This window comes from Phoenix dactylifera, chromosome 5 (assembly GCF_009389715.1).
Source record: "Phoenix dactylifera cultivar Barhee BC4 chromosome 5, palm_55x_up_171113_PBpolish2nd_filt_p, whole genome shotgun sequence".
NCBI classification, from domain to species: domain Eukaryota; kingdom Viridiplantae; phylum Streptophyta; class Magnoliopsida; order Arecales; family Arecaceae; genus Phoenix; species Phoenix dactylifera.
The window spans coordinates 2,884,467-3,025,248 of NC_052396.1; the positions used below are offsets into that span (position 1 = coordinate 2,884,467).

General features: G+C 39.4%; 12 protein-coding genes, 4 long non-coding RNA genes, 1 other non-coding gene and 1 pseudogene across 33 annotated transcripts in view; 7 read left to right on the forward strand and 11 right to left on the reverse strand.

Annotated features, from left to right (window-relative positions):
* Positions 1–1,487: 1,487 nt before the first annotated feature.
* On the reverse strand, positions 1,488–10,008 carry LOC103704617 (B3 domain-containing protein Os12g0592300-like). Its single transcript, XM_008787979.4, has 8 exons — positions 9,779–10,008; positions 8,880–9,204; positions 8,634–8,788; positions 8,231–8,469; positions 6,282–6,408; positions 4,948–5,494; positions 4,404–4,591; positions 1,488–1,993 (listed from the first exon to the last, which is right to left on the reverse strand). The coding sequence occupies exons 1-8, from the start codon at positions 9,872–9,874 to the stop codon at positions 1,721–1,723; spliced, it is 1,950 nt and encodes a 649-aa protein (XP_008786201.2). The 5' UTR covers positions 9,875–10,008; the 3' UTR covers positions 1,488–1,720.
* Positions 10,009–11,389: 1,381 nt separating this feature from the next.
* LOC103704616 (glutamate dehydrogenase 2, mitochondrial) lies at positions 11,390–16,940 on the reverse strand. Of its 2 annotated transcripts, XM_008787978.4 has the most exons (10): positions 16,714–16,940; positions 16,522–16,634; positions 16,295–16,408; positions 13,737–13,958; positions 13,551–13,625; positions 13,339–13,455; positions 12,814–13,064; positions 12,305–12,380; positions 12,132–12,218; positions 11,390–12,028 (listed from the first exon to the last, which is right to left on the reverse strand). In XM_008787978.4, the coding sequence occupies exons 2-10, from the start codon at positions 16,627–16,629 to the stop codon at positions 11,843–11,845; spliced, it is 1,236 nt and encodes a 411-aa protein (XP_008786200.1). In that variant the 5' UTR covers positions 16,630–16,634; positions 16,714–16,940; the 3' UTR covers positions 11,390–11,842. The 2 variants fall into 2 exon arrangements, with proteins under 2 accessions (XP_008786200.1, XP_008786199.1); XM_008787977.4 differs by having other exon boundaries at positions 16,522–16,940.
* Positions 16,941–21,215: 4,275 nt separating this feature from the next.
* Positions 21,216–27,851, reverse strand: LOC113462559. 5 transcript variants are annotated; one of them, XR_003385137.2, is made up of 5 exons: positions 27,096–27,849; positions 26,619–26,716; positions 23,781–23,887; positions 21,802–22,290; positions 21,216–21,698 (listed from the first exon to the last, which is right to left on the reverse strand). It is a non-coding gene; the product is annotated as an uncharacterized LOC113462559 (long non-coding RNA). The 5 variants fall into 5 exon arrangements; XR_003385135.2 differs by having other exon boundaries at positions 26,842–27,849; XR_003385136.2 differs by having other exon boundaries at positions 21,802–21,930; positions 22,151–22,290; positions 26,619–27,840.
* Positions 27,852–28,596: 745 nt separating this feature from the next.
* LOC103704618 (trihelix transcription factor ASIL2-like) lies at positions 28,597–35,316 on the forward strand. Of its 3 annotated transcripts, XR_005511917.1 has the most exons (3): positions 28,600–30,205; positions 31,179–31,875; positions 34,656–35,316. XR_005511917.1 is itself a non-coding variant. In XM_039126512.1 (2 exons), the coding sequence occupies exon 1, from the start codon at positions 28,954–28,956 to the stop codon at positions 30,199–30,201; it is 1,248 nt and encodes a 415-aa protein (XP_038982440.1). In that variant the 5' UTR covers positions 28,597–28,953; the 3' UTR covers positions 30,202–30,205; positions 30,405–30,607. The 3 variants fall into 3 exon arrangements, 2 of the variants coding, with proteins under 2 accessions (XP_038982440.1, XP_038982439.1); XM_039126512.1 differs by lacking the exons at positions 31,179–31,875; positions 34,656–35,316 and adding an exon at positions 30,405–30,607 and having other exon boundaries at positions 28,597–30,205; XM_039126511.1 differs by having other exon boundaries at positions 31,179–35,316.
* A 1,217-nt stretch (positions 35,317–36,533) lies between these two features.
* Positions 36,534–47,420, reverse strand: LOC103704619 (polyadenylate-binding protein 2-like). 4 transcript variants are annotated; one of them, XR_003385139.2, is made up of 7 exons: positions 47,236–47,420; positions 47,037–47,139; positions 45,324–45,394; positions 42,710–42,901; positions 42,475–42,602; positions 38,135–38,243; positions 36,607–36,906 (listed from the first exon to the last, which is right to left on the reverse strand). XR_003385139.2 is itself a non-coding variant. In XM_008787980.2 (6 exons), the coding sequence occupies exons 1-6, from the start codon at positions 47,359–47,361 to the stop codon at positions 36,858–36,860; spliced, it is 669 nt and encodes a 222-aa protein (XP_008786202.1). In that variant the 5' UTR covers positions 47,362–47,418; the 3' UTR covers positions 36,534–36,857. The 4 variants fall into 4 exon arrangements, 3 of the variants coding, with proteins under 3 accessions (XP_008786202.1, XP_026659461.1, XP_026659460.1); XM_008787980.2 differs by lacking the exon at positions 38,135–38,243 and having other exon boundaries at positions 36,534–36,906; positions 47,236–47,418; XM_026803660.2 differs by lacking the exons at positions 38,135–38,243; positions 47,236–47,420 and having other exon boundaries at positions 36,534–36,906; positions 45,329–45,394.
* Positions 47,421–49,429: 2,009 nt separating this feature from the next.
* On the reverse strand, positions 49,430–54,303 carry LOC103704620 (annotated as a pseudogene).
* Positions 54,304–57,247: 2,944 nt separating this feature from the next.
* LOC120110810 lies at positions 57,248–59,399 on the forward strand. The gene is made up of 4 exons (XR_005511918.1): positions 57,248–58,255; positions 58,426–58,561; positions 58,700–58,878; positions 58,965–59,399. It is a non-coding gene; the product is annotated as an uncharacterized LOC120110810 (long non-coding RNA).
* Positions 59,400–66,424: 7,025 nt separating this feature from the next.
* LOC103704621 lies at positions 66,425–74,281 on the forward strand. The gene is made up of 3 exons (XM_039126514.1): positions 66,425–67,774; positions 73,286–73,544; positions 73,644–74,281. The coding sequence occupies exons 1-3, from the start codon at positions 66,717–66,719 to the stop codon at positions 73,815–73,817; spliced, it is 1,491 nt and encodes a 496-aa protein (XP_038982442.1). The 5' UTR covers positions 66,425–66,716; the 3' UTR covers positions 73,818–74,281.
* Positions 74,282–75,022: 741 nt separating this feature from the next.
* LOC103704622 (60S ribosomal protein L37a) lies at positions 75,023–83,502 on the reverse strand. Its single transcript, XM_008787981.3, has 5 exons — positions 83,385–83,502; positions 75,747–75,786; positions 75,533–75,621; positions 75,366–75,448; positions 75,023–75,272 (listed from the first exon to the last, which is right to left on the reverse strand). Exons 1-5 carry the CDS (start codon positions 83,385–83,387, stop codon positions 75,209–75,211), a joined length of 279 nt encoding a protein of 92 aa, XP_008786203.1. The 5' UTR covers positions 83,388–83,502; the 3' UTR covers positions 75,023–75,208.
* Positions 83,503–86,979: 3,477 nt separating this feature from the next.
* On the forward strand, positions 86,980–92,584 carry LOC103704623 (metacaspase-1-like). Its single transcript, XM_008787982.4, has 5 exons — positions 86,980–87,482; positions 87,807–88,137; positions 90,600–90,720; positions 91,702–91,905; positions 92,288–92,584. Exons 1-5 carry the CDS (start codon positions 87,113–87,115, stop codon positions 92,345–92,347), a joined length of 1,086 nt encoding a protein of 361 aa, XP_008786204.1. The 5' UTR covers positions 86,980–87,112; the 3' UTR covers positions 92,348–92,584.
* Positions 92,585–94,586: 2,002 nt separating this feature from the next.
* Positions 94,587–95,511, reverse strand: LOC103704624 (pentatricopeptide repeat-containing protein At3g53700, chloroplastic-like). Its single transcript, XM_026803639.2, has 2 exons — positions 95,246–95,511; positions 94,587–95,184 (listed from the first exon to the last, which is right to left on the reverse strand). Exons 1-2 carry the CDS (start codon positions 95,509–95,511, stop codon positions 94,587–94,589), a joined length of 864 nt encoding a protein of 287 aa, XP_026659440.1.
* Positions 95,512–95,968: 457 nt separating this feature from the next.
* Positions 95,969–97,146, reverse strand: LOC120110811 (vegetative cell wall protein gp1-like; the record flags this gene model as incomplete). Its single annotated transcript, XM_039126515.1, has 1 exon — positions 95,969–97,146. A coding segment is annotated over one exon (993 nt), but the record flags the coding sequence as incomplete, so codon positions are not given.
* A 1,722-nt stretch (positions 97,147–98,868) lies between these two features.
* Positions 98,869–103,797, forward strand: LOC103704625. Of its 4 annotated transcripts, none has more exons than XR_003385140.2 (4): positions 98,869–99,184; positions 102,249–102,362; positions 102,469–103,086; positions 103,191–103,797. It is a non-coding gene; the product is annotated as an uncharacterized LOC103704625 (long non-coding RNA). The 4 variants fall into 4 exon arrangements; XR_005511919.1 differs by having other exon boundaries at positions 102,472–103,086; XR_005511920.1 differs by having other exon boundaries at positions 102,988–103,086.
* Positions 98,895–98,997, forward strand: LOC113462565. The gene has a single exon (XR_003385179.2). It is a non-coding gene; the product is annotated as a U6 spliceosomal RNA (small nuclear RNA).
* A 3,152-nt stretch (positions 103,798–106,949) lies between the features above and the next one.
* Positions 106,950–108,399, reverse strand: LOC103704626 (FCS-Like Zinc finger 3-like). Its single transcript, XM_008787983.4, has 2 exons — positions 107,790–108,399; positions 106,950–107,557 (listed from the first exon to the last, which is right to left on the reverse strand). The coding sequence occupies exons 1-2, from the start codon at positions 108,089–108,091 to the stop codon at positions 107,359–107,361; spliced, it is 501 nt and encodes a 166-aa protein (XP_008786205.2). The 5' UTR covers positions 108,092–108,399; the 3' UTR covers positions 106,950–107,358.
* An 8,756-nt stretch (positions 108,400–117,155) lies between these two features.
* LOC103704627 (mitochondrial pyruvate carrier 4-like) lies at positions 117,156–124,511 on the reverse strand. 4 transcript variants are annotated; one of them, XM_008787986.4, is made up of 8 exons: positions 124,369–124,503; positions 122,043–122,114; positions 121,860–121,935; positions 121,645–121,754; positions 120,280–120,378; positions 120,099–120,151; positions 118,389–118,462; positions 117,156–117,503 (listed from the first exon to the last, which is right to left on the reverse strand). In XM_008787986.4, the coding sequence occupies exons 4-8, from the start codon at positions 121,697–121,699 to the stop codon at positions 117,458–117,460; spliced, it is 327 nt and encodes a 108-aa protein (XP_008786208.1). In that variant the 5' UTR covers positions 121,700–121,754; positions 121,860–121,935; positions 122,043–122,114; positions 124,369–124,503; the 3' UTR covers positions 117,156–117,457. The 4 variants fall into 4 exon arrangements, with proteins under 4 accessions (XP_008786208.1, XP_008786206.1, XP_017697678.1 ...); XM_008787984.4 differs by having other exon boundaries at positions 121,860–122,114; XM_017842189.3 differs by having other exon boundaries at positions 121,860–122,066; positions 124,369–124,460.
* An 8,138-nt stretch (positions 124,512–132,649) lies between these two features.
* On the reverse strand, positions 132,650–135,371 carry LOC103704628 (BOI-related E3 ubiquitin-protein ligase 1-like). The gene is made up of 4 exons (XM_008787989.4): positions 134,848–135,371; positions 134,660–134,745; positions 134,185–134,543; positions 132,650–134,093 (listed from the first exon to the last, which is right to left on the reverse strand). The coding sequence occupies exons 1-4, from the start codon at positions 134,895–134,897 to the stop codon at positions 133,575–133,577; spliced, it is 1,014 nt and encodes a 337-aa protein (XP_008786211.2). The 5' UTR covers positions 134,898–135,371; the 3' UTR covers positions 132,650–133,574.
* A 4,536-nt stretch (positions 135,372–139,907) lies between these two features.
* The window catches only part of LOC120110735, an 877-nt gene continuing 2 nt past the window's right edge, over positions 139,908–140,782 (forward strand). The window contains exons 1-2 of the long non-coding RNA XR_005511868.1: positions 139,908–140,403; positions 140,506–140,782. The exon at positions 140,506–140,782 is cut by the window's right edge and continues 2 nt beyond it. This is a non-coding gene — a long non-coding RNA (uncharacterized LOC120110735). The remainder of the gene's footprint in view (positions 140,404–140,505) is intronic.

The following is a 140,782-nucleotide window of genomic DNA, read 5'->3' on the forward strand; positions in this document are numbered from 1 at the left end:
TCTTTGAAATCAAACTCCTGTTTTACCCAAATCAATAGATGTCTGAAGTTTTAGCAAAGTGGGATCAACCAGAAGATACGGTGAGCAGGTCATGACTGAACTTGAGATAATAAACAATGTACATAATTCACTCTAGTCATGTACCTTTGGAGTTCTTATGACTTCTTCAACTTTATTTCAAATCTCAAGGCATGAATACAAACTTGAACAAAGGGCTAGTTGTTGTTTCAAGCAAGCTACACATGAGCACAAAACATAAAACACGTAGATGGAAGCCACAGTCGATTAAAAACTCATTCTTTGTAAGAGCTTGCAGGGTAAAGTCGACAACAAGTTAACAGATTTTCTCGAGCCTGTCTTGTGTTGGAGACAAATTTCCATCGATAACCTTAAAAAAATGGAACCTTGCGGTCTCAAAGTGAACCCAATAATATTGCTCCTTCCAACTCACACAGCAGCTGCACCTATGCGCTATCCCAGTCCAATCTTCTAAAGGAGAGAAGCAAATTTACCCCCTCCAGGATAATAGAAAGCAACCATGCATAGATGTTACACTCTTTAGTTCCTCAGAGAGAGAGAGAGAGAGAGAGAGAGAGAGAGAGTCGTATGAGGCTTTATGCTTGCTTGTGGTGATTGATGGGATATTCCAATTCAGAGAAGCTGCAACTTTTCAAGCAACTTACCGTTGGTGGGGAGGGATAGGGGCGGGAAATTTGGAGTGGCTTTTTGAATCAACTAACTAAAGCTTGTGACGATTGACAGGCTTGGTCACTTAACCGGTCCTAGTATGACAGCAGAACTGGTCACAAAGTTGGCTTCAGGAAGAGAAAAGCACCGTTGAGCGATCCGTAGGCATTTCTCCATTAAAGCGATCTCTCACTGTCTTCAGTTTAGAATTATTAGAGGGGCAACAACAGTTAATGATCTCCTAATTGTTAGTTTACCAGGAAAACTTCCAACCACCACTATTTTGTGTTTTGGTGTTATCTTAGCAGTCGACTGAGGCAATGGATGGCAATGGTGGTCATTATTTGCTTAAACTGTATTTATACATGGTCCGACATCAAGAGGCAAACTCTGTGATGGTATTTTTGGGTATGAGATATGACAAAGAGATACATCAAGCACTGAGATCCTCTTTTGAAGTATGGCATCATGTACAAATTTGCAGTGACAGAGAACAGCATACAAGGTGAGAGATTTTTTCATGCAATTTGAAAGGAATGCTCCTACGAAAGCATGAAAGGTAACCTATGTGCCATTTTGTAGGCATGGGATGATTGAAAAATAAAAGCAAAAGAATCAACAGTCCACCGGTCCTGCAAAGAACTCACTGTCAAATTAAAGTTGGTCACAATTCTTTGCACTTAGCATTACCTCAAACACTTCAAACTTCCTCTTGGTATCAAAATTCTCACAAATCCTAACAGAAGCCAGTGAACTACCATTAGTTTTTACAAAGCTTTAAAAGTATTCTCCCGCATATCTCCACATCAAGAAAGAGTCAATATATATAAAAGAAGCATGTCTATAATACAACCCATGGTTTGACATACATCTCACACCATGAGTCTTTAGTACAAGCATAGGTTCTACATATTGTCTCAAAAAGCACCAAATATAATCCATAGGCATCATCCAGACTGACCATATCACCATAGAGACAAATGAAAAAGACAAGTTTCTATCAACTAGTCTTCGAATCCCTTCTATTTCCTTGTTAGTTAGATACCCTGCTGGGCAGGGTGGTGTCATTGACAGCCCGGAAGATGTGAACATCCATGACCAGCTCTCCAGTTAGCTCAAAAACGCAGACATCTCCTTCTTCCAAGTTGTTGTCCAATGCAAACTGTTTCCATTGTTTGCCAAGCCCCGAGTAACCAACATAATGTAAATAACTCATACTCCATATTTTCTTCCCGTGTGGGAGGCGAAGAGCAATTTTTTGATTTTCACGAGGAAGATGCTCAGCTGCAAAGCAATTTGGAATGGTCTGCACAATATAATGGAAGACAATGGCAACATATGAATCAAAATGCATGACACAAGGAGTCTATATTTGATGCAAGTAAGCTGAAAAATTTAATGCACATGAGGCTTAAAGCATTACATTAATTCGTTCATGCAGGATGAAACCAATTTTTTGTTTCAGTGCTTCAGAACTGGCGAACTTCTACGAAATCAATGTAATGCGATATCTAAGAAAAGAAATTCTCACTATAGACAATGACACTTGGTATCAACCTACAAATAACCTGTCAAAATGATTTTCATTTTCCCCTTTCTGATGTAAAAGATGTCCAGGCCTATCACCTGCTTTCATTGAGGAAAAAAGAATAAATGCCAAAGATGCTTAGCATCAAGGCCCCAACTAGAACAAATGCAGAAACAAGAATATATAATCAAGTGTTGTTGTGGAGAATGCCGATAGAATTCCTCATATTAGAGAAATTTTATTTACTCCAAATGTGTATGGCACATGATACATTCACAAGTAAAAAATAGATAAAGACTACACCGGTGGTGTTTTATCTTTATAACATGCAACAGATTCATACATATCATTCCATCATCAAACTTGCTCATAAAAGTAAAGTTATTAGATCTTTTGAGTCAAATGTATTGAAATTTGAAAATTTCTGGAAGTGATGTGCATAGGTTATGCTACAATCATAAGTCTGGAACCATTATACTCAAAATGTTCATGCGAGATGAAACCAATTTCTCATTACAATGTTTCATAAGTTAACTTACTAATTTTTACTGATACAGAGTTTGCAATGTAATATTTAGGGCAAGAAAAGGCACATTACTTAGTACTCAGAGTTCCCTATACAAGATCTTTGCAATATGCAACAAATCTGTACACATAATCCCATCATCAAACTGCCCATAGAAGTAAAGCTATTAATTCTTTCAAATTAAATATATTGAAATTTGAAAGGCTTTTATGCTGTTACATATTTTATCCAAGTTCCAACTAAATAGCATTATTGCTTGAAACTTTTTGGGACCGAAGTGCAGATAATGCTACCTATATGAGCTTGTAGCATACAATGAATTGCCCGATGAAATTCATGTTTCTTTACATTAGGAAAATTTACAAAACTTTGGGTCACCAAGAACACTAGCAAACAAGTCCGCAATCTCGGTACCAGGTACCGTATCGGTACCTTATCGGTTTGATATAGTACGGTATGGTACATCTATGTATCGAAACTGCTCTTCAATCATTTTTCTTAATTTTTATCTCAGTATGCCTTAGTACGGACTGGTACGCACCTCGGTACATCTTGGTACAGGTTGGTATACCTCGGTACGGATGGTACGGAGCTTGTATCGACTTGAAGGTATGTTTTGTACCGATTTTCTGCCGGTACCATGCGCCCCATACCAGGCGGTATGGCAGACCATGCTAGCAAGTAATCTTGACATTGTGATCAAGTAATTTATAAAACTTTGGATCATCAAGTAATTTATAGAATTTTGGGTCACCAAGAACACTATGGATGACTCCAAGACACTGAAAGAAAATGCAGCAGGTCTAAGGTACATTATGAAAGTGGTTAAAGGAAGAACAGTGGTAGGTGTGTAAAAGATCTACTCTCCAACTAGAATATGTAGTAATTAATGGGCCAATCATGTGCATGAGATCAAAGATATGACAGTGGATCACACTTTTATGGAAGTAAACCAAGCATAACCCACAAGAAGGCTAAGGGATTCCACAACGTTTTCTAGCACCGATGAACTAACACTTGTCCCAATGGTCATACCCCTCTTCCTAGCAACCAGAGGTCTTGGGTTTGAATCTTTGGTGGTGCATCCTGAGTACTGGGACCTAGGTGCTTATAGCGCAGGTCGGTCTCCCTCCCTTTCAATCAAAAGAATGATTTTCTAGCTCTGACATATGGGTTTGAGATAACTCTTTCATCTAGCTATTCTTTCCTGCCTGGGCACATTGATGCTCATCACTTTAGGAGGATAGGTCCATAAATTTGTCACAAAGGCCCTGAATATTGACTCATATTTAGAATTCACAACCAAATGAATTCATGACATAAGTGGTGTGTTTCCATGACTAATATATATGCACTTATAATTCATTTTTTATGCACTTATAATTCGTAGAAAGAAAGAAGGGATTGAGAGAGAGAGAGTGCGACATCATAAAGAATATATCATAAAATATGTACAAAGAAAGGTCACTAGGCTACCTACATAATAGATGCATCTCAACTACCCCAAAAATGATTTCTCATTTACCAAGAAAAGAAAAATTCTAAAACTAAAAAACTATAATATATAAATCAAGAAGAAATTCTTTATGCATGGTAGGAGAAAAGAGTACAAGAATAAATCAAAAAAGATTAGTTCGAAGATGTGAAAATAATTGTGCTTACCAGAAAAAATTTTTTGCGTACATGGGTTGGCTTCATAAGTTTTCGGAAGAAAGGGTGGGTTGGTTGAAATGATCTAGCTTTCAGCTGTGCTTGAGCTTTTCCTTCCTCCGTCACCAATCTCCTCAAAATAAGTTGGAATTCTTTCTTAGTACGTTGCTTTTTGACTTTAGTGGACTTCACAATTTGTTCTGAAAGTTTAAATTAAAGGATGTTTAATTACAATAAAAATGAGATGAACAAAATCTTACAGACAAGACAACTGGAACTCCTTATCATAACATTTTTAAGACAGATGGCAAATTCTGCACAAAATAGAATGTTACACATATAATAATAATAATAATAATAATAATAATAATAATAATAATAATAATAGAAATAATAATAATAGCAGCAACAGCAGCAGAAGCAATAGTAATAATAATAATAGTAATAGTAAATTAGTAATAGTAATGGTAAGATGGCAAAAGTTCTCCAAAAGACAATACAATGTATATGTATATATGTGTGTGTATATAAAAGAGGGAAACATGAGAAACTTCACCATTTTCATTCACTGAATCACTGGAAAAGTTGTCATCTCTGATTTTTCTCTTGGGATTAGTTGATTTGACACTCAGAATGTTGTCAGAGATATCATCATTGACCTGAGGAAGCTTGCGAGGAGCCGATAGACGTCGCATTTGTTTTCTGTCATTACAGAATATTTTTGAAGAGCAAGGACTATGAGCTTTGGGAGGTAAGAATTCATGGATAATTTCCAAGGAATCATCCATAATCTCTTTCCCTGATTGGCATGATTCATTAGCTTTATCCTTGGGATCCTTTACAAAGTAACATGCTTCTTTCTCACAACCATTCTGATCAAAAATCAGTACACTGAAGCATAAGTTGCCATTGTATTTGAAAACCAAATGATCATCTTCTTTAATATAGTGATCTTCAACAAACTGCTTCCATCCATCGTCAAAAATCATATCTTCTGCATCATTTGACAGTCTGACATGCCATAGATTGCCACTAGGACCTTTCAGTTGAATATTTTGAGACAATTCTTCTTTGAAATTCTTCACAAACTTCTTTGGGATAGTCTACAGATCAGATAGCATCAAAAGTTAATATGAAGATTTGGCAGAATTATATGCATTAACATTGTTTCAAAGAACTCCAAAGAGAAGATGTACCTCCAAGGATATAGATCAAGAATTTAAACAGAAACATTGATTCAAAGGAAGATACATATGAAGTAGTGGCAAATTCAAATGGTAACAAAAACTCTGTGCATGTTGAGAACTGTGCCCAAAAAGAAATATGTGCATCCTGTCCAAATAAAATGTACTACACCAGTAGTTCAGTCCCAGTTCTCTGGCTGTTGCATTCAGTAAAAGGAATTTGTCACTGACCACCATGTTTCATTTCATGAAAGGCCAGGAGAACAAAATAAGGAAGTCAGAAGTTTATCATTGAAAAATTAGCATTTTATTCTTATTATTATTTTTGTTGAGAGCTCAATCATTGTACCTTTTTAAATTAAAAATTATATTTTTATTTACTATGATAATGAAAATTCCAAGGCCTATTTTTACACCTAAATCAATTTTTTAGAAAAAAGGGGAGTCAAGCTGGAGAAATAGTACCCAACTAGAGATAATAAACGACATACACAACTTCGGTTTTATACAGTTGGTGTTCTTATGAGTTCTTTAACTTCGTTTAAAGATTCATCCTGCTGCGCAAATTCTCTTGTTCAAAATCAGCCAAAGGGCTCATTATTGTTTCAAACAATCTCTAGGAAAGCATAAGATTACATCCTATATCTTCTCTAAAAGCTTAAAGAGGAGAGATGCTGAATGAAGAGAGAGATTTTATCTAACCTACCATGCGATGAGAGAAATCACCATCCATAACCTTGAGAAAATGGATCCTTGTTTTCTCAAAATGATCCCAGTAACAATGCTCTTCCCAATTCATGCAGCGGCTGCACCTCTGTTCCATTCCAGAGGACCTACAACAAAATGTCATTTGAAATAATAATAAAGTGAGAACATGGTAAAAATTAGTGGTACGGCTTACAATGACAAAGAGCTCACATACATCAGCCAAATATACGACGAATGATAAATTTCAGTGCACCAAAGAAAGGAAATGCTGACAATATCAGGACATGGTTTGTATAAGTTAAAGCAGAGAACAGTAATGTCAACTATCATGCCAAAAGCAAAGTTGAATGATAACATATAAAATGATCACAAGAATGCTACTCAAAGAAAACCAAGAATGCTAAAACAATATAAAATGATCACCATTGGCCTTTCATTTCTTAAGAGAAGATGGAAACAGCCCCCTGTTCGAAAAAGAACAAGGTGCTTAAGAGGGCAGCAGACCTCTAGCCAAAGAGGGCTAAACTAATGTTCACCGTTTCAGTACTGGCTTCGGTACCAGTTTCCGTATCGGTACTACATTAGCACAGTATCAATATAGTATGGTATAAAATTTTTTTTGGCATACCGAATGTTGGAATGCCACCGGTACTAGATATTGATGCTAAACCAATAAAATATAGTACACTCTGTACTGTTCAATTCGGATCGGTACAATATATTTTAGCTGTTAAACAATAATAGTGAATACGAGACAGGCAAATATAAAACAGGTGAAGTCAAAACCCAGAAGCAGACACCCCCGACAAGTTAAAACCTTAGATGGTCAGAGTAAAGAGCACAGAGCACTATAAATACTCACCGTCGCAGGTGAAGCTTGATAATAATAGTTTGATGATATAATACAGAATACTTCTAAAAGTAAGCATTCTCTAGCAAACAGTTATAGAAATTGGTACTATGATAATTCCAGTCCAACCCATTAAAGGAAGAAGAAAACAAAGAAGCAACTTGATTGCTAGTATGATAGAAAAGTGTGAGTACATGGATGACAGAATACATATGTACTTATATACATACATATATATATACACACACACACATATACATATGTCTCTATATGTATATATAGAGAGAGAGAAGGGGGGGGGGTTGCAGGCCTATTACCATTGGTGGGGAAAGCAGCGGGAAATTTGAAATGAGCGTTTTGAATGAACCAAGTCAACCAACTAGAGCTTGTGATTTTGACTTAGGCTTGTTGTTTAACCGGTTCTGCTAGGACACCACAACTGGACTGGAGGTTGCTCTGGCTACAGAAGCATCTCTCCTGTTTGAGACGGATGAAAACAGCAGCATTTACTTTCCTAGTTCAGTTTTTGAATGCAAATAGATTATTGGCTATTAAAGCCACTACAAAATTAAATAATAGACCGCGACAGTGAAATTATAGTATTAGCTCACCTGTTTTCTAGATTATTTTAACTATATTTATAAATATTATTTCAATTGGATGAACAGTGGAAAGTATGGTTAGATTTTCATGACACAATCCATTAGAATGATTTAACAACTCTACAATGGCTATTATTTCAATATCCATTATATAAATGAATAAGATTACAGCTTACAGGGGCCTCTGAAAACCATTATTATATTGGCTGCTTCGCTGGTAGCAGCCATTACTTGAAAGTGTTCTCTGAGGTGCTTTGATTTCTTGCAAGAAAGGCCAAGGCCAAGGTCTAGCTTATGGAACTCATTCCAATTTAGCCTGCAGTCATTATGGTAATGGCAATTGGTTATTCAATCTAACCATGACAGTTGAACCCTTAGGAGTACCTTTTTATAGACTGCTACAGTAATAATTCTGAAGAGAGAGAATTAATAAAATACATGTATCAGAAATTCAGCAGGTCTTAGCTCCTTTTCTTTTTTCCAAATCTTCCTTACCGTTTGAATATCCTAACGAGCATTTTGTTGTCCTTCATGGATGCAAGCTCAAAGATACACTTATCGCCTTCTTCCAATCCAGTATCGGCACAAAATTCTTGCCATCCTTGTGCCAAGTGTACACCCTTTGTGCCCCTGTTGCATATTCTGACACGCCATGACCTGCCTTCCACATCCTCAAGAATCACTTCTTGATTTGTTGCTATGTGATTGGATTCTCTGAATGAGGCAGGAATATTCTGCACTCGCAACATAATTGCAGAAAATGTTACTGCAGAAGAAATAACCTTCCTATGTGCAGGTTTCGGTTAATTTAAAGAGGATAGAGCAGTCCAAATAATAGAATGACTCCATTTGCAGCCTATTCATTAGAAAGGAAGAATAAGGCACATCAAACACTCACCATGTAATTCTTACTAAGGTTCTGATCTTTTATGATGGCCTCAAAAGATTTCCTCCTACTGCAATAGCTACACTTTCTTTCAGTTGACATTTCTCCTCCATCCTTCATTCTCATCTGTCTTATGCTAACTTGCATTTCTGGCCTTTGAATCATATCTGCTTCGCATTCATTGTAATTGCATACATTATAGAAATATTTAATCAGTTCATGAGTTCAAGTAAAGATTCCATGAAAGTATGAACTTACCTTCTGAATCATTCTTGGAGTTCAAATCTTGGTTGATGTCCTCATGTCCGACAGTCTGCACACCAATGGGACCATAGTTTTTCAGGCTTGCATTCGTATCAAAAACCCGGAAGCTGAAAGTCCCACCACCTTCATAGCTGAACACCATGAAGAAACCCATCTTTAAGTCATGGGCTCGGGCAAATTCTGGCCAACCCTCTCTGAAGCACATGTTTCGGTTGTGGCCATGAATGCGGACACTCCATGACTTGCCGAGGGGACTAATTAGTGTAGCTCTTTTGCCTCTAAGATCGATAATGTACTTAATAAATGCAGGTGGAATGCGCTGCAAAAAATATGAAACAGATTACGAAGTAGAATTAGCAACAGCTTCTAAAGAAAATTTATTTAGATTTATGCTGGATCTCTACTGTTCTAGCTTGTGGTGACCACCCCTGGTTCATCTCATATTTAGATCTCTACTGTTCTAGTATGACATGGCCATTTTTGGTGAACTTCTGGACTCAATGGCATGTTACAAGTGCTTTTTTTTTTTTTTTTGCTAAAGAGTTACAAGTGCTTTCGCCATCCAATTTTTGTTACTATGATAAAAAGTCCCAAGGGTGAATTCGAAATAAAAAATATGCCCCGTACCTTTCAAAATATACATACAATCATCACTCTTGTGTCTTTTGATCACCAACCTCAAGACAAAAGAACTAATCTAAAAATAAAAAAAGCTGATAGATTGCTCATTGCAATCCAGAAGCATTTGAGTCAAATATATTTAAAGGCAAGCTTCCATCTGACAGGAAAATAAAGTATAAAACCACTGGAGAACCAAAACCCAACAAATCCAGGCGAGGAGTTCTCCCTTAAATGGGGACAGTTTTTTTCTCACGGGGAGGAGAGACATGTACCAGCTCCTCCTCAAAACCATGCATCAAGACTTTGAAGAACTCAGGCTTTTGCGCACCACCATCTCTATCTTGGACCATTTCTGGGCACGGATCCATCTCTGAATCCAACTAATGTTGCGTGAAGTGGGAGCTCAGGAGAATGGTGACGGTTGTACTTCAAGGTATGAAGTCCATACCGAGAGGATACCTCTAAAATCTGAAAAGGGAAACGAGCATCACTTTTTAGCATTCCTCGAAACAAACGGCTAGTTTTGAACCGCTTCAATATATATATATATATATATATATATATATATATTGCAGGGAGCCGTTTAGGAGCGTCCTCCCATCTCCTCCGCCATTAGTTTGAATGTTCTTTATGAACTCTGTACTTATTCCAATCCACCAGATATGGACAATAATATTTTGAAATCCGAACAGCATCTCTCTCTCTCTTCTCTTTTGCGTATATACTCTCTCTGCTATCGTCTTTAATTTATTTTGTTTTATTCTTTATTAATTTTCTCTGCTATTACCACACCGCCATTGTCTTGTCTCCAGCTGTTTAAATTAATGTGGCTGCTGTAACTGAGTACATCCGAAGTCATCGGTGTGGTATGATCAAAAAGCCGTCGTCGGCGGGGGTGGTAGCGCTCGCGGAAGGTGGCGAGGCAAGCTGCTTGCAACCACGCGAATTCCCACGAGTCCAGTTGACATCCACCCCACTCCATGTTTAATATTTTTGTTTCTCAGAATACCAAAACAAAGTCTAATTGCTTCCAAATATTGCATCGCATTCTTTTTTTTTTTCCTCTTCTTTTATTTTTCTAAGTGCCTGCTACGAAGCTGGGTCATATCATCTCTTGCCAACCATCTCATGCATGTCTTCTGTGCAAGAGCGTGTGCATTGCATGGCAGAATATTAGTTACTATGTAGTGGGAGCTCGCGCCTGAGTTTTTTTTTTTGGTCTCCATCTTCTGCGGGGGTGGAGAATTCCTCCATTTCCATGAGAGGTGCATGCCTACTCCTAAAGTTCCATTATTTACTCGACTAGTCTGTAGCTTTCCCTTTGCTTGATTATGTGACACCATTCACATACCAATATAATTCAAAAGGAGCAACGAGAGTGTTTCATTCAATAGGTTTGTAGTTCACATTTCACTATGCCAATTCAAAAGAAGCAACAAGAATGCGTCGCTCAACTGGTTCGCCCACTTTACTGTGCCAATTCAAAAGGAGTAATGAGTGTACCAATCAACTGGTTTGCAGCTTTTCTTGCTTCAAACGGAGCAACTTGATTATATGGCAAACTCAAAAGGAGCAATAATAAAAGTGTGTAAATCAACTTGATTATAGATTTTCCTTTGTTTCATTAAATGGCACACTTCACTATGTCAATTCAAAAGGAGCAATAAAAGTGGTGGGTCACTCAACTAGTTTGCAGAGTTTCTTTACTTCATCATGCTTCATACTCTCACTATGCTAATTCAGTCCGCCCCAGTACGTCTCCTTCTGGTCCAGCACTGTGAAACACAAGAGAAACCAAAATGGCCCATCCTCTAACATGTACGTAATCACATCACAGATTACTCTCTTATGCCTTTTACTATCTTTAACGTAGAGAATAAAAGTGCATCAAATGTGGAATTTTATTTATCAAATTAAATAGTTGATAGAAAAAAAATGTAACTGTCCACGGGATCATGGTCATCCATCTTTTTCAAAAATATAATTGTCCAGAGAATCATGGCTACAAATATAGAGGATTTGTTGGAGCATGGCCATGCACCTAACAATATGAATCTATGGCTTCTAAGATTTTCTAGCACATCTTCAAACCAAAAGTAAAAATGAAACTACTGCAACAACTACCTTTTGCTTCCATAAGCTTGAACTTCACCTTACGACAAAAGAACAAATGCAATACTTCTGCTTTGATGTTTCCAGACTACTTCATTGGTTTAGCAAAGTAATTCTCCTCTGTATGGAATTTGTTTCAGACTGGAAAATAGTAAGGTTGAGATCCTTTATTTCCCCGGTCTTTGATAGCTAGGAATTTTTCTAAAGACATCAGAATTCATCCGCTAAGCTTCCCAACCCCTCAGGAGAGTGGCACGAGCAACTCGGTTCACCCCCAGGGTGAACGCCCCCATTCTGAGGTTGCAATCATGAGTTTTACACATTGACTTGATGTTCTTGAAAGCACCTGTCATGTACCTTTGAAGTTCCATGTTCACCTTTTCCTCATCCCACATGAACCCTTGGATGTTCTGGAAAAAAATATGGAAGAAACAGAATATATGATGTTACAAGCAACTGGGCAATCAAAAGTGACCAAAGAAATTAGAAATGAAAGCGTCTTTCATTGAGTACCTGAACCCACTCAAAATAACTCACAATCACCCCACCAGCATTTGCATAAATGTCGGGCAGTATGATGACCCCTTTTTTAGATAGTATCTGCACTCCAAACAAATTGAAAAAATTAGAAGTCGCAACATTCGCAGCAGCTTCAATTTTTCTTAATAATCTTAATGGCTGGCTACCTCATCTGCTTCGGGATCAGTGGGATGATTAGCAGCTTCTATGATGTACTTGGCCTTTACATCAGCAGCATTTTCCCTTCAAAAAGATGGAACCATCAGCAAAGTCGAATTTCTGCAGTAACATGCGCCGATTATGCTTAAGCATTATAAGGAACTATCATTCAGAGTCTTTCATCATTTGAATGAAAACAAGAGAACCATCCATAAAATTTGGTTCAAACAAAGTTTCACATCTTGAAATCGAGAAGCAGAACCAGTATTGTTGCTGCTCAACGATAAAACTTGTAACTCGACATTCTAAGCAAAATCACATGCATTTTAGAAAGAAAATTCAACTGAAAAATTGCAAACCCGGTTACAGGGATGCCATGATAACATGGTACTCTTATTATTTAGTATTCAGATATATTTTAAATTCCATGCATGGGGCTAGATGAGAGTTGAGGACAGTTAGGACAGGAATCAGTATGATAACAAACAGCTACAAGCAGATTATATATGTTTGGAACCTGTGGAGCACTCCGCCTAAGGCACAAGGAATAAGAACATCACATTCATGCACAAGCAACTCCTTCATATCCACAGCATTCGCGCCTTTGAAATCTTTCAGAACACCACCTTCATTTTTGTGTCTCATGAGAGCAGGAATGTCAATACCATCTGGATTTTCTATTGCACCAGTTGCATCTCCAATTGCAATAATCTTGCCACCTTTTTCGTGAAGAATTTGTGCAGCCCAAGAGCCCACATTTCCAAAACCCTGGAAAATTTAATAAAGGAGTCAATAGGTTAAAGTATCCTGGCATGTGTTCCAGATAACACATGATCATGAGGAATTGCAAGGGTTGCAGATTAAGTTGAAGTTATCCTGTAGAGCCAGTGAGCAGTATGGTCAAGATGAGTGAAGCATAAAGTCATGATTCTATCATGGCCGGTCTTTGTATCCATTATTTTATGAGTTGCAGTTATTATAAGAGCCTAAAATTGATCCACTAGAAGAAAATGCAAGATATACATCCATAAAACCAGATCACCTGGATAACAAAACTCAATCCTGAAATAGACTTCCCATGTTCAGCTAATAAAGCCTCGGTGGCAAACACAACACCTCGCCCGGTAGCAGCATCCCTGCCTAATGACCCACCAAGATCCTGCAATTATCCAAAAAGAAAGAACATCAGTTTAACCTGAGAAATCAGAATTTAATCAAATGAAAACCTGTTATTAATCAGTTCTAAATGCTTACTATTGGCTTTCCAGTAACGATAGCTGGTGAGTGGCCATGGAACTTAGAATACTCATCTAAAATCCATGCCATAGTCTGTTTACCAAGACTGGTGGTTAGTCAAAAACATTCAGATTCATCATAATGAGCATACAAGGAAGAGTTACTTATTTTTTGTTAAATGATCAGATAAAGAACAAAGAATACCTGTGAATTGGTTCCCATATCAGGGGCCGGAACATCAGTGTGAGTTCCAATGAGATCATGAATCTTCTGAGTAAAGACACGTGTTAGGCGTTCCAACTCACTGTTACTTAACTCACCAGGAGAGCACCCAATGCCCCCCTTTGCTCCACCATATGGTATGTCTGCCACGGCTGTTTTCCATGTCATCAGTTGAGCCAGAGCATTCACCTCATCAGGGTCAACCTTTCAAAAGTAAATATATAGATGACGATTCAAAGTCAGCTCAAGCAGTGTGAGCAATAAAGGTAAAATAATTAGTGTATCTCAACTGTAGATATAAATGAAGGGGAATCCAATAGTGTGGATCATAACAGATTTACAATCAATACATCCTTGCAACTATGTGGAACGGCAAAGTCATGATCCAGCTGCGAGGTGTCGCTCAAAAAATTATTTAATGCTTTCACCCATGCCAAAAAAAAGGTTGTTCAGTCAAGCTAGAAGTTCCTGCTTCAATCGGCATATATGATCTCCAAAATACCAATCCACTCACTCCACTATGAAGTCTAGGTAGCCTTAACATTCTGGAACCCGGTTCGGTTCTGGAACAGGCCAAACTGCTTGAAACCATGCGAATCCAGATGGTTCAGCCTGGTTAAAGCCAGTTTCAACATGAGACTGAATCAGATGGCTGAGCCGTCCTGGTTCTTGAACAGACCGGTTCGATGCGCCCTAAGCCTCCAGGTTTGGAATGGCTGAACAATCCTAGGTTTAGAGTATGAACGGGTGTCTTCAAGCATTCAACTGTTCCACACATCAAGAAACCAGAAAATTTGGAGTGTCCAAATAACACCGAGTATGAATGTTACTAAGATTTGGTATCCACATAAAACTGCTCAGTAAATAACAACTGCCCTATGTCATCCATCATATTGCTCAAAATGCTAGGTTTGGAGGAATTCGTTGCATGGGATATATAAGCAATAAAATTACAAGTTTGTTTTTGTTCTAACTCCTAAGCATCACAAATTCATTTCTTTAGTGATTACCTCTAAAACAAAAATAGTTGTTGTTCATATAGACCAAAATACATAGATTGTCAATTTTGGCATGATAAAACTTTGAACAGAAGATAAATAATTAGGAATCATACCTGGCAAGCTCAGGTCTATCCTATTCATTATAATGGAAGTAGAGCAGATGTGAAACTCAAGACTCCTGGTCTCCTTACTTGGAGAGTCTACCGTGTACCCTGATTACACCCAAGACCTTCCATATTTGTCGAAAATATTAAACTGCTAATAAATGAAAGAGGAATGTCTTAGACACCTCCACCATTCCATGTAATACCCACTCACATCTAGGGCAAGTGACATCATTCCCCCTGATGAATTCCTTATTTTCTTATGATCTTTCTGGGCTTTTTTATGGATGTCTGAAGCATATCTCTAAATGAAAGGCAAGGCATTTTATTTGTTTAACTTCTCTTTAAAACATTTTTAATTCTAGACATGCTCAAAGTGGTGACAGTATCAACTCATTCTGATACATAAGATTGAGTAACAAGTGGACACTTGTTCTTCAAGTTGCAGAAACATATTTTCTCATTGCTAACCTTCCAAATCCACAAAAAATTAAACATATTTTCTTGTTCCCTAAAAGACAACTGATTAACACAATAACAAGGTGGGAGCGCATGCATGTGGCTTGAGCAGTTATAAGCTGACAATACACAGACTTATTCCAGAATTGAACAAAGATTTGCTGAGAATTGAAAGGCTCAGACAGCTCAATAATGGTCTATGACTAATCATATCCATGGACATCACTATAATGGACCACAGAACATCAATCATCTACCTGTATATAAGATTCTAGTGTAAAATCAATGGAGATATTGTCAAGCGATAACCAGTCCATGTAACAAGGAAGAATCATAAATTTTCATGGACAACAGATAATGAGATGATCTGCTAGACTTATGTGGATAGGTTCTCAATACGGCTCTGACAATTCTTTGCACAAAAAGCAGCCAAAAAAGTTAGCTTTCATTAGTAGTAATTTTGTAACAATACATGGTGCTAACAAAAATGACAGTAATCCAATTCGTGAGAGATTAGCTTGCCATGATCATTATAGATATAGACATGAGAGATTATTGGAAACAACGATAAGTTGATGCATATAAATGTAAACCCCGAATATTATAAAGAACAACTAAGGAACAAAGATACAGCAGAGAATCCAAAGAACTAAAAAATGCCACTTCGAATCAACAATAAGATCTTTAAATCTGTGCAAAATGATGTGCATCAGTATACAACAATCACGTTACGATAGACTAAATCCTATCATGCATTCATCTTGAATATACATATAATTTTCCCTTCCATTTGCTCCATCAGTATCCGACAATCGCGATACAGATTAGAGCATAAGTACGAAAAACATGACAGAATCCCACAATATATAATGCCAAACCCCAATAACAATATCTTGAATCTACTGAATCACGAACATCTAATAAACTTGCAGGTATCCATTGCAGATATATAAAAAGAAAAAAGAAAGCAACTCACTTCGGGGTGATATCGGATCCCCCCTTTCATCGGCCCCCGGGCATTGTCATGCTGAACCCTGAACCCAACATAGGAAGCCAGCGTCCCATCATCTCTAGGGATGGTACATTCCACCTACAGGCCCACAAGAAACAAGAACTCAACTCACAAATCATCAAGAACCCAAAGAAGAGAAGGGGGCAAAAAACCACAACAGAAGAAGAAGAAGAAGAAGAAGAAATCGACACCTTAATTTCACGGAAGGGGATCAAGAGGCTCTTCTCGAGCTTGGAATCGAGCCCCAGGAGGCGTGAGGCCTGGCGAAAGTTGCGGCTGGTGGCGGCCAGAGCGTTCATGGCTCCTGCTCGAAAATAACAAGAAAAGGAGCAAACGGAAGGATCGCAGAACTCCAAAAGAGAAGGAGATCGAAGAATTCTTACAAAGAAATCGATCGAAGTACGGGTGAAGTGAAATAGACGGGAGAATGGAAGCGGGGATTTATAGAAGGAAATGTCGAAATCGGATTTGGTTTGCTTATAATTTATTCGACGATAATGCGGGATTTGAGGCAGGGAAGGGGGAGCGAATCAACGAGCTCGGAGACGGAAATGGAAACAGATAATGGGGGAAGAAGAGCGCAGAGGGAGGCGAAGTTATAAAAGAGAGTTTTGAGCTCTTGCTTGCACGGCTTGTTGAGCGTTCCTATTGGGAAAAGTCTTCGCCTGACGGTTAACAGGTTGGGCGAAAACCCTGCACTTGTTGACGTGGAGGGGTTGAGCACATGTTGGTTGTGTTGACCGGTCTTGCCTCTTTGCCCTTTAGGTGTGCAATAATGAATTATGAAGTAGTATCTTGAGATTTGTATGCATCAATCTCAATGGTGCCATTTATCTTAGCTGTGCATCTCAAAGAACTTGGTAATGATCCAATGGGTAAATTCCGTAGTTATGCAAGACGAATTCGTATGGAGCTCGCACTTGTGAGTTCTGCCTAGCTTCGAATGTTGGTCGAGAAAGTTGTAGTACTAGAAATAGACCTATCAATTATGATGCATGCCGACAAATCATCATTATTTTTTGATTGAAATCTACATTAGATGCTTCATTTATATCCCTTTTCGGAATCTTATTTCAACGTAGCACAAAAGATTTGTGCAATTTGCGTGCAGCATTGTAGCATTTTTCGTTTACTGGTTAATCAAGCTAAATTTTAATTGCTGATTGTATTTTGATTCAAGTTTTGAGATCCAGAAAAAATTTGTGCAATTTGCGTGCAGCATTGTAGCATTTTTCGTTTACTGGTTAATCAAGTTAAATTTCAATTGCTGATTGTATTTTGATTCAAGTTTTGAGTTCCATGATCCCGAACTAGTGGATTGCCAATTTAACGGATTGGGTACACAAAAAGTTCACTTGTAAGCCATCATAAAGTATTTAGTAAAACAAAAGCTCTATAATTCGGAAAATAGAAGGGTACTACTAGACCTATCGAAATCTAATGATTGCCTAACTAGCAATTTAGGGTATCTGGTTCTGAGTAAAATGGTTCTTGGTTAGATTGATTAATATTGTAGTTAAAGGTAACATGTTTTGTAGCTTCAGATGGTGCCAAGAGAGGACTCAAAAAGAGAATTAGCTAATGTGACAAGCCCCTAACTTCATTGTACATATACAATTGAAATCCAACTTATTGCAAAACAAGAATATAGTAATTGGATTTCAACTTTTTGTATAACTAAAAACTAAGATGTCCCTGGAGGAAATCCTAAATGAGTACAAAATTATTACAACAAAAAATTTGTAGCTTTGCTATTGATCATCTCTCAGCGATATACACTTGAATTTGTATGGTCTATCAAAAAATTAACCAACTTTAAAGTATTCGACTAAGAGGAGGGATTAGGAAGCACTATAGACACTTGGAGACATGCAATAATGTCACATGGCTTCATGAGAGCCTTTTGTGCTCCAACCAATATGTTTAGCGGTTAAGAGTCTTAAGACTAAAAATCTAGACTACTGTTATTCTAATCGATATAAATCAATATACATAGATAAGTCATATACTCTATTCGATGGAGTTGGAGAAAAATAGTAGGGCATTTGAGCTATTTTGCAATCATAAAGAATGATCATGGGATCACAGAAAGTGCCCGGCTCGAGAACCTCCGATGCTTAAATAAGGCAGAATTTTGAGAGAAAACGGGAGAGATAAAAGAGAGTAGAAGTTTTACAATATAATGATGGGAGTTTTCTTTGTCATACTTAAAGGGTCTTCATACCTGATATTTAGAGAGGAGAAGATGTAAATCTGCTTGATTAGAGTAGTCACAGACAAGCAGTTAAGCTCTTTCCATATTCACCGATAAGAATAATGTGAATATTTTTTTTTTGGTGTATTGTGATTGAACGCTTTTCTTATCTGCTGGTCGGTTACGATATTTTCTTTTGGATGGATTGAGATCACGTCGAGCTGTAATGAATCATTGATTATTCAAAGATTTGATATAATCGAAAATTTGATTGGCTATTGATTTTGATTGGCATGAGTCATTGTTTGATTGGGTGGACTGAGGTGAACTGAGTTGTCAGATAAAATTTTAGAGATTACAAATTCAAACCATATCACCGACCAATAATTTCAATTTTTAACTTTTTTAAATAGTTTTTTATTAATAGATCTTAAAATCAATGCATAAAAATAATTTCTAATTAAATTTTATCATATCGGTCAAGATTTGGATATCTTAGTTTTAAGATATCATCCCAGATTTTTTTTAAAAAAAATCAATCATATTCTGAATTTTTACCCACTTTTTATTGGGCAATATTGATTCTAGTGGCATTTTTTTTTTTAATTGGCGAACAGCGAAGTTGTTCGAGGATAGCAGCCTGTCATTATCACGTGTCACGGTGGTGTCCGGGCTTCGACCCCATCCTCACCGGGCATAGCCGGGAACCTTCAAGGACCCAAGCTGCTGCTCTTCCACGACATGCTAATAAAAGGGACCACTTTTCCAGACCCGTTTAGAAGCTAACTCGCAACTCGCATACCAAACCGGACGTACGGGGCCACAAGTGGCGAAGCTGGCGGCGGCGGCGTGTCTTATCCGAAAGGGAACAGAGGAAGAGTTGGTGGGAACGCTTCCGACACGTAAGCTCGCACGTGGCAGAAGAAGAAATAAATGCGTCAGACGTGGTTCGCGCGCCGCCGCGTGGGCTTTTAACGGGTCTCCGAGGACGTGGCGGGAGGCAGGTGGAGAGGTAGATGACAAATCACGCGCCGTCCGTATGCCGCGCAACGGCAAGTGGTTGACCAGGCCGGCGCCAAGGTAGGATAAGCGCTCTCGACCCTCCGCGTCCGCCCTGACGTTGGACGCCTCCTCGATAAGGAAGGAAAGACGAACAAACTAATTTTTATTGCCATTGACTGCTCCGTTTTTTCTTTTTATCATTAGCACATGATAAACGCTCATGGACCATCACATCTCGCGGGAAAGCTGGCTTATTTTATTCAGCAATAAACAATGCTGGCTTGTCGTTCAACAACCCTTTGACAACACCGCACATCATATGATAATCCCACGTCGGTGCACATGACCTTAAGCCTAAGGTTATTGCCGGATAAGACCAACGTCCTCTGTGGCAACCTCAACTGAGGAAAAATCTAGCCAGCCCAGGAGGACTGAGAACTCTAATAACCAATAATTACGGCAGCACTGTCGTCGTTGCAGTCCTTGTATGATCATCACCATATACTATCCACACGGAATGATTCCAACACTGTAAACGTATTACTGGCTGATCATTAATGCACGTTGCCTCAAATCAAGTAACAACAAAATAACTATCCTATATGAAAGGATAGTCTGGAGATCCTCGGGTATGTTATGTTTTTTCAAAAAACTTTACTTTACTGAAATTTTCTTTTCCCCACTATTGTTTTTTCCGACTTAACTATCTGAGAATTTCTATCGAAAATTTTCCAGCAAATGAACTTCTTATAAGCCATCTCAGGAGTTAGCTCCATCACACCGCAACCGTCTCGTTCACCTCAGTTCTTGCCGACCTCAGGGTCAACTGAATAACACTCTGACCTCAGTTCAAAATTCTGCGGCACCAGCCCTATTTTATGAGATCATCGTTGAGAGTTGAATTATTATATCAACGTGTTACATGTTTTATTTCAGAGGCATGCTTTATCCTTTCATATCCTTTCGCGTGTGAATCGCAAGCTCACAGCCTTCCTGAAGCAAGGCTGCACGAGGTTGGAGGAGTGCAGGTCAAACCATGGCCAGGTTAGACTTTTCTCTTTTTTCCCCTTATTTTTCTATACTATTCCTTTCTTTCCCTCTAGTTAATATAAAGGAATCTGTCCATCTATTTTAACCATGCATCTCTCTACACTGTTAAATAAGGAGGAGGAGAAGAAAGACAAGCAGCAGCACTGTAACATAGCCCCTTGGCTTTTAACATAGGGCTGTTAGGCAAAAAGTTTTTATCATGCTAGAGCTCAGGCTGCTCGGTTCATGTATGCTGTAAGCTAGCTAAGTCGAGATCAAGCTTCACTCTTTCAAGAACAAGCTAGCTTAAGCTCGACTCGATAAGGACTTTTGTTTGGTTGCTGGGGAGGCTTTGGTGAGAGAGCCGCCAGCGGAAGAGGGGGTGCTAAAATGTGATTTTGGCAGGAAGGCATTGTTGAGAATTGAAAGAGGAAGAAGAGCAGGTAACTCAAGAAGAACAAGGTAGGATTTTGGGGGGGGGGAGAGGCCTATTGATCTCAACTCCTAGGTGAGAGAGGCTGACGATTGGTGAACTGAGATATACCTCTCATCAAGTGGTAATTACATTTCAACCAGTAGATCTCCATTTGACTACTGAAAGATAGCTTACCTCTGGTAGCAAGTGGGAATAACACTTGCAGCTCATCACCTACTATAAAATATGATTAAAAAGACTTTATATATACGTATATGTACATAGTATTTAAACATATTTATATGCATTAAGTTAAACAACCTGACTTTGAGCTTGGCTCATTTACTCGACCGTGGAGCATGCTTATATCAAGTAACAGAGGTTCATCAGTAGCGGCTTGCTTGCTTGACCGCCCTACACTGAAGAACCTGATATCTCTCACTGTCCGGAAAGGAAGCAAAAAATAAAAAAAAACAAAAACAAAAACAAAAAAAATAAAGAAAAGAGTGAGTGAAAGACACTAAGTTGGGAACACTTGGTTCTCTACATTCTGGTTGAGGAAAAATTATTTCCTACACCACCAATCACAATTGCTCCTTTCTATTGACCTCATTCATCAAGCATGCATCTCGATGCACTGCTACAGAAACACAATTTGTACCTGCTCACCAAATACCTACCTCTCGTACACTGTTACAGGTCCTCGTGAGAATTTGGGAAGTAGATGCCTGGTAATAATCCAACACATCAGAATCTTTTTATTTATAGCACATCATAGAATTTTTTTCTTATTTTCCTAATGCAGATCGGTTTCATGCTTAAACAGCTTACTTTCTAAATTCCTGCAACAGGGGTCGTACCGTGTTGATGAATTGAAGGCCCTTCCTTGAAGCTCCCCTTGGTTCTTTCAGTTTCAGACTAGCAGGCAAAAGCTCAGTCCCTGCTTTTATCAAGATTCAACTACCAAAAATGGGAAAACATAAGGTATTGTTTAGAAAATGCATATCCTATTTGGAGTCCAAATAATCACAAATATGCCATGCCAATTGCCAAAGAGATGGAAAGAATAAACAAAAATTTGGGAGCAATAGTGAGTATTCCAAAAAGGATGGAGCATCTAGTCTCGAAACTCAAGTTCTCTTACGTTATTCTTTTTTTTTTTGCTACAGCGGTTACTTACGCTAGCTGTGTGAGCGCACCCAATAAAATCAGAAAAAAGTACATAGCGAAGAGGAGTAGAAGTCGATTCCTGATCCGCCCAAAAAACTCTTCCACATGATGTGCCGCATGATGCTGCGCTGTCCTGCATAAGCTCTGAATCTGCATAAACCATTACCTAAAAACTTAGAAGATAGAATTTGGCAGCATAAACCTAATAGGCAGACAACGAGATACCAATTTATAATAATATGGAGTTAGAAACATGATGTTCAAGTGCACATCAGTTTTCACCAATAATGCATTTTGGACTTGTGGTATGGAAAAAAAAAAATCTAAGTAACAATCAATCAGTGGCCAATGCAATCAAAATGCAGTTCAGCTATTACTACATGAGAATATTTTGGTTTTGGTTTCAAGTGCAGATATATCAGTAACATCATCTCATAACTGACAGAGGCAAGATGCTAGGGTGCACCAAAGAAAATAACTTTTTTGACTCATGAAAATCAACCACAGGTAATGCAAGAAATGAACTCTAAAGTAAAGGAGTGCCGAAATGCTCCAACAAATAAAGCAACAAAACCTCATTGTGCGATCAACTTCAATGTTGATCCTCCACAAAACAGCCAAAGGTTTCATCTATAGACAACTTGACAGGGAAAATCCCAAATAGCATGGTTGTGCTGCAAATTGTTGCATCATCCATCATTGCAAAACAGAATGATCTCCAGGCATCAAATATCCACAAGCATATGCTCCTACCGAAGCATAATCAGAGGTGACCTTGTCAGACAGCTTCAATTTTCCTAGTTTAACTGAAAACCTTGTTATGATGATCTCCATTCTTAAAGATCATTGGAGCCACCTAACTTTTTTAGCTCTAACAGGTAGCATCACCAGGAGTAACTAGAGTGGTTGGATTTCATGGCCTTAGATATGATAATGCAAACCAACATGACAAGCAATTTGTAGCTCCTTATCCTCAAGGATAACTCAAAGGGCACATGTGTAAAAACTTACAGTATTCCTTAGATTTGTTCCCATGTTTCAAACCAAATGTATTTATCACACTCCAAAGGCAAAAGCCATACGTGAAAGTTCTTATTATGGTCAATCGGCAATCGCTCTTCTAAGAGTCTTTATTCAAGCACAAATTTCAATTGGGGGCTTGCTGCACCTGACTCTCCCTTGCAATTATTGTTAACAACATTTGCAATCCCCCTCCCCCCAACCCAAACCGAAAAAAGAAAAAAAAAAACAACACAAAAAAACAAACTTCACTTTCTTATCCTTGGAGACTTCTTCCTACTCAAATGAATGACATTACCTCACTGATTTAAGATCACTTCAAAATCAGATTGACCAAAAGGATATGTCAACATCTACCACCATCCCAAATTCAAGCGGGCACCCAAATGCACTCGGTAACCTATGGACGGAACCATGCTGTCTAATCTTAATTGAATAATGATAATAAAAAACCATTGCCCAAATCAAACTAATTTCTAATTCAACAGCCGAGTTGCATGGTCGAAGATCCTAGGTGGAGGAGGAGCTATGATGGATCTAACTCCCACGGCATGAATCATTTGACCTGACTGATTACTCATCTCAGTAACACCAAGTGAATTTAGATGCATTTTAGGTACCTTGTCCTCAAGAACCCTTGCGCTCTGCTCATTCGCATTCCAAAAATAGAATTCCAACTTTTCCGGACAGGGATGATATAAGGAGCCAGACTGCACTCCAAAGGTACCTGAATTAAGACATTACAAGCACAAATAGAGTAGATTTTAGCATATAACCGAAATCTAGAACCTACAATAGATATTGTGGAAAAATCAGCAAAACTAGATTCTACGAGATCAAAAAGCTTAATGTGCCACAGTACAATTAAGGTCAGACCTGAGATATGAATCCACATTGAGAACAGCAACAAAAAATAGTAGCTACAATAAAGGTAGTGGAATTAAATGGTTGTCTCTAACTATATATTGTCTGGTACAGATGCAAGAGCCGGCATTAAATTTTAGAACTATGGTTCATTGATATGCATAAATTGATTGATACCCTGGAGAAAACAAATGTTGATAACTTTTTTTATTAACAAAATATACTAGTAGAGACCAGTGACATTATAAACATGATCTTCAATCATGTAACATGATAACAACAGAGGTAGTAAAGAAAAATGTCATTTGGGAAGAACCCTAACAGCTGCTCATGACAAACTTCAAAGAAGAACTCTAGTTTTCTACCATGTGGTATCTCTTAATACTGGTCATATTTATGGGTTTTTGGTTGCATCTAAGTGGACCAAAGGTCAGAGTCATGTACGTGGTCCACTTCTAGGTATTTAGTATATACGTAAGTAATTAGTATCCTTACAGATTCTTGGTTGCATCTAACTGGATCCAAAATTCGTAAGTCATGTATGAGTTTCACTTCTAGGATTTGAAACGTACCCAAGTAATTAGTGCAAGTCACTTAATTTATACCACTAACTCTGACAAAGGGACTCAACAACAAAGGTTCCAAAGTCACTTCTTCAAGATTGAGAGCGACCATGCTTAGTCTATTGTCAATATTTTCAACCAAAACTATAGTTGATCATGTTTGACCATGTTTGATCAAAGTTAACCATGCCACTTTTATCACTTGAAAAAGTTTGCCTCTATTTTACCAAACATCTGGATCAGAAATTCATATTTCAAAACTAACTTCCCCTTGAAGAAATTCTAGCACTTCCCACACTTAAGTGCAACCAAATTAACCCCCTTTTTTTCTTCATAGTTATTCAAACAGCTTTTCATAGGTTCAGGGTATTGCAAATGGAGTTTACAAGAACCCATTTTGCCATCTGCATGTTTTTCATTGTAATTTTTTGTTGTGATGTGCTTTTATTTCCTTTTTCTTTTTTTTTTTGTGGTGGTGGGGGGGGGGGGGGAGCGGTAGCATACAATACACTTTTATGTTAATGAAAATGTTTATTTTTGAGTCAACCCCCCATCTATTGTCAGTTTCTTTCTCTTTTCTTCTTTTATGGGCCTATAAAGTGATACATGAAGACACTTCAAGCAGAGTTACATCAAAGCAGGTAAGTACACTTGTTTTCGAATTGAATGTTATCTGATCAACATTTGTCATAGAGGCATAAGGCGTATTTGAAAACAATAAAAAATATGTTGATTCTGAATTTCGTATTTATCAGTATTTAGCAAAATTGTTGGGAAAATGAGATGTTACACTTTTAAGAATGGTATGGTGGATGCATGGTGAGGTTAGGAAGGAAAAAGTAAATACAACTCATTAGAAGCACCTAGTAGGTATACAAAAGTGGAGAGCCTAGTTGTATGAGCTTGATTGAATTCAATTGCTTTATTGGCTGTCACTGAAAAGGCGAGAAAGTATTGAAAGAAAATGAAGAAAGACAGAAAAACGGGGGGAGAAGAGAAAGCATCGAATGAAGAAATTATCAAAAAGAAAATAAGGGAAGTTATGTGGTGTATATTTCTCAACCCGACCTCGGCATAGGCCAAAGTCAACTTTACCTTACTATTAGCTGAAGTGCTTGTTTGATCCAACCGAACAACAAAGAAGAGCTATGTTTCTCCAATTCGAACCTATTTAAAAATGGTTAATGCCTGTTAATGGCGTGACTGCGATCTCATCAATTTATGAGCAATTACGATCTTTCTGAACAGTTCGGCCATCACTGCACTATCAGAACGATTATCATCCACGTGCACAACGTGAAAACCGTTACCAAGTAGTTTATGCACGTCCCGCCAATCTCGATCACGAATACTGACCCCATTCTATATAAAAGGGGTGACCTGGGGACTTCCAGGTATGTTCTCAACCCATTCTCTCTTCCAAAACTATGCCACTCTCAAGCTTTCCACTATTTTCCTAGAATCTGGCTGATTTAAACATCGGAGGATCGCGCCAGATACATTTCGACAAGTGGACTTCTTTTTCTATTTTTAGGTCAACCAGGTGATACCAGAGGAACCATTCTATCCGAGCTTAGGTTCAATTGTGATCAATTGCTTCCACCAACTCTCCAACCAAACTTTCAAGCTAGGAGCCTAGCTTACCAACCTTATCTCTTCACCTCGGTCTTGAACCTACCTGACTTCCAGTTCGGACTCTAGGGGCAACAGAATTAGGAATCGGAGGAGAGAGAAAACAGGCGAGAGAGGCCTTAGTGCGCTGCTAACCAAGAAGTAGGATGAGAAAGTGTTTCTGATGTACCTTTTCACCATTAATACTAGGGGGAAAAAATTAAAATGTTAAGAAAAGATTACAACTTCCAAAACCCTGCTACAAATCTACATCATATCAATCTTTTCTCCTCTATAAATTTTCAGCAGACAGAGCCCATTTGTTGATCCATCGCAAACCATGCTTTACCATGAGAAATCCTCGACAAGAACAACACCACAATGTAAAAGATTTCATTTTTCTCGGTCAGGAAAACTCACAGTGGATGTAGGTAGGGTTTGCCAGGCACCGAACGAACTCCAAGTTGAGAAGAACTCGTTGGCGGCCGTCATCGGGATCTTTCTATGGGTTCTTAGATCTGCATTAAAAAAAAAGGAGAGAGATGAAAAGATTCAGGGGAAAAAACAAAAAAAAAAGGACAAATTGGGGGACAAGGTCCCTGCCCGGATGGGGATTTGGACGAGCGATTGGCGTCGTCTTTACCGAAGCCATGCCAGATTAGAAATTCTGCGCACAAATTGAAGCGGTGGACGTATGCGAGGAGCGAATTAATGGAGGGAAGCAACGAAGAAAAGCTCCCAACTTTCTACGCGACGCAAGAGCCGATCAAGGCGTCGAGGTTGGGTCGGGTGAGAATAGCAGAGTCTCTGATTTGGGCGGCAGGGGTCTCGTTGCGCTCTGGCAACAAACTAAACAAACCCGAACCCGAACCAAAAATATTAGAGTTGGATCCCTACCTAAATTTACCCTCTCTGCACTGTGCAAGAAGGCCCTCCTCTACCTCAAAAGACTCTGTAAGGCCGAAGTCTGCAACCTCCGAGGCATCCGAAAGAAAGCTTCCGGGTTGGGTGGGCGTTGAAATTTTATGACGTTTGAGCTTGGAGGTCGCGGCGGTCGCCGGTGCTGATGGTGGCGGCCGGCCAGAGGTTGGGGGCATTGGGTTCTAGGGAAGAGACCGGGAGGCTTGGGGGGAAGAAATCGAAGAGAGCTTCTACCTCCGCCACCCTCCCCCGCCGTCGTCGGACTTGGGCTTCGCAGTGATCTACCCCACTGGCACCTGCTCTTCCTCACCGCCTGCCATCTCTCCGCCGTGTCGGCTCCTCTCCCTCGACCTCCGTCAAGCTAAAGGTCCACTGTTTCCGGGTGGACGTGGTGGGTCTCAAGTACCACGGCGACCTCCTTGCAACGCCTCCGGCTTCCCCGGCGGCGTGTCCTACATCGACTTGCGGCGCTTCCTCGACGGCGTTTAAGAAGAAGTTTTACCGATCGTTCACCTTCAGAAGGAAACGTTACGTCGCCGATCTCGCGTGGAAGAAGAGCCATTATTTTATCTAAGCCTCGGCCCGCAGGCAGCTTTAGTGGATCGCGCTTGTTATCTGTTGGTGGATCTACGCCGTTGGAGAAATAGCTATAGAGGAAATCTACGGTCATGGTCGATCTAGTTCGTTTAGTTAGAATACTTGCCAGGTATGGCACAACCGGTTCTCGTCTCGGGTTGACCCGGGCGCCTTCTGAATAGCGGGTTTTGTGGGGTTTTGCGTTGGACCCCTTGGCCAATTTTAAAATTTTAAACTGGTCTTTTCTCCTTGTCGTTTTTGCAGTTGAATCTAAGTCCCTACCTAAATTGTCCTCAAGAATAGCTTGCCCGTATGGCGCCTGGTTCTACCGCCTAGTGGCTTATCACAGGCTACCGTTGAGGTCGCGCAGAAAGATAATGAGATTAACGAAATAATAAAAATACTTGATTTATGATGATATATAACTATATTATAGCCACATGCACCATTACACCATGCTTTACATGGCTTTCTTTTAAATAAAGAAACAAAGCAGACTGCATCTTTCTCATATCAGATGGAGCATACCTATTATCCAAGATATTATGGGCATGATGAAAATATCATTTTTCATCACTAAAATAAAATATAGATTGCAAATCTTGTTCATAAAATATAGCCATACTAAATCTGAAAAGATGTACTGGCTTCAAGTTATATTTATGCTACTAACTTACATAGACACAATTTACTTAATTTGGCAGGTCTACCTAATTTATCTTGCATAGTATAAATACCGATAATATAATGTTGCAGATCTAAATGTGCTGTAGAATAATTTATTTTAATCATCTTACATGTCTCTTTGAATTACAAGCTTTAATTTAATACTACAGATATTTGGCTATGCAATTAAAATTCTTGAAACACTTATAGTTGCAAGATTTGATGTTTCTACTTTCAACAGAATTCCGTAATTTCTTAAAATCTTCAATTCAATAAAAGAGCAATATCATGCTTTTAACAGCAGATAACTATAATTTTACAAGTCTTGGACCCAACAAATAAGGCAACTATCTTCCAGGGGCTTAAGTACAAATTTCGTAATAAATTTTCACCCTGCTCCGAAAGCCCGACACCGCCACCTGGGCTGGCCACTTAGCCGGTCAAGGCACAGCCCGCGCCGCGGTGGGGGCGGCCCCCCCACCCCGCGCGGGTGCGATCACCACTCAGCCCCGTTAGCGTGCGCCGCAGAGTAAGCCGCCTATCCCTAGGCGGTGCCCAGATCCACCCCACCTCCCCACTACCCAACAAAAATATGCCCCCTTTCTCCCACCTCCTCCGCACCCCAACCACCACCGCCTCCAAACCCTCCTCCCTCATGGCCTCCTCCTCCTCCGCTGCCGCCGATGCGTCCAAAGACCCACCCTCCTCTCCCGCCCCCACCCCCTCCGCCGCCGCCGCCACCGCCGCCGCCGCCGACGGCGCAGCGGTGGCCGCCTCTCTCTCCCCGTCGCCGTCCCCAGCCCGATCCCCCTCCCCCCTCCCCCTCCCGGCGCCGCACGCCGCCGCCCCGGTTCCCCTCTCCTCCGCCTCCTCCCGCCGCCTCCCTCCTCCCTGTTGGACCCACGAGGAAACCCTAGCCCTGATCGATTCCTACCGCGACAAGTGGTACGCCCTCCGCCGGGGCAACCTCCGCGCCTCCCACTGGCAGGAGGTCGCCGACGCCGTCGCCCGCCGCTGCTCCCGCCTCCCTCAGGCCTCCTCCAAGACCTCAGTGCAGTGCCGACACAAGGTCGAGAAGCTCCGCAAGCGCTACCGCGCCGAGCGCCAGCGCTCGCTCGCCCATGATCCCTCCACCCCTCCCACATCCTCCTGGATCTACTTCCGCAAGATGGATGCCATGGAGCACGGCGGCGCCTCATCCGCCCCCTACGCTTCCGCCTCTGCCGCCTCCCGCCCCTCCCCCTCCCCCGCTCCACCGCGCTCTCGCTCCGACGAGGACGAAGACGATGACGAGGACGAAGAAGATGACGAGGACGATGGCGGCGCCCGTGCCGGTGGAGTCGGCAGCGGCAACACCCGCAGCCTCCACCGCCTCATGGCCAACGGGGGCGGGATCGGCGGTGGGCTCAGGTTCACGATCCCGAAGGCGGTGCGGTCCAAGATCACCACCGGATCTAGGATCGAGGAGAGGGCCCCGGTCCCGAGCTCTGGCGGCGTCATGAACCCTAGCCCTACCAACCGGTTCTTCAGGGGCTATGGCGGGGCAAGGCCGGCGATGGAGGAGATGAGGAGGCGGCTGGAGAAGAGCCGGAGGAGAAGGAAGCGAGACTCGCCGGATGCGGTCGGGGAGATGGTCTCGGCGCTGAGGACGCTGGGTGATGGGTTCTTGAGGATGGAACAGATGAAGGTGGAGATGGCGAGGGAGATGGAGAAGGTGAGGATGGAGATGGAGTTGAAGCGCACCGAGATGATCCTCGATTCCCAGCGCCGGATCGTGGATGCCTTCGTCAAGGGCTTCTTCCGGGGGAAGAAGAGGTCCAAGGTCTCTCCGGAGGCTTGAAAAGGTGTTGCCTTTCTTTTGTTTCCGACTTCTCTTTTTATTAAGGCTTTGTATGAAAGTAGATATAGAATTCAGTGTGGAAGCTGGATGCATGGTAGCAGGGGGACGGGGTGCTTTGTTTTTGTTTATTGTTTTTACTATGGAATCATATATGAAGCCCTGACTTGAATTATTTCGACTTCTTTTTCGTTCTTCTTATGTAGAGCTAATAAGTGTCGGTTTCTCTTGCTCTGAGTTGGCCTTGTGGTGGAATTGCTTTTCGCCTGCTTTGGAAACTTCCATGTCAAGGCTCTTACTTTTTGCTTTGTAAATTCTGTGTGGTTACTGACAAGATCAAACTTCTTGTAATCTTGACTGTCCGTTGCTGATGCTACTATTTGATGTCATCATGTTATTAATTGAAGCAGGATCTTCTTGCTGTATATTATATCAGGGCAGTGGAAAATGTTTTTCTTCTTTCATTGTTTAATTTTCTTAATTTGTTGAAAGAAATCACCTCCTGTATGACTAGAAAAAATTAGTATTTGTTGAACTTTTTACCATGCAGATTTATCAAATTTTCATTTCTTATTCTTGGTTTCTATATTTTTGGTAAATGAAGTAATTATATTATTAATTTTTATTTTCTTTGCTTTTATCAGTGTTTTTCTTGCCAGGGAAAGATGTGAAATATAACAAAATAATTTACTTGTTTATATCGTGCCAGTTATTAATATTATAAGTGTGCGTGTGCATGCGTGCATACGGTGTGTGCACGTGCGAATTAAATTCTAAAGGGAGCACCATGTTATTCATTCTACCCTCAGCAAGTTATCTGTTTTTTAATCTCATGACATTGTATAAGCTGAGCTAAGTGAAGCCCATGGTTTCTTTTATATTGTTTAGCAACTAGCATGATGTGCAATCTGTGCTTCACCTGATCTTCCTTGCCAGATAGTGCTAGCTGATCCTACTAAGATTTCTTCTTGTGCATGCAGGAGCACAACTGTTACATTCATGTTAAAGAACTTCTACTTGGAATATTGCTCAACCTATGCTGTTCTGAGGTCTCTTAAAATTTGGTTCTTAAACTTCAATTGTATCTTTTAAACTTTGACTGCATGAAGCACTAGCCAACTCCTGGCTTTCCTCAAGTTAAACAGCCAATATTTTTCCTATTGTGAAAATATTTGGCTTTTTTCTGTCATTGGTGGAACTTAGTATGGTTCGAGTTCGCAAATTTGTGAAAAAGAAAAAACTCAATACCCGTCCTCTTAGATTGTCAACTGTTTTATTACGATCTTGTCTTTAACATTATCTTTTCATGCTTGGCATATGTTCAAAGCCTATAATTCATTATATGGATAAAGCATTACCTTTTCACTATAGTATAGTGCATGTTTTCTAGTAAATAAAGAAAAATAATCCATGCCACATATTCCTAGGTTCAAATATGGTTTGAATTTTAAAGTTGAAATCAAAATCTTTCTGGCCATCTTCCTCACTCCTAAGGGATTTGCAGTCAAGTTTGAGTTGGAACTTTTGATTGTTTAATGCAATGTTAGTCATACATCATGCTCCTGGGATGCGCAGCACATTTGTATAGTTTTTGATCAGCTGAGAATTCGAGTCTTGATTTGCAGACAATCAAAGGTTCAAGGACACATTCACAAGCTCTTCCTAATCTGGCCGTAGGTACTATTTTACCTACGTTTTAGCCTTTTGTTTTGATTTTTATTTTAATTAATATAAACTTCATGAATTATATAGTCTAGAACTAATGCACAAGAGCTCTGGTTTATTTTGCAATGTAAACATCATCAATCATGTTTAATGCTTAAGTTTATGTTTCTTGTAGTAAAGCTTATATCTAAATCAATTGACAGAAGGTACTTATAAGCTTATTCTCATCTAGAGTCTTAACTTAGGGTAAGATTGGATCTCCTTGGACTTCGGTTTTGTTGGTGCACATGGTGGTTTTTTTGCTGTATTTTGATAGCTCTCAACATGTGAAAATAGCGGAAAACAATAACAGCAATATCTTTGACATTATTGCTTTTGTTTGCAAAAATTCCCTTTTGAGGCTCTGATGCAGTGGATTGCAATAAGGTATATTGGGTGTAGAAAGTCCGATTAGGTACTAGCTTTCTGGTGGCATTTTGTATGGCCAACCAGGGGTCAAGTTAAAATTATCAGATTGGTTTAGCTTTTCATTTGCTAAATGGTAGGTCGTATAAGTAATATGGCTTATCGATTTATGACAAACGGTTTTTTTACATAGAATCGCCGATGTTAATTCTTCTTGTAAAATCGGGGTTTGTTGAATTAATCTATAGTCCGTAAAAATTAAATAGGGAAGTGAAACTTCTTTTGTTTATTTAGCACATGTTGTGGGGTGCAATCAAGTATTCACCTGGTTGTTTTATAGTTTGAATGTAGAATCTTACCTAGGTGCAAATCAAGATTAAGCTAGGTATCTAGAGTCTTCCAGGTGGAAGTCAGAGAGTAAGATTGGCATTTCAGCTATTAATGTTGGGACCTGCTTTTCTTCTGAATGTCCACCTTATTGTGTTACTACATGGAATAGGTAGCTGTTGTAAGCTTCTGAGAAAATCATGCTGTCAACTTCTCTCTTTTGTATTAAACCAAAATAATAAAAAATTGAAGGTGATGACTCCAGCTACTCCTTATGATGACTCCTGGTCTTTCCTGCTGAATTGGTGGCAAAAATCCTTGGTTTGTCTTCCATCCAAGGAAGTTGTTGCAAGACAAATGACTTGTCTTCAATCAAGTAGAGATTTTGCATTCACCTTCAAGTATTCATTGAGATTTCACACGGAGGTCAGTGTCACTTTGTCTCTTCTGCAATGTGGTGCAATCTGCAAAACGTATGGTGAATGTTCTTGTTGAATGAAATGATCTCAATGTTGACCTCCCCCTATCATATTAGAATTTTGATCAGCTCCTATCTGCGTTTAACAGAACCTTATTTAGTAGTCATTTTTAAATAAAATAATATAATTGCCTGAGCAACAAACTATCATTGTATGGACTATGGAGGTGCCTTTATGTCTTTGAGGTTCTTGGTAAATAGGGGTTTAGATTTGTTTACAATGGATAGATTAGATGAAGGAAAAGGAACCTAAGGATGCTTAAAGCTGATTTCTAGTAGGTGAAAGGCTTGTTGATTATGGTTATGTTTGTGCACGCACACATACACAAAAAAGAATGAGGATGAAAGATTAAAGAAATACTATCATTGCTAGGTTAACATTGTTTGTTGAACCAGAGAGGTTTTTTCGTCGATGTTGGCCAATCATCCTACATTGATGACACATCTAAGTTGTAAATTAGCACCTTTGCGGGTGCCTGAATGATGTAAGACAAATAGGATGCACACAGACAGTCTTGTAAAGAGAATGCTCCAGGTTTTTGACAAAAGTAAGGAAATTTTTGACAGATAAGTTAAAGGACTTAAATTAGTATGTAAAACAAGAAAATATGAGAAGCTGCACCAGTGAAGGGTCTAGTGACGGGGAACTAAATAGGATTTTATACATCTGTAATGTGTGATGGAGGTGTTCTTGATATGAAGGATTTGCAGTGAACTTTAAACAAAATAGAAAGAGCTTGGATGCTATTCCATATTGGGAAAAGGAGAGTCGGGACTTAAATGGCCTGGATGGAAGAACTTTTGGCCTTCGATAAGGATGGGATAATGAATAAAGTATTTCTCTTAAAATCTACCTGTCATGATTACGGGCTGTTTGCATGGACATTAGTATGAAGGCTAGTGCACATTCTTTCATTTAGCCAGGTTGCCAGACCAAGATCTTGGTTTTCTTGCGGCTGCATCATGTCCCGTGGATATCTTGTTGTTGAAAACCCTTGGATTGTTTTTTTTTTCTTTTTTGGTATACACCACTTAGCCTTTTCAATTAGCATGGTTCTGTGATGTTGAGGCATGCATACCTGATAAAATTTAAGAATGGGCATGATATGCTATCTCCCTTTCCTTTGTTAAAGTTTTTTTAAAATTTTTAGCCAAGTTATTCTTGTTAATTGTACTTGTATTGTATATATTAACAAATTTATTAGTTCTTGTCGTTATTCTAATTTGACAACCACTGCTGTCAAGCAAATGGATCACACTATCACTGTTTTACAAATCCAACATTCCCCTAGTTATGTTTCCTGTTGTGCCTCATCAATGCTGACTCTTTATGTTACCAACATACTGACAAAGCAAATTTAATATGTTTTTTTCTTTTGAACAAAGCTACCTAATCATGTCGAATTACTATTATGATGAGAAGTGAATCATGTCAAAATGCTATAGAGAACTAAAAGACAATGATACTACTGTTGCATTATCTTTGTGCATTTTTTCTTCTTGTGAGGGCCATAAACCACCTTATCACTTCGCCATCTCTCAACTTGTTAGCATACTCTATGATGTGTTATTCCTTGTTCAGGGTTTTACTACATGGATCTGAGATCGTTTAGTTATAAAAGATCTTCTGTTTGACTCCATCTGTTCTGGAAGATAGGGATATGAGATTTATTCAGCAGGATGTGGCAGAAACATTTGCTTCTCTGGCTTTAAGGTGTTCTGAGGTATCTCCTAGGACATATTTTCGACTGTCACAGACTCCATGGGTCGATGAGAATACCCCCAGGTTAAGATTTTAGGGAATTAGCCAGAAACAAGAATCTATGCTTCTAGTTCTGTATTTGATAATGATTGAGGAGGATGGCACCTGGTGTTATATTAGTGGGACATGGTGGTGGGGTTTGCATGATAGCTTGCAGGTGATCAGCCATTCAACATGACTGCCATCTTGGCATCTGGCCATCCAATGAAGTCTCTGCGTGGGGCCTTCCAACTATTAGAAATACTGATTGGTACTGAGACAATTGCCACGAGGGGAGTCTTCAGCTAAAGATGGTTCCCTTCTACTGGCTGCATGAGTCACCGGTGAGAGCACATAGAAGGCATTTGACTTGGGGACCGTTAGCTGAGAGGGCAGTGCTCCTAGCATCGCTGCTGTGTAACTTGAGCAAATTGATTGATTTCTATGATGGGGCCATCTCCTGAATGAAATCAAAATAATGAAAATCTAGCAGCTTATTATAGAATCGATCGAGCATGCCTCAAGAAAAAAGTCGAAATCTTCTCTAGATAAATAAATTACAAGTTGGCTGGTTCAAGGTCGTCCACTGCGAGGTGTCATCAGCATTGCAAGAGAAATCAATCATGCGTTCTACATTCGGCAGGTGATTGCATCTATTTGGGATTCCTGAATTTTGACCTGTTTTTCTAAATGTTGTGGATTTTTAATCACTAAAACTGATGCCTATTTCCGCTGAGTCGGTTATGGTTGGAAAAGCAGACGAAGTATAGGAATAAACTCTAGGTTTTAGAACTGACTTGTAGTGGAGAGGGGGAGCACGTTGCTCCCTCTTTGGAGTGGATCGAGCGAGCCTGTGGTGTTCGTTCCGCCGGTAGTATGCAATGCAATGGGAAAAAATTACCGTACTCATTCACTCACCATCGGTGAGCGCTTTTTGAATTCAGTACGTACTCATTCCGATGCTCCGGGTCATCAGAATATCAGCTTTGGTACATAACTTACATAGTACACAATTCCGAGAGAGAGAGAGAAAAAGCTTCTTAATCCTCTTACTCGTGCTTCAGAAAAGCACTTTTAGTTGGTAGTAATTATTAGTCTATTAATGATTAATTACAAAATTGACAAGTTTATTCTAATTATTAAGGCTGGCAGGTTATTTGTTGGTATTGAAATGGAGCATATGCTAAAAAATTTACAGGCTAAATTCCTTTACACAAACTTGCTGTGCGGTCTTCGTGGCCTGCTCGATACACGCCAGCAGATACAGCATTTTTAACGACACCAAACGCACCTGAAAAACGTCACTGACAGCATATAATTGCATCCCATGGGATCCAAACCAGGCGGCAGACTACCTAAGAGAAATAAAAAGAAAAAAGAACTGGAAATAAAAGGGAACTTGCATCACCAATAACCGGAGCAATACATTTTCCTGCTGAAGAAATAACTCCACTAATGCCAATTCCTGGGGACTTCTGAGCTGAATGGACAATTCTCACAATTTTTATTTTTTTTTAAAAAAAAAAGAACGGCGATATATCTGCAAGAAAAACTTCCTTATAAACCCCGATATATCTGCAAGAAAAACTTCCTCATAAACCCCAAGCATCCTGTTCTCAAAAAGATGTGAGAGAGAGGAGATCCCCTTTCTTAAAGAAAAAAAAAACACACTATACATCTCCAGGGACCTGGCAAACGACAACTCAGAAAAACACATTCTTCCGAAGATATTTTGGAAAAATATTAACCATTCTAAGCTAATAATGCACCACGTAACATGCATAGATCCAGATACAACAATAACAATAGTGACATCTCCACGTGGTATTTACCACAAGCGAGCAACCATTGGTTAGAATGGGCGGGTCAAAAGCCTGAACAATTTCCAAGTTACAATAAAATTCCCATCTGCAGAAGATAGTACAAGCGTGTAGAATGGTTCTTTATATCAAGGTACACATTAGGAATCTGGCTTTCAATCTGATCATGTTCCTGATCCAAGAATCAAGGAGTGGCTGCGGTGCAGTTAAAACACAAACTATTTCAGTTGTATGGCCGGTAGCGCATGGGCCTCCTGAACCTTGGAGACTTGCTGGCAAAGTGATGGAAAAAAGGAAATGTCATCTAGAGGATATGGGATGCAGATAGCAGTGCAATAAACTAGTTGACAGAAACATCAATCCACAATTAGATACTGTTGTGGGACAATTATGCTACACCCTTTTCGAATTGATATTTGTTGACGCAAGCAGAAAAAAAACCAGACAGACAGGAAGTACAGAAACATTAACAGCTCCAGTAAGTATACAGATTTCATGACACTTTGGCTCCACATAGAAGAGAGTTTTTACCAGTTTTATATTATTAATCTACCAAAAATAAAATTATTTTGAATGCTAATTATTGACGAATAAAGGATAAGTTTTAACTATCAGAAAAGGATAATGTGTCGGAAACAATATACGTGTAAAGATGACAATGAAATCAGTGTGTCATCAGACTGAAACCGCAAGTTGCTTGTGAGTCATGCCTGAAACACCAGTCCCTGGTTAATCCATCAACCAAGATATGCTCCCATTATTTTTTATAATTTTGACGTAAAATGTTAATATTTGTTTTTTTTTTTGGTAGTATTGAAGCCAAGAAGCTTTTATCAAATATATGTGGCTGCTTAAAACTACGGGTGAACACTTCAATCAGATTGTTGAACTGTTTGGCCAATAGCGATAATTTGACTGTTGAAGATCCCAAATGTACAATTGTATGAAAAATTCAAAAACAGAAGTCAACAGTTAAGATGCTCTCACAGAATACGGGTGATGTCGACTCTAGTGGTACCAAGATCCACAAGGGTAAATCCCTAACTTACCTGACGTCAGATTTGGATTGGTTCAACATCAAAGTGGGTCCCCATAAGAAAAATTAGGAAGAGTTTAGTATCTGAGTTCTCAAACATCAAACAAATTGCATGTCTTGTATATCAAGACATCTTTGCTTTAGAAGACAGGGTCACTTAAGTGGATGACAAAAGCTACTATGTGAGTGGAAACATGTTAGTTATTTTAATTTATTCAAAGCTCTCATGGTTCAAGTGTAAGAGAAAAAGGTGCAATTTCCAATTGTAAGAACTCACTAGGAAAGATGACAAAAACAATATCGCATGAGAACAATTAAAAAAGTAGGGGAACCATTATAAGAAAGCATAACCGACAAATGCCAAGGCAACAACTAATACCCAAAAGTGGCATCCACATAACAAGTTTCTATGTCATTATAAAATATTGCAGGTTAAGAAGTAGTATTCACATGCATCAAGAGACCTGATATGTGCTGATTTGGAAGGTGGCCAACTAGTCTGAGAATCCGTAGGCCTGATGGCAGGAGGCATCCTTGTGGTCTGGCTTTGACAGTGAATCCAGACTTCAATTCCTAGATTATAGCATGTACCCTAAGAAATCATATATATTCTTGTAGAGGTATGCAAGAAAACTGACCAAACAGTAAAAACAATCTAAACCAGTTATTTCAGTTTGGTTTTGGTAGGGTTTTTCCACGTTCAGTTTGGCTTCCATTTAGAAAGTTTATCGAACCACACAAATCCATTTGGTTTCAGTTTAAGATTTTTTTTAAAAAGCCAACTTAAACTGAATCGACTTGTACACAGACGCATGCACACTAAGCGGTTCACCTGGTTCGGTAACTTCAGGCTTCAGCAATTTGGTTCAGCGGCCGCTCTCCTAGGTCTCCTTCCACTCTGCTCATCCACTGCTCGGGACCTCCCTTCACCCACTCTCCTTGCCGGAGCAGAATCTAGAACCGCCCACTTTCCCTCGCCTCCCTCCTCCTCCAACCCCTTGCTCAGCAGCTCAAGTGAGATCTCCTCTCATCTCCTTTATGAAATGTTTTATTTCTTGAATATAAAAATATTATTTTAGTAAAATATATCGTATTTAGTTGTTTAGAATACTTTTTTTAAAGTGCTAAGGCATGGATCATTAGAAGCCTTGGGCATCAAGAAGGATATTTATTAGTTTCCCTTTTTTAACTCAAGAAAAAAAAGAAAATCCATTGAAAACTGGTTCTACATAACTAATGTACTTAAACAAATAAAAAGATAACAAATATAAGATAGAAAACACCAAAAGAAAGTTTTAAAATAACATCTATTGCTTGCTTCTTTCAGTTTCGGCCGAAACTGACCAAAACCCAGAAATGGGGTCAGTTTCGGTTCAGTCTTGGCCGAAACCGATCAATTTCAAGCAAAATGGATCAGTTTGCCAAAACTTTAAATCTTGGTATTTGCATAGTTGTGTTTATATATGTAACAAGTAAATTGATTCAAGTTTACAAATTGCACACAAATTACATAATATACCAGGTCAAGTCGCTCTACCGAAGCATATATTTCAGAAATTCATGCCCCGCCCTAAAATTTCCAATTTCCGTCTTAACCAGCTTTGGGTTAGGATCTACAAGGGTCTAAATGACAACCCTACCTCAAACCCTTGCATCATTTGGCCATCTCTCACCATTGATCTCTCAGCCTCTCAAAACCACCAAAAGCACCACCTCCAGTGTTGACACATTGATTCTTTGAAGAGCAAAAGAATGTACGACCTGAATATTAGTGATACACTAATAAAATGACTTGTGGACTATTAGTTAGATGCTCAAGTTTAATATTACTTATCACATCCGTAACATTTGCCTCCATTCCCTTTTAATTGTTCTCTTGCTTCTGTCAAACCCTTGCATCATTTGGCCATCTCTCACCATTGATCTCTCAGCCTCTCAAATCCACCAAAAGCACCGCCTCCAGTGTTGACACATTGATTCTTTGAAGAGCAAACTAATGTACGACCTGAATATTAGTGATACACTAATAAAATGACTTGTGGACTATTAGTTAGATGCTCAAGTTTAATATTACTTATCACATCCGTAACATTTGCCTCCATTCCCTTTTAATTGTTCTCTTGCTTGTTTAATTGTCTTCACATGACATTATTTTTGCCATATCATCTAGAATTCTTGCAGTTGGAACCACACCTTCTATTGTGGGTTAATTAGTAAAAAGGAGATATAGAAGACGCCAACAAAATAACTAAATCATTTTCATTCAATATACCATGGTAATGTTTGACATCCACCTAAATGACTATTTTCTATTGCAAAAACATTGCTTTACAGGACCATAGATACTAACTTGCCACAAACCTTACTCATAAGGACCTAGGTTCCCTGTGGGACTCAGACCTCATCTAAACTTGATTAGTATTGGAAAGGGTCTTGATCTATGCATACTCTCCTTATCCACATACTTGGTAAATCTCATAAATTCTCACCAACACTTAACCAAGCCAAACAATAGAAGATAATGATTGGAACAAAATTTTAAGAAAAGCCTTAAAGAGTTTTGAGTGGCTGATAAAGGCTATTAGGACGCACCATAGCTAATACTTCCCATATTCCCAACAAATATTTGGTGACTTTGGTCTATGGCTCAACACCCCTAAGCATCGTTTGGGCCCAAAACTCCAAAACTAAAACACTTTGGTTCAAACAGGAAATAATCCAAACCAAGATTGGTTTTGGATTTTCAGCAAAAACTAGCTTTAAAGGCAAATTCATCAGAGCATGAGCTACATATGCCCATATTTTTTCTCAACTCTTCATATCATTAAATGTAAATGAATTTTATCAAAATAAAACATAGACTCTGAGTTTTGATATGATTTAGAATTACTGCAGCATTACATTTCAAAGAGATCTGAATGAGGCTCTTTTAAGATGAGATTCACCTATCCTGAGGCTCAAATTTCAGACATTTACATCAACATATGTTATATTAACATCAAAAATAAAATAACATGTCAGAATCTAAAATTGTCTTCTTTTAAAATTATGTTTTTTTCAGTTGTCTTGGTGGAACTATCGAAATGATAAAAATGGAAGTCCAAAACAATAAAATGTAATTTAAAAGGAAGCCCTTCCTTTGAATCAATTTTGTTTTCTCCATTTTTCTATTTTATTTTTCTTTTTATCATCAAAAATATTTTATTTTTATTTTTCTCAATTTCTGATTATTTTTTAATTATTTTCCACCAAACTATCAGATTAAAGCTGAAACTGCTGAAGCTGAAAATTATTTGGTCCAGATGAAACCGAAACCCATATTCACACCTTCGATAAGACACAGTATCCGAAGGAAACATCGAGAAATAAAATTCTCTATCTCCTGAATCCAGGTTGCACATCACAATGCTTCTTGGAATTAGATCCTCAACCTCTCACCCAAGGGGCAAAAGGTAATACCATCTGAGCCAGCACTCAGTGGTAAAAAAAAAAAAAAAAAATGGCATGTTGAACTTCATAGTGATACTACATTCCTAAAAACCTATAGGAGCCTTTGACCAGTTATGTGCTGCTCTACTTTGGACATGCTAGAAAGAGAAATGCGAGAATCTTCCCCAACAAGACTGCTTCGGATGAGCAAATATTACATTTCAGCTTCTATCTCTTCAAGGATTGATCCATTTTGTGTAATCAAAAGCAGCTTCTTAGCTTTTCTAGAGTCAGCCACATGGTTGGATGGGCTAATTTCTAATGTTCCTCCTCTTTAGGATTAGACACCTTCCAATCCTTCTCTTTTTACTCTTCTTTTTTTAATTCATTCTTCTTCCCTGAATAAATTCAGATAGCTTCTGCCTCCTTTTCCATCCAGGGAAAAAAAAGAAGAAAGTTGGACTTCATGGTGAGTATAGATCAAAGGCTTGACACGTGGGGGATTTAATGTGATGCCAAAGCAAAACTGAAACATAACGTCCTCATTGATGATGGTCAGAAATGTCAAACCTACAAGTACAACAAGAAAGATTAAATGCTAATCCAACCAAACTGTTGATTGGTGGGACAGAGCTTACCATCATGTGCACTAACATCATTAACTATAGTGAAAGGTTAATGAATGTTCCTAGGCAAGGTCCGCCGAACCGGTACCGAGACCCGTACTGGTCGGCGCCCGGTACGGTTCGGTACCGGACCAAACCAAAAGGACAGTGATAGGTGGCCCATACTCAACCCGGTTCACAACCGGGTTACCGAGTCGGTACCGAACGGGCCGGTTCCGGATGGTAAAGGACCGGTTCCGGCCGGTCCAATATCAGTTCCAACCCCTACCAGCCGGAACCAAATATGAATGACGAACCAACCCAATTTTGCACCGGGTCGGTTCGGTACTGCCTGAATCAGGAGGTTCGGCCCGGTTTGGCAAACCTTGGTCCTAGGCACATAAACTAACATATTACACGACATTTTTAGTTGTCTAAGAACTAAAAAAGTAATAGAATTACATAAATTAACATTTTCTTTGGTTTTAGTTGCCATGAGAATGTGGCCCTGTACAAGTATGGAAGCCAATCAGAAGTTGCCATGCATTTTTAGGAATTAAAAAGCAATAACTGTATTAAACTTTTGCACAATATAGGAATTTTTTTGTCTTTATCATTACTAGTATAATTCTCTTAAATTAAATGGTCATGTAAAAGGCACTCAAAAACAAGAGCATCAATCAAATCCCTTTTCAAACATAAAAAGCCACTAATAAATGTGTTTTGCGCATACAACAGCAAGGAACAAGAAAATATTCAGAAGCTCATACCCATATCCATAAGGTGAATAAAATGGGGGTGGCATGTAAGGTCGTCGGGGTCGAAATGCCGTATATGGATTAGGCCTCCGTCCCCGGTACTGCTTCATCCCTGGAACGTTGGTTCTTTTAGCACACACCTGCACAATCGCCAGATTCTGATATAAAAAGGTCTGTATTCATAAACCAACAAAATCTGTATGCATAAACTAACAAATTTTAATCCGGAAGATAAAAAGGTAAGAACCTTCAATTGACGACCATGCAACTCTGATTCATTTAACAGCAGAGCGTTCTGAACAGCATCTACTTCAACAAACTCCACATATGCATATCCCTTGGGTTGACCAAATTTGTCTGTTAGAATTGTAACCCTGTTCACTGTCCCACAGGATTGGAAGTGCTGTTGAACTTCCTCAGGAGTGCAAGCATAGTCTACCTGAGCAAGGGGATGGCAGATTACTAAAACTAATAGTTCTAAGACAATATGCTTGTCTATATATATACCATTCCAAGAAGAAAATGATACAAGAATTTGCTCGTCAAATGAATATTTTCAGTACAAAATGATGAAGCAAAATGAAATGCATCTTGAATAATTTGTAGAACTGTCCCACAGAACTACGAATTAATCGGAGATTTATAAACAACAATGTACCAAATAGAAATTCCCTGTAATTCAATTCAGACACATTCTCCAAATTTGAAGTGCCCTCCTGCATTGTGGTGTGAAACCCATCTACGGACCACTTTTCTGCTTCCTCTAACTTATTTCGCATGCTACTTTAAACTATGAACAACATTAGATGACCCAACACCCCCCCTGAAAGAAAAAAAAAAGCAGACACAAAAACAGCCCGATCAACAAGCCAGCTCTAAGCTACAGCTGTCCAACACTCATAAGAAACAAGCTAAGGCATACCATGAAAAGTCACTGCTTTCACATGTTCATCACATTGACAGAAGACATGACTCCAAAGTCTGGACAGTAATGCTGAAAAGAATTCATGAAGTTGAACCCACACAAATAGCAAGGTCTGTTTGATATGCTTTAGAAGTAAGCAAGTCCTTGGCATTTCTGCAATATGACTTATACTGCAAATTCGGAAAAAAAAGGTGGCCAACAGTAAAAAGAGGGACAATCTTGCCCAAGGTAGCACCAAACTCAATTTAAAAGCACGCATCTAATGAGCAAGCATGGCACCATATCACATGGCAAGTCATGCGAGCATAGGAACTGCAACAACATGTGAGAACCATGCAATTGCTGAGCATATTTTAAAAGCTTAAGGAGAACACAACAAGAACCTACTCCATGCCTATCACTCAACAATTTGCAAGGTTTATGTTCTTCAGAATATTGTCAATGAGTGAAAAAATTTCAGTGGATCAATGATCCAGGAACATTTTATGCAAAACAGGCATAGAAAACATATCAGCATTGGCTAATGTTGGTAAGTCTGCAAGGCAACTAACCAATAAATATTTGATGATTCCATTTCACTAATAATCATGCTCTCTGAAGAAAAAAAGTTAACCACTCATCGTGGGAAGCAGATACTGAATGTTTTGACCAGCCCATCTTGATTTTGTTTTTGTAATCTGGATGTCAGAAATATGGTTAATACTTACTAGCCCATAACCCATGCACTAAATGTTTCCACATTCTGCATCACGGCCTCTCCTCCGAAACACCAAACTCCTCATCTGTCTCCTCATTCAATATAGAATATCAAGTTTGATCTATCAGTACTAAAAAATTAAAAATATAGGAAAAGAGACATCAAAAATTACAAATACATCATTAATTAAGAATGTTCTGTTGATCTTCAGAGTGTTGCAAGTCAGAATATTCAGTGATCTTGAGACACTTGTAAGATAACTGAAATTTTTTCATATACACAAACTATATTATTTCAACCTTGATAAAACCTCCTTAAACTCCTTAGAGAGAAAAAAAAATGTAACATTGTATAATAAAGCTAAAATTTCAAACTTTAGCAAAAACACTTAGATACTTTGTACAATCACAAAATTCTTAGCATAACTCCTTAAGTATTAGATGTTTTCAGCCCAAAATTGGTATTGTATCAACTATTTTGACCTCTATTACCGCAGTATCACTCAGATTCATTTCTTTGAATAAAAAGTGCATACCTTTTGCTCATCCAAAAAAGTTATGTCCAAGTTACATGCATGGGTTTGCCATGGATCAAAACTAGATGTATCTAACATGGGATTGTTTGAAATGGAGAGACACAAAGAGAGAGAGAGAGAGAGAGTTAGCAAGAGCTATTTAGTTTTGCCGTCAGATCAACAGTCATAGTATAGATGTGGATTTCAATATCTTCATTAAATTAAAGTACATCAAACAAAAATAAATTGATGAGGAAGAATAACAGTGTGGAGAATTAGTCAGCTGCCCCACCCTTTGTACATATAAAGAAATTAATATCTTAACATAATGTTACTGCCTTAAATATAGACTACATAAATTTTATCCAAATGATCAAAGTTATCGCAGAATGAAGGTTGCCTGTACTTATCCTAGTCAAACAAAAGTTATAAAGTAAACAATTATATGAACCGCTTCCCCCTGCTTTACTTTCAATTTTTTAATTAAAAATTTTGCTTTACTCAATGTTCTCATGCTCCAAAATTCAATTAAGTTAACCATATGCAAATCCTTTGTGGCTCTCCCCTATGTTGAGCGCCAAACCTAAAACACTGTCATTCTCTCAGTTTGAGATCCACCTTCACTGTATTAGTTTGTTACTTGAACCATGAATAGAGGCATAAATAAAGGGATAACAGGGAGAAAAAAGATCAAGTAACGATAAACAGGGAGTAGAAAACCTCACATTACCAACATAGATTGAACGAGAATCCACCTCCTCTTTTTCGACTTGGGTTGCAGCAGCACCAGAAGAATCTTTGTACATGATTCAAATCAACAAAAAGGAAAAGATTACAGTATGCCAAGCAGAATATATCTAGATGAACATCCTATACAAGCATACCAAGAAAATATAAAGACGTCGAAAATGTAGTAGTATTGCAAGTGGTCTGCACTCACAACTGTATGCAGCATATATTAAAAAGCGTGCACTAATCTTAGCATATAATAGAATTTTATTCTTGCTGACATCTCCAGAGTTTAAAATAGACCAAAGATCCTGCAAGACACCTTTCATAAGCAATCCATAAACATCGCCAAGTACATCAGGACAGGTTAAAGCTTAATAGTCAAATTTTCAGATTGCTCATGGAATTTTTTGTTAATCATATATTATAGTTTATCGACACAGTAGTTGTAATTACACTAAAAGCTTCTAAAATGCAACGACCGGTTCTTTAATAAAGATAACAGACATTTATATTTTGGATGATAGGCTCCACCACTGTATTACTGATGGATCCATATAGACTGCTGGAATAGAAGCTTCTATGCAAATATCACTGCTTAGAAGGCAGATCCGATACATGGAGAAACAACAAGGAGAAAGTCCAGTACCTGGTAAAACTATCATAATAAACAGTTGGAAATATCCATATAGCACGGTCACTTCTTCACTTGCTTTAAAGGCATCCATTTCCTTGTCAAGCAAAGCAGTCCTAATTTGCCAATATTTTTAGTCTAATGTATTCACTAAGTGGAGAACTCGAAGGCAAAAAAAAATAATATTGAAAAAAAAAACGCTAACTTGAGGTTCTTTTGCTTCCTCCTTGACTAAGGATGCACACTCTTCCTATCTGTCGCTTTGCTGTAATTTTCATTTCACCATCCACCACAAACCCATGACATCAATTAGTATCATTAAGTTCCACGTCAGTCCTTTTAACCTCCATGCATCATAGTCCATGTGCTGTCCCAATACCCCTACTACATTAAAATTACTCATTCAACAGTGAGAATGCTCTAACAAAAAAAGATAAACCTATACACTACATCTTTATTTTGATATCAAAAAGAAAGGCTGGAAAACTCTCAGCTGAAATGCATTTGTTTTAGCTGGAAGTGGACCAAATCGCATTATCGTGAAGCTTTCAGTTGAAGCTGGCCGATACCAGCCACAGAAGGAAAAATTAGATATAGAGAAATTTTGGGTTATTTATTTCTTTTCATTCCTTATGTTCTACTAAGTAGAGTCATCGGGACTTTTCCTCATTTGTTAGTTGAGAAAGCAGAACTTAACCATGAGGTAATAATTTGGCCTGTAATAAACATTTGTATTAGAACTGAAAACAACATCTTCCAATTTTTGAGAAAGTGAAGCATTCAGATTCTCATACTTAAGAAAAGTAAAATAATTTATACAACTTCTTTATATTAGCAATTAAGTTCATATGAAACAAAACAAAAGGACAGAGTTTAGATTAAAAGAACAAAGAAACAAAGACCTTGGCAGACGCTAAGAAACACACCGATACTATAGAGAAATCGAATGCTACTAAATAGTTCCCCATATGCTGCATAAAGAAAAACCTCGAAAAGAATCCGAATCAAAAAGCAAGCATCCGAACAAACAAAAAAATAGAAATCTTTAGAAGAAGAAAAAAAATGGAGAGAGTACCTTGGACGGCGCCCATCTCCTTCTCGACCTTGGCCTGCATCTCCCTTAGGGCGCCGGTCTCCTCCTCGATCTCCTTCATCCTCTTCTTCATCTCCTCTATGTTCTGCATCGCAACCGCGAGATTGGAAGGAAAAGTACAGCATCACAGAAACCCTAGAAAAGAGGCAAGAAGATCAGGATGAGAAGAGAAGAAGGGGACCTCCTCTTTGGAGGCGGATTCGTCCTCGGCGGTGGCGCCGGAGGCCATTTCCAGGTCGTCGGCCTCCATCTCGCCCTCCTCCTCGGGGATGTCGCCGCCGTAGACCTCGTGCTCGTGGGGGTCCATTGCTGCCTCTCGATGCCGCTGTTACGAGTACCGGCTCTTTCGTTGGGGGGCGGGGGGTGAATTTATAAAGAACGAAAGCAAAACCTAGCCGCGGGGGGGGGGGGGGGGGGGGGGGGGGAGGACAAGGTGACCGAGTTATTTTTTTTTTTTTACATAGCTGTAGGGGTATTTCCGGCATGGATGACAAGTTAATCGCCGTCCATGACAACGAGGGGATGGATGGATCCATCCGGTTGGGGGGGGGGGGGGGATGTCGCGGGAAACGGTGAAAAAATTAGAGTGCTTTTAGATCTGTGCAAAATACGATCCAATGGTTGATATTATGAAGGGAAAAAAATCATTCTTTGCGCAAAAGATACAAGCCGAAGCCATGACGATTCGACGCCGGCATAACATTATGCTTATTAATAATTAATTTTAAAATATTCATCATTACTTCGCTGGTTATAACAAGTGTTATAATAACTGTTATGAAAGAAAAACTTGATCATTATTGATAATATGTACTGTTGAGGCAACTGGATAATACATTTCAATATTCAAATTTACATGCCATGTAAAAATAATTTATTAACAAGTCACCCCTCAAAAATTGTTCTTTATTGAATCAACTGTGACATGGGTAAATAGTGATGTTGTTATTTACGTTGTAACCGTTTTTTTTTTCTTTTATCAATGACATTACATAATAGCTATGTGATATTATTATTTTTTAACTCGAAAAATCACAAGCTCGACATCTTTAGATAAATAATAACTATCAAAATTCATCGTTCCAGGATCGAATCCTATATAGATATTATGCTGATATAATTTCGATACGTCAAGTATAAAGATCAGTTTATCATATTGAATCTCAATTAGATATTGATATAGTATAGTAAATTTTAGATGGAAACTGTATATATCGGTACGGCGAATTATAGATGTTATAACTATTATAAAGGGCAATAATATTTTGATCGGAGATCCTTTAACCACATTATGGGAGCGTCGATGTTGTTAGAATGGAGGGTATAGTTAAAGAACATGATACATTATTATAAGGTCATATTAGAAATAGAATTTATAAATGCGAAAGAAGGATATGGCATGAAAATATTCTTTTAATATAGGAATATAATTAAAAAAATAATACAAAAATTTTAGAATAGCATTTAATCAAAGATGCATTAAACTTGTAATCTTATGATTTGGAGCTGGACTCACACATTGCAACAAGAATCTCTCAGCAATTACTAAAAAAAAATCCTCAAATAATGAAAATTGTTAACATATTGCACTTTATTTCTCACTTCAACATTATGTTAAGCCTGCCGAATATTGCGCCAATCCCTGATTGCTATAAAGGACAGGAAATTGAACGAGGAGCGGGACAATGATTGATCATAGCATTTTTTCTCACATAGACACGGGAATGAGTTAAATTTAAAATTTAATTTAACTGAAATCAGCTAATTTGGAAATCTGAACAAGCTCAAAGTAATTTTAAGGCCAACGACAGATGGATGTTTATAAGGGAGAGTAGAAGAGAGTAAGATGATAAGAGAGAGATGAAAGATACCATCAAGAAGATTGAGGAAGGACAAAGAAGCATCAGGCCTTCGTTACAGCATCAATAAAAAGCATACGAGTAGGTGTTGGCAAAAAGGAGAAAGAAAAGTTTGAAGGTCTTTTTTGCTTTACCATACCTAGCCTGACCCATCGCCACACTTATTGTTATCATGCAGTCTTGTATCATTCCAACAAGAGGATCCTTCACTAGATAATTGTTCATTTGCAAGTTGACAAAGCTCACATAATAAAATTTTGAGCTCAAAAAGCTTAAGCATATTCAAAGGACTGGGCAGTCTCTTCATTCCATACAAGGCAATACCAACACCAATTTCATGGGATCTTAGAGGAGTTATAAACCTTGATTAGTATTTAATATCAGAGTATCCATATCTAGCAAAATGATTTGCTAAAACAATCAATACTATGAGTAGGTTAAACTTCGTCTACTCTTAATTGCTCACTGACAAAAATAAACCATTTACTCATCAACTTCACAATCTTCATCCAAATGTAAATCTAAAGCTAAGTCCATATACATTGTGACCTAATCGACAGTTAGAAGTTTCAACTATATAGTAGTATATAATCCGATCGGAGAGAAGGAATATTCCCTTCAACCCACTCAACTCGAATCTCTCAAAAGATAACTAGAAGAAGATAGAAGAATTTCAAAAATAGGATTTAAGTTCCCTTTTTTTTTCATTAATGATTAAAAAAAATAAGGTACTGTTGAATCCCAATATGCTTAGTCAAATGGGTGCCAAGAAATAGCCGCTGTTATCAATCTCTTCAGTATCTGCATCTGCTTCAGCAACGCCAGCATCCCCCAACCCTGAAGCAAAGAGATCACCTGCCTTAGGAACATTCCGCTGGTTTCTTTGCTTCTAGTATGATGCGCATTATTTCCTCGACACTCTGACTGGGCTGATCTTGCTCTCTGACTATGTAATTTGTGCTCTCAACCTCTATAATCTCTTTAGGTAAGTTCTTCTGAAACCAAGGATGCTTTTTTATTTCTGGGATTGTGATCCTCTGTAAGGCAATTCGAAGACTGTTAGTATTGTTTTCTTTGCAAAATCAAGAGAGGAGTTGAGTGAGGAGAAGAAGGATACCTTCGATGGATCGGCAACAAAAATTCGAGAGAGAAGTTGCCTGCACTCCTGGGACACTCGCACATAGTCCGGAATGGAGTATTGAACAGTTGATATTTGCTGCTGGGCATATGATGTTATTTCTACATGGTTTTACATAGTAAACAAAAGGCTCCTCATAAGAGTAAAAAGAACTCACACTAATTGTCTTCCTGAAGTTTCTAGGATCCTCAGGATCCTCAAAGGGGTAAGAACCAACCAACATCACATACAGTGTGACACCGCAGGACCAAACATCTGAAATCTGAATATCAGGGATTTCATATCACCTAGCTGTTAATAAATAGGAAGCAACATCTGAAAGACTCGTTATAGTGCTTGACTTTAAAGCCAGAAACGGAAACACTAAAGATGTGTAATGAAAAAAATTGAAGGAAGTTGGCACTTTGATCTTTTGTCATCCAACAAAGCATATGGGAATGGAGTGGAAGTGGGAGCAGCTTCACAATAACAAAAAGAGATCATGGGATAGCTTCCAGGGCTTGAACCAAGAACTCTTAGGAACAATAATAGATGCAGATAAGTGCATACCCATGCATGAAAAATCAAATATTCGCATGGCCTTGGTCGACTGGACCACGATCACAGACATGCCCACCTACATATGTGCAGGATAGGATGCCGATGCATACCAACATGGTCCCTAGTGCTAAATAATATGAGACACTTAGATCGAATATTTTGATTACAGTAAGCATGATGGCTTCAACATAAAGCTATCAAAATCATCCTGACATGCTTAAATTTGCACTAAGTCAATAGAAACACAAACTAGGACCCTAACAGGTAATAAGCTATCATAAATTTAAGAAATCCAAGTAGAACCCAAATAAGTAATGGAAAGGAACATATTAATTGTGTTACAAGAACAGGGTGAACCCCGCAGGCAGGTTATCAATACTTCATAGGGTATCTAAAGATGATAAAAACCTAAAATTCCAGCTAAACAGATGTCCAAAATTATGACATGCATTACAAAAATACGCTGCTGCCTTGAAGCTTGGGACCTCTGGATTACACCTAATCATGGGACGGGCTTGGGCACAGAAAATGTCAAATCTTAAATAGGCCCAGCCCAAAGCCCGACTGAAAATGAATATAGTTTAGGCCTGAGGCTCAACCCATGATCAGCTCTACTCTAGACCCATGAGCAGATCTTTGTTAAAGACACATTATAAAAAATTGTCTAGTGACCACCAGTTGAAGTTCTGAAAACAATTGCTACACTAATATCCACATTTAACAGGCAAGTGGGGAAAGAGTTACCTTGCCATCATATTCCTTTCGTGATAGAACCTCTGGTGCTATGTATCCTGGAGTACCTACTGTTGATTTGGGTTTCGAATGCCACAAAGTAGACTGCATTCCAAAGAGAACAAGCATCCCCATAATATAACAAGCACCAAATATAGCACAAACTACAGAAAGAAAAGCACATCAATACCTTTGAGTAACCGAAGTCACAAATTTTAAGACATGGTTTTGGACTCCCATCCAAGAGTGTATTCTCAAGTTTAAGATCACGGTGACAGATTTCCTAAAACAATAACAAAAATAACGCTGAGATGGCTTCTTTTTTTCTCAGATAATTCAGATCAAACATATGTGTAATATACCATGGCGTGACAGTAACTAACACCAGATATCAGCTGCTGAAAGAAAAATCTCGCCTGTTGAAGATGCAATTCACACCAAACATAACAAACAAATATGTAAGCAAATGGATAATAAGTTAATATAACCAGAAAAGCACTGATTAGGGATGCTCATGCAGTGAGATAAAGTTACAAGGAATTAAACAACCTCATCTTCACTAAATCGGCCAGCACTAAGTATCTGCTCAAAGAGCTCTCCCCCAGCAGCATATTCCATGACAATAGCTAGGTGTGTTGGTGTTAGCACTACCTGCAAATAATCATCCGTCCTCATGAATACAAAGCTCTTTTTTATAAATACCACTCTTCTCCCCAATCACATGTAACTCAAGTATCATAAGAGAAACATGAGTGTAAGAAGAATAGACCAGGTTGTTGTGCTTTTGTGCGCCGCAATGTATAACTCTTTTTTACACATCTGTGTATCCTTTGAGGATCCAAACTTACATGGCTCAAATCTGTACAAATGCAATGATTATAAAGAGGACAAGGCTGCTTCACGAACAAAGCCAAGCTTCTGGATAAGCTAAAGAGGCTACTGTACACAATATCGGAGGTTCAAGAAAACCCCAAACATTTCCATCTTTTGTGCTTAGTGCTATCAGAAAGGCATAAATTTTAAGTGACGATCAACCTCAAAATGGATAGAAATTTGACAAAAAAAAAAAAAAAGGAAGTTCCCTTTCACGAGCAAATATGAGTCATTATAGCATGGTAAATCAGCAACTCTATGAGAAGTGAGAACTTGGAACCGATCATGTGACCTAAGAGGTCACCTCAACAAACCACATTATAGCGTCTCATGAAAATTAAACAGAACGAACAACTCAATTTAACTACGCCTTAATCCCAAACTAGCTGGGGTTGGATACACGAATTCTTTTCCTCCATTCCGCTTGGTTTAGGGCCATACCTTTTCAGTTGAAGATCCATCACCCACTTCATACTTATGATAAACAAAAACATGCAAAATGTTAAATAGCATTGCTTAAAATACTTCAGTATGCAGGAAATTCACTTGGTAGAGAAACCAAGTTAAACTGCTCTCTTATAAGGTGATCAAGAATTTGTCTTCACTTTGAAGCATATGAATATTTCGCAGTTCCAACCACAAGATACAACTTTTGTTAGGTGGCTAATACTTGCACATAGAAAAGGGAAAAAAAGGAAAAACAGAAGCATGCCCGCTATTATGAGGATACAGGGGACATCAGAAGCTTATTTTATTAAATATGAAACTAGAGATATCTGCTGACCCTGTCAGACACCAAGAAATCACATTTTGTTTGTGGGATCTTAACTGTGAAGGATGGTTCAATTCTCCAGATATCTTTCTGAACATAGTTTGGGAGTAGTATTTCTTTGCTTTTCCTATTTCATTCTTTAGTAAACTCTTAAGCCCTACATACTGCAAAACTCTATTTGCAATAGAAATGCTACACATATGAAATTATCTCTTACTTCAATCAATCTTCCTGCATAGTCTTTAACATACAAGAATATATAAGAAATACTTAGATTGTTAACCCATGAATTTTATGTTATGAGCATCGCATATCTAGTTAATCAGAAATAGAGAAAGCATTGCTGCATATTCAAATGTAATGACATTGTACATACAGTCATCCTCTTTGGCATGAGCTACTGCTCAATATCAACAGACCAACTGTAGAGCTAGCAAATGACAAGTGAGTTTGGTTTTTACCTCCTTAAAGCGAATGATGTTAGGATGCCTCAAAGACCTGTGATTGATGATTTCCCGCTGCACATTCTCATCAATCTGAACCAGAATACGACAAATAGAGATTTAAACAACAATATCTCACATAAAAACCGGCATGATGACATTAATAATGGAAAGGCCCTTGATTAATCTTAAAAGAGTATAATGAGCAACCAATTAAACATAAGGAATACAAATCCAAATTGTCAGTTCTTATCTATGAGTAACCCTGCTATAGACTATCAGAATGAAGCAAAACATAATCCAAGTCTTATAAACTAATAAAGTGATAACGGCACTGATACAGACATTCTAATTCAAGAAAATTCTATAACAAAACTTAATCCATAAAACTCAGTTATAGCAATGTAACCTCCTAATAATATCAAATTCTAGCCAAAAACATTCTTCCACTACCCTGATAAGAGCGCCACAAAAAAACAAGAGAGTGACAACGGAAAAAAAAAACGAAATCTTTCCTTTCCTCAGGACTTCATATCAAACGATTCAATTCAAAAGCCAAACCCATAAAAAATCTTCAACAAAACGAATTCAAAAGACAAACCAAAACAAAACCCGTGGACCAAAACACCGCAATTTAATCAAAGAACTCGCATCGGCAAACCTGGAAACGATAACCATCAAGAACAACAAACAGAAAACAAAATATAACCATAAAGATGCGATCTTTTATGCATACCTTCTTCCCCCTCTCGATGTACTTCACGGCGACGAGCTCCTTGGTCTTCTTGTCCCTCGCCAGCCTCGCCACCGCAAAATTACCCGCCCCCAGCTCCTTCAACGGCTCGTACCTCTCCTCCATCTCACTCCCAGCCGCCCCAAATTCAAACCCCGGCACCAAAACGAATCCAAAGGCGCGGGAAAGGAAAGAAGACTAACGGCAGGGGACACCTTTTGCTGTAAGAGAGACCGACCGTCGCTAATATCTCGATTTTTAGCAAATCTATCGCCCTCTTCGTGGCTTTCTACGTCGGAGAGGGAGGTCGGGATTCGGGAAATCGGATTTGACGGCACGTTAGCGGAGACAAGGGCGACAGGGGATCCCCACGGCGCTGCGCCAAGGTTCGGTGTAGGGGCACGCGTTGACGGATGTTTTGAAATTTATGGGTCGCCATCACACCGTAAACTTTCTTTCTTTGGACGGAATGCCTTGGTTGGGGATTGGGGTCAGGTCTTTGGTGTGCACGACCGCCTGATCACGCACCGGAATTGCTTTGAGATGTCTGATCTTTCATGATCGTGCGTGATCATGGATGATCAAGCATAATCATGCATCTTAAAGCATAATCAAATGATCTCACGTGAGAAAGACCATCTTGATTTTTCATTTTTAGAAAATTACTCATACATCAGTTATGTCCTAGTACTTATGCAGAACAAAAAAAATTTTATAATACCTCCTTGCTAGCTTTTGAGTAAGGTGCTACTTATTACAAGCAAAATATAGAGCACTTGTTTATATCACATCTAATCGATAATTGTGATCATTAAAATTCCAATATACTAATAGTATGAGTCGAAACACCAAACAATAAGAATACACGCAAATGCACTAAGGATATAGGCCAAGAAATTAATGTATAAACTAAAAGGGGTATGGGCTACCATCCTAAGACAAGACTATTAATGGAATATAGTCTAAGAATGGTGGTCCACGACTAATGATGTAAGAGAGATAGGAACATTATCCCAAAAGTAAGATGCATGGTGGCTCCTGGCAAATCAATTACTATATAAGGCATATGAAGTCGGATGGCCGGTAGGAGTAGATCAAGGTGGTCGAATCAGTTTCTAAGATATTTTCAAAGTGCAAGAGTAGGCTGGAGTAAAAAGAGACAATTAACGTAAGATGTCTGAATAGGCTAAGGCTAGAAAGATATAATTATCGACCTAGTAGTTAGTGCAGAGCAATTGTGCCAATAAATATAAGTAGTAGGAGGACAATTGGCCTCAATTATCGAAACCACTAGGAGTGGAAACCGGATGTGAGAACAACTATCAGAGTGGTCGGTTATTATCTTTTAATATAAATAAGTAAAATTTGTACTTTATAAAGGACCAGATAGTTCAAATCAATGCATCTTATTTTTTTTTTGTTTATTTTATCTGTAGTTTTTCGAGGAGTAGTATTAACTTAGATCTCCACTACCATGGCCCATGTTACACTCATATTCCTATCCAAATTTATCTTCTTTGAATAGTGGTGTAATGGTGGCGAAAATCTTTGAAAATTAATGCATATGGATAATTGTATCCTCTCTTCGATTATCATCTTTCTAGCTGCTCCAACGTCAGCGGCACCCTGTACGTCTATCTATTATAGCTATCTAACTTGTCACACTTTTCATCCATCAACAAGTCCTTCAGCACACCAAGTTAGGATAAGAAAAGGCCAAATAGGTATCCATTTTCTTACTACCTATGATGTCAGAGACGAGGCAACACTATCTATCATATATGACAGTAATAAACTGTGGCACATAATAGCAAGGACAAATGTCCAAAATGAGTAGTAGCACCTATTTTACCCATTAAAGGCAGTTACTTATAAATATGATATGGTAACTATGAAGAAGGATCATTTTGTTGATTAAAAAAACCAGTTTGTTTTATTTTATCTTTGTTTTTATCTTTATATTTAAATTACTTGCTTTTAATTCTCTAGTTAGACTCTATTTCATCTATAGGAGTAGCAGTAGAGTAATTTGATCGTAACTCAAGTTTTACCTTATCTTTCTTTTTTTCGAATGGATGGTATAATAGTAGCAAAAGTTCTTAAAAATTGATGTATCTAAACTCATGCTACTCGCATCATCATCCTTCGATTCTCCTACTTTCAGCTAATCTAACACTAATGACATATCTACACATCTATCCTAGCCATGAGATTTGTCACCTTTTTTATCAATCAATAAGCTTTCTTGCATGCTTGTCCTCTCCTTACTGTCAAAGATAGAGCTAGTGCCCATAGCAGGCAAAGCCTTTGCAGCGTAAGCTTTAAAAAATTCTTGAGTTGCAGGCCATTCGAGCTGATTACCTCAACTAGATACATGTTGATTTTGTATCAAATATGTTCTCTCTCTAGAAATAACGCACTCCTTGTAGCCTCACTTTAAAACATTACATTGGGTGGCCAGTGATTTTATTAGATAGAAATCATCATCTTGCCATCATTACATTTTATTTTCTATAACAGCGAATCACCGTCCTGACTTCCTCCGACAACTAAAATGTATTATATCCATCGCTGTCCGACATGAAAGTCAATGACATTAAGTAAGATTTAGATCTGCATCAAAGATTTTTTTTCCTTTTTTACACCTTTCCTCTTTAAAAATATGATGCATCGTACTGTAGCAGTAGCATGTCGCGTGTAAGTGTGGTAGAGAACGGCCCCCGTTGACGCGACGGGGATTAGAAACGCTGCATGGCGCCAAAAAGAGTACGTTGGGGCGAAGAATTCTGTTCCCGGGGGCGGGCCGAACCCCCGCCCACCGCCACGTGGCGGCCGCTCACCGGTAGGTATCCGCGTTGCGCTGCTCGCCGACACCGCCGCCCTTCTCTATTCCCGGTCCCCCGCGATCCCATCGCCGATCTCCGGATCCCTGCTCCGTCGGCCTCCGCCCTCAAAAATCTCACCCCAAATCCGAACCATTCGATCGCTGTTTTCCTTATCGCCGTGTCGTCCCTCTATATATACCTAGGGGTGGCAAAATATGACCCGACCCGCCAACCCGACCCGCGTTCGACCCGCCATAAACAGGTTTGGGTTTGGTCTAAACGGGTTCGGATCGGATACGGATTTTAAATGTCTGACCCGTTTATTAATTGGGTCAGATACGGGTTTTAAATGTCTGACCCGTATCCGACCCGTTTAACCCGTTTTATTTGCATCAGCTATTCAGCCCAACGGCCCAACTTCCCGCGTCGGCCCAATTTCAGGCTTTTCAGCGCGACCCGTTTAAGGTTTAACCCGTCCACCGCCCGTGACTTGAGAGTTGAGACTTCTCGACTTCGTAATTCCGTGAATCGTGAGTTCGTGGCCTTAGGGATTTAGGGTTTGTGCTGCCGTCCGCCGTCGCCTCCAAACAGCATTGAAACATGTCGTACTCTGTGTTTCTTTTTAACAGGATGATAGCAGAGAAGCAATTGCAATCACTTAGAAGTATCTACTGACATTGAAACAGGATGATAGCAGAGAAGCATTGAAACATGTCGTTTTGTTTTTCTTTTGGAAATGAGGAACACGGGGCACCCACATTGATATTGATTTGACTCGTGGGTAGCTTGTGTATGTTCCAGTGCTTCTGACATTGGGTGGCTCTGTGGCTTTTGCCTTACTCTGTGGCATTTGTTTAACTTATTTTCTTTCCATTTCCCTTCCAAACAGCATTGAAACATGTCGTACTCTGTGGCATTTTTTTTTACTCTGTGGCTTTTGCTTATGTTATCCAATTATAAATGCTTGTGATTGACCCAGACTGGCCTGTATGTTCGCACATTAAGTTTTAACCTGTATCATTCCTGTCATACCGACAATTTCTTATTGTATGTGCACTTCTGGTGAATTTTTTTATATGCTGAAAACAATTGGGAACTGTTAGATGTTAATGACTGGGTGTTTGCAAGAGAGATAGGTGGATGGCTTATCAAATGCATTTTCCTGCTGACTAATTTAGCTGTGAGAGATCCTGACTAGAAAGGATTGCATTTGTTTCCTGGTTGCATGATAGCAAGATTACAGGAAAGAAATGGGAACAAGGAAAACAATAACCTGGGTGACAAAGGTAATTCTTTATATTCCTATCCTTTTCCATTATTCATTTTCTTATGTTTATATACTTTGCAAGTTCACTAACACAAAGTCACTGGGAGATCAGTGGACACTTTGTCTCTATAGCATTTAAGACGTTATTTAGTAATTGCATAAGTAAAGGAAGTGAGAAAATTTCTCCAGGTGTTTTCATCCGAATTCAGGATGAAGGTTTAATTAAAGGTTGATGATACCAATGAATACTTGGATTCACGCGGTGTATCAGAGATTCTATATCAGAGGATTTGACCATGGATAGGAAAACATGACATAATAGGATGTAAGCAACCCCAAATTTATGGCTTAATACTTTACATGTGTACCCCCTACACTGGGTTTAGTTCTAATATGCTTGTTTTGCTAAATGGCAGCACCAAGCTTTTTTAATTTGGGAATTTGCTTTATCCTTCATTTGCAGGCTCAAGATTTCAGGCAGCAAGGAACAAAGATGAGAAGGAAGAGAGGTTACTGATACAGTAAATTTTGTTGTTGGGTGGAATTTTTAGTGATTGGCATATGTGATATGCGGCCTGCACTTGTTTAAAAGGATGTTAAATTGGGATATATCACACATGCTGGTGTTAAAACTCTCACTGTGTATGATGCAGTTGTCATTGGATTTTTCAACTTGCCTTGCATGGTGAACTCAGCTTATTAGTCTTTTTTCCCTGCTAACTTTGCAGATAGAGCCAGAATCACAAACTCAGCTTTTGGATGCCACTATGAATATGGAAGGAGTTCTATTAGCAGGAGTCCCTGGAGCAGGTGGTTATGATGCAGTTTTTGCTATTATATTGGGAGAAGCCAACAATGCTGTAATCAAATCTTGGAGCTCAGTCGGTGTTTTGCCCCTGCTTGTTAGAGAAGATCCTAAAGGTGTGTCACTGGAAAATGGTGACCCAAGAGCCAAAGAAGTGTCATCTGCCATTTCTTCAATTCAAATAAATTAGGTTCGAGACTGTACTGTTAATTGAGATTCACAGGCGATTCTCTCTTAATTTCTTTTGGCAGCGATTACCAAAAATGATTCAGATGGAGAATGTATTGTTATACAATGTACACCTTGGCAGAATGAAAACCAGCTCATAAGAGCATTGAATATGCTCTACTGTGTTCCAGTTCTTTGACTAGAGATTTATGTGTTGCCAAGCTTAAACTGCCTTCACATTTTCAATTAGACAAACAGGTCGGGTCAGTTATTTTCAGCTTTAGTGATCGCTGAGCAACCATTTTTTTTAACTTATTTTCTTAATTACTGATAGCTTTAGACAAACAGGTTAAACAGGTCGGGTCGGGTTGGATAAACAGGTTAAACAGGTCGGGTCAGCATGGGTTAAACTAAACAGGTTAAACGGGTCGGGTCGGGTTGGGCAAACAGGTGACCTGTTTATTAAACAGGTTAAACGGGTCGGGTCGGGTTACCTGTTTATTAAACAGGTCAGGTTCAGGTTGCAATTTCTGACCTGTTTAATAAACAGGTCAGGTTCAGGTTTATGATTTTCTGACCCGACCTATATATGACCCGACCCGTTTATGTCCAACCCGACCCGATTGCCACCCCTAGGTTAGACTAAACAGGTTAAACGGGTCGGGTCGGGTTGGGCAAACAGGTGACCTGTTTATTAAACAGGTTAAACGGGTCGGGTCGGGTTACCTGTTTATTAAACAGGTCAGGTTCAGGTTGCAATTTCTGACCTGTTTAATAAACAGGTCAGGTTCAGGTTTATGATTTTCTGACCCGACCTATATATGACCCGACCCGTTTATGTCCAACCCGACCCGATTGCCACCCCTATATATACCCCTCCATCTCCGCGGCATTCTCTCGGCGAGTTCCTGGCGGAATTCCGTCCTGTACGTCCTCCGTTCTCCCTTTTTTTTTTTTTTTTTGGTAAAAAATAGGAGGGGAGGGGGAGGGACCAGCCCACCCACGTAGCAGCCCCATTACTGGGCCCCCCTTCCACTAGGGAATGTTCGATACAGGTCGCAGGTTTCGCGTGCCTTCCCCGACCCGTGGGCTCACCCCACTGGGTTCACCGCCTCACGTGTGGGTACGTCACCCCAGCGCCACCTTGGTACAAGTGGAAGGAAAGCATAACCGCCAACAAGCCAGCCGAGCGTGGGGCATCCGGTCCCCTAATTTAATCGACGCCCGCGCGTTTCGAACCCGGGCAACTTGGGCGGAATTATCGCCCCCTTACCACCAGGCTACTACCTTGGTGGCTGCTCTCCTCCGTTCTCCCTCCCCATGTCCTTTAGGGTTAGGGTTAGGTTATCTTTTTCGTTTTCTAATTCATTTGGAATCAGTTTTCCTTTGATTCTGATCATCTCTAGTTGAAGTTTTCTTTTTTTTCTTTAAGAAATTCCTCTTTTTTTGAATTATTTCAAGTAAGTGATTTTTTCCTTTTTCTTCTGCCTATATTATATTTTAATGTTAGGGTCTTAGCAAAGAGCTTCGATGTTGTTCCTTCGTTCTTTTAGTGTTCTTATTCTGTTTGGCTATTTGATGGTTTTTATTTAGTTCGCCAACTTTCCCTTTTTCTTCTGTTTTTAAAGTAGAAAAAAAATTGTTGAATTGAGAAGGGGGGTTTGCATAAAATTAGCATTCTTGTGTGTTGTAGATGAATTTGTTGGAATATGCAGATGGTTGTGGATGGTTCGGGTACGCATGTTCAATTCATGAATTCACAACAAGGTTATTCTTCAGATGTAGGTTCCTTAGGATTCAACAGTGGGTCAGTCTAATCAAATAATGATTTTATCGTTTAAGGTTATATCAAGATTGTGAGTTTAAGGTGATATTAAGATTGGCATAGCTTCTGAGATTTTCTTTGTCCAAGTGAATTGTTTCGCTGAGGAGATCCAAAGAAATCTCATCTGAAGTATCTGACAGTCAGCTACATGGTTAACATTTCTTCATTTTGCCTTTTTCTATGAGTGTCAAATTATAATGCTTAAAAGGAGGAAAGTTTGAACTTTAGAAGGTATAGAAATTCTAGCCCTCTTGGCAAGATATCAGAAAAATTAGAATGTTTTATTATCAAATGATAGCATAACTATTTGCTTAATATAAGTACAAAACCTATTATTACAGGTCATCGCTAGCTAGATAGCTAGGATTATAAAACCTTTTTGCCCCTAGATCTCAAAGTAAGTCATTTTTTTAAGTTGGTAAAGGAAAGGATTCTTATTTTGATCATGTTTTGGGCCTAGGCTTTCCTTGCCTAAATTTCGTCTCTCCAAGAACTTCACTAACTTTTATGTCAGTACATTCCAAAGGTTTTAAATCGCATGGGGGCATCCTGGTTTCTCCTTTCTTTTTCTTCTTTCTTCCTTTTGTTCTTTTTCTTCTTCTTTCTTTCCTTATTTCCTTTTTTCTTCCTTTCTTTTTCTTCTCCCTTCTTTCCTTTCTTTCTTTCCATTTTCTTCTTCTTTACTTCCTTTCTTTCCCCTTTTCTTCTTCGTTCCTTTCTTTCATTCTTTTTTCCTTGGATGGGTGGGTTTCAGAGTTCTGCCTCTGCCTAGCCCTGTTTCTCACAGGAACAGGATGGGGCGGTTGGGATGCCCCTGGTCCTGCTGGATTTAAAACATTTGGACACATTCCATCAATCGGAATCTATATGATATTTGATACTGGTTTCAAGTTTTGCTTTACTTCTTGATTTTTCGCTGCTATAAAGGATGTTTGATTAGCTTTTAGGACTCTCTAAATTCTAATACCCTGTATCAGATAAAAATGTGACTCGTAAATGTTTTACTTATTAGGCTTCTTGGCCGAGGTGTGTACCTTGTGGCTACTTAATTTGAACTCTTCAATGACTATATGATCTCTACTGCTTTTGGTCAAATTATACCAAATAAGCTAGTAGCTCAATTCTCCCACTTCCTCTGAATTGAATGGTCCATTATTTCTCTAACTATCCATGTACCAATCATGCTACATTGAAATGAAACTTGAAAGAAATTTTAGTTCTTTCTGATGAATCTGTCCTCCCAAGTGCATGCCACACTTACAAATCTTTTTTTCTTCAACTTTATTCAATTAATAAGAATTTATATTTTCTCCTTTTTTATCTTCTGAGATAACTAGCTACAGGATGTAACAGTTAGCAATCAATCATAGGATACATCAGTGTACATGGAGTGTATTATTCTATAAGCTGGTGAATATTGTCCTCTTTATCCTTGTGTTAGAAGGAAAAAGAAATCTAAAGGTGGGCCACATATTGTCCTCACCTTGATTCTGTTTATTTTGGAAGTTTAGTTTTTCTGTTACTAAGTTCCATTGTATCTTCTAGTCACTGTCAGTGAAGTAGAGGTACTCTTTGAGCTGTTCAAGAGCATCAACAGTTCTGTAATTGATGATGAGATTATAAATAAGGGAATATACCATTATACACAACATATGTGCAATATACACAATTTGCTTCTTCCTGCTGCCTTTTTTTTTTGTTCCTTTGGAAAAGTATGGATAGCTTGCAAGTTTTGGGTAAATCATCATGAACTTCTCAGCATAGTATACTAAGAATCCGCAACTTCTAATTTTATGTATGTATGTATTTGTGTGCGTAACTTTTCTTCTCTTTCCTTCTAATAAATCAGACTGCATCATGTACATCCAGCCAATCTATATATCATGTATCATATTATAATTGATAAATATCTGATGATTTGAAGGCTAGAATTGAAGTTTACAAGTGCATATTTACTTAGACTTCATTAAGTTGATAAACAATTTTTGATACTTATAATCTTTACTAAAAATAATATGCAGTACACATCCATGATGTTTATGGTGCATTTGATTTGTAGTGCATTTGCCTTATAAATCTCATATTTGTGCTTCAAATCTGCATGATGTTTTTTTTTCTGCTGTTGTTGTTAATTTAAACTTTTCAATCCATAGAACTTCCAGGTCACAAACTGCTTTCTTTTTTTCTTTTCTATTTGATGATGCATAACACATGCAGACAAATGATTATACATGCATCTCATTTTAAACAATTCTAACAAATGCCAATATGTCTGTAACATCGGATTTTATAGGCAGCTTGCAGTTGATAGAAGATCATGGATCCTAATAGCCAATATGAAGCACACTTACATAGAAGAACACCATTCATAACAGCAAGATTAGTTACAAGAAAAAGCATGCTTCTCCAATGAGAACCGACTTAAATGGTATAAATGTAGATTGATGGTCTGTCGAATTTGTATAGAACAAAACAGAAACAGAATTATCTAACAACTATCTAGAAGATAAAATTATAAAGCAACACTACTACAGAATAGTTAGTTTGTCTATACTTCATCTTGTTTGATGTTCTATCTCATGCACCAGCAAAATTGTGCAATTAAACGTCAAAGAAAAAACATCCCACGTCATCAATTTGAGAACCTTTATTGCACAAATTTAAAGACAAACAGAGAAAAAAATGGACTGGTAATAACTACCACATTCAACAGCTCCATTTGATGCAAGTCTGATGAGCATTTCAGATATACATGAGAGGGTAAACAAAGCTAATATTGTGAACCCAGAGGCTTCAACATCAACATCTTATTTCCCCCAAAATCATTCCGATGTAGGTTGACTTGTATAGCACAATATGAACAAGGAGTGTCACGAATTTGTCGCAAGATATCACCCAAAGAAAATAGGGTTTGAACATTTAATTGGTGAAGTTGTCATGGTTGGAGACTGGATAGAGCAGGAGAACATCATTTGGAAATCAATATGGGAACAAAAAAGCCTTAACATCTTTGAAAGGTAATGTCTAAACAAGGAATTGCAGGTTATGCGGACCCAGCTATCATTTGAGGTTTGGCAGAAGATAGGGAATAAAAAGACAAACATATTTCACAAAAACTAATGAAGCTTATTATAAGTATCCCAACTGAGATCAAGCATTAACAACACCCGCATAACTTTCAACTGATGGTTCTTACCTCACAAATAACGAAGGAATTAAAGAGAAACTTTTGCACTATCTTGCTTGAAGAAGTGTTGCCAAAAATTTTTCAAAAGCACATCCACTATAACCAAAACATTCACCAGAAGATCAGAACATCAATTTGCTTGAAAATAAGAAATTACAGACTTCCAGAATCATGTCAAAGTTGTGCAGAAGATCATTTCTAGAACTATTAACTGACAAGCCTTTTACTAGTTACTTTGTTGTTCCGAGAATCCTTCACCACTCTCTATCTATACTTGAAAGAAAGAGCTGAGTCTTCGCCTGTCACTTTGATCTTAATTACTTCAAAAAAAATATTAGTTTTCTTCCATATTCTGAATAAAGGCTAACTTCTCCAGAAATCTAGAGAAATTAAACCACTCCAGCGACCCAAATGAAGTTATTCAACCTCCACTTGCTAAATAGTTTTATTTGATTTAAAGACTTTAAGTGATTATGCACTCATTGACCGGTAAATCTATGCAGGCTAAATTAAAATGAATCCCTTATCCGGCACCTCTTTGGGATTTATCACAAACCAGAAGAACATAAAACACAATATATGAATAATACTTGCATACATAAGCACCTTCATAATATCAAGCCTTAGAGTAAATCCCAGAATACATGAAGACATAGTAAAATATAAGCTAAACTGTCTCAGCCTAGATTCTAACTTCATCATCTGACTACTGTTTAGATAACACTTAGGTAGCCAAAACTGAATGCTCAAATATTAGTTATTCAACCATCTGCCATCATGTCAAGAATCCTTCCAAATGGAAAACAAGAGGTAGATGTCACATCAGTTGTTGGCCTATCATTGCTCAAAAAACTACGAGCTGCCTTCTAAGCTGGCAAATATTTAAAGCTCCCATCCTTTTTTTTTTTTTTGATGAGTCAAGCCATTACATCTGAAAGAATATTTGAACCGGCCCTCCCTAAACAATTGCTTAATATAATAGGATCAAGATTAGTATAAGACAAAAAATTGTTTTTGTATGTATAAGATAAATTGTCCTCTAAGCATCTAGTCGATGATCTCTTAAACAAGCTCTGGTACAAACCTTTCTAATTAATTTTGTCATATAAAGAGGTGGTTTACCTTAAACATTATCGAACAATTATTCCTTCCTCGAAATAAAGTTGATTATGTAGATTAATATTCAAACAGTGTCATATATTAATGTCAAGATCTCTGCTTAAATTTGTCATATAAAGAGGTGATCTACTGAGGTGATCTCCCTTAAACATTATTGAATCATTATTCCTGCCTCGAAATGAAAACAGTTATGTAGATTAATATTCAAATAGAATTATATATGAATGTCACGAAAGGAATACAATTTTCATAGTAGTAGGTGGTAAATGAAAAATGATATTAAGGAGGTTTAATGGATTATGATACCTGAAAATTCTCATGGGCAATTACGTAATCATCATGGCTTACAAATTCCAAACCGGTTCCCCTATGATGAGGATATTTTTGATAAAAATAGATGGTAGAATTGTTATTGGAAATTAAACCCAATGGCATCATCGTCGGATGTAGACTCTGAATTGAATCCGTTGCCATCAATTTTACCTCGAGTTAATTTCAAGGAACAATTCCTACCTCCTTTATGCTTTGGTCTACATATCAACACAAATATAAAATCATCCAAAAGATGTGGGTTCCATCCTAACTTCCTAAAGCAGTACATTAGACTATGAGCTCATAAATGATCCTTCTTGAAATAAAAAATTATAATTTATGTTATTCTTAATCCTATTTTTTTTTTTAAAATATTGTTCTTGTGTTTGCAGAATATATTGAATCCAAACTTTTATCACTGCTAAAACACTATAAACACCATGCTATTGTGAGGATGCCGAGTGGCTAAATTGGTAGAATAACTTATATTAATCAATGGGTAAAGGCCACCCTTCCATTTGCCATAAATCTGAAAAGGACCAAAGAAGAAAAAAATATTGTTATCACTCAACAATATAAAAATAGCAAGTATTTTTTACCCTCCATTTTTCTGAAAAAGAAACTTGGCCATCTAACTCTTTCTAGTCTCTGACCCTTCAATAAATTTTCTGACAACAAATTAAAAATTGAAAAGGGAATTTGGAAGGGCAGGAGAAGGCATCTTGGAATTATTTACCAAAATCTCCGGGACATTTCTTGGCTCCCCAACGTGCCCTTCTCCCGCATAAAAAACAGCAACCCTTTCGCCCCCATCCCCTTCCTCTCCTCTCTTTCGCCCCTCCATCCCCTCCCTCGTCAAACAAGACAATATCATCAATACGCATACAGAGACATCATCAAATACTAAGAGGCAGCGAGATAGTGTAAATAAAAGAAAAGAAGGGATATTGGGGGGTGCGTGTGTTTGGATTTGTGTTGCGAGAGAGAGGAAAAAGAGAGGCTCTGTGATGAATAAGGGGAAGAAGCCGCCGCAGAAGCAGCAGCGACCGTCGCCGTCTCATTAAATGCATCACAAGACATCAGAGGCTCAGATCGGCAAGGAAAGCTTCGGTCTCTCCTCCGATTTCAGCCGCTCCCCCAACCCTCTCCTCCCCCTCTATCACCACCCCCACCACCCTCCTTCTTCTTTTCTCCAAATCCACATCCCTAATAATTCTAACCCTAACCCTAATTCCGATCCCCACCATGCCCCCCACCTCCTCCCCTCCGCCCCCCACAAGCGCCCCGTCATGAACGCCTCCCCCGCCGCCACCCGCCACCACCGCCGACCTTCTCCCTCCCCCGCCCCCGGCCGCCACAACCACCACGCCCGCCTACTCCCCCACTTCTCCGCGGCCGCCACGCGCTCCGCCCTTCGCCACCTCCTCCGCCGGCTCCACCTCCGCCTCCGCCTTCTCCTCCTTCTCTCCCTCCCCTTCCTCTACCTCCTCCTCTCCCCCTCCTCCGGCACTGCCGCCGGCCGGTCCCTCCTCCTTGACTTCCTCTCTGCCCTCGCCTTCTCCTCCGTCCTCCTCCTCCTCCTCGCCCTCTCCCTCAACGCCTTCCCCCTCCCTTCCCTCCGCCTCCTCCTCTCCCGTTCCTCCGCCTTCCTTCTCCCCCGCCACCACCTCCCCCGCCGCCAGTCCCCCTCCCCCGTCCTCTGGTCCATCGGCTCCTCCGACGACAAGCCCAAGGCCGACCGCCGCCCGGCCTCGGGCCTTGGGGTCCAGGTCTACAGCAACGGGGACGTCTACGAGGGAGAGTTCCACCAGGGCAAGTGCTCGGGAAGCGGGGTATACTACTACTACATGAGCGGGAGGTATGAGGGAGACTGGGTCGACGAGAAGTACGATGGGTATGGGGTAGAGACCTGGGCCCGGGGAAGCCGGTACAGGGGCCAGTACCGGCACGGTCTCCGCCATGGGTTCGGGGTGTATCGGTTCTACACGGGGGATGTGTATGCCGGGGAGTGGTCCAACGGGCAGAGCCATGGTTGCGGAGTGCACACATGCGAAGATGGGAGCCGATACGTCGGAGAGTTCAAGTGGGGGGTCAAGCATGGGCTTGGACACTACCATTTCAGGTAAGAGATTGAACAAGTTACCTTGAATTCTCTATTTCAAATTCTTGGCTGTTTTCTAAAAAGTGCGCAATATGCGGATCTTTGGGTCGCGGAGATTGAAATGCTTTCCTTTGGTTACCATTGGTTTTTAAGAAACTACATAGTTTGGGTTTTTTGGGATAAACAGCGTTTTTGATTTCTTAACCATAACGGGCTAGCTGCAGTAAATGATTTATTTGTTGGGGTTTCCCTTTTCTGCACCTTCTTATTTCTGTTTAAAAATTTTGGAAGCCTACAGGTTGTCAGTTCTGGTTGATTTGCTTTGGCAGTGGCCAAAAGAAAAATGGTGACTACTGTTAACAAGGCAACTACAATGACCTTTATAGATTAATATGGATGGAAACATCCGGTAGAATAGTTATTACTCTTCAATCCGCATCCAGCATTTCAAAGGGATTATCATGAAACATCTGAAACCCAACTCCCCAAAATCAACAGAGAGCAAATAGTTTCCATACCACTGCTTGTCTTAGGAATATGGTGCTTTTAGATTCTTTAGCGTGAAAGAAAGCATGTGTTTCTTTTGCATGATATGTGATGAAAAATTCTAGGGAATCTTGAAGGGGATGGGGAATAGAAATCTTTTGTGGTTCTTCCATGAGGATTATCTTTGTAAGTTGTTGAGTGAACCTGGAAAGAAGATGGTGGTGGGATTATTATTGCCTGTGCAAAAACTTGGCATGGTTTGTATTTAAGAGGCCAGGTTGGAGAAGATTGGTTGTAGGTCAAGGATTCACATCCCGGTGCATCCCGCCATGTCATGTCGGTACTTTGTCTTCTTTAGACATTTCCTAAGGAAAAAAAGGGCTACTAAATGATTATAGGATATTTTAGGAATCACTATTGATGTCGGTGCTGTATGCTTAACGACAAGATGACCTAAATGTTAGATTTCTTATCTTGGCTATGTGAGGCCACATATTTACGGAGGGACTTGATTTATTGGTGTTAGTTTGGCCTACCTTAGCCTATCGACGGTGTTCCTTTTCATGATATTTGATGAAAATCTACCTTTTCCTGAAAAACTGGCGAATCATGTTGAAAGCTAGCAAATAGATTCAAAATGGTATAAAGAGGATTTAGTTGTTAAAGCTTGGTTGGACAAGAGGGTTCAAGGAATCTTGAAGAGGAGTGGGGAAGTAAATTTTTGTGGTTCTTCCATGAAAATTATCTTTTGCAATGTGAGTTCCTTGAGTGAACTTACAAAAAAAGATGGTGGCGGGACAATTATTGCAGATGCAAAAACTTGGCATGATTTGTATTTCAGAGACTAGATTGGAGAACATTGGTTGTAGGCCAAGTATTCATGTCTTGGTGTGTCCCATGCATCTTGTCAATATGGTACTGTATTGACAAGAAAATGGTTGTACTTGAAACATCCCCGGGACACCAGTTGACTCATGAACCTAGATCTCGTGAGTCATGACTATCCTAGTTGGTACCAGCTAGGATGATTACGTCCCACACTTAGGATAGCCTGGCACCCCAGGAGAGAATTTTTTTTTTTTCCCTTTTCATCTTGTTAATGGTTGTTTCGATTCATCGCGATGTCCCAACCCATCCCCATATATTACTGACCTGGGACCAACCAAGACAAATACTCGTGTCAAGATTTTAGTTCTTATTGTGGGCTATAGCCTACTGGTTGAATTTAATGTGAAGGATGTCTTTGTTTGTCATTTTTTCAATTTTGAAAGTTGATGCAATTTGAACTCGGGGATCAACTCTAAATTAAAAATTAATGTGTCATAGGAGTTTTGGAAAGAAAAGGGGGCTAACGGGTAAATATGAATGAAGTTTTGAATGCATAATTGTAAAGTGAATACTCGAACAATTGTTGTTATGGGGGCTCACCTGGGAAATAGATGGACCTAAGAACACATACATAGTCACTACGTAGATTGTTGTGCATGCACTAACATGTATGAGAATAAACAATAATATGCACACTTAACACATAAGCACATATTTGTACATGTATAGGTATCTCTTTTACATGGATGCTGATAGGGAAGCGAGATATATCATATTTGATTCCAAAGAGAGATCAAATTGTAGTAAGAAAATAGTAAAAGTGTTAAACTAGTTATGCCAAAAGTTCTTTTGTCAACTCTAAACCCGAGCTTCAGCCTCCAGTAAGTTGGATGACCAAGTAACCTCAATAATCTCTACCATTTGAGCTAAAGTAACTAATAATATCCAATCAACTCTCACTTTGCCTTAAGGCATGTCAACTTAGCTTCTTGCAAATTGTAGAAAACCTAAATAAGTAAATATTACTGATGAATTAGGTGAATAAATAATCGTTTAACACTGTACTCAGTTGCTTGGGCACCTGCATGACTACCCGGGATAGGTTTACTACTTGGTTTTGTGGGTGATTTTGCAGCTTTACTTCAAGTCCAATATTAAACCAGAATGGAATATTTTACATAAGAAGTTGGCAAAATTGACCTTTCTCCTAATTTTATAGGGAGATATCCTATTCTGCTTGTTTCTTAAAAACTCCTAGTATACTTTTTCTTATTGTGGTTACTCCATGTAAGGGGAAAAAAAAAAGAGATAAGAATCCTAATAGATGTTGGATGTTGGTTAACATTTAACATAGATTCCACCCATATAGCAGATTTTTTGAGAGCTTTTATAAAGTAGCAAAATAAGGTTCCACTTAAAAATGTGTTGTGTGACTCTTTTGCATCCCCACCCTCCACTCCGCTTATTTAATACTGCTAGAATTTCTTTCCTAATTTAAGGTGGGATCTCACATTATCTTAGAATAATAAAATCAACAATAATGCAACACCTTAAATTAAGTTAAAAAGTCACAAGGCCTTATTTTAATAAAATGATAACATTGCAAAGTGTGATGATTTGCTTCAATAAAGATAATTTGGTGGTTTTGTAGGTTCAGCGAGGGGTTTATGTCGTTCCATTGTGCGATTGTTACGAATAGCGGATCCATCTTGAGATTATGCTTTGTTTTTGAGAGTAAATAAGGACGTGTGGAATAAACTAAAGGTTTTTATGGCAAAAAGAGCCTCGATTAGGTAGATAGAACAAATCATTTATTCAACATTCGGGACACCATCCATTTGTTGCAAAGACCATATGAGTAATCTAATATTGTAATAGTCTCATTAAAACAGCTTTAAAAATGATCAAGGTCCAAGTTAATAAATTAATGCAAGCTAATTATAAGTGTTCAGTTCGTTAGGTTTACACTTTGAGATTCTATTTCTGGTACAGTTTAACCTTTGATGCTGTTATGTGGAGACCAAATATAACTCAATGCTCCAGCCAGGGACAACCCAAAGATCTTTCTTGTTATGTTGCTTATTTTCAAAGTAATTCTTTTTCCTTTAGAACATTCTTTCTTTAATTTTTCCCTTTACTGAACAATTTTTTAGCAAGATCTAAAGAGGGAGATTGAGATGTGAAACAATTGAAGGAAAAAAGAGATTCATGTATATGTGTGCCTTCCAGGTTGGGGTGGGTCCTTAAGATTCTTTCTATTTCAACTTCTGCTTTTTTGTAGCTTCCATCTGATACAGCAACATCTTAAGGCACCAAAGTTCAGATTTTTGACCCTATTTCAGCCTATAAAACCATGCTCCGTCTCCAAACTCCTTTCTATCATCTGCAAAATGTTCCCTTATGGTTCCCAACTTCTTCAAGAGTATCCCCCTTTTCCAAGCTTGCATGCACTCCACACTTTGCTGACCTCCTCCCTGTTGCCTGTTCTACTGCCATGAAAGTTAGCCTCCTACTTCATTGTGTATACCATTGCCTCCTCTCCTTCCCCTCCTTTTACCTCCTCCCTTTCATGGTGGCTTTGAATTGCTGGTTTTAGAGCTACAGAGGGTACAGCATTCAAAGAGGAGCCATAATTTATAGTTTTAATAAGAATGTTTTGGATTTTCCATGTGCTGTCTAGAACAGGATGTTAAAGCATATTCCACCTTCATCTAGGTCTGCTTTGCTTGTGTACTCTAAAATTTTGATTGAAATTGACTATGAAAGCCAACATCTAAACCAATGGATTGGTTTATGACAAAATTCTTTCAATACTAGATCAACTAAAATGGCCTTATAACTGATATTTAAACTTTGATGTGGGATGAATACTATGAATCAAGTTGACTTGTTTGGTTTTAGACTTGGTTTTCATTATGGTTTTCAGATCATGCTTGATTAATGGATATGGGAATTTCTTGAGTTGAATTGTCTTGAGTTGAATTGTCTGATATAATTGTTAGTTTCAATTTATTTTTCTCTTCTTTTGAACCTTTGGAATTTTGGTTTTGAACAAAGCTTAGTTTTTGAGGTCAGAGATACAGAGATACAAATTGCATCAATTACATTGAGTTGTCTTTTACTCGGAACGTTTGTTCTGCCTTCTACAAACTACACTCCCCTTTACTTTTATTCTTATTCAGTTACAGAATTTTGTTGGAAAGCTCTGAAAAAAATTGTCCACATGTTTCAGTTGTTTATAGCACTAGCAGTTACTTATTAACTCTTATGATCTTTAGTTTGTGCAAAACTATCACATGAATACTGTCTATATTATCTCCAATTGTTATGGCTTTGCAGCAAACCTAAAACATTTTGTATTATGTTAAACAAAACATCTCAGCTGTTAACCTAAAGAAATTGAGTTTCAGTCGAAACAAAAGTTGGCCGAATCTAAAGAAATTGGTTGAGACCAGCTGTAATCAATCAAAATTGAAGTTGTGCATATTTCTTCATGGTAATCTGATTATGTTAGATTACTATTCATACCTCTTGCAAAGAAGTGAATTCATGAAGTTTCATGTCATTATGTTTTCCTTGTTAAGTTTCCACTGGTCTCTTTTGTCCAAAACAGGCTATTCGAGTTAGCAAAAATATCTCATCTCAACAAATTGGTATCTCCCCTCATTTTTAGTGTCCTATATGGATGTATATGGGCCTATTATTGTCGACTAAGTGGTTGTTTATTGATAAGGAATGCTATCTTCCAAAATGATATGCTTGTCTGTAGTTTTTGTTTTGTAAGTCAGTTCCTTTATATTTGCCAGTTGTGAATAATGATGCCTACCTTATAGATCTGGCTTAAAGTTAGGCTTGATAAATTATCTTGCAGATAAGAATTTGTATGACAAGAAGCTGATATCAGTCTAGTAGACTTAATATTTAACAGAGGTTGCTTTTGTTTGACTTGCTGACATGAGCAAATCGTAAGCTTATATTTTTCCCATCATGGAAGTACAATCAGTAATTTCTACCCTTACCCTGCAAAACACCACCTTGATCCCATATTATGAAACTAAATACAAAAATAGAATGTCTTCCCAGTGTTTTGTTTCAATTAGAAGGACTGAAAAAGTAAATGGTCATGCAATGTTTGATAACAGTCAGGTTGCAATCGCATGAGTTAGCTGAACTCTAAAACATTTGGCGCTAATTCTGTACTTGCACTGTTATATGAAGGAATGGTGACACCTATGCTGGTGAGTACTTTGCGGACAAGATGCATGGATTTGGTGTTTATCGTTTTGCAAATGGGCATCGATATGAGGGAGCATGGCATGAGGGAAGAAGACAGGGTTTGGGAATGTACACATTCAGAAATGGGGAAACACAATCCGGTCATTGGCAGAATGGTGTACTCGATACTTTGAGCACCCAGAACAGCGTTAGTGGATCACCAATTGCTGTAAACCATTCCAGAGTACTCAATGCAGTTCAGGTAATGGGGTCGATTTCTTTTATAAAAGAATTGTTATCCAACACTTTTCACATCAGAAATAATAATAAAAAAGTTTTATGCTGGTCATTTGTATCTCAGGAAGCACGAAGAGCAGCAGAGAGAGCTTATGATGTGCCGAGGGTTGATGATAGGGTGAACAAGGCTGTCGCAGCAGCCAACAAAGCAGCCAATGCAGCTAGAGTTGCAGCAGTGAAAGCTGTTCAAAAGCGAATCTCTAATAATGGTGAGGACATACCAATCCCAATTGTGTGAGACATTTGCTTTCTTGATGTTAGGTTGGTTTTGCTTTGGCTCGAGGGCAGCATTGAAGTGTTCGCGCACAGCAAATTAGGGGAGCATACATGCGAGCATCAAAAGAAATTTATCAGCATCCCTGCAATATGTTGTTTTGAGCTTTTCAGTCTTTTTAATCTTTTTTCTTGGAGAGTTTGCTTTACTCGATTCCTGCTTTCGGTTACTTTCAGTTGTCGAAGATGACTGATGGAGAAGGGCAGGTTTCTTTCTATCTATCTCTCTCTTTCTTTTTTTTGCGCTTTATGAATATCTGAATATGATGAGTGCGGTCCACCTGTGCGGAACTAGTTCTGTATCTTTATCTTTGTATATGGCTGCTGTAAAGTACCGGTTCCAGGTTAAACCCCATACCAGCGAATTGTTTTGGCCATGGTGATAAAATTTCCTGATAAATGAATAAGAGCATTTTGCTTGTGGGTGAATGGTACCTTTTGTTCTTTCCTTATCATGTTACCTCGGTGGCTCGGTAACGTCTTGATACTGTTGGTGTCCATAAAAAGCTATTAAGCGTGGCATGTTCACCATTAATTATCCTCGTACTGGAGGTTTCGCATTGGCCTATCAAAGCAGGCACCGGATTTTGCCGATCTTATGCATCTCTCTTCAACCATGGTTTCCCACCAGCTGTGATTCAAGGTTCTTCCTGACCTTACTTCTTGGTGCACCTAAAATAAATTTTTAAATCGGGCACATATTGATTGCAATGAGCATACATGGTCAAAACAAGATAATCAATCAATCGAACATGTTAAGTTGATCTTCCAGATGTTTTTCTTCCCCTGCTTTTGGGGAGTGGATTTTTGTACCCACAACGTGGGACGGGCACTACTCTGCTAAGCAACGCGCCCCATCTAAAGTGCATCATTCCCCGCAAGACTAGATGTTACTATAGAGTACCCCCTATATCAAATTGTAGTTGCATGGAACAACAGTATGGAACCAATCAAGATACAGCCAACTACAATTATACTAAGAAGAGAGTAAAACAAATGAAATTAAGGTATCATGTTAGCCAACTTCAAAATCTTTTCTTAATCTAGCTTGAACTTTAAACGTTGTAGACCTAAGTCCCCCAGATGGGCTCCTCGGGAATCAAGAAAATACTCTGAAACATAGTAACCTGGAGCTATCGGCTATTTTTTACATTAGGCCAACACAAGAAATTAGGCATCCCAACAGCTAAATTAATAAATAGAGCTTTAAAGCAGGGAATTAATCTCTTTCAAAGAAATTAAGCTTCAGAACAACCTCACAAAAGCAGCAAACCAAAATCAGTCTCTAGTTCGAATGTTCATCTTGAACTGAAATTACTGAATAATATTCCTTATTCAAATAGCTGTATGGTTGTTTCAACTCTCTGTCTGCTCCCGCAGCCTCCTGATTGTGCTCCGAACAGTTACAGCACTGGCAGTGCTGAAAAGCAGTAACAGTTGATTTTTCAGCAGCATAATATATAAATATATATAGTCGAATGCATGTGGACTGGTGAAGAGAACAAGATCTTACTTCAGTGTATAGGCACCACCAGCTTTCACTTTGCCACAATCCTTGCACCCCCAAATCCCAACAGCTTTCCTTTTGACAGCGTACTGTATGGTAATACCCAAACATATTCAGTATCGTTACTGGCAAGTAATGCGACTCGAAGCTAAACAGTCCGAAAATTACCATACCTTGCCACAAAACTCGCAGAAATACTTTGCGTGTTGGCTGACCTCCATTTTCTTGATCTGCTTCCTTAAACTTGCACCATATCGGGTACCTGAAACATTGACAACATCAGCACTCGCAACCTTCAAAAAATAACGAAAAATGAAAAATCTAGAATTCTTTTCACCCTTTCTTGTAAATGAGGGTTCTATCAATGGAGGCCATCCCCATACTCACCATATTTCCCGACAATTCCTGCCTTCTTCGTACGCTTCGTCTGAGCTCACAATAAACATGTAATAGATTAGGTGGTCAAACATGGTTTATCAAATCCTTGTTTAATTAAAAATTGGCAACTTTAGAATATCAACTGAAATGTAGTTGGTCTAGACAAGAAAATCATAAAATATCATTAAAAAGACAAAGGGAGCAAAATGGTCCTCTCCAATGCAAGCTTGCCAAGATAAAGTTTTCAAGAACGGGAACCCTGATGGCCAGGCATAATTACCCAATTATTTATGACACTACCGGCACACCATTTGAATACTAGCTCAAACATTGGAAAGATGATAAAAGGTCATCAGCAACGATCTACACAGTTGTATAATATAATCAATTCTTCCAGATGAAGTATTAGGTTTTCGATTCTCTTTAGTCAGACTACTCTTCTTTGGAAAGGGCTGCCTCATCCACTATAAAAGAAATACTTTTAGGGTGTTAGCTAATCAGTTATTTCAGGCAACTCAGGTGTCTTTTCTTAAGGCAGACAGCTGTTTGTACATCCATTTAGCTATGCAAGTAGTTGTTTTTGAGCTAATTTTTAGGCCTCATTTTTTTTCCTATAGCTTTGGCTCAATTTGTTGTTTTTTAAATGTTTCCATAAGCGGCTCAAGCTGTATCAATGTCTTAGACTTATAAGTCATGATGAAATGACCAAGTAGGGCTTTTCCCATTTTATTTTACCTAAAGAACTAGGAAAGATACTAGTTTATGTGAATTTTCCTCCGTGATACGAGTCTTCTACACCCTCTTGCTTATGCTCATATTGAAGTGTGCACATTACAAACATGAATCTTTTACATCCTCTTGAACATGCACAGAAATAGCAATCAAGTAAAATACTCCTATTCTGAAATGTTGCTTTTACGAATCCTATTACTTCCACCAATACCGCCGAAGATGTTCCAATGTGTTGGTTAACCTGAAATGTCAAACTACCTCAAACTGCATGGCAAAAATATATTGGTACAAAGGATGACATGTAGGCTCATTTGGTTATTTCTTCAATATATTTCTGAGAAGGATGACTTGGATATAGATGGCGACATTATTAAGACATTCTATAGGAAAATAATTCAACCCCATTTTGTATATGTTTTGGCAAATTTTGCTTTTAGAAGACACCAAACCTATGCTTTCCAGTAGTTGTTAGATCTAGGAGAAAGTGCAAGAGCAGATGCATGCATGGGTTCAAGGAAGATTTCTTGATATTTTAAAAAACGTTTTAATAAGGAAGCACTTAGGAAGCGGGAGTGTTACCCTAGATAAAAGATTCCAACTGCTAAGTGCCTAAAATGGGTACTTGGTGTTGAACCTCTTGAAGATGACAGCAAAAAGACATTCATATTCCTTTACACTCCAAAACATGGCTTTTCAGATTAATATGTGCGCTTGCAAAGGATGTAGTTATTGTAAGTAATCTAGCATAGCCACCTTATAAAGCTAAATTTCAAATCTTCTCAAGGCCAACAGTTTCAACACATAGGCATTGCATTAGTACATGTTAGCTCAAGTTCACAAGTATCAATCAGATCCCAAATATAGCCAAACATACTTTACTAGATCTGTACTTTTTAAGCATAGATGGCGTTAATTGCACTAACTAGAGAGAAAACTAGACCTACTAAAGTATGATGGCTCAATCCTTACAATTTTGAGTTACCTCTTACAGTTCTAGACTGCATTACTAAGTACATGGAAAGGTGAGATGCTTATCACCACTAAATTTTCCAAATCATTAACTTGTTGGAAACTTATTTACTTTGCCTTGCACTGATCCGTAATCATGAAGGTGAATTGGCTACATGGTTTGAATAATATTACCAAATTCAACACCAAAGAACCATCTAAGACTAAGATCAGTTCCAAGTGAATCAAAATTTAGAGAGGTCTAGCAAACTCTGTATGTCCAAAAACAATCATGTTGCACAGGTCGTCCCAGAAAAATCCATGACATGCAACCTATTAAAGCACAAAAAGGAGACAATGAGTACCAATTTGATTGTATTTGGGAATTTTATTGGCTTATTAGCACCAAACATGGGTTCAATAGGTAGTCTAGAACATGTCCCATAGCATGCAGTACACAAGCAAGGAACTTATCTGATTTTGGGACTAGAAATGAGCAAGAGAGTTGGTTATGAAACCACAAAGAAGAGTTGGTCTTACTCCAACCTTATTCTCAGTTGCTTCAAGATCCACTTAAGGACAGGAATTCTTTCATGACAAGAAGAGGAAGAAAGACAAAAAGCTACACCATGGTTGACATTTTCTATTCAACCAAAAACCTACCTTCAAGGAACTAGGTGCTAGAAGTGTAAGGCATTTAATAACCAAATTAAAAACCTAAAAAAGCCCAAAGCCAAAAGTTCTCTATGAGCTTGATGTGGTTGATTGCTCGTAGATGTGCAGTCAACTGGTTGACTTAATTAAAGTCAAAACATTCCACATCAGCATCACGTCCATATGTTTATATGGTCCACCTAAGCAGCAGAAATTAGACTAGTGACGTCAAATTTACATAATTACCCATATCTCCTTGGAGACCTTATGGCCATCTTAGGTTGCTAGATAGCCAACCAAGGGGTCGATAACATTAGGTATCAACATCTACCACTTAACCAATTAACCATGAAGCTAAAAAATTGTCAGTTGTTGTTCGCTTAGCCAGTCATTTTTGCTAATGTTTGGTTTAGAAATGCATGGATTAGGTAGTTAAGTGCCACTTTTGGGGTTATTTGAACAAAAGAAGGCAGCATTAAGGAAGGTTAAAAGGTGATAGAAGGGTAAATTGAGAAGAACAATATGAAGGGAGGGAGCTCAACTACATGGTTAAAGTTAGACCCGTCCAAAATAGCTTTAACCGGGTTGAGTGGGCAAGTGGATGTTGACTGGCCAACTTTAACCACCCAAAAATTGGCAATTTTTGGCTAATTGACAAACCAACCACCACTTAACCGGGTTTTTAGGAAACCAAACAGGGCCTAAAATGTTTATTGGAATATAAAAACCAAAGATGGTGCTTGAAATATCACAGACTTCGTGAACCTTAGCACCTGGATCTTCATGTTAGCAAAATTCACCAGACTATGTGCAAAGTGTAGCAAGCCACCAGCCATAAATAAAATATGGTCACTACGCACTTTGAACAACTGCTCCGACAGACATTTCTTGATGCGGCTTCATGGGTTTTGTGTGGGGTGTATGCGAGCACTGATTATAGGAATAGGAGAGTTCTCTGGGACGAGATTACTAATCTAGTTGTCCAGGGATTTCCGACCATGGTGATAGGTGATTTCAATTGTATCTTAAGTGCGAGTGAGAAGAGAGGAGAACGACCCTTTACCGATACAGTAGATCGAAGAGAGTTCCGGGATTTTGTATCTCAGAATGGCTTAGTGGATCTGGGTTTCTCGGGACCGCGATTCACGTGGTGTAACAACCAGTCTGGTATGACTAGGGTTTGGGAGCGGATTGATAGGGCAATTGCGAGCCCCGATTGGATCATCCGATTTCCCACCTACCAGGTCAGACACTTATCCCGTATTGCCTCTGACCATTGTCCACTGTTGTTATCAACAGCTTCGGACACTGGCCATCACAGCCCTTTCCGTTTTGAGAAGGTGTGGTTGTCCTATCCTCAATCCTGGGATATTGTTCGGGAGGCATGGTCCTTGCCGGTACACGGCAATGCCATGCAGAGGGTATCACGAAAATTGGAACTAACTAAGAGGCGGCTCCGTCGTTGGAACCGCGAGGTTGTGGGAGATATTTTTAGGAAGATGGAAGTGGTAGAGGAGGCCATTAGTAATCTTCAAAGTAGGGAAGATCAGGAAGGTGAGCTCCCGGAGGCAGACATGATAAGCCTTCGGGGGCTACTTGCTGATCATCACTCGTTGCTACGGCAGCATGAGGTCTTCTGGAGACAGAAGTCCAGGGTCCAGTGGATTAGAGAGGGAGATCGAAATACCAGCTTCTTCCACCGGACGACGGTCATCAGGAGGCAGAGGAGCATGATTCGTTCCCTGCGAGATGGGACTGGTCGTCAGGTGGAGGGGGAGGCAGAGGTTAGTCAGGTACTGCTAGATTTCTTTCGGTCCAGATGGACGGAGGATAGAGATCCCGGGGATGTCGGCCAGCTCCCGAGGGCGGATACGCAAATCGGAATGTCGGAGAATGCACTCCTGGTTCGACATGTGACAGGGGAGGAAGTGCAGGAGGCGGTCTGGGCCCTTGCAGGGGACAAGGCCCCAGGGCCGGACGGTTTTCCTTCTTTCTTCTTTAGGAGATATTGGGGTGTCATTCGGGTTGCAGTGGTGGAGGCAGTACAGTATTTCTTCAGTCAGGCAGTGATGCCCGATGATTGGAGAGCTACCTATGTCGTGCTGATACCTAAACGCCAGGATGCGAGGGAGCCCAGCCATTTCAGGCCCATCAGCTTGTGCACAACCCTTTATAAGGTGGTGGCAAGGATAATGGTGGGTAGGATGAAGCATCTGCTGCCAGGCCTCATCTGCCAGGAGCAAGGTGCTTTTGTGGGGGGTAGGAATATCTCTGATAACGTCATGTTGGCCCAAGAAATGATGTGGGATCTGCGACGGGCCTCTAAGCGAAGAAGCATGATGGCTGTCAAGCTGGACATGGAACGGACTTATGATAGGATTCGGTGGAGCTTCTTACGACGCGCTTTGGAGTGCTTCGGTTTTCATGAGACCTGGATTGAGTGGGTGTTGGGGTGTGTCCAGGGGTCGAGATTTTCCATCTTGATCAACGGAACGCCCTCCCCTTTCTTTAGGTCTACGATGGGGTTTAGACAGGGATGTCCGTTATCCCCATATTTGTTTATCATCTGTTCAGATGTCCTGTCTCGGGCTCTGAGGGGTGCCTGTGCTAACCGGGAGCTGGAGGCGTTTATTCCCGCCCCAGGGTCTCGGTCTATATCGCACTTACTATTCGCAGACGACTGCCTACTCCTGGCCAGGGCGCAGGTAGAGGATGCACATGTACTCAGGAGAGTATTAGCGGAGTACTGTGCTATGTCGGGTCAGAAGGTAAATCTTCAGAAGTCATCAATCTCCTTCAGCCCTAGCACTGAGCATAGGGTCAGACAGGAGATTCGGGGGTTACTTGGGATGCCGGCTCAGGACGGGACCTGGGTTTACCTAGGAGTACCCATCACGGGTCAGAGGTTACGGGTGGCGGAGTGCTCTGGTCTGGTGCAGAGGATTCAGAGCAGACTGGAGGGTTGGAGGGCATCTTCACTTTCCATGATGGGTAGATTGACGCTGATTAGGTCAGTGCTAGCTTCCATGCCTGTCCACCTCATGGCCAACACAGTAGTTCCGAAAACAGTGCTAATGAGGATTGAGCGGCTACTTCGGAGCTTCCTGTGGGGGTCGTATGGAGGGGGTCACGGGATGCATCTAGTGGCATGGGAGAGTGTCTGCCTATCAGTGAGTGAGGGTGGCCTCGGGGTCTCGTCTCTGGTGGAGCGACGTGAGGCGCTGATTGCCCGACATGCAGCTCGATTCACACTGGAGCCACAGGGTTTCTGGAGTCAGACCATGGCTTCCAGATATGGCCGGACTGGCACTGCAGGGGCGATTCGCAGTGGGCGTCGCTGTTCATTCATGTGGCGAGAGATTGCCAGATATCTTCCCATGGTTGAGGAGAACACTAGATGGTTGATAGGTAATGGGCAGAGTATTGATGTGGTTGGTGACCCATGGGTGGGTGCCCTACCCTTGAGACGTTGGCCGACTATGGTTGACATTGAGGCAGTGGAGGGACTGCGGGTCTGTGACCTCCTTGTCCCGGGCAGGGTTGCCTGGGATGAGGATAGGTTGGGTTACATGTTTGGGGCACACTTGGCTGAGAGGATTAGGTCCCTTCCGATCCCGGGGCATGTGGTTCCGGATTCCCGGGTGTGGAGCACGTCGTGCAGGTCCGGAGTGAGGGTGGGGGACCTCTCCCGTGTGCTCCGGCCAGAGCATGAGCCAGGGCCGGATTGTGCCTGGGTCTGGCGCCTAGGCCTCCATCCGAGGGTCGCACTGTTCTTATGGAAGGTCGCTTGGGTTCGGCTTCCGACAAGAGCAGTATTGAGCGAACGGGGTTTGAGGTTGCCCCCAGAGTGCGGGGCATGCGGAGCGGATGAGTCGGTGGACCATGTACTGTTTCAGTGCATATGGGCGAGGGCGGCGTGGTGTGCGGCGGGGCTGCCATGGGATTGTTGGACCCATGGGGACCAGTTCTTACGAACCATCCGCTGGTGGTCGGGTAACCCATTGACTCGCCAAGAGGCGATTAGAGCGACCTGCACAGCATACCAGATATGGCTGGCCAGGAATGCTCGAACTTTTGGTGAGCAGAGCAAGTCGCCAAGGCTCGTGGCGGAGAGCGCCCGGGCGCAGGCGGCAGAGTTTAGTCATGCTTTCTCTTCAGATGGACTTTTGATAGCTCGGGATATCTGGGGTTCCCCTTCTGCCTCGGCAGCTTCTCACACGGTGTTTTTCACCTGGGAGCCCCCACCCCCAAGCTTCCTCAAAGTCAATTTTGATGGGTCCGTGCTGGATGGTGGCACGATAGGTGGAGCGGGTTTTGTTATTCGGGACCCGACCTCCAGGGTAGTGGCGGCAGGAGGCTGTCAGGTATTTGACTGTACGGTCCCTGGAGCGGAGCTGAGAGCTGCCTGGGCGGGTCTTCGACACGCTCAGCATGTGCTCTCAGCTAGATCAGTCATCTTGGAGGGTGACTCGGCTACGGTCATTAGTTGGATCCAGGGGGGTCTGAGAGCCGGTGTTGCCGACCATCCCTTGGTCCGCGATATCGGGTTGATGATGAGGGACGGAGGGGAGGTCCAGGCGAAGCATGTGTTTCGAGAAGCCAACGGGGCCGCGGATTGGGTGGCCACGTATGTGGCTAACCATGCCGGGAGCACCTTATGGGTTGGGGACGGGGAACTGCCTCGAGAGCTCCGGGATGTTTTATTTTCCGATTTTATTGGGTGTATCCGTACACGTGTTGTATAGATCGCCCGGTTTAGCAAAAAAAAAAAAAAAAAAAAAAAAAAAAAATCCAATTGGTCCTTTTGTGTCCTCTTTAAATCTAAATTACTCTCCTCCATGTACTATAACGTAAACCCAGCCACTGCATCATATCTTGTATCGAAGATCGAAGATCACCATGTAATTTCTACACGAAAGGTGATAATTTAAAGGTCGTTACACCGCCCACTAAAAGATTTACCTTTAAGCTAACCACGAGAATTCAGCAATAGGGTTTCATATCTCTTTTAACTCCCCCAATCGGATATGGCCCGGAGATCTCTAAGCTCTGGTTCCGTCACTAATTTTTTATCTCACTCCGCATCTCAACGTTGCATATATAGAGTATGTGATTAATATTTAAACTCGCCTCTTAGGAGACTTCCGACAAAATATTTAAACCCTACGAAACAACAGAGTAGATCGAATCGGTAGAAAATGGCAACAAAAGTTCATCAAAATGATTCGGATGATTAATCCATCGATTAGTCTAGAGAGTAAACAACAGGAAGATTTAAAAAAGATAAAAGAGTTGGGAGAATGGAAGGCGTACCATCTTGCCGAGAGCCGCAAGGAGATTCTGAAACCCTAGACGTAATCGAAGCTCCCGCACTCTCTCCCAACCCCCAGTTTTCGGATTTATTGGATCAAAAGATGGGCTGCGGGCCAAGTTCTCGGCGCCATTACATACCCATTAGATGGGCTTAGTCTAAAAACGCTGGCCCAGCCTTTTTGCTTGCACGTTTGGTTTGGTTTGTGGGCTGAACGGGAGCTCACTTCGCGCAACTACTTCTCTGGGCCAAAACCACTGGATCATATCTTGTCAGCTCCAGTTGAGGCCAACCAAAGGCCTGAAATGGGCTTCGTTTTATCAAATTGAGTTCGAACGCCCAGTTACGGCAACCAAACAGGCCTTTTACGAGTCCAGTTGTCGCCAAGGACGTAACTTCTATAAATTTTCTGAAAGTAAAAGTTGTCATCTTAAAGTTCATTTGGTAATGCTATTGGAATCAACATGAGCTCAAAACATCAACAACAACCAGCTTTTGACAAACCATGGTCCTGCTATCGGATGAAGGTTGTAGATATTTGATGTTCTTCTATGTACTTTGCAAATTTGTTAGAATAGCAGTTGGCTTGGCTGTTATGCAGTCATATGGTTTCCAATTTATTAGGAAATATCTCGAAAGAGAGGAAGAGGTGAATAACCTTGTATATTGAATTATTAATAGATCCTAACTTCGTAATATTTTAATATAATTATGTTACTAAATCAATGATGAACTTCATTCATTATCTGTGCATGTCTTGTTTTCGAGCAAAACCTCGCTCATCATATGGTAAAGGCCATTAAATAGTTACATGGTCATGGTTTGGAAACATGGAAATTGGGTTCTAATATAAGAAACAAACTGCAAAGGGACCTAGTATTAAGTTTTTTTTTCCTATTTAATATGGTGACCCTAGAATGAGTTGGCGGTTATTATATGAAAATATGAAATATGGATCTTAATTTAATCGATAAAGTAGAAAGGGGTCTCTTATTGATTTTTAGTTTTCTTGTTTTATGTGGCGACAATAAAATTGTTCTATGGTCAATATATGAAAACATAAAATTTGAGTCTTAGTATAACTGATAAATGATTGATGAATCCAACGTGAAATTACACTTCTCATTTTGTCATTGTTGCATATAAATACAAAATTTCAGTCTTACTATAATAAATGAAATATGGATGGATCTATGATTAAATCTCATCTCCTATATTTCATACAATGATCACAAAACACTATATTAAAAATGCAAAATTTAGACCTTATTTTATTCATTTTTTTTTATAAATGATGATAGAATAGTTTTGTGATCGTCATGTTTATCTCCCTATATTGGAACATAAAATTTGGGTTATGATGAAAAGAATGAATCAGAATCTGTTCCAAAATTTTATTTCTCTTGTTTAATAAATTTTCTAAGAATAATTTATAGGTTATTGTACTAGAAACATGAAATTTAGTCATTGTGATAGAACTGAAAAGAGTTTGCAAGCAGATTTTATTTCCAATATTTCATATAGTGATTGCATAATCAAAAAACTATTAAGGAATATATCATGAAATTTATTTTTTTATGTTGAGAAAATGACTGTGCCATGGTTTTATAGTTGGTATATAGGAACACGGAATTTGGGTCTTAATATAGCCGATTAACTATAGAGGAATTTATCATTAAATCTTATTTCCTATACCTCATGTAGCCACTGTAGACTAATTCTTTGATCACTATATGGAATCATGAAACTTGAACATTGTTATAATTAATGAACTATAGAGGATTTTGTAATCAAACGTTACTTCCCATATTTGATATAGTGACCATGGAATGGTCTTGCTGTCACTATGAGGATAAATAAAATTTAAACCTTAATATAATTACTAATTTATAGAGAGGCTTATTATTACGTTTTATTTATCATGTTTCATATAATGACCATAAAACCTTTCTATGATCGCTATTTGGAAGCACTTTAAACAACTGCTAATATAAGTTTGGAAAATTTTTATAATTAAGCTACGAACTATTGTAGCTTTTGATTACATTCTCTCTTTTACATGTACATTCAGATATACACTTTTACTAGTTTACTAAACAATCCATAGTACTCAAAGTACAAAAATGGTTTTGATATCTATATTTTGATAATTATTATGCTTCGTTCATTACAAAACTCATTTAATTTGCCTTCAATAGGCTAGTTTTTATTGTGTCCACAGATTTCCTAATTATAATAGCTGGACCTATCTACTTCCATGGCTATTGGAAAAAAACAGTCATTGATGTTACTTGAGATCACTAACTAATTGTAACTATATAGGATAGAGAAACTATATTTTCTTGCCACCAACAGATTACACCTAGGGTGTCACCAAATTGAGTTTGGGTCAGGATGGCTATATCCAAATCTAAATCTAAAATATATTTGCTAGATTCTAAACAGAAAATCAAAATTTAAATAAAACACTATATCCATATTCAATACTGAACGTGAAAAATTTTGGGTTATTGGGTCGAGTTTCAAGTAGAAATTGAGTATAAGTTATATATTACCATACTTTCAAACTATTTCTTCAATACATTTAATGCACCTAATTTGCAACCTCAAGAATAGTAAAACATGAAAAATAATGATATGGAAATATAAAAAATGATACATAAAATAAGGTATATATTCAAATATTACTTTTGTTACCTAAACAATGATTTAATCAAAGAAAACGTAAAGAATCTAGAGAATGTAAAAGATCCTACAACAACCAAGCTCAATATCAATTTTTAAATCATAATAAATATATTGTATAAAAACTATCACAAATGACATGGATAGAAATTTAGTAGAATGAAAAGACTTACAATTTCACTTCTTTTTGATAGATTTTTTTTTCTTTTATGATTAAAAACAAAAATTGATACATACATGCAAAGATACGCATGTATCTATATATTTATGCATTATGTAGACCTATGTGAAATGTAGTCTAATATGTGCGCAGGTGCATGTACGTATATATACTAATATATAGGTATATATTTATACATGTATTTGTGCATGTATATAACCAAGTCAGAGTTTTGGTTTTTGAGTTTGAATTTATCTAAACATAAAACCTGATAAGACTTCAAGTTTAATTTCGAAATCCAATCTAATGAAGTAGCTAATTGGATTTATTTTCATACTCAGAGCTAGCGAGTTATTGGCCTCCACTGGAACTTAACACTTCCCTCCAGCTATCTCTTAACATAAATATTTGGTGAATTAGTGTGAACAATATTGATCTAAGCTAAAACAATAGGAAGGGGAAACCAACCCAACCCTGGGCATGGTACAGGTCAAAGCACACGTCGGCGAAAGACCGTTTCGATGGATTCGGGTTAACTCCTTTTCCGCGTCTCGCTACGATATCTCGCGGGACTGGATACCAAGATGACCGCCACGATCTTGCCCGTCCATCAAATTAAAAACCGATAAATCAATTTGCTATATTCCCGAGAAACATCTTATTCGATAAGATCCTCCTCAGGACCAGAAGAACACCATCCCCAAGATAAAAAACCAACGCGTCAAAAGATCCAAAAAATAAAAATAAAAAAACCCTTACCCTCTGTTATCAAAAAACAAAAAACCCTCCTCCTCCTCCTCCTCCTCCTCCTCCTCCGCGAGAACAGCTTTAACCAAGCTATACCAGCGCGTTCGCCCACGATCGATCGCAGCCGTCTGTTCCTCAATGATGATGCTGGTGGACTGCTCCGGTTGCCGGACGCCGCTTCAGCTGCCGCCGGGGGCCACATCCATACGCTGCGCCCTCTGCCAGACCGTTACCCACGTCGCCGACCCCCGCGAGATCCCCCCTCCGGCCGCCACATCCTCCTCCGCCTACGGCGGCAGCTACGGCCCGCCAGCGCCGCCGGGGCCGCACGGGACTCCGTGGGGCCCGCCGCCGTCGCCGCACGGGCGGAAGAAGGCGGTGATTGTCGGGATCTCGTATCGCTACTCGCGGCACGAGCTCAAGGGCTGCATCAACGACGCCAGGTGCATGCGCTACCTCCTCGTCAACCGCTTCCACTTCCCCGACGCCTCCATCATCATGCTCACCGGTAATTTCCTCTCTCCGTCGTTAAATCTTGTTTCGAATTTTGTCGGAATTGTGTCGGATCTTGATCGATTTAACGATTGGCTCGATCGTGTATTGATTGCCAGTGGATCAGCATTGTCAAAATTGGATTTTTAACTTGTTTGCGCGATTCATCCTTCAAATTCAAACTGCAAACTCTTCTGAACTATGTTGTTCATGCATGCGTGCTTGTCTTCTGTGCTTCCAAAAAATTTTTTGACCACTTGGATAATATATGATTTGTGGCATCATTGGTATCTCCTTTCCTTAGAACCAAAGTCCTAAGAAGTCTCTTGTTGGATTTCAGAAGAAGAAACCGATCCATACAAAATTCCGACGAAACAAAACATTAGGATGGCTATGTATTGGCTTGTGCAAGGTTGTCAGCCAGGAGATTCGTTGGTGTTCCACTATTCTGGGCATGGTTCACAACAGAGGAGCTATCATGCAGACGAGGTTGATGGATATGATGAAACCCTATGCCCGCTGGACTTTGAAACTCAAGGAATGATTGTCGATGATGAAATCAATGCTTCCATCGTCAGACCCCTTCCTCATGGGGTTAGGCTTCATGCTATAATAGATGCTTGCCACAGTGGTACTGTTCTTGATTTACCATTCCTATGCAGAATGAAGAGGTAAATAATCTATTACAATTGCTTCATGATTATATTCTTTTTGTGATTGCGAAAAGTTTTTCATTAGTGGCGTGTTACAACACACATAACAAAGTCTAGCATGCTTCCTCGATGAAAAGGAATATGATTTTTTGAGAGAAATTTCAAAGAAAGCTTTATTGATTGATTTATAACTGAGTACAGTGAGAGGGTTCCTAAAATCGATAGGATTTTCCTAATTTTTATAGATATTGTTTATATAAAGAAAATAAAAAGATAAATATCAAATAAATAGCAATTTGGACTGCTATCTCATCTAACATGAGAAGGAAAAACATGAAAGTTTAACTAAAAATAAGGAAAACTCATCCTTAAATCAATGGACTGCGGAGGATGGCATTTTCATAATATCTGAAACTTTGTCAGTTATGATACATCTTTGTTAAATCAGTCGAATTTCTGTCATCTGACCAGTTTTGAATGATTCAAGATGCTTTCAAAAGCTTACTTGATACTGGATGTATTACAACCAGTTCATCAAAAAATAATGCTGATGCTAAAGAAGCTTCCTTTTGGACTTATGTACACAAAGCTGCCTTTTTTTTTTTCACTTCAACTTTATTTAATCTTCAAAACTTAGCTCGTTTGGTGAAGCTTCCTTTTGGACTGATATCTATAAAGCTTCTTTTTTCACAGCAGATTGAGTTAAGCTTCAAAAATTAGCTCCATTGGACACCTGTGAGTGAAGTATCATTTTGTATCCTTTTGTAGTGTCGTACTAGAAATCTGGTGGCTGACCAGAGTGTGTTCCATCCCACCTGTAGATCTTAGCATGAATCTCAAGGAACCAGCCTTCAAGTTTGTTTAAACACAGCTTTCCATGTAGCCGTGATAACCTCTTGAGCTTCAGCAGCCTTCCATCACACATGTTACCCTTACGAGACCTACTTTCAATGCTTGGGTTCCTGGTTCAGACACGTGGCAGGTGTGTGGTCCTTCGACTGCACCATCTTTTGTGTTTGCCACCAAGAAATCCAGTTGGAAATCCAATTGCAGATCTACTTGTATTGCTGTCAGGAAAACCCATTATATCAAGTTCTTATGTTGACTATGAACCCAATTTTGCCTACTAGTAACCCAGCTCCTCAGAGCTCTTTTTCCACTTATTCTTTGATGTTTTCCTGTTCGATTAAGAATCAAATTTGATCTGATTTCCTGCAGTTAAACCTGTTAAAACCTTGCTTTTCACTTAATCCCGTTTGACCCAATATAGAAGCCACCTAGCCACTAAAACCGTATTCCACTATTGCCACTTTCAGAAATCTCTGCCATGTCCCTTGAAACTGAGGTTTTTTTAAGCAAACACTCATGATATATTTCTAATATCCCTTGCCTTATTCTTGTAAACACTAATTTATGGATTACGTTGAGTGATATAATAGTAGGTGGATCCTTCTAAAGTTAGCCATGATTTAGTGAGTCCAAGCTAATAGATTTTGTTATGTAGATAAGTTTGAAATATGAATCTTGAGCCTTTAGTAATGGACACAACGATGGTCTTTCTAGCCTTAGAAGGTAAATTTTTAATAAGGGGCGAGGGGCGCTTAACTAATTGACAATGATGTACACCAGTTTAAGTGTCCAAGCACCCATAAGAGCTTCAGTAGTATTACTTTTTTTGGTTTACTCTGATGTCCCCATATCACTACAAGAACCCAATTAAGTATTTTCCTCTTTCCCTTGGTTGCCGGGGGATATAGTTTTGCTAAGCCATAAGGTTTCAGAAATTACCAATTTGTTGTAATTTTCCAGTTTTCTACAAGTTATTTAAAACTCCATTATATGTTCTTCTCCTTCCTTTTTCTTTTAAAACAAGGCTAACTCCCTTCCTTATTAACTACTTTCCAATATTGAATGATTCACCTGTTTCTAATCATGGACTCTATCAGTTTATGTTCTTGGAGATTCAATATGCAAGCTAGATTCCTCAAGTTTTTTGGTCGTGCTGTTAAATATGGGAAGTTAGATTTTTCCATCATACCCAATTTGCATATGCATCTTTGTAGGTGCAACAGAATTAAATTCAGTCATTACACGAGACATATTTCAATCTAATCATCTTATAGGGAAAATTAACGACACCATAAAGGTAAAGTTGTTTAAGAATAACATGAAACTGAAGGGTGAGAAGCTTGTACTGGAAAGTTGAAAGTCAATAATTGTGTATTATTGGTCGACACCATGCCTATTGATATCTTGCTGCTAGTACAACATTGGCAATGTGTATATACAAACTACCAAGATTGTACTATTTTGGCTTCTTGTTGATCAACAATATTGTGTCAACACCATATCCTATCAAATTCATGATACCCTTTATTTCATCTTGGTGATCATTAATTTCATTTGTATCCTTCAAGTTGTTTAGTCTTTCAGTTGGAAATGTAATGATTTAGCTAATAGATATTTTATTATCGATACAGGAATGGACAATATGGATGGGAAGACCATCGCCCAAGATCTGGTGTTTGGAAAGGTACCAATGGTGGGGAAGCCATTTCTTTTAGCGGTTGTGATGATGATCAAACTTCTGCTGATACTTCGGTAACCTCTTGTTACTTTCTCCTCCAATCGGCACTGACTAAGGTGTATCAAGTCTAAACAATTTGTTGCTCAGTTTGAAAATATTGGTTTCAGTGGAATCTTTAGCAGGACAAAGCACCAAATTTTGCCAACAACCAACATTTCTTTTTTCTCTTGAAATAATGCACTTTTGTATTATCATCATCCATATCAAGAATTTGGGCAAGGAGACAGAGTAGTGCAAACAATCGGATGTGATGGATCCAGCAGTCTATCTCATGTTCAACTGCCACGTTGAAATGGACACCTGCACGGTGATAGTTCTCATGCAAAAGTTTGAATGCCATTTCAGTATCCCCAAGATCAATTTTGAATTTACAGTTTTGGCCAATATTGAAACTAGGGAAGTCCATTGGAATGCTTTTAACAACCCTTTAAGTTCAAAGCTACAATTGTAATATATATATATATATATATATATATATATATATATATATATATATATATATATATATATATTCTTCTGAGCCATTCGGGATGCAATGCTTCAGAATTTTTCTGAACATCATTGGTTCAGAATGTGGAGAACTGAAGCAGTCCTATTTATTCAGGCATAAGCTTCAGGCTCTTGTAACCCTTAGTTTATGAGCCCTGATCCAGTTTTATAACCAAAAAAAATAAAGAGAAAGAAAAAAGAGCTGCAGTAGTGATACTTCTTGCTCAGATGTAAGCATAGTGTTCTTTGCAATCTTTCATTTATTATCTTATCTCAGTTTTGTATTTATAAAAAAAAAGAGAAAAAAGATTATTACCAGCTCCGAAGCAGAAGAAACTTTTCATTTAATTGCTTTCACCAACTTCCATGTTTTTTAATTGGGTTTATTTTCTCATCTCATGCATCCTTTTTTTTTTTGCAATTGATTTTTTTTTTCCTTTTCAAATTAACAAATTTCTTTAATCAACACTGCAAAGTGCTAAGGCTTCCAGTGATTCAACGAGCAGGCTCTTTCGAAGATCACCTCGACAGGTGCGATGACATTCTGCTTTATCCAAGCCATTGAACAGGGTCATGGAGCAACATATGGAAGTATACTGAATTCCATGCGATCAAGCATCCGAAGCACTGACGCAACGAGCGGAGGTCCTGTCACAACAGTCCTCACCATGTTGTTAACAGGAGGTAGTTTAAGTGGTGGTTTGAGACAGGTACTTAAAAAAATCTTCCTTCATCTGCCCTGTTGCAGGTTTAAAAATCAGCCGATTTTAGCATGGCCAGTACAAGTTCATTTATTTTGCTATATATTTTTTTAACTCATAAAAGGTTTGTTAAAATACAAGAGATTTAATCATGCGCACATGGATGTATCCATCTTGACTGACTTTGTGATAGGAGTATGCCATTTTTCCTATCAAGAATACATAATAAGGTGGTTGAATCTCACCAGTAAGGCATTGGAATAAAAAAATTGCTTTACTGTCTTGATTACTTTTGCTAAATCCACAATTTGGGGTCTGAGCTTATTATTCTTATTTGTTTTTATTATTCAACCAATTCTAGTAAATTTTGTTCCTGTATCTTTCCTTGCAGGAGCCACAGCTGACTGCTTGCGAACCATTTGATGTTTATATGAAGCCATTCTCTCTTTGATTTGCAGTTTCTTCCTCTTCTGGTGATTGTGTACAGCTAATTGCAGGAAGGGGTTTGCCATCATGGAGGGAGGCCAAATCTTTCATACATTTCCCTGTACCAATGATGGATTTGGTTTTTGAAATTCTTAAAATTGCTGAACTTTTTTGTAGATATACAATCTTATGTTTCAGCAGGGTATAATTTAACCGGTGTGATTCAGTTATTAATTTATTATTGAAACAACCTTTTCCGAAAGGGATTTCAGAAGCCTTCATAATTGATAAAAACCTCTAGCTTTACTGCATCATGCAACAAATATCATTCGAAAGGGCTTCAGGAAAACGAAAGAAACGACGAGATATAGATTCATCACATTTTCGGAATTCATGTGTCTGTTTTGTCCTAAAATGCACTCTGCGGTTAAATTTGGTCATTTCAACCTGTCTGAGAAGACTTATTTCTTTACAAAACCGGAGATAGATTTTGGTGTCCAGTTCTGTGCTACATCAGTGGGTAGTTTGTAGTAGGGTAGCTAATTAATCATGTTTTAAATATGTAAGCTTTCATGTACCAAAAATTTCATCTCATTTACTTCTAGATCTATAAAAAAAATATCTGATGGATTATGCTTTGAGCCTTTTTTTTAGCTCACCTGATGGAGCTTAATCGATTGAACTACATTGACCAAAGAAACAGCTTTCATGGCCAAGTGTGCCTGCTCCCCGTTCTCTCTTACCATGGTCAGTCTTTATGAAATAACTTCTGATGAGAAGAAAAAAAAGGGCGTCGTTAAGAGTTGAGAGTCCCACAAGTGTATTATCTGATGTTGTGTGCTGCATTATATGAGACTTTTCGACACCAATTTAAGACCTGAATGCTTTGACTAAATGGCAAGTTGCCGACTGGTTCTGGTTTAGCTCGAATTGTTCAATTGAATTGTTCGACTTCTATCTCGATCATAGTTGATCCCAATAGAGTTACCTCAAGCAAACAGCTTATTGAAGTTGCAGGATACTCCTGCATATCTTCTTTATTTATTATTGCCATCTTGAGGAGTTCCTAAGTTGGCAATGTTCAAGCATGCAAAACGAAGCAGCTGAAGGAAATGTAGTTGCTGTCAATGAATTTGTAGCTCATCAAGGTTAAGAAGGTCACAGCGACAATCTTGTATATCCTAATGGTCCTGCCCTATTTGTTACTTGACAAAAATGGACTCCCAACTATGCCAAATGATCAATATTGTTGATGGAAACTCCCATTGACAGAAGGTAGCTACATCTGTTGTTTATGCATGTATATATACATATACATAGATACAAGCATACACACACACACACACATACATACACACATATATGTATGTATATACACACACACACATATATGTATGTATATATACACACGCACACACATACATACATATAAATGCCCTCTAAAAAGTTGAATGCCCTATCTCTGGATCAGACAAGGATGTTCTTCCCACTCTGCAGCAGTATCTCCTAGAGGAACACGGAGAAGAACTGTCAATTTCCCCGGGCAAAATGTGACAACCGAGGAGATGGTTCAATTTTGCTAGATTAGCATCTGAAATAATTATAGAAACAAGATAGTTGTTCTTACCTGTGCATTAAAATGACCTTATTGAATGTGATTAAAACACATAGCTGGCAAAACTGTAAGGATTCTGTATTTGGTAGAATTATTGAAGAAATTGCACTGATATACAATATAGGACTGAATGCAGTATGATGGAATCATCAAAATGTTCCATGAGCCTGTAACATCCAAAACCTATCAAGAAATGCGATTGGTTATGATCTTTCAGACCGACTTCCAGCCTTTGCTTTAAAATAGAGAACAAGCAGTCCAACTTCAGTCCAGCAACTAGTTTCCAATCAACGCAATATCAGTTCAGGATCCTTTCCACTTTATGATAATCCTAGAGCATTAATGATCTGACCTTGCACCCTGTTTCATATATCTATTAATCAGGACTGCATTGCACTGCACTGAGTACCAAAAGCATTGAATAACTGGGAGTATGGCAATAGTTGGTTCTCCTGCTACATGAGTTGGAGAATTTCCATACTTCTCTATGAGATTCAAATCCCATGAAAAGAAGAAAATGGCCCGATGGCCTTCTCAAACATAAGACAACCTCACATCTCATGCATGAAGAAGTCTAGGAAATGGGAATATTGGTATTAAGCACCTCCACCCAGAAAACATCTGCTCATGCCACATAGTTCTCATATCACTATCTCACATCCATCATTGAAGACTTGGTAATTCCATGACCAGCAATATTATTGATTATCAATGGTTTATGTTTTAAAGGTTCACTCTTGTACAAGGATCCATAAGTAATGTGCATGAGAAATTCTATAAATAAGCTTCTTCTGGACTCTGCCGTCAAAGGTTCTGCATCCTCTTGCATGTCATGGTAGGCCCAGTCAAGTATATTCCGTGTGGCATCATCAAAAATGAAGGAAACATGTCTAAGCTTTTCTCCCCAAATCAAGGCCCTCTTTGCCAGCCCTTGCTTGCAGAAATGAGAGAGCAGCAGGTTAACTGTAACAACATTGGGAACAAAGGCCACCTTAAGCAATTTTCCAGTTAGAATCACAGCACGATCAAGTACATCACTGCAGATATTGTTCATCACTGTATTGTAAGTAACTGTATTAGGAACAAAACCCACCGAAACAAGCTCATCTAGCACCTTCATGGCTTGGTTCATCATATGACAGCTACAGAGGCTGTGAATCCATATGTTATATGTGAAGATATCTGGTTCAAAACCCTCTGAAGACATCTTATTCACAAAGCCCATCGCATTCACCATATCAAAAGCCCTACAGTAAAAGCTGATAAAAGTATTGTAAGTTACGACATCCGGAGTTAATCCTACAGAACCCATTAATAATTATATTGGTTGTGAATATATCAGGAACAAGGCCATTCTGCCTCATCTCCCTCTCCAATTTCAATGCCTCAGCTACATTACCAGCCCTACAAAATCCAGAAATCAAAGAGTTGTATGTGAAATTGTTGGGAATCAATCCTCTCCTACACATTTCATGGAAAGCTTCATATGCCTCTTCCATGTAATGAGCTCTGCAGAGGCCATTAATGTAAGCCGAAAAGCCAATGACATCAGGACGGAGCCCTTGCTTCTCCATTGTCATTCCAACACCTCAAAGCAGCGGCTGTATTGCCCATTCTGAAACACCCATCTAAATAGATTGTGAAAAAAGATGTACTCACACTATAAGCCTTTCTCTACCATCTTATCTAGGAGCACCCTGGCATCATCCAACCTCCCTCTCTTGCACAGGCACATGAGCAAGGAGTTGCAAGTGGATGGTGAGGGTGCAAAACCAACCTCCACCATAATTTGATATAAATCAAAAGCTTCTTCTTCCAATCCCTCCTTGCTATGACCAGTGATAACAGAGTTAAATCCTGCAACACTCACTGTCATACCCTCCTCAACAGCATGCTGCAAAAGCTCCCGGGCATCATCCAACCACCCGTCCCAACAGAGCCTTGAAACCAACATGTCCAGCATTGGCCCTTCCAGGAGCTCCTCTGGTTTAAAAACAAATTCCAAAGAATGCTCATCTTCACTTTCCCAATCCTTGTGGAACTTACACTGCCCCGCAGCAAGAATGTTTAAGGTGTAGCAATCAGGGGTCAGTCCGTTCTCCCTCATCTCTCTACAGACTGCATTCGCCTTATCAATTTGCCATGCCTTCACATACCCATTGACTAGAACATTATAAGTAATTGTGTTAGATTCAAGGCCCTCTTCTTCCATACCATCAAAAGGCCTTTTTTGCTTCCTCCATTCTTCCCTCCTGGCACAAAGCATCAATAAGTATATTGTAAGTAACAACATTTGGAGCACAACCAGAGTCAAGCATTGAATCAAACAACTCAAAGGCATCGGAGGACCGCCCAGACACACAATGTGCCTTGAACAAGATATTGTAGCTGCATGCGTCAGGCTCACAATGAAATCTTTGCATCACCCCGAGGAGGGCCTTGCCAACAGAGACGGCTCCTTTTCGGCAAGACCCCAGAATCATTGCATTGAAGGTCCTCGAGCTCGGCTGGGGGCCTGTGCCAATCATATCTTTAAACAATTTCCAGGCACTCTCCGAGTCACCCCTTCTGAATAGCAGCCTTTGAAGAATGGCGTCTTCCCCCGGCCTCTCATTCGGCGCACTACTTCTAAGGCTTCTGGAGCCATTCCAGCATTGAGAAAGGCACGGAGAACCAAATGGAGGACGGTAGGGTAGGACCGGAGGTACCGGTGGTGGTCGGTCCAGAGGAGGAGCTCGGCGCCGCAAAGGGGGCCGACTCGATGGAGGAGGGAGGCGAGGAGGTCCTGGGCGAGCGGTTTGAGGGCCGGGTCGGCTGCTAGGAGGTGGGCGGCGGCGCAGCAGGAGCGGACGGTGGCGGCGGAGAGGTCGGGAGGGAGCGAGCGAAGAAGGCGAGAGCGGGGCGGGGGAGTGGGAAGGAGCGGAGGACGCCGGAGCGGAAGCCAAAGGCGAGGGCTTGAGGGGCGGGAAGGCATTCGGGAGCGGTCTTGAGGGCGCGGGCGAGGGCGAGGAGGGTCTCGCGGAGAAGGGAGAGGCGGCGGGGCTAGGGCTCGGGGGGGCAGGAACTGGTCGATGGGGTCGAAGCCTTCGGCTGCGGCGGCGGTGGAGAGGTGGGGTGGAATGGGAAAGGTAGGATCTTGACGGGTGGGAGAAGAGACGAAGAGGGGTAGGGATGACGGCGGCGGCGGCGGCGGAGGATGACAGCGGGGATTAACGGAGCGGTGTTGCGCACGGCGGACTACGGGGAAGAGCATCAGGAGTGCCGGTCGGCATGTGGGCTTGGTGCTTGGGATTCTCCAAGGATTCTCGTTATTATTAAATTTCTGAGTTTATTATAGGTTTATTTTTCACGAATACCTTCTAAAAATTAAAATTTAGCAGAATTTTTTTAAAATATATATATTTATTTATGTATCTTTATAAAATATAATTTTTTACAAATACATTTAATATAATAATTTTTCTAACACCATTAATAAAAATTATATTTATTTTAATTAAAAATAAAATAAAATGTTGAAATTACTTTTTTTTTTAATTCTCCATCATGATCGTCTTATAAATATTTCATTTTGCACATCTACCCATTAAAAATATTTTAGTTATTTTAATTTGAAATCGTTAATTTTTTAACGGCATTAGATGGTATGAGGTATATATGCAAAAATAAGAATAAAAAAATAAAATAGTAGAACAAATGTTTTACGAGAATATACATGTAAATATTAATTTAGAAGGATATTCATGCAAAATTCAAAATTTAGAAGGTATTAATGCAAAAAAAAATCTTTATTGTATTATCATTGGAAAGTTACATCTCACTAAATCTGTTCACTGTTGATATGAACCAACCCAATTCTTGACTAAATGTAAACAGAGTATAGGTTAAAATGTAGACCAAACCCTCCAATAGATCTAGTTTGGGTTTGAAGAGGAAATCTGCTTTGGGTTTAGAGAGTTGCTTACAACCAAACTCATACCACTCCAGTGCGATATATATTGGGTTGGCCATGTCTAAGGATAAGCTTCATTGATTATAGGGGTTAAGCTTGGATCATTCATGTTTTGATGCTATAGAAGTATATAGGCCCAAGCAACTCTGAAAAAGACAAGAAGGACCCAACCTAGCCTAAAAATGTCTAATAAATTTATATACACATGTATGCTTTTATAATAAAAGGATTATCAATTGATTGGTGATGGGTGTTTCTCAAATCACCACCAGAGCACCTTAGATCACCAACCAAGAATGATCTCTTGCAAGGTCATTGATTATGCTTTTCCTTTGAAATATTTGTGTCACCTGATTGGATTGTCTATAAAGGCTATGCGGCAATTAGCTCAATCTCCTTGTAATTTTTTTTTTCACGACAAGAATTTTAGATAATTTCGAGCTCCATGAGAAATAGGTTGTTGTAAAACTTCGGCCAGCCCATAAATTAGCAAACATAGGCTTCAATATTAAATCTCCAGTGGCAATTAATTTTAAAAAAAACCTACAAGAGATTTTGCCCCGACTCCTATTTTCATATACTATGACCCTTTTTAAATTTTTCCAATGATATACGCAACAATTTCCTATGATATAGAGAAATAATACTTCAAGCTCTCATTGCCAATTATAATCATGGTAGGAATATGTTATTGGGTCAAGTAAAACTCGATTATAGGAAATAATAAATTTTTCAAGCTATATCAGGGGGTTTTGCAATATTGCGAAAGCTCCAAGGCTATTAAGCTGCAAGAGTATTAATCAGTGCTTCATTGAATAAACGCACAGGGAAAATGTTAAAGTCTCCTAAAATCCGAATCCTTTTATCGGCCATCTCTCTATCTGACGGTGAAGATTCCATGTTAGTGATCGTACGGTGCAAGGCGCCCCAAGAAGAATTTAATCCCATATCGCTCAAGGCAATTAATAGATTGCCTTCATCAAAGTAGCGGCAAGCCTTTGGGTTGTCTCTTCGGAGACATCCGATAAAATTGGAACGATACAGAGAAGATTAGCATGGCCCCTGCGCAAGGATGACACGCATAAATCGAGAAATGGTCCAAATTTTTTTTTTTCCTCCTCCCTGCTTTAGGGCTCTTGGTTTTCTTCTTCCTTTCCATCTCTTTTGTGCGATTTATACCACGTATTGAAGATGCCGGATGATGTTGCAAACCCTAGATCTTGTCTGCTTTCATGCTTTTTTTTTTTTCTCCTTCTCTTGCTTCGTGCAATTTATACGAGGTGTGAAGACATCAGGTAATATTGCAAACCCTAAAGTGTCCCCTGCTTTAGTGATTTTAGTTTTCTTCTTCCTTTCCATCTTTTTTGTGCGATTTATACCACGCATTGAAGACGTCCGATGATGTTGCAAACCCTGAATCTTGCCTGCTTTCATGCCTTTAATTTCCATTTGAAACGATGCTGCAAACCCCAGAATTTCATGTGCTTTTGTACTTTTTCCAAATATTAGTATCTGTTCTAGTTCATCTCTGGATATCTAGCTTCTGTTCTTTCAATTTTCATCGTCATGGTAATTTGATGTGCTTTTCCCCCCACTCTTTTGATATATTACCCATGATCAGCAATAGAACTTCATTGGAGCACGGACAATTTTTTTTTAATTCATTTCTGAATATCTTGCTTCAGTGTTCCATTCGTTTGTCCATGCTTAGAATCCTCTCTATGCAGTTTTGGGTGATAACTGTGGATGCGAAGATTTGTATTTTGAAAGATTTGACACCTTACTGTTGGGTTCGATTTTGAAATTCGTCAACATTTTAGAAATTTGCGATCTTATAACATGGCATTGGCTTCCTGTGCCACTAGGATTGAGGATTTGCCGTTATCTTTTATCCTCTTTGGCATGGAGGGATGGCAGCTAGCTGTCAATTCTTCTTACTTGATAGATAGTTGGTATAGGTGAACTGATATGCTTGAATAGAAATTTGACTTAGAATGGAAAATTCTTAGAATGGAAAATTAACTAAACAATCTTCTATAATGTGATCACAGCCCACTGAAACATATGCTTCAGTTGAAACGGATTAATTGTTGCCTTGGATATGCGGATTGCTAAAAATTTACAATGGGTATGACTTGATTGAGAAATGTGAACTGGGGCTTGTGACTCCAATAAATGATGCTTGCTCAGAAACACATTACTTGATTTACAGATTGATCTACATTTTAAAGCAGTAGGTTTAGGAATATGGTTCAGAATTTTATAAGACTTGATTCAAGACCCTCCAGAATTTTATAAGAATTAATAGACTGTTTATTAAAGGATGTGATTTTTCTTGCGATGGCATAAGTTCAGTTGATAGAGTAAAGAAGTAATCATTTAGCTGCACAATTTATCAGAGAAATTTCTTGTGGTTATTCTGAAAAAACAAGAAGGTTATTCCATGTCAATTGGGTGACATTTCTTTGTCAGATTTATTTATGACTTGAGGCTTGTGCTAATTGTTTACATGGATTTGTAGTTCATTCATACCCTGACATAATTGTGTTAGAGCTATAAGTTGGAGAATATTTGATCAATTTAATTTGACACCTCTGATGAATTGGTCTTCTTCTTTTGCCGACAAATGAATTTTTCGTAAGAGCAGAATGTTTAGCCTAGCATGATGTAGAGAGAGTTCATGATAGATGGAATCTTTAGTAGCAAGAATCCTTGCACTTATCGAATGCATAGAAGATAGTTGCTCTGAGTGGATAATACTGAGCGGAAAATATCAGATAAAAAGTCTATGAATTTAATTTGTCTTTATTATTTTTTCTTTTCTGTCATGTACCAAATGAGAATATATCATAATTTGATGCAGATGAAGATGCATGACTTATATGATAGGGAGACTGCAGATAATGCAGCTTGCTTGAATAGTTGGCAAAAAATTAGAGTTCAGTGACTTTTGTCAGATGAGGAATGAGGCGTTAACAATCAGTTCTCAACTTTGAGGATGTTATGAATGATTGTTTGCAAGCTTTTGTCAATTTATATTAGAAAAATAGGAAAACAATGCAGTTATCCTCGAGTAGCTCAACACAATAAGGGATTTTGGCTGAAAGAAGAGGAAATCTTCAGCCATCCATGTCACATAAATATCTAAAATAGTAGAATTTGGTAATTTTCAAAGCAAAAAGGAGTTCCAGGAAGTCATGTGCAGGTCCAATTTATATTAGTTTTGGAAGCTCAGACACACTAAGAGAGCTGACAGTGCAATGTATGAAAAAGGCAAAGTGATGAAGGAAGAAAATCCACTAAAATATGAGATAAGTTCTTTTGGTGACCTAAGGTCTGTTTTTTTGTTATGCAGACATAGAAATCATTTGGGTTGTTCAATCTTGATTCCCTTACAAGGCTGAGCCTGGAAGAGATTGTTTTAATCATACTGGTTGAAATCATCAGCATGATTCATACAAGCCACATTATCACATCATGATATTGCAGGTCCATCTATTGGTACTGTTGACAAAATGAGCACTATTAACCTTTGTCATGACTAAATCAATCGGTATGTTCCAGCAAGCTAGAACTAAGCTCAGGATGGACCCATGAGAGTACAGTTTTCGTTTCAGCCTGCTGGAACCTACCCCCAGTCTAAATCTTGATTTAGACTTGAATCAGACTGGATCCAATGACTGCCCTGGCAGGCAGTTATTAGGTGATGCATGTGAGTCTCAATGAAATTTCCTCTCCACTATATCATTATAGACTTCATGGATATGCATATAGCGGTTGATGGATAATAGCATACATACTAGTTTTGTATTGGGTTTAATGTTGTTTTCTATGGCGATGGCTCTGTCAATATGTCATCTGGCTTAGTTCTTTTGCAATATTTTTGCTATGTACTTGTTAATGAAGATTTCATATTGTTAAATCATCAAATTCCATATCAACTTCTAGCAACTTACAGTTTCTTTCTTTTATCACCTTATAAATACAGTTCTTTGACTATAATTTCAATTATTTTCTGAGTGGCTCTTGGCTAACTAAGCAGTCCTTTATGCTCAAATATACTTTAGGGGTGGCATATTCCAATCTAAACGCCCAAACCTCCAAGGAAAAAATATAGTTCCTTTGTTGCTCAAATTAATCAAATAGCATAGGAGCTGCACTTTGTCGTCATTGTTTAGACGTATGGCAACTGTTTCCTTTTTCTATAAAAAGGGAAGAATGGTTAAGTTGGAATTTGAGGAGATATCACAGTAAGACATTTTAGGACAAATATACTTGATACTCTGCCGAATATTTTGGATGTTCTATATCACAGGCTTCTTTTCACTTTCATCTTTTTTTTTTCTTTTTCTTTTTCAGAAAGGGAGGGAGACCCGACTGTATTGTAATTATCTAGGTCCTTATACCTGAGAATGCACAACCCAAGACTCAAATCTGGAATCTCTGGTTGCTAAGTAGAGTATGACCACTGGGGTAAGCCCTAGTTCATTGTCTTCATTTTCATCTTATTTTTGCTTAATTATATCTTACAGCTATATCCATGTATACATAGATTCATATTTGTCCATTTACATGGCAGCAGCTATCTTACCCTCTGAACTCCTATCTTTACTTCCTATAAAACCAACATATAGAGGTCAGAGTGCCTGGAGTCAATCTTAGGAAGTGAAGGAAGTGAAAACTTCCTTCCACCTTCTTCCATGCTCTTCACAAACGCCACAAAATGCCGTCAATTCTCTTCAATGGAGGCAGCAGCTTGCAGAGAAGCTTTCATGTACTGTTAAATGACATATACTCATGAGAGATTTGATTAATGTGTGTATAAATTTGGATGCAATATTGCTGATTTTCATTTTACTTGTTGCCTTGCACATGATCGGAGGACGTTTCTTTTAATCATACGTTTCTTGAGATCTTCCTTATGATCTGAATACTGATGGTCTTTCCGAACAATGTTCAAGTCTACAGGCTTTACTCAGAAAAAGAATTTTACTAGATACTATTGTGAATACTTCAGAACTTTTACAGCATCATTATCTAATTTGCTGCAAATCGTACATAAGCTAAATTGAGTGTGTTTTCAATTACCTTGTCATAGCATTTCGATTCTCCGATCCTGGGAAATCTCATTGCTCTTGGGGTAAGATGGATATCGCAGTTCCCTACAGGGGCCCATCCCCACTTGAATTTACTGAAGGTTAGTATCAGTTTTTGATTGCATACTGTTTTATCCTATTGTCATCATGAAAGATGAACTTCTAAACAATGAATATTAATAAATTGGTGGAATAATTGATTCAGTATCACAAAATGTTGAAGATTGCTTGAAGACTTAAAACGAGGTCATGTCGAAGATTGGGTTCTTCAAATGTGAGCTATGGATGTTCAGCATCGATAAAATTGGTGCACGATGTTCTACCAATGCTTCTTGGACTTAATGGAGTTAATGATCTAGGACTTCAATTAATTTTGCAAATTATGTTGGCTTTTCCATATAGCTGATCATTTGTTCTCAAGAATGGACCATGGATTGGATGATCAGAAGAATCAAATGCGGTAACTAAGATATCACTGTCCGGTCACAAGACTTGTGGTCAAGAACTTTTCCTTGATTAGTAATTGGTTGTGAATTTGATATGGAGGATTGGTGCTCACCACAACCACATCATCAAGGTGGTCGAAGAAAATCTCAGTAAAACTTCTCATGCAGCAGGATTCTGCACTGGCAGCGTGTCGCAACCTCAGTAGATATACTCTGGGTTCCGCCTCCCATCTGTTGGTGTATATGATATCTGGATCCCTGCTAATTTCCTCAGGAATCCATGGTGGTAATTGTATGCTGCAAAACATTCCCATTCAGGAAATGTTGATTTTTGAGATAAGAAACAAACAAAAGCTTTAGAATCAATCTTCTGGCCAAACCAGAACAAATGATAGATTTTTATTAGAAAAACATCATCTACTAAGCAATCAGCTTCAGCCTTACAGTTCTGCTCAGTTTAGAAGCTGCGTTTTCTGGTTGGTAATAGTGATTAGAGTTGCTGTAAGACCTATGCCTTGAGAACCAGCACACTCCATAAGACTTCAAAGTAAGGCTCAAATAATTTTCTGTTTCTTATAAATCTTATCATTATGTGCAAGGAATTGGTTTTGTAGCTGTTGTGGTTAACGAAAAATTTTCTTTCTTCACAAAGAGAAAAAAGAAATAATTTCCTTTTCTTTTCTTTCTTTTCCTTTTGAAGGGAGTCATGGTAAAATTGCTTTCTTGGGAACAATAAAAAGCCTCTAAAGTAGATGTAAGAGAGGACAGGATTTCTAATCAGTAAACCTTAAGGGGAGAAAAAAAAATATTCTCTTAGGTAACAGATGGAAATGATGGTTGAATAGTGAAGGTTGTCTAATAGAAGAGATGGTAAACAGCAAAAACGCACTGTTGACTGAGTGCCGTGGGTCAGACGGTCTTCAGCCGAAAGGAGTTATGAAGGCAGAAAAGATACAAAAAACCCAACAAAAAGCCCTGCAAGACAACCCATGGAGTGATAACATGATGCGTGCCTTCTCAAAGGAAGCTACTCACAATGTTGAGAGAAAACATCAATATTTGAATCACCAATTGATCATCCATGGATTGTTTAGCATGAAGGGCTAGAATTGATGTTTATAATTTACCATGATGGCTCAAATTAACTAATACTTCCTTCGAAGAACTATTAGAAGTTTTTGGATATAAAAGTATATAATTTTCTTCTTTTTTTTGTAATTGTTCCACTAAATCTAAATCACATGAATTTGTGGGAAGATATCAATTAATTCAAATGTGGCTATGTTGGTGGCTGCTGCAGTGCGACGCAGATGGCCAGATGGAGCCGGCATTGCTAAGATTTTGTGACACAGTTCTCTTAGGCAACGCCCTCATGCACTGGTCTCAGCTCTCACCATCATTTATTTGCTTCATCATCACTTAGTGAATCAATAGCACAGTTGACATAGCCCAAAGATTCAATACATTTTGATCTTCCACCAAATAAAATTAAGATGGCACGTCATTTGATTCTTTCAGTCCATTGACTCAGTCATGTGAGAGAGCATCGAGTGCAAATATTCCAGAATTGAGTATTGATCAAAAGACTTGGCCAGGTCAATGGTAGGAAACAATCCGGTCGTGTATCAAGTTTGCTGCGTTTTAGTCAGGGAGAAGACTTGACTTGAAATGCCACTGGAAGGGCTACTATTTTATTGATCCCACTCAAATATCAAGCCAAATTTTATTTGGTGGTCAGGAATTGGTGCGACGGGCTTTGGTACCGTTCAATTTAAATGTTTGAAAATACAAACAGGCGACAGAAGTAATACCAAAAGATCAATAGAACTACATTTCATCAACGGATTGAACCCAAAGATCTATGAACAGCTATATTTATGTTTTTTTTGAGCATTAATAAACACCTATATTTTTTGAGTATATATCTATGTTCATTTAAGGGAAGTAAACCCTAGATGTGAGCTTTAAGGAAAAGTGATTTTATTCTTTAGTCCCCACCCACTTCTAGTGCCATGGCCTGTGGTGCAGTACATGTAACTGTTGCGGCCCACCAGAGCAGCAGTGCTGCTTCTTGCGACAATTACATGACCTTACCAGCCCCCACCACCATCATCGACCTTATAGGATGATGGAGAAGGTGAAGAGAAATATCTTGTGATAACGAGAGAGAAACCTTTAAATTGAGAGGAAATTAAGGATGTGTAGTATTTTGTTCTTTGATTCAGATGACAGTGCTTATGCGAGATTAGTGTGAGCTGCCGATGTACCAAAAAAAAAACCCAAAAATGAATACCCAATTGGAAGAGAGACTGAGGAAAGATATATAACAACATAGTATTATAGAATTCCAATTAATTGAACCTTAGAATTGTCGAGCAAATGGTTGCAAACTCATTCGGCTATATTAGGTGGAAAAATTATTAGTTGGATTAGATCTATAATGGACCTAATAAATTCATTCTAGGACGTGTTGCTATCACACATAAAAAAAAAATAATTACTATTACATGTATTGCGTTTTGATTGGACCAACCCATACATTGAATCTGATCTGAGTAATAATTTCTCCTAGCTGTCCCACTTTTTTTTGTCCATAAATGGGTCCAACTATCCCACCCTTTTTGTCCACAAATGGGTCCGACCATCATGTTCCAACGCGATTTTAACTCTAGAAGACTTTATCCTTCAAAAAAAAAAAGTAGCGTCTAAATGTTACAAAAGACTTGTTAAATTTCTTGGATGTCAATCTGGATCCCAAATGCAGAGCAAACCATCTCCAACTCTAAAATCACCTTTACAAAAATTGCAAGAACAAACCAAAGCTATAGTGAAATACCTTAAAGGATGGTTTGGTTGAGATATCAGAATAATTTGATAATTTCTAAAAATATATTTATCTAAAAACTAACTAAAAAATACCATATTTAATTGATACATAAATTATTCTTAATATACTATAAATAAAAATATTTTTATCAAAAATTAATCTTTTTAAATTACCGCCACTTCATAAATCTGCCTAAAAAATTAATATGGTCCTTCTGATGGTATTCATCTTACCAAATAAATAAATAAAATATTATTTATTTTACCATCCACTTATCATGCATTGAATTTATTTTTCCTATATTACCTCCAACCCGGTATATCACAAATTTATTAATATTAAAATAATACTAAAAATTATCTATCAGTCCCCATTATTTCAGTTCATATTAATTTTTTTTCTTAACATAACCTTGTATCCATCAGTATTATTTTTTTTTAGCATAATCTTATTAAAATAATATTAGTAAATATTATTTTTTTATTAACATAATATTATATCAACAAATTATAAAATCGATATACAAATATATATAACCTTTAAAATATACTGAATACAATTAAACAGAAAAATATTTTTTTTTCTCTTGTTCTATAAATATTAACAATTAAACTCCCGGTAGCCATCATATTTCCCTTAAAATATACTTTTACCAAATAATATCGCTAGTCATTTTTCCACAAAATCCACATCGAAAACGAAAGCTCGGTCATTTCATCGGCCGATACCATCAAAAAAACCCAGGCGCCTGCAGCCAGCGAACTCCAGAGAGGAAAACAGCGTGCTAAAAGCCTCATAATTTCCTTCTGAAGTCCGAAGATATTAAACTTCTTACACACCATTAAAAAAAAAAAAAAACCCTTCCTCCTCATATACCAAAGCTTACATCCGAAAACAACACATAACGCGCTCTTCTTCTTCCTGTACATCACAAAAAAAATCTTCGGTTTTTCTTCTTTTTTTGTGTCGCTCCTTCTCATAAGAGGAAATAGGATCAAAGTCATGCTTGGTGCTCTTCCGGGTTCCTTTCCCTTTTTCTTTTCCTCCTCCTCCTTCTTGTATTCATTTCGATACTTAGGTTTTGTTGAAACTTGAAAGTGTTAACCGGCGACGACGGTTCCAGCCTGGACGGGGAGTTTCCGAGCCTTGGGAGGGCTGGTGGCGTTGGGCTTCTGGTTCTGTGCCTCCCGCTCTTTTCTGGAAGAAGCCTTGAAGGAGAGCTTCCACTTCTTCTCCATGGCCTCGTCCATCTCGATCTGCTCTTGCCTGCACTCCTCGCTGCAGAACGGCGTGTCCCCTCTGCATCCCCAAAACATCCCCCATGAATCAAACAAATTCCAAAATAATATCACGGCCATTCCAAGAAGTCCTAAGGGCACTTTTGTCATTCCAGAGACACCGGTCACCGTCGCGCCTCCAAACTCGCCGGAGAAAAAGGTGAGGAGACAAAAGTGCCCTTGCTCACTCCCGAAATGACTCGATGACTAAATAGGCGGCTTCTTGCAAAGAAAGCAGGAGTCGAGGGGCAAACCTGTACATAAAGATGTCGCGGTTGCCGGCGAGGGGCTTCTTGCAAAGAAAGCAGGAGTCGAGGAAGTGGTGAGGCTCATCGTCGGAGAGAGGGTCGCAGTAGAACCTCGATCTCGGGGACCCCACCAGCGCTCTGTAGCTCCCCCTCCTCCTATTATTATTATTATTATTATTATTATTATTATTACCATAATAAGAGGGGTAGAGAACGTAAGGAGCAGGAGCACTCCCGGAGAACCCCGCTTCAAGATCGGAGGAGGAAGAAGAAGAAGATGAAGACGAAGAAAAGGAAGCGCCGTCCATGGAGTAGGTTGGCTTGAGATTGAGAGATCTCAGGGCTTTGAAGCCTTCGTTTCGCTTTCGTTTTCGCTTCCGCTTTCTCTACTGGGTTTAGAGGAAGGAAGGAGCGGCTCTGGAAAGGAGAAGGAGAGGAAGGTGAGGAGGTTATAGAGAGACGACTTGGGGGAAGGGGCGGAATGGTTGTTCTAATAGCGGTGTGGTGGGTTAAAGAATGGGAGAGAGAGAGAGAGAGAAGGGTGTGGGCTCTCTTGGGCTCAACAAGTGGCTTTCAAACCGCGGCTGGTTCCTGGAATCCGTGCGAACCCATTGGCCGGGGCACAACCTGTATCCGGATTCTGGGTTCCTCCCCTCCCCCACTTTTCCTAAACTAATAAGCGGTTGAGGGTGAGAGTGGGGGCCAAGGAGAAGTGGGCCTGCCGGCCCAAATGCCACCATATGTATCCCCAAATTGCGAAACTGCCACTGCTTTAATTTAAACTTGCTTCCCGAGTCCTGCTCTCCCATCAATCATAGGCTAATCAATCATCACTCAAATATAATTTTATAATTCAGCAGTACTTGTTTCTATGTGCAATATCTTCGTGGAAACTATATTAAAGACAAAACTATTTTGGCCACAAAATTGCATGGTGATGTATGACATTTGGAAATATTAATATCTACATACCATTGATTTACTTACAGCCAAATATATAATATATTATTTAATCTTGTTTCTTGTTGAATGAAAATATACAAGGATGGTTGCTTGTTTCGAGAGTGCAGATGAAAGCTTTTTATGATTATCATATTTTATTTTTTATGATTATCATATGATTTTTTACATTGACCATATTGACCATATTTTTTATATCACGTGACCATATTGATAAAAGCTTTTTATGATTAAAAATATAATTTTTTCCTCATTTTTATTGTCTACTAGTATTTTTTAGTAGTAATCAAACAAAAAGTCACTGGTCATCAATATTGTCTGTTAGTTCTAAATTTTGAAATATCTTTATCGTTCCTTTTTTTTTTTTAGTTTATTCAGTATTTAGTTTGAATTTTATCATGTCTCGATGGTTACGTATATTCAGTCAATCACGTATAGTTCATTGTTTATATTGTTTTTCAAAAAAAATCAAATCAATCTTATTAAAAAATAAATATTATATGTTATAACTAAATTGATATAAAATTATGTATTGACCAAATATTTTCTAGAAACTATTATATTTGACTTACATGCCAAATTACTTTACCGTGCAACGTCATCTCTAAAATCATTTTAACTCGAAACTTCGTTTAGTTTTTACTTAGAGGAGGTTTAAAAATCTTTTTTTACTGATTCAAATTATGCTAATCAGCTTCAAATTATGTACAGCGAGGGAAGAATATAGAGGATGGTTTTAGAATAAGTTATGGGCATAAATATCCTCTGAAAAGGAGAAGTAGGCATTGATTGCCTGCCACGTGTTTTAATCTCGAAGCATCACCGCACCTCTCAAGAAAATAAATTAATATTTCTTCCAGAATGTAAACCAGGCACACATCCGATAAAAGCCTGGTCAGAGAAGGGGGACACTCCCGTAATTTGCACAAAAGCCGGCCCCTATTCTTAATCCCCCCCCCCCAAAACCGCCTCAGATCTCGGATTCCGCCCCTCCCAAACCACCAGCACATGCCCGTTACCTCACCCTCTTACCCACCGGCTTTCACCGGTTGACACCTCCCCGTACGATCCTAATCTTCCGGTCACCCATGACGTCACCCCGGCCCCTTTTGCCGGACTTTCGTCGTCTTGCGCCCCGGTTTCCCTCCCCCGGCTTTATTTTCCCACATCCGCGGGCCCCTCGCCCATACCGCCGGGGCCACAGTGGGTCCCACTCCATCATAGCGTATCAGCTCGCTTCCCCCGAGCTTTCCGTTACGTGGATTTCCCTTCTTCGGGCATCTCACCACGTAGCTGGCCTAACGTGTCCTCCGCTCCGTTATTTCCTCTAGTTCTAATGGTTATTAAATTGGAGCTGGATCGGACGGCTATTATTGGAGGAGGATAACTTGGGCTACGTTATGGGGGGATCGGGGAAAAGAAATGGGGGCTTTAGCTTGATGCTGGTGTTTGAATGATTGAGGTGCGCTTAAAGTGCGGCGGACACCGGAAAGGGCGTGGCACAGGGGTAGTGCGTGTCCCTCTCCATCGCCATCAGCGGAAAAGGAGAGCCGTCCGTCCCTTTCGTGCGAGCAAGTTGCTTGATGTCTACAGGAAGAAGGCAGCCAGTACCGTATAAATTTCACTATACGGAGTATCATGTACCCGTATTAAGTAAAAATATAAAATAACATAATTAAAGACCTTAAAACAATTATAATCTAAGTTATAATACTGTGATGCTATGCCTCTAACTAGAATTATTCGGAAAAATGTAGCAATTGGTTAAACACGGTGCACAGAATCTGGATCTTGATCTAATGAGATGGATAGCAGCTTGTGCCGATCAGCAAAAAAGCGACGGCGGTGATGAAGTACTGACGGTGACCCCGCAGGCCGGAATGCGACACAAAAGGGTGGAAGCAGAAATATCTACTCCATAGTCCGGTATGCGCTTTGAGGGACCACCGAGAGCCCACGGATTGGAGAACCGGACGGTCGTGATGGCATCATTTGTTGTTTCTGTGAAGCGAGCTTCTCTAATATTTCCCTTTCCCTTGGCGTAGCGCCAATAAGCACGACGGTGACACGTTTGGGGTGACGTGCGGTGTCCCCTTCGTCGGACCCCCCAATACCGCGGTCCAGACTCACAGAAACGAGACGGGGCCGGTTCACATCAACCGTCCAGCTGGAGAAGTACCGGCTGGAATGCGATTTAACGCGACGCATGACACAGACGGTAAAATCAGACGGCCTACGATGGGCTATCACCGGAATTTCGTGAACGAGACGTTGGGGATGTGTCGTTTCCTGTCACGTCGCCGCTGGGCCCATGGTGGGGATTCTTTTTCACTTTTTTTTGTTTTTTTTTGTTGAGTTTTCTATTGCGGCATTTTTATTGAAGGCGGGGATTAATAAGTCTTCTGGAAACGCCAGAGAGGGTGACGTGCGTAGACTTGACCACGCAGTACAGAGACTGTTCGAGGAAACGCCTCTAAGAGTGGTTGGGCGAGCGCAAAGCAAGTTGCTCGTGAGAGCACCAGGTTTTGCACCCCTGAGGGTACCCGTCTTTGTGACAATTGCACATTATTATCATTTGGAGAAGTTTCCTTCTTCTAGTCTTGGTGCAACTTGCACGATCAACATCTGCAACTTATTGATCGATCAAAAATATCATCTCTCGCTTCTGTTTTTTTTTTTCCAATATGAAACGGGCCCTAGGGTTTTCCAATATGAAATACAAGTATTATGGATTTTTCATTAGAAAAATATTGTAGGTTGAGGTTTAGGATTAATCTAGCATGGTAAGATAAATTCTGTATCAAATTATTATGTTTGATATTGAAATAAAGATGAAAAATATGTTAAAATAAATGATGATTTACAGAAAAAATAAAATAAATATTATTATAGTTTTTTTTTTTATTTGTCAGCATATAAGGTTGCATCTTCAAATTTATGTGGCATCTAGCTGACACACTTATTTAATGGAATTGAGATATAAGAAAACATAAGCAAAGGCTTGGGCTTTCGTTGAATGCAATTACTGTTTATTTGCATTTATAAAATATATTGTCCATCGTTCTGTATGCATGGAGTAGCACTGGAATCATCAATGATGAAACTGTGCATTTATATACATGTCGTCATGACAACTTGCCATAGGAAAGAGTTACGTACACTCAATTTTTAGAGATTTTTTTTTCTCGAAGATTCTTATACACCAAAATGGAATAAAAAAGTGCGGCCTAATGATAGCTATCTAATCAATATTTTTAAAGTAGTGCAAGGCGACAAAACACAAACTTACAGTGAGGGCCTTGACATTATAAATTAAAACCCAAAAATTACGATTATTTAGTTGTATGAATTATATATATTTCAGCAAAGGAGAAAATAACAAGCGAACATCAACAAATTAAAATATGTGCTCTCATTTGCTCTACTTGATAGAATACATGAGAAAACTCATCTAAGCACTCAAATTGGGTAGCCTGAAGCCAGTTTTATTATGGCTGTGGTTGCCCAAAAATCAGGCTCCACCTATCCCATAGTTGACTTGGTATGTGTTCATGTGTATTATAAGAAAATTGGATCAACTCTCTCTCATTTGCTCAACTTGTGCATTCTAAGTTAAGCTAGAGCTAGCTAGAACAAGCAAACCGAGCTTGAGCCAAGGCTCCAGTTATACCGTCAAGCTCAACGAGTCGAGGCCTATGAGAAGAAATCACGCAATAGATTGATTAATATCTCAAGCTCAACATGATCATGATCTTATCATTTCAAACATTGAGAGGATTCATCATGAGTTGGCTCATATTTTGGCAGCAGATGGATCAAGAATAGTGTACGTGCGTGCTTAGGCGCAGCTAAGATCTGCAAGATATATAACTTCCATCATCATTCAGCCATGCCGGCATCTGAAACCATGACTAGAATTAAAAAAACAAACATTATTATGCTAAATAATCTATGTAAAATAAATATAATAAACTTATTAAAGAAAGACATCACATGGTGGCGACCCACATCCAACCAGGTGCATGCTTTCTTTACATAAAGAAAACAGTGTAGAGAGATTTTAGGGTTTGCCGTGAGCCCCATAATTGATCCTGACACGTGGGAAGTATTTCAATCAGACTCAGCACACGTGTGTCCCCTCGCCGGCCAACAAGGCCTCGTAGCCCCAGCCCCTCTCTGTCTCTCTTCTCTCTCGGGTTTTCTAATGACCGGTTGCTCCTTCCCCGGCAGCGTGAGCTCAAATTATGTGGTGTGACGATAAAATAAATGGGACGATGGAAAAGATGTCTCGCTTCAAGGTGGTAACCTCCGCCACCTTTCCCTTTCTCTTTGTGAATTCTTTAGTACAATATGTGAGAAAAGAATTAGTTTGACGATAGCCTCGAGGATTCTCTCGGGCCACGTACATGGACACATGGTTGGACACCATGGATCTACGGCCTCCGCCTATGTTATTTAGAGGCCTCCAAGGGAATCAGAATCCTACGCTGATGCAACGAGGACTTGTGGAAGTACGGGCTAATGGTTTTATAAAGCGAAGAGCACATGATCTTTGGTCTAGAAGTGATGCATCCTATCTTTTATTAGGTATTAAATTTCTTGTTCTTCGATCTAATGCCCACATTACCCCAGTGGAGTCACGGTTCTCTGCCTTCATGCTTGTGCATATAATAGTTGGGAGTAGTTCGCTGCGTACGTGGTTTTGTGCATATAATAGTTGGAGTAGGAACATGATATATGGTCTAGGAATCAAAACTAGTGCTAGTGCTAGATTTGTTGTCGGAATATAAAATTTATGGGGTCGTTGAAGTTCACGCCTTGTCCGCCTTAGTCTATCTTAAGGAATAGTCATGTTAGTTTAAGGAAGAGACATGTTAGTTTACTTGATTCTTGCAGAAAATCATGTTAAGGACATGTTCCAACAAATCATTTTAGTAGTTAAATTGATTGTTCAATTAACATATTTAACTGCTGACTATCTCGTTAGTAGGGTTAGAAACAGACTCGGGCTAAGCCGACTTCGAGTCGGGATATAAGCTAAGCTTGAAAATGTTTGGACTGGAGTTGGGCTTAAATATAGAGCCCATTTCTTTTTTGAGCCGGGTTTGGATATATTATTGGTTCGACCCGAACTCGAGCCTAGATAAGATCTGAAATTGAATCAAAATTCAGGTCCAAAATCCATCCCGGTTCGGTTCCAAAATGGGTCCATCCTCCTCATGCTCATCTCGTCCTATTAGGCAAAATGGGTATGTCTAGCCTGCTTTGGTTCCAAAGAGTCCTGACTCCTGAAGCAAAATAGATCTGTCCTCCTAGTTTGCTGGGCTCTTCTTCCCTCGAAGAGTCCTGATTCCTAATCAAAACTCATCTAGGGTTCACCGTTCTCAACTTCTGCTCTCTGTGCCTCCACTGCCACTCCAATCCATAAAGTTCGTCCCTCACTACTAGTTGTCAGTCCAAAAAAAGGTGAAGTCGAGCCTCTTACCATCGGCAAACTGCGGTTCCATTGAAGTACCCTTTCATCTTTATTCTCATTTGGTTTTTCTATTGCTCTATCATCATGATGGGCCTGGCTCGGCTATCCTCTAGCCTCTCCGCTGCCACCGCCTCCTTGAGTAGCACCAATGGCAGCATCATATTGTTCTTGCTGTCGCTGAACTTTCTGAACTATTATTGCTCTGCCTTCATCGCAATGCCCCTCTGGTACTTGAGCCGGAGCCAAGCCAGCTAGTTCTCGAAGGTGGGGTAGGCGATGGCGGATGCCGGAGGTGTCATTGCTAGCCTGAAGCCTGAAAAAATATTTCAAGTCAGGATCATATAGAGGTGTAGTTCGGCCTAGCTCGTCCTATTTCAAACCCTACACGTAGGACAGATGGAGATTGGATGAGGCTAGCCGTGTGATTTGTGGTTAATTCCCTCAAGGTTGTTTTTTTTCTTCTGAATTTTATGTTGAGTCATTGGGCCTGGCCACCTTGACTAACCTATTCTCTCTCTCTCTTTCTCTCTCCCCCCTTTTTCTCATTATTTTTTTAAAATAAATTACTCGTCTCTTTCGCTGGCCACCTTGCGCTCGATCGCTTAAATGATACAATACGATTCTAATGTTTTTTTGTTCCTTTGGAGGCAAAGTATCGGAAGGCGTGGCCTTGCAGCGCTTCAAGCTTCGAGGTGGGAAACATCTACCCACTTTCCTCTTCTTACTTTCAATATGCTCCAATGATCTGATCTAATCTCATTCTTAACGGAAAAGAAATTTCTTGGCAGTGTCAAGGATGCCCTCGGTAATGGTGTAAAGAGGCGCGTGTTTGGATGCAGTGGAACCACGGCTCTGTTGCCGTTTAGTTTAAGGTCCATAGGGGAATCCGAATCTCATTTTACGCCATTGATGGCTTCGTTGACTGCTTAGGCAAAATGAGAAGCACGCGACATTTGTTCTATAAATCAAATAAATTACGCAGGGCTGAAAAACTAGTGCCCAGAAAGATTTTCTTTGAGTTAAGAAAGGAATCAGCATAGCTTGTTTCCTCAATCACATTTGTTTCAAGTTCGTTCTTTGAGCTAATTCCAACTTTATATCATGAAAAGCTGACTTGTCTATAGAACCAAATCTCATATTATATTAATTGAGTCCTTTGAAAAAGAACAAGGTTGTCTTTTGATGCAACTGATGTTAATATATTTCGTGAAGTAATAATGGTGATGCGAAGAATATTTACCTACTCTGAATTAAAAAGAAGCTTTGTACTTGAAGGGGTAAGAAAAAACAGAACATGGAGTGGTCCATGTAAATCAGAATCTAGATCGACAAATTCATCTCAAACCAGCTTAACATTAGATTTCAATCTTAGGTTGCTAAAACAAGTTATCGACAAAGGTTCACTATATCTGATTTTGACTTAATATTAGCCTACTGCGACGACTGCTTCGAGACACAAAATTGATCAATCAACTTGTAATTTTACTGAAGTTATGATTGCATCGCCAAATCCATGGTTCCTAGGAAATGAATGTTGAATTATGATCGAAAAATAGGATCTCTATTTATGACATGCTTGACAAAAGTTTTGAAAAACTATACATCTGTATGTTTTCGCACCTTCTAAAACTCACCGGATGATCAAGTGTAATTGTGGCACAATCATCTTTACCATTTACGAGCAATTAACCTGGAGAAAATACTAAAAGGCTTCCCCACAGTCATCACCTATCACCTATGGCAGTGCAAATGGAAAGCCATCAAATATCAGAGAAAACCACAACCATGAAGGGTGCGAGGGAACACTGAGGAAGTAGGTGTGCCTAACATATATAAGTATCAAGAGACACATGAAATCCTTCAGGCTTGTATATGATAACAGCGCTTAAACCCAAACTTAACTTTGGAGCTGAAATCAGTCCCATATATATTACCGAGACGAACCAACCTACTTTATCCCAGAGGCAGAAGACCTCATCTGCAAACCAAAGTCTTCATATTTTTCCACGAACAAAAATGGAGCTGGAAAGGACTACTTATCCAACCGTTGGTTGAGACCTGAGTCTTGACTCGGAAAAGAAGACAATGCAGTGGGCCTGGCTGCCTCTTCTTTTCTGGCAGGCTGGGGCCCGGCCATTTTGGGCCGGAGGCCTCTCTGTTTCCTTTTGTTTTCTTTCCCCACTTCTTCCTCTTACCCTTCGCTTCCCTTTCCCCTCTTCTTGGCGGTCCCTTGGACACCATTTATCATCATTTCGTGGTCTCAATCAAACGGTGGTGACAACGGTCACTGTCGTGTAGATGATCTCTCTACAAATCCCTTCATAAATTCGCCACTAACTGCAATGTTATTTTCCAAAACTTTAATAGCCACACGAAACGGCTGTTTTTTTTTTTGCTTAAGAAAAGGAAAAAGGAGAGAGAAAGAATAAACGCCTCCATAATAATAGCGAAAAGATATGGGGCCAGAAGTTTTTCCAAGTTGTAAGACAAGCCCACCACCGCATAGCAACCTTCATTGGGCCTCCACCCCACCAGGAGAATATTCGATGCGGACAAAAATAACCATGTGTTGGACACCCCGGCCGATTTTACTCATATTCTCTCCACCTGTGGGCCGGCTCGGTTATCCCTATAAGCTACATCACACCTGGTACCACCGAGACTATTGGCGGACCAATAAGCCCTCCCAAACTCCGTATCCAAGTAGAAAACATCCAATCTCCACAATTTAATCGACGTCCGAACGTTTCGAACTTGGAACCACTTAATTGGAAGTAAGATCCAGTTTGCTAAACAGCTATGTTTTCGAATAAAAGACTTAAAAGTCTAATGATCTTACCTTTTTTTTTTTTTTTTTTTTTGAAGAAATAGTAACAGGCATTTTCAACTAACCGGATGGTTTGAACCGCAGTAACTTTCGGCCGGTTCTCATTCAATTCCAGATCAAACACGGAAAGAATGCTTAATAGCTTTCACTGTAAGTACAGGCCAAGAGCACAAAGCAGATCGTGAATGAGAGCAGCCAGATTGAAACAAACACCAACACCAAACTACTGCTCATAATGAAAAGGCAGGGCATTATTGCAGGTATTTTTTCATCCTTCCATGTACTTGAGAAACAAAAAGTATTTTGTTGAATTCGAACCATAAAACATGACAAACTCCACTAGCACTTTGGTGTTGTTCCTATTTAAAAAGGTTCGATCCATGACTTGCAAGGTCCGAAATGATAATTTTTTTATTCTTTTGCAGGTACTTCTTGCACCTCAGAATACTGATCATGCCTGAAAAGTAATAGTGGATGTGAGAGTATCAGTTTCCACACTCAAAGGAACACTTGAAAGATATAAAAAATTTCTGACAGGCATAGGCAAATAGCAAGTCTGCAAATTTCAGTTTAGTTGCACTTAGTACTACAGTAACAGAAAAATATGGATTTGCCGAGTGATAAGCAAGGAAGGAACAAATCGAATAGAAATGAACATGTTATTGTTCAGTTTGCACGCTCATAATCCACGATGCCGGAAGATATTTAGTAGTAGAGATGTATTAGGAGTGGTATATGGCAAATTAACTAGGTTCCATGTCATGAAAAGCAGCATTCATATAATATATCTTGGTAATAGGATGCTCTGAGAATATTTACTATACAGGCCCAATCTTTTTAATGAACCAGCAAAGATGTCAATCAATGATTCTCAATATGAACAATGGAGGAGCATTTTTTGTTTTCCAGCTACTTGGGATTCCCAACTACTCATAGTGGTGATGGGAAAAAGATTGGTTCTTTTGCTTTGTTCTTGAAAATAAACACTATACATCATTAGACACTATGTAAAGTTGAAAACTAAAGCCAGATTATCAAATTGCAGCCTTCAAGTTATTGTTACATTATATTCAATACAATAATCTTTAATTAAAACTGTAATTAAGTTCTCAACTTAGGGACCCTTCTAACTACAATGATATCAGGATCATAAGCACAAATGTGAACGATTATGTTAACATTTTTACAAGGTAATGTAGAGCTATAATTGTCCACTGCTTATATAATAGACTTGGTTGGTAAAAAGGTCTTGTGAAAAATACAAATCTTGTTATACTTCATATTTATAACAGGCATTAACCATTTATAAAACAAATTGTAGTGAAACCAAAATTTAGCATACCGAATTTTACGAAAAAGTTGATAAAGGCCTGTCCCAGCCATTGCAACATTTACGCTGAAAAGATTCCAGTTTTTCTGAAATATTACAAAGTCAAACCAAGAGAATAAGATCAGTAGCAAGTAATGGCACAAGGATCCTCTTGATAGAAAAGCCAGCAGGCATAATACGTAAAACTTTTTCTTTTTGTAGCAGCAAATAATATTATCAGGTAAAAATGGATAAATTCCGGAAGAGCATAGCTTCTTAGCTAAGTTCATTATGTTAGAACACGCCCGCTGATTAACATAACTAAGTTGTTCGATTTCTTTCAATATAAAATAGTTGCCTGAATACCAAAATGGGTCAATAGTTTTCTCAGAATTTCCTGCATATACAAGACCATGAGCTTAATTCTATGTTCATCAGATGAAGCAAACAGCAATTATAGCCATAACCAATAAGCTAGTCCTAACTACTACTTAGGTTTTAAAAATCCTTCTTCATTAATCTTTCCTATCAAAGATAAAAAGTTTACATCTTTTTCCCTTCTCATTCTTATAGATAAGCCTTTTGAGGCTATCAAATGATGCCTTTACATAATAAATACATCATCTCCTTTGAAAAGTGATAATCTTAACCCTTAAGGTGCCATTGGAGGGTTAGGAATGCGGGATCTCGACAACATTTTGTCCATAATGAGCACCATTTGTGTCTTTTCTTTATTTTTGAATAAATAGTCAGTGCAATAGATACTTCAAATAACCAGCTATTGAAAGCCCTGGGTTGGTGTACTGACTTGGTAAAGTTTTAGCATATTTATGCCACTTGAAACCACTAATCAGATAGCCACAGCAACAATAAGTTGCCCTTATAATACCAAGGCACAATGGAGATTGGCAAACCACAAAGTAGCAATTCTAATGAGCTTCTAAGAAATCCTTATATAGTTAAAATGCTGTGTCTATATAAAAGTTAAACTATTTAGATAGATAGGTCAGTGAAGGGTTGAACACTGACAATCAAACTTCTAAGTAGAGCTGATCAAAATCCGGGCCGGGCTTTACAGCAGAAATTAGACCCGATGGCTATGCCCAGGCCAGGCCCGGCCTGACTGTCGGGCTTAAATTTTTGTCTAGGCCCGACCCGACTTTATAAATCTGGTTTTAGGCCCGTCTAGCCCGGCCCGACCCAATAGGCCCGACCCGACAGGCCTGATTTTTTCTTTGTTTGGAATCTGAAAATGGGCCAGAATGGCCCGACCAGGCCCGGCCCGATTTTTTTAGTCGGGCCGCTTTTCTTGCCCAAGCCCGACCCATGGGCCTTTTTTTAATACCCAAGCCCGAAAAATTCTGGACCGGGCTGGGCGGGCCAGAAGGCCCGTGATCAGCTCTACTTCTAAGCAAACAATTACTATAATAAAAAAACTAACAACAACAGAAATTGGTTAGTTACATGCATATGGTTAAGAAAATAAAGAACTAACAATAGATATCTTGAAGCTACAACCTCTTAAAAGACACAGGAAGTTAAGAAAAAAAAAAGGGGTCTCACTCCACAAGGCTCCCGCATGGGGAAAGTCGGATGTACATAGCCTTACCTCTCTGCATACAAAAAGGTTGTTTCTATATTTCGAACCCAAAAACCCAGGTCACAATGGAACAACTTTAAAAGACATGAGAAGTATAAGACAATTCTGAAATAATGACTAAAGATCCTCTATGGAAGACTTACTGGTGTGATTACTGTGCTGTAACGTGACCAGATGAGCCCAGTGCAAGTAACAGCTGGACAGCCAAAAAACGGAGACAAATGTTCAGCCTCAAAAATCACCTTGAGGAAAGCAAAAGAAAAGCAAGGCTATTCCAAATGATTTAATGTGTCAAAATTTGTTTTAACATCAGGATCCACATACCAATTTGCTGAGGGTAGGAAATTTTTTCAGGTGGCTTGGTGAAGTCAGCAACATTTGCAATGCTTATACCCCATTTAAAAGTTGGGGCCCAGAAATGAACTGTAGTTAAGAAACATGTTACAGTTGTGAATGATAAACATAAACGTATGCAAGTTAATCAGAGACAAAGATCTAAGAAAATAGTTACAAAAACAAGAAGAGAAACTTCATACGAATCTTTCTACTTAACTTGCAATCATATCTACATATCAAGCTCTCTATCAGTGTTCCAGGTTATATGTAATTTCACAAAAAAGGATAAGAAAAGAGAAGGTTTAAAACAATTGTTTTTTTAATGAGTTAAATTTGGTGTCTATGAAACTTACTGAAAAGAGTGTGAGATAACAATAATAGTTGTATTTCTTGCTAGGACGATGCAGTTGCTTAACAGTTTATGTTGTTGTCGACAACTACATCTAGAGTCTATTTATTTTCTTCAACAACTACAGCATAATTTAGTGGATGAAGAAATTTTCTACAAGCAGTAATTAGATCAAAGTTATCAGGAGTTTTCTCCCCCAGAATATGTGATTCCAAAATTCTTTCTTTGCTCATTTTAAACTGAAGTACTGAACTTCATGAAAAATTTGATATCCAATATGTGATTCCAAATTTGTGCCTCTGCCACAAATTTGATATCCAATAAACCAGAATCTGAAACATTTCTCCCTACTAAACTGAAATAATATTATAATTTTCAGAATAATCACCACATTGTTGAAAACAAAATATTGTCTACAGTTACATATGTTGCTCTTAGTTCAAACATCCCAACAGTTACTTCCTTGAAGTACAAGAAGAAAAGTCAGATGGGAAACTAGATTTCCTATCACCAGTTTAAAATAGATGCACATTCTTCCCAATATCCCGCACATAAGATGCAGGGAAATTATATGAAAAATAAACATCAAGAATTTCTAAATTCATAATAACATATAAATGAAAAATAGATACACCTGAGTCCGAGAATCCACATGCTAAATCAGGAAACTCTTCCCTCATCTAGCAAATCCCACTGTATATTCTCGATCATATCCATAGGCCTAGGTCAATACATGTTTGGTAATCAATTTTTCATAATTCTCCAAACTAACTAAAATGTTTCCTGTGGTAACCCAAGCGAATAAGAAACAGAATATCTTATAAGAAATTATCATCCACAAAACAGACTGATATCAAGATGCAATTGAATTTGATTTGAAGAGTTAAAACCAAACACCATCATAGGAGGAGAATTGGATTTTTTTTAAAAAGAAGCATCATTAATAGGAGTAGAATGGGATCAAACAACAGAGAGAGGGAAAAGGGGAGGGGAAAAGGACAAACTGGTTTTAGGGCCAGCTGGGTGGTTCCATAGAGCTTGAATTTTTGATGATGCCATCTCAACCACGTGATTTTTCTTACACTTCTTTCTCGTTCCTCAATTTCCTTCCAGCCTGAAAGGAAAGCCCAACAGAGAAACATGGTTTAGCATAATAAACAATAAAGAAAAACATAAATGCTAAAGAAAGCCAATAAAAGTTGTGCAAAAAGATCAGAACCTGGACCAGAAATAAAGGAGGGGCACACTTGCTCCTTGCTCTTAATAGTTTGTGAAATACATATGGCACTGGATTTCTAGCATAGAGATATTGGTTTGGCAAACACTTCACTCCAAACTTCTCTTAATACCTCAAACATAGCGCTTCAGGCAAACAGGAATAAAGTAGCTGGTTTGCTCTCACCTCACATGTCTCCTTTCCTCAGCTCTAGTAATGCAAATAAACCGATGCCAGTATTGACCATCAATTGGCTTTCTGATTTTTAAAACTTTCAATTAGACACATTTTGAAAAGCAATGATTTCATAGGAGCTCATATTCATGTTCAGTTTGAAATGCAGAAATAAAATCATCTGAAAGCGAAAAGAAAGATATTACTAAGAAAATAATGATTGGATGAGTGAAAAACCATTTCATGGGCTGCATGGCACAGAAAAATTGCAATTCTTATTGCATAAAAATTACTAACATTTGCAAATATAAAAGGACTATCTAGTCTAACGTAAATTTTGTGAAAAACCTTAAGTCTAAATAGTAAGGGTGTCCACTTCAAACACTATTTTGGTTAGCAAGACATTTGAATCACTTTGCACTTAGTATTTTCATAAGGACATTGGAGAGAACCTAAATGTTTAATTAGTGCCTATCAGAGGATCAGAATATTCATACTGAAAGCCCTTCACAGGCTAATCATATATCTTTGATGAAGAACCTCAAACTATAAGGGGCGTATTCATGTTGCCAGGTTAGACGGAAAAATTCTGCTGTTCCAATGCGATGATGAGGATTGGAGTAAAAATGTCAAAATACTCATCAACCCTCTTTTCTCCAAGCAGGTCATCGAATTTGATAATCCCAAGCTATCAGTTCCAGCTTTATGCTTTAGGGCAAGTTATGTTGTGATGTACCATTTTATAAATTCCATAGTCCTATAAGACTACCAATATGCAGAGTGTGTATATCATGTAATAGCTCATACAACACTACATCAGCGCACATCATAGCATAGCATAACAATGCGCTATGGTATAGGTCTGCATCTATCAAAATTGTTAGAACTTAACATGCCCATTTGAAAATCAATATACCATCCAGATAGGTTTAAACAACTTGTGTTTCCCCTAAATCATTTCAAGAGTGTTGTCAAAGCAAAGTTAAGCCATATTAATGCAGTCAGACACAGAAAAACTTTGAAACAGGGATCATTTGAAGATTCGAAGAGGTAAGGTAAGCATGTGGTTAAACAAAGTTCAATTTTTTTTAAATAAATCGAGCATGTGATGGCTTTATTGCTTCAAATTGATGTGAACTTCTAATTCTAAGGAACCAAGATCAACAATCAACTGCTAATCATGAATCTCCTATCTGCTTTAATAAAATGATAAGAACATTTAATTGTTCTACTAGATCTTTCATAATGTGTTGGAGTTCTCAACAATATCCTTTTAACATTTCAATGGTTTTTCTTTGTCAGTTTTGGCTAAAAACTACAGTGAAATCTAAATAACATCAATTACTATTAGAAAAAAACAATAAAAAAGACAGGAAAAAATAACTTGGACATTATTTAAGGAAGATCATATTGTTGAGGGTCTCTTTCATCCTCCTAAAGAACATGAAAGGTCCAAAAAGTTCTTTTATTTTATCAGGTGGTGAACGAAGTCTACTAAAACTTAAGATTCCAGATATTCCTGACCAGGTCATGTACATGAAATCACGATAGACAATTTAACTTGCACCGTGGAGTTCTCAACTTTTCTTGGCTATTATAAGCTTGTCACCAAGCAAATTAAAGCAAACAGGTTAAAAAATGAGCTCGTCTCTACCCTTCTTTTACTTGTTACGAAAACTGCAATCCACTATGGCTGCTAAATAATCTTGGATTGTTCTCTGCTCCAAGATCGTCTTATTCTTTGATAGTGGACATCTCTTGCATCGGGAAAACCGCTAACATCGTCATCTCCCTCAAATTCAATTTTTTCGCATACAAACATAAACATGGAGGTTGATTACCACTTCATTCAATATCTTTTATGTCTCGAAAAACAATCAAAAGCTGTTACTACTGCAGTCGACCTGAGAACAGGATCCCAAATTAATCAGCACGCTCTACATTTCCCTTATCTTAAAAAAATCGCTTTGACTACAGTTTTTCGAAATCTGGGTTAGTTCCAGACATTAGATTGCTCGTAACTCTTGGAAACTTCCATAGAACCACCGGTACTTCAAGCTGAAAAGCCTACATCAAAACTTAATTCACATCTTGAATCAACGGAACCAGAAGGAAATTACCATATCACGCAAGAAGTTTCAGCAATTCACATGAATCTCTCCAAGATTTCTTGATGCACAAAAGGGTATTATGATTAATCATTTTGGATTGGAAAAAAGAAGGAAATCAGATAAAAATAGGGCTTGACTAGGTTTCAGGAGATCAGATTCAGCTACGAAAAAACCCTAAATCGCCGTTAAGGGGCAGAGAGAGAGAGAGAGAGAGAGAGAGATCTGACCTCTCGTCGGAGGCGACGGCGTGGGACCTTCTCCGCCCCGGAGTTACTGGTCGGCTACGATTGGGGCCGGACGAAAGGGAGCACGAGACCATTTCTTCCCACGGTTCGGATTAGCTAGGGTTAACGCGACGGGGCGAGAAATTTCACCAAACGTCTTCGATACCATATGGCACGAGATGATTGGTAGGGTATTTGCTTTCGTATTTTAAGCACCCAATCGCCTCGTGAGTTTTGGAAACGGAGTTTTAATATGACTGCCGTTTTATCGGTTTCGGTCAGAATAATAATTTACTTTTAGTAAGTATTTCAAGTTAAAATTTATGCTTTATATTTTAAAGCAATGATGTTATTATTATATTATTTTATGAAAATAGAAATAAGTTGTGTGAGTAGGAAACCCTTTACTATAAATTAACCAAATTCTAACATCATTTAAGATTTGAATCTAGAATCATAGAAAAAACATTTAACTAAAATTATAAAAATTATTAATATATTTAGTGTAAAAAAAGAAGAAATAAACGTAATAAAATATAAATTCTCTAACCTAATTTACAACCTCTCCATCATTGTTTGAAAGCTTTCAATCAAACGTTTATATAAGGATTAGTTATAGTAAATCTGCAAACACACTAAAAATCGATCCAGTAAAATTGTATTATAGATTACATCCTAGCTTCTACCATGAATGATCATAAGCTATCTCAAAAGGCAAGTCACTGAGAGAAAGCAAAATAAAAAATTGTGTAACCAAATGAATTTGAGGCTTTATATTATATGATCGTTTTCTTTCTAAATTAGATTATAAGAATTTTAATCCAAAACAAAATAAAATAAACTTCCTCCTCCTAAATAAATAAAACTCTTAAGATTTGAGATTTTCTAATTACGTTCTTTAGCCTTCCAAGTTAGCAACTCCACCCAGATATAGATATATATAGAGATATATATATATATATATATATATATATATATATATATATATATATATATATATATATATATATATATCAAATAAAAACAATGGATACAACAATCGTGGACAATCTATGAAAAAAAAAAATAAAGTCTTATGTTACTATATCCCATTTTTATTCTGTGCATTGGCTTTCTCAATTTTATTCTACGCATTGGTCTTCATCAGAAGTTCGGCATGGCAATCTATCGTTGCAAGAAGTAGTCACAGGTTGCGTCACCCTCTCTCTTTCTTCTTTTTCTTTCTTCCTCCCTTCTTTCTTTCTATTTTTTTAATTAATAAAAACAATATTTTATATAATTCTAATACAAGTACATTCTGTCAATAAAAAAAATAAAAAAAATAAGAAAGGAGGAATGTTCTCTGACCATATAATTTTTCAAAATATCGAACAATAAATTAGACGATCCAGTGTAGCACTATTCATCGTCTTTTTTTTTTCTTTTTTTTTTCCGCCCCCTCCCACCCGTCTGTGTATTGTCAAAGTTCTATCAATGAGATGACATGGATGTAACCAAAGGTCTCGCATCATGAGTCATGTCACATGGTACGATCCTGTATGATCATGCATCCTATCACCAGTAGCTGCCGGGTCATTTGATCCCATGATTTACTCCAAACCACACGATCTAATATCGCGAAACTAACATGGCAATTCGTGTCTGCTACATTTTTCCATTTCCTATTTCTTGTGGTCACCACTTATATAATATTATTCACTTTGGATAGATGGCCAAAACCATGCAAAGCGGTCATAAAAACTTCCTCACTTTTCATGATCAATGAGAATTCTACGAAATTAGACGAGCGATTCATTGAACAGTTCCTTCTCTACTTGTTAATTTATTTTTGATGAAAATGGTTCATAACATGAAAATGCATCCTTGGCGGATCAAAATGAGAATTCTTTTGAGATCTTAAGATATATATACCATATGGTACATAACCTATCATGCATGGGGCTAATGAGCGCCTATAAAACTCGAAATCGTAATATGAGTAAATAGCATGGAGGTTATAAATAGTACTTTGTATTTTAGCTGTTTAATTACATGCCTATATGAGATGTGCAGCAAGTGAACGTGTCAAAAGTGAGCAACCTTCAATTTTTTTGAACACGACGGAGAATAATAAACATCACTTGCCATTCGAAGAAGCAGTTAACCACCATCTAGTTTGCTTAATTATAGTAACTTGTCATGCATGTCCTATCATGCTATTGTATCATAAACAAGCCATGGTTATATTTTGAAGGTTTTGAAGGATTTTTCTAGGACTATGCTTGTTGCCTTCATAAGATAAGGATACAGACTCCTCCAAGTATATGACAAAAGAATATTTATTCTATAGATATAACATTGTTAATCTCTGCAAAAGGACCATATTCATGGGAAAAGCTTTCTCAATTTTTTTTCAGGTTGCTTGCTACCTCACATTTCCCACAACTTCAAAGTGCGCATAACCTGCTATTCTTCTTTTATGTTTCCCCTCTATTTCTTCAAAATAATATGATGTTGAGATTTGATTTGACTTCTATTTGTAACACATGGCTGATTCTCTACTTCAATTTCAAAACAAAATAAAGGCTTCAATTCACGTCTTCGAGTGACAGTTCCCTAACTTTGCCGCTGGTCATGTCATGATGATATTAGGTTCAAATCAATTGACTCCAACATAGTAGAGTAAGTCACACGCTGCATCGTGTTTAATGACTCCCACATGGGAAGGGCGTAGAGTAGTAAATTTGACTAAAATGTATTTGTAAAGAGGTTTGAATGATTCGCATGTATGTTTGCTTTATGAGTCCCATTTCTCTAGTAGAAGTTTGAGTCGGTTTAGACGTCGTTTCTCGAGAGCATTATAATTGTGTGGCGGACCGGCAACACGGCTATTGATATGTTCCATAACTGCTCCTAGCAGACTATTGTGGTGATCATCGAGCTTAGAGGAACTGTTTGGATCTTGTTAGCTATGTATTCTAGCATGGAGTATAGGGAGCAGCAAATCCTCTAGAGTGAAGTGTCCAACCTAGCCGAGCAGAGTCTTGCTTCGTTGGTGACTGGCGACTTCAATTATATTCTGCGTTTACAAAAGAAGAGAAGGGGTAAACCCTTCTCAGAAAAAATTGGGATCAGAGAGTTTCGAAACTTCATTGAAGCCAGCGGATTGGTGGATCTCGACTTCATCGGACCCAGCATTACTTGCTGCAATAACCGGTTCGGGCATGCCAGGGTTTGGAAGAGGATTGATAAAGCCTTTGCCACAGCCACCTAGATCTAGCAATTTTTCAACTATCATGTGCATCACTTACCTCGCATGGCTTCTGACCATTGTCCTATTTGGATTTGCATTGATACCAGTATAGCCTATCATTCACTCTTTCAGTTTGAGAGAGTTTGGACTACTAACCCACGTTCGTGGGAGATTGTGAGAGATGCCTAGGCGCTGCCAACCTGGGGTGATGCCATGTACAAGGTGACCCATAAGCTGCAACTTAAGAAGCAGAGACTTTGGAGTTGGAATTGGGTGGACATGAGCGACATCTTCAGAAGACTAGAGGGTGCTGAGGCTTCCATTGCCGATCTATAATCGAAGGAGAACCAGAACAGGGGGTAATCCCCAAAGGAGCTGGCAGAGCTCAGGAGGTGCCTAGCAGAGCACCACTCTTTGCTCAAGCAGTAGGAGACCTTTTGGCACCAAAAGTCAAGGGTTCAATGGATCAAGGAAGGGGATAGAAACACCATATTCTTCTAGACTCTATCCCACTAGCTAATGAGAGTATTGATCAATATATTATCAGTGATGCTCCGGCCACCCACTTCCTGTTTGCTGATGAATGCTTGCTGCTTGTCCGAGCCACTAGAAGGAATGTGGTAATCATTCGGAGAATCTTGGAGCAATATTGCTTGGCCTCAGGTCAGCTGGTGAATTTGGCAAAGTTTGCTATATGCTTCATCCTGAAGGTCATGCTGCAGCTGAAGGCCGTTGTGAGAGATTGCTTAAGGATCGGAAAACATGTTGGTGACCCATATCATAGGAGTTTTTGGTTGACAGATTTAGGTGTCCAGATAGCTTCTTAGCGACCTACCACCAAGACCGGAGTCGTAAACAGCGGAAGCCACCTCGGGCGCCGTGAAGCCGGCTCGTTGCTTGTCCGAGCCCTAAAGTACTGAGCGGAAAGCTGGCCTCTGCACACCGGAATCGAGATGGTCGGGACTTCTTCCTCATTTCGGTTCGCGCTGACCACAACTCGGCATCTCGGTTCCTGCACGCTCGATTCCGATACCAGGCTGGATGGTGTTGGCCTCGACAAGCTGGCCTCCATGCAGTGGGTATGGCAGTACCTGGGTGTTCTAGTTTTCAGGAGGTGATTGCGAAGAGCTAACTACAATGCGCTCAAGCAAAGGATTCAGGGGCATCTAAAGGGCTAGCAGCCCAGAGCTCATTCCATGATGGGCAGACACCCTAGTGATATCAGTGCTCATCTCTACATTGATTTATCTTATGGCTCATACTATTCTCCCAAAGCCCTCAATGTTGAAGCTTGAGCAAATGTTTAGAAATTTTCTCTAGGAGGAAAATGACAGAGTTGGTAGAGTGTACCTAATTTCTTGGGGAGCAATTTGTCTGCCCCTGTAGGAAGGCAACATGGGAGTCACTTCGTGCTGACCAAGAGGGAGGCCTTGATGGCTAGGCATGCTGCGATATATCTTCTAGAGCCCGAGAGCTCGTGGAGCTCGGTCATGCGAGCCAAGTATGGCCCATGGACGTCTCCTACTGCTGTGCGCGCTGGTTAGAACAACTCCTTCATTTGGAAGGAGATTTGTGGTCACGCTTCGGTGTCATGGCCAACGTTAGGTGGTCTATTGGTGATGGGAAGGCTGTGAGGGTAAAGTGCAACACCTGGTCATCTGACTTACCCTTGTCTCAGTGGCCTACCATGGTCCACACTAAGGTCAACGTCGACATGCGGATTTGCAAGCTATTCACCCCAGGGAAGAGGAAGCGGAACACTACTCTTATCACCCATCTCTTCGGTGACAAGCTAGCTGAAAGGATCACCTCTACTCCGATACCTAGGGTTAGCACTATGGATAGGAGGGTTTGATAGATAACTTGCAGTTTAAAGGCGAAGACTAGGGACCTATATCAGGTGTATCGAGCTGAGACAAATCAGAGGTGGGACTGTGCTTGGGTCTAGAGATTGGGGGCCCACCCCAAGGTTGCCTTGTTCCTTTAGAAGGTGGCATGAGATTTCTTTCTTACTAGAGATGTGCTGAGCAGACGAGGGATGAATCTTCCACCGACTTGCGATGTCTGCCCTATTGAGGAGTTAGTGGTTCATGTCCTCTTTCAGTGCCATTGGGCGTTGCAGGTGTGGGGGCTCTTTGATGCCTCCCTATTCTTCCTTCGGTTGGCGACACCTATTGAGGCCTTCCTCTCCTGCCTAAGGAATTGCACCGGGAGAGCCCCTACCAGAGTTCTGGTTAATAGGATCACTAACTTGGTGTATCACATTTGGCTTGCTAGAATTGATCATGTCTTCGAGAGGAGCAGTTAGTCGCCTAGATTCATTGTGGAGAGGGCCCTTGCTCAAGCAACAGAAGTCATCCATTCATCCTCTCTCTGAGAGCCAATGATAGCTCAGGACACCTGGGACTCCTTCTCATCTCTTGCAGCAACCGAGTTAATCTTCATCACTTGGGAGCCTCTACACCCGAGTATCCTCAAGATTAATTTCGATGGCAATGTGAGTGATGGTGGCAGTAGGAAAGGAGCCGGATTCGTCATCAGAGTCCCTGATTTGCGTCTCATTGCTATCGGGGGGAGTCGGATCTATGACACCTATGTCCCTGGAGTGGAGCTGAGGGTGGCTTAGGCAGGGTCAGTTAAGTAGGATCTTATTTGCAGGCAATCTTCATCCACTTGAAGGACGACTTGGCCACTATTATTAGTTGGATCTGTGGACAAACCTTGAAGGTGCACAGACACCCACTACTCCTGGACATCTGGCAGTGTGCCAGAGAGTGTACCGCATTCAGGACGAGTCATGTTTACCCCAAGGCAAATAGAACATGAGACTAGGTTGCATCCTCTGTAACCGATCATTCAGGCGAGATGCTGTGGACGATCGATGCGGCTTTGCTAACTCCGTTTCGAAATATTTTATTTTCTAACTCTTATGGATGTATTCATACTAGATATATGTGATTCGTCCATCTTAGCAAAAAAAAAAAAAAAGCTTGAATTAAGCGAACGATGGTGCTAAGTTTCTTCAAATCAAATAGTATTAATTAAGAAAATTACCCTTCCACTTGCCGATGTTCAATAAATCATAAAGGAATCTTTCTGCATGCCACCTCATTCATCTCAATTGATGTTTGCCTAACTTTTTTCAAATCCTTCTTGTGAGGGGAAAATAGGATCAAATTGAAGCGAGCAATGGTCCCATGTTCACACCATCTTTTTATAGCTCTAGAAGCATGATGCGTTGCATTACAAATGTGCTACATTGACAATAACTCCACATTGGTGGAATATCTTGATAGGATTCAACCTTATATTGGTACACCTCAGGAACTGATTTTTGCTGACAAGGTGAATAGGCAAATAAAAGTATGTCACCTAGTCATCGACTGATCGTTCGTAATATAAAATTTAGTATATCTCCTAATGGATGCTTTTTTCTTTAATGAAATCCCCAAAAAAAAAGGACAACTTTGACAGCAAAGTATAAAACTTAGAATATTTCCTAATGGATGCTTTGTTGTAGTCATTGTTGCCGTCGTCTTTAGCAAATCTTTGAAAACCAAGCTATGTATCAAACGGGAAATGTTGACACGAGAACCTATGCGAGCTGCTACCTCTAACCTCTTTGCCAAAAAAATCAATCAATCAATAAAATAGAAGTCTATGCACACTCGTTGGCTTGGACGAGTTACTCTATCAGTTCCCAAATTTTAACACGTTTGGATATACTTACATCCTTTTGGAAATAACAAAGAATCAAATCCATACATAGATGTTGTGAAAATCTATATTGAGATGGGAGATTACATCTAATCAGCTTTTTTCCTTTTCTTTTCTTTTTCTTCAATTTCAGGTGCATCATGAATAGGAGAACTACTGATAAACTGACTATAATGAGCTACTACTTCTATTTTTAATTTCTGAAGCTTATCCTTTTGGAACCCACATCTAAAAGTAAGAGCAAGCAAAGCCTTAGACAACTTTGACAAGCTAACTCAGAAGATAGTATTCGAGAGGCACAGGATTCCATTGAGATAGGAACATAAATTATTAAGATGCAGGCTAAACTTACTCGGACGTACCCACAAACAAATAGTAATTAATACCACTTGGCAACTTACCAATCGAACCCAAACTCACAATGTTTTTCTTTTAACTTGGTTGATGACCAATGGAGCCCACAGCACCACACCATGCCATCTCATTGGTAGGGCCCGCCCATGTTTTGAATCGCCGCCCCTGGCTTTGAGATTTGACACACCTACAAGCTTTTATGTTTGCCGTCGTTCGCCACTGGCTCAAACCTAGCAGACGTATCGACCCCGGAAATCATGAAGAAATTTGGAAGTTTTCTTTTAGTTCTTCGAAAGTTTGGTTTGCCTTACCCACCAAGTTTATGTGCTCATCTACCAAAAAGTTTTAGGTGGACACCAGCTTAGTTTGCTTCACCAAAAATTTTTCCATGTACACAATATTTAGGCCTTGGGCTACCACGTACGCTTTGGAAATGTTGTTAGTTCTGGCCCGCCTATTTCTCTTAAAATGGAAGATGCACCCAAACTTTTCTAATGCGGTCGTTTTCTTATGCTATTTTCTTCTTAAGTGGTTAATAATGGTAATAAAATGAGGATTTTAGATTAACGAAATGGATCCATGGAAGGAGCTTACAATAAATAAGAGACCTTTTAGTCCACACCTCTTTTCCATTGCAGATCTTCTCATGAGCGTAGAAATTATGTATTAAAAATAAATGTAGGCTATATAAGAAAAGGCAAAGTTTCTCTTGCATGTCAAAATCAACTACCAATCCAGATAATGAACTGAGAAAAAATACAAAAAAAATGCACCAATGTAACCATCACTATTATTTTTGTCACTGCATCTTTTGCTGCCACCACAACCACTACTATTAACTTTATGACCGTTGCCATCGTTATCCCAACACCATCCACCGGCCTCGGAGCACGACGACGACGACGGCCAAAACCAGCCTCACCCACCATTAACATCCCACTACCATCCCCACCGTCCAACCACTACGACGAAGTCACCAACTTGCAACATAAGTAGTGCAAAATTATAAGGTGCAGCGAAAAAATTTATAATACAAATGCATAAAGCCTTCTAATCCCTGCATGACATCATCTAGCTTTAGCCCTATCCAAGTTCACAGTGCATCCAGTCCTTTCCAATTCACGAATCTTTATGAGCAGTAAGTGACCAGATCTTCACCATCCAATTAATGGTCCATCATGTATTTGTCGGAGCCCACCCCAGGTTGTGACATCCTAGGCCCGGCCCGTTATCTTTTATTAGGTTCGTCGTCTCCTTCCTTCGCAGCCGAACACGTGTGAACGGGGACAACCAACCCCATTAAACGTCCGCCGAATCGGTGCGCGGCCGGAAACCATCAGACGGCCCATACTCGGCCCCCTTCAACGGCCGGACGCACCACGTTCCGGGGTACCGACGCCCTGCGACGCCAACGGGGCACGTGTACGGCTCTACTCGCTCGTGTCGCCATCTCCGTTCCGCTCCGCTCGCGAACAACCGATCGCACGGATCGCCGGCGGTGCCTGGTATCTTAACCGCACCGGACGCCAGCGCCCCACGGCCAGATGGAAGGCGTGGGTGCGGTCACCGCCAATGCCGGCCGCATGCACGCTAAATGCTACTCGTATTACCCCGCCAAACTTACGCTCAATAAAAGAATTAAAGGTACGCTTACCTTCATCAAATTTACACCCAATAAAAGAATTAATATATAAATTTAATCTTTGCAAAAAACAGAAAAAAAAGAAAAAGAAGAGATGGATAACTGTTCATCTCAATCTCAAAACAGTAAAGAGAAACGATGAGTTGTTTCCTTCTTCATTCCGCTTTTTTTCTCTCTACTAGTTCTAATATTTTATTTTTCCTTTTTCTTTTAGTCGTTCTGGACGGCGGGTGATCGAGGAGCGGTGACGGGACTCGTGGCGCCTCAAGAGAAGAAGACTTGGACGCTTCCGGTTCGGAGACAGCGGCAGACGGGGCAGGCGTCGCTAGCGGCGGCGGCGGCGCAGGCGGAGCAGAGGCAGAGGTGGCGACAGGGGAGGAGCACCACAGAGACCGGCCGGTACCGGCACGCGCGGCACGCCCGCTCCGGATCGACCCGGTCCGGGTCGACGTGGGCCGATTGGGCGTCCTCCGCCGGCAACTCGCCACCGCACTCCTCCGCCTTTCCGTGGGGCAGGGCGGCGGCAGCTGCGGCGGCCTGCTGGAGCTGGGCGTGGAGGGAGGCGGCGGCGGCCTGCTCGGCCATGGCCTTGGCCTGCCACGCCATCGACTCGGTCCTCAGGCGAGCGAGGCGGTCCTCGAGCTCGGCTCTCCGCCGCGCCGCCCGCTCCACCTCCGCTTCCTTCTCTCGTAGCCTCCGCGCGGCTGACTCCTCCACGGCGCCCAGCAGCGCCCGGTAGTGCCTCTGCCGCCTCTCCGCCAACGCCCGCCGCAGTTGCTCTCCCTGCCACAATAAAAATCCGATTTTTAACTCTCTCTCTAATGTCGAAGAGAGAGGAAAAGCCCGGAAGAGAAGGGGAGAGAAGTGTGACTACCTGGGCGTGGAGGAATTGCTCGATTTCGTCCTTCTGTTTGTTGATTTCGGTAGCGAGTTCTTCCGAGAGGAAGGAGGAGAAGGGGAGAGAGGAGGAAGAAGAGGAGAGAACGTATTGGTTCTGGTTCTGTTCTTGGTGCTGCTGCTGTTGGTCTTCGAAGGCCAAGCGGAGGCCGGTGGAGACGAGCGGCGGCGTCTGGCTCTGGAGCTGGGTGAGGCTTATAACAGTCGGGAGAGGAAGAGGCGTCGAACAAGGCTGAGATTGCAATGAAAAGAGGCTAATCGGGTGGTTCTGCTGCGCCGGGGCCGCCATTGGAACCGCCGCGAGCTCTCTTCCCCTCTTCCTGGGATTCCCATTTACTGCCACACGAAACCAAGCAACCCAATCTCCTCTGAGACGCCGCCGAAGAAACAAACAACAGGAAAGAACCAAAAACAAAGAGAAAACGGAGGCAAAGATGTCATCTTTATCTCACCTCCATCGGAGAAGAACACTGCGGATTGATCGAGGAACCCGGGAGGGGCCTGGGGATAATCCATTTCCTTCCTCTCTTGCTCACCTCTGCATCAAACCAGTAAACCACTCAGAAAAAATCCCGAAAAAGTCGAGCTTTGGTGAAGAAATCCAACAAAACGGGAAGGAATTGAAACAGGGATCACACACCTGGTGCCAAGAAGTAGAACGTTGGAAGGGTATTGCGCTTGAACCGCCATTGCGAATCCCAGAGAAGAAAACGGGATATAGAGAGAGAAAGGGAGAGAGTGCGAGAGGTGGGGAAAGAAGCAAAGAGGTGGATTCCTGAGAGCAGGGGGTGGGGGGAATAAAGGGGGAGAAAGAAACGGTGGAGGAATCGAAGGCAAAGCCAAAGAGGCCAAAGGATAGCAGACTACTCGTTAGCCCTCGTTCTCGGCTCTTGTTTTCTCTCGCCCGCTCATCGGATTTCGACGTAGAAAAAAAAAAAAAAGGGAAAGCGAAGGAGAGAGGGAGCGAGGGACGCTCGAAACGAACGAATCCGTCCAACCGCGGACGACCTTCTTAATGTGCTCTCTCCTTGCACACGCTTCTCACGCACACCAGACCACGAGAGAAAAAAAGGTGGGCTCTTTGTGAAGGGGAAGGTGGGAGGTTACCACTGATAACCATATAATTTTCTTTTCGTTGGAATAATAAATCCATTTTCCTTAATTGGACATTGTGATTTAGTTTAGATTTAGTTTTAATAATAATAACCATTATGGGGCATGTGGGGAAGTAGGGAGATGAATGGGTTGTATACTTGTATGCATGCATGCATGCATGCATGATGACTGGCTGGCCATTATTTATTATTATTATTATTATTCTCCTCTGTTGGAGTTGAAGGTTGGTTCAAACATCCCAACAGCTATTTTCCTTCTTATTTCCTTGCCCTAGAAAACCAAGAAGTGGGGATTAAAATCCCCAACCTAACCTTGGTTGGTTGTTGTTATGTGTTTCATTTTGGTTTTTTATCTTTTAGGTTGTTTTCCTAGATTATGTTGACTTTTCTAGCTCGGATTAGCAAAGAAAATCCTAATTGAATTTGGTGTTCTGTAGGCATGTCATTCTTGCTTATACATTATGGTAGGTGAGTTTAATTTAGAATGTCGCCCTAGTTTATAGTACCACATATGTCCCTTTCTTAGTTTTTAATTTAGTTTACTTTTTCTGATGAAGAAAAAGATGAAAGTTTGATATATGTTTTCCACCTATATTTTTTTTGCAAATTTTTTTTGACAATTTTGAATTGAGTAATGCTAGGAGGTTCCATTATATGTTGAGTAATGCCCTGGGGTCTTTTGCTTTTGAATCTTTTGATCCCATGTTTGTTATAGATTAAAGCAAGATTTGTATCAACTAGTAATACTTAATGCAAAGGTGCAGTTATTGCTGATCCATGGGCTAAAATATATTTGGCTATTAGAGTAGTAATGACGCTATGAAATCTAATAAGGAAATATGTAATTGGGAAACCAAATCTTTATCGAGTAACCGAAATCTATTTAACTAGATAACTTATGACATAAATATGACAAAATTGTCGCCATATATGATGCAAACTTTTTTTTATCGTGGAATATTGTGCCATCTGACAATGAATCCTCGCACATGGTATTAACTTACGAAAAATAAGCGTCATATGTTATTATACAAATTCACAAGTGTCTTATGTTGTTATTAAAATCTAAATGGACTGCCATATTAAAGTCATTTAATTGACTCTTGGTCCACCCATTTGATGAGACTATTCCGCATCAAAACTGTTCTTTAACAACCAAATTACCACTCCTCTATTTTATTCTCAAAAAAAGAGAAAAATTCATGGTCAATATTTGTGTATGATTATAAATTCATATCTTCCATACCTGCATTGCGCGATATCAATTAATATAACTGCTTGCACAACTCAAACTGAGTAAATAAATAGTTTAATATTTTTTATTAAACAATTTCATGCTCAACATCATGCTTATCTTAATCGCTTTAGCATCCCATTTTTCCTAAGAAACTAATTCGCTCCTCACCAATTTCTCCTCTTTTTTTTTTTTTCTTTTTTGCTCCACAACAAAACCACTATCCTCACCCTGAGGCAGAACCACAAAAAACCACAAAAAAAATTCCAACCTTGCTTCTCGATGCTGTTAATGTCATAAACCATTTTCTAGAAACCATGATGTGTCAATGCATCTAGATAATGAGCCAGTTCTACTATGTTTTATACATACCTTACCCGAGTCAAATACACCATTCTGGGTCATTGACAATTAAGACCTGATGGCACAACAGACGTATCACTAAGGACCCAACAAGAGGACATAGGGCCCTGAGATTCCCACCCCTAAACATTAAAGTGAGGACAAAGGAAAGGCAAAAGGATGGCTTTCTTTGATAAGTTCACAAGAATGAGTAAATGGCATGTGATTCTTCCAAGGAGGGGACCCTTCAAGGACATAATAAACTTCCAAGGTGGTTGTTGTCATGCCCACACCCACATATAACCATCGAATCGGTCCATGCAAGAGCGGCCCATTCTGATTAGTATCCCTCTATCCAATTTGTTGGCTGTACCCCAAAAGAAAAATTTTTTTAGCATTTTTGTGCGCTAAGAATGACAATATTTAACTATTTAATCTATTTAATTTATTTTAATCTATTCTAGATCAAGCTTAAATATTTGTTTAATATAATGATCAGATTTTCATCTAAATTTTTGATCCATTTGATAACACAGATCGGATTCCGACCAATAGATTTTTCATCTATTCTAGGCTCAAATCAATTGCCGCCCTGTTGTGCAATCAATAATGAAGCATAACAGATAGAAACAAGAGGGGTGGAAAAATAAAGAGAGATTACAGACAGAGTTTGATAGGTATGGGGAGAAAATAGGAGGGGTGGAAGGAGCCGAGAGTCACGCATTTCCTGGGGTTTGGACCCCACAAGAGTGGCGTTTCCTGTTAATCTTCCAGACTCTAGAGAATGTGAACGGGCAAGGCCCCTTCTATTTACAGTGGCACCTCTCTCTTGTTTTTTTTTCACATGAACTGATGGAAGAGCTTTCCTTCACCGAGTCTTTATTTTTCATGTTTGTAACTGTTAAATTAAAGTTATGCATGGAGTTAATATTTCTTCTCATTGCCATAGGAATAGATCGTTCTCGTTTTAAATGTGCTTTCGTTTTGGTAATACTAACATGCCGTTTTGTTTTCTAATTCTTGCTACGGAGTTATGAACCAGGGAGCTCGAGCTACTCTTATGGATGAATCGAGTTTAGATTGGTTTAGATTCATCTCTAACCTTGCTTTGTAACTTTATGTCTTAAGCAAGGTTTAAGATAACTACCCTTATAACGGTTTTAGAGACCTCCAATTACAGTAGCATACACATAGCGATCATTATTTGATGCTCTGAAAAAAAAAACTACAATTTTGACTACAAATTATTACGTGTCCATTGAAGAAATAGTTAATAATATCTACGATAATGAGTTTTTTTTTATTATTTTTTTCGCAAGATCGTTGTCCCCGTTATAACGGTAAATAGTAATTTTGGAGGGGATCCGGTATCCAAGGATGGCGGTGTCGTTGAAACATTAATGCCGACGGGTCCCGCAACCTGTTTCTGAGTGGGCCCCACTCGGACATCCGGCCATGGAGGTAACTCGTCTTGGACGCGGAGGCCGAGATCTCCCCAACCTTGCCAAAGATCGGTGTGGGTCCCGCCATTTTCCAGCCAAATAAGTCTGAATTGTGGGCCCACAGGGCACGACTCACCAAGCCCATAGATCGTTCGATGGGCTCGTAAGCCGAGTCCCATGCGAAGAACTAAGGCTCGGAGCCACCTACGGGCTAAGGAGACCAAGCTCGTTAAGGATTAAAAAGTTAAAATTATTGGAATCTAATCCCGGAACAATTAGGATATGTGAAAGTCTTTGTCGAGCCTTACTCCATCCTTTTGAACCTTCCAATTGGCTTACAATACATGGTGTGTAAGAGCAGGTAAGCTTTCCAAGATAGCCAATCTTATTAATGGATGCTGGATATGCCTATAGCTACAATATATGCAGGATATGGTTATGTCCTCATATTGATATTCTCGTGCATATATATGATTTAAAAAGTGTAATATACCTGCTCCAATTTCCGCTAATGCTGGTGGATTAGACTTTGAAACTAGGCTTTTAGACAATAGGATGACCATGGGAAGATTACTGGCATATTCGGATCTTGGAAGCATGACATGAAAGTTCTCACTTGATAAAGAACCAAAAAAAGCATATAAAGCAAGAAATGGAGAATACCAAAACATTTGCTAATCGTGTAATTTCAAGATCTAAGAATTCTATAAAAATGTTGGTATCTCATGTATGGACATATAAAGAGATAAATGTTGTCCCGATTTTTTCGAGGAAAAAATGTCATCCAAATTTGGCCCCCCAAGAAATTGATGTCCTTGATATAGTATAAGATATCACACATATGGTATACCTAAGGATCTAAATCCCATTCAAGGGGTTTTATGGATGTTCAACTACCGTGTCTGCTAGAAATCCACTAAGATGTCAGGATGATCAAAAAAAGAAAAGAAAAATAAAAAAAGGCAGGAAGAGAGGTCATTGATCTCATTATGAAGTCACCTTAACTCATATCTAAGATCTGAACTAGACCAAACATTAATCCATGCAGCATAACATCCGTGCCTTATTAATGTAGTCAGCATCAAAACCACCTATTGCTGAGTTGCCGTTGCTTCTAGGTTGCTTAGCGGCAAACCAACTGATATATATGTGCCTGAATACAAAGTTCAAAGCGTTGCACTTTGCTTTTTGACCCGTTCGACTACGTATTGTAGAGAGCTTTATCCAATTTCTCGTGAAAAAAAACCCCCCTTACGTAAGAGATAGATTCGACCAGCTAAGATATAACTTTCCCACTTCACGACCTTCTAACCACCACCCCAAATACGTATACACTCCTTTGATATTTAACCTATTCTAAAGCATCATAATAAACGTTACTTCATGCTCTCGAAACAAAACAATCCATGTCACGTATTCTCCTCGCAAGCTGATGGCATGCAGCAATCAACATGGTTGTTGGCTACACGGCACAGAAGCATCTGTTCTTCCTTATATTGATAGAAATAGAAATAATAAGGTTGAACATGGCCACTTGTCCTGGTGGTGATGGCAGGTTTGAATCGATCCCAAGCTGACCAAATTAAGGCCAAGTAATCCGTATGGCTTTGTCCACGTCAGGCTCTCCAACCATCACTTATGCATGGGGCATGACGTCTGTCGCATAGTTTCCCTCTTGTACATGTCTCATTGTGTGGTGGCTGCTATCGACGTACGCCAAATGGTGGTGGGAGTAGCCATCACCGATGCAGCATTCACATCTCGAACTCTCTCGCCTCCTCGCCAAAGTTTCTCATTCATTGCACCCAATAATTGTTGACGCCAGTACCCAAACAAACCTATCGATCTGATCACTCCGGCATGGGTCCGGCCGGGGCTTGTAGCTGAGGGGAAAGATGAATGTGGTGGGTTTGGTACGTACTCTTAGATGCCTCGGCGAAGAACAGGTGGGATCGAACCTCGCCAAGGGTGGAGGATGATGAGGAGTCGTGCTGGCGTAGTAATATTTTGACTGGGAAAGGAACAAAGGAAGCAACAAAAGGCTATCTATGCCCGTGGCGTTAGTATGGATTTTTCTCATCTCTCTTTCCTCTTTATCTTCTTGACAGTCATGAGAACACTACCTCGCCGGATATCTTTGAGATATCATGACTACGTTTCTGCAGTTGGCCATACCGTGTATTCTTGGATAATATGATCTCAAAGAATTCGAGCAGAACATGCCAGATATAGATCTTCTTGTGAGGCAATTACAGTAATTGTTATTGAGAAAAGATAATTATACTGATTGTTGCTTAGGTATGTTTTGAGGTGCTTTCCATGTCACGATGAGAATGTTACGTACTTGGTTTTAACGTTAATGTTTGGTTTTAACCGTGAACCCGATGTAACAGTGAAAGGTAGCAGATCTGCAAATCAAATCAATTTATATTAATTTATTGC

What these genes read in the sequence shown, in the direction of transcription:
- LOC103704619 (XM_008787980.2), bottom strand. Translation starts at nt 47,361, where the DNA reads ATGGACCCCCACGAGCACGAGGTCTACGGCGGCGACATCCCCGAGGAG. An exon ending in GTTCAATCTATGTTGGTAAT is followed by an intron (nt 42,902 to 45,323) that starts GTGAGGTTTTCT and finishes CCCCTTGCTCAG; the next exon opens with GTAGACTATGCTTGCACTCC. An exon ending in TATTCACCTTATGGATATGG is followed by an intron (nt 36,907 to 42,474) that starts GTATGAGCTTCT and finishes TCACTTTGCCAG; the next exon opens with CAAGTCTCCAAGGTTCAGGA.
- LOC103704627 (XM_008787985.4), bottom strand. Translation starts at nt 121,699, where the DNA reads ATGGCATCATCAAAAATTCAAGCTCTATGGAACCACCCAGCTGGCCCT. An exon ending in CCCAGCTGGCCCTAAAACCA is followed by an intron (nt 120,379 to 121,644) that starts GTTTGTCCTTTT and finishes TCTTAACTACAG; the next exon opens with TTCATTTCTGGGCCCCAACT. An exon ending in TTCCTACCCTCAGCAAATTG is followed by an intron (nt 120,152 to 120,279) that starts GTATGTGGATCC and finishes TTGGCTGTCCAG; the next exon opens with CTGTTACTTGCACTGGGCTC.
- LOC103704623 (XM_008787982.4), top strand. Translation starts at nt 87,113, where the DNA reads ATGATGATGCTGGTGGACTGCTCCGGTTGCCGGACGCCGCTTCAGCTG. An exon ending in TTCCTATGCAGAATGAAGAG is followed by an intron (nt 88,138 to 90,599) that starts GTAAATAATCTA and finishes TTATCGATACAG; the next exon opens with GAATGGACAATATGGATGGG. An exon ending in TAAGTGGTGGTTTGAGACAG is followed by an intron (nt 91,906 to 92,287) that starts GTACTTAAAAAA and finishes CTTTCCTTGCAG; the next exon opens with GAGCCACAGCTGACTGCTTG.
- LOC103704622 (XM_008787981.3), bottom strand. An exon ending in AGGAATTGTCGGGAAATATG is followed by an intron (nt 75,622 to 75,746) that starts GTGAGTATGGGG and finishes TCAATGTTTCAG; the next exon opens with GTACCCGATATGGTGCAAGT. An exon ending in GGTGGTGCCTATACACTGAA is followed by an intron (nt 75,273 to 75,365) that starts GTAAGATCTTGT and finishes ACTGCTTTTCAG; the next exon opens with CACTGCCAGTGCTGTAACTG.
- LOC103704618 (XM_039126512.1), top strand. Translation starts at nt 28,954, where the DNA reads ATGCCCCCTTTCTCCCACCTCCTCCGCACCCCAACCACCACCGCCTCC.
- LOC103704624 (XM_026803639.2), bottom strand. Translation starts at nt 95,511, where the DNA reads ATGGAGAAGCAAGGGCTCCGTCCTGATGTCATTGGCTTTTCGGCTTAC. An exon ending in ACCAATATAATTATTAATGG is followed by an intron (nt 95,185 to 95,245) that starts GTTCTGTAGGAT and finishes CTTTTACTGTAG; the next exon opens with GGCTTTTGATATGGTGAATG.
- LOC103704626 (XM_008787983.4), bottom strand. Translation starts at nt 108,091, where the DNA reads ATGGACGGCGCTTCCTTTTCTTCGTCTTCATCTTCTTCTTCTTCCTCC. An exon ending in CGCGACATCTTTATGTACAG is followed by an intron (nt 107,558 to 107,789) that starts GTTTGCCCCTCG and finishes TTGGGGATGCAG; the next exon opens with AGGGGACACGCCGTTCTGCA.
- LOC103704617 (XM_008787979.4), bottom strand. Translation starts at nt 9,874, where the DNA reads ATGGATCCGTGCCCAGAAATGGTCCAAGATAGAGATGGTGGTGCGCAA. An exon ending in CTCCAAGAATGATTCAGAAG is followed by an intron (nt 8,789 to 8,879) that starts GTAAGTTCATAC and finishes AATGCGAAGCAG; the next exon opens with ATATGATTCAAAGGCCAGAA. An exon ending in GTGATTTCTCTCATCGCATG is followed by an intron (nt 5,495 to 6,281) that starts GTAGGTTAGATA and finishes TCTGATCTGTAG; the next exon opens with ACTATCCCAAAGAAGTTTGT.
- LOC103704628 (XM_008787989.4), bottom strand. Translation starts at nt 134,897, where the DNA reads ATGGCGGTTCAAGCGCAATACCCTTCCAACGTTCTACTTCTTGGCACC. An exon ending in GTTCTACTTCTTGGCACCAG is followed by an intron (nt 134,746 to 134,847) that starts GTGTGTGATCCC and finishes GGTTTGATGCAG; the next exon opens with AGGTGAGCAAGAGAGGAAGG. An exon ending in AGTGTTCTTCTCCGATGGAG is followed by an intron (nt 134,544 to 134,659) that starts GTGAGATAAAGA and finishes TTCGTGTGGCAG; the next exon opens with TAAATGGGAATCCCAGGAAG.
- LOC103704616 (XM_008787978.4), bottom strand. Translation starts at nt 16,629, where the DNA reads ATGAACGCTCTGGCCGCCACCAGCCGCAACTTTCGCCAGGCCTCACGC. An exon ending in TCGTTACTGGAAAGCCAATA is followed by an intron (nt 13,456 to 13,550) that starts GTAAGCATTTAG and finishes GGATAATTGCAG; the next exon opens with GATCTTGGTGGGTCATTAGG. An exon ending in TTAGGCGGAGTGCTCCACAG is followed by an intron (nt 12,381 to 12,813) that starts GTTCCAAACATA and finishes ATCTTTTTGAAG; the next exon opens with GGAAAATGCTGCTGATGTAA.
- LOC103704621 (XM_039126514.1), top strand. Translation starts at nt 66,717, where the DNA reads ATGCATCACAAGACATCAGAGGCTCAGATCGGCAAGGAAAGCTTCGGT. An exon ending in CTTGGACACTACCATTTCAG is followed by an intron (nt 67,775 to 73,285) that starts GTAAGAGATTGA and finishes TGTTATATGAAG; the next exon opens with GAATGGTGACACCTATGCTG. An exon ending in GAGTACTCAATGCAGTTCAG is followed by an intron (nt 73,545 to 73,643) that starts GTAATGGGGTCG and finishes TTTGTATCTCAG; the next exon opens with GAAGCACGAAGAGCAGCAGA.